Genomic DNA, 144,179 nt, shown 5'->3' with positions numbered 1-144,179 from the left:
TCTCCGCATCTAACCGGTCTTTGGAGATGGTGGTGTCACAGCTCGCTGAGCTCACCTCTGTTGTCCAACAACTCCACCAGCCTCCTGATACCGATCCCACCCAGGAAGTGCCCTCACCGGTTCCAGTGGTTCCCCACATGGACGCTCTTAGCCTTGTCTCAATCCTCCAGCCCCATTTTCAGGTGAGGCGGGTTCCTTGTACTTGTTGTTGCAGCCCACTGTTTTCCCGTCAGAGAAAATGAAGGTGGCATGCGTCATCACGCTCCTCACCAAAAGGGCCAGTGAACGGGGAACCTCCATGTGGGACAATGAACATCCCAGTTGCGCTTCATTCCAAGCAATCTCTGCAAAGCTCCACCAAGGATTCGATCGCTCGGCTCAAGGTCATGAGGCGGCGAGGGTTTTATCACTTGAAGTCAGAAGTTTACATACACCTTAGCCAAATACATTTTAAACTCAGTTTTTCACAATTCCTGACATTTAATCATAGAAAACATTACTTCTTAGGTCAGTTAGGATCACTATTTCATTTTAAGAATGTGGAATGTCAGAATAATAGAAGAGAGAATTGTTTTTCCCAGTGGGTCAGAGGCTTATATATCCTTTGTTACAATGTTTTCACTACCTTGGCAACAGAATCTAAATTATCTCAGTTTGTACTGTCAAACAAACAAGCGATAACCAGTGCTGAAGCATTTTACCAATCAGACATTGGCATAATTAATTCTGATTCAAAGTAATGGCCAACATCGTCCAATCAATGTCAACCATATTAATATAAAATTATACATTAAATCCATTCTGTATGTACTGATTACCATTGTCCCATGTCTGCCAAACATGTTGAGTGGTGCAAACACCATCTGCAGCATGAAACTGAACTTTTGGTGAAATTTTAGGAGTGAATGCATTTGGCTGCACAGGAACGCTTAAGGTGATCCCTTGCTTCTTAATTAATGAATGACTTAACATGTAGTGTGTTTCTGACTGCACTGGTCTCAGAACAGCTTAAAAGGCACCTTATGTTCATCCTAACTCCTTATACAGCCACCGAAAGCAACATTTTCCTGCTTTTGGATGCACCCATTAATTCTCAATGGTGATAATACACAGTCAATTGACCTATAGGATTTATATGGTAAATCTAACGTCTCGGTTACTAATGTAACCTCCATTCCCTGATGGAGGGAATGAGACATTGTGTTGATGAGTTGACACTAGGGGTCGCTCCTGCGGAGCCCAGACATCTCTGAGAGAAAAGGCCAATGGAAATTGGCGTGTGGAAATTACTCCCCCGGACATACGGGTATAAAAGGAGTGACGCTGCAAACACACATCAGGTATCGCACTGAGGAGCCAAGCCAAAGACCCGGCCATTTCAGCAGTTGATTCAGACGGGTGGCGTCTGCTTTCTGTGGGTGGCTCATCACCGGGGCCAGCCTACTGGGGCGGGCTGTGGCGGAGCCAGTGTTGTTGCCACAGGGGGATGCCCTGGGCGACAAACAGACAGGGGTGCAAGACATTGCATCGCGCTGGGGCAGGATGTGTTGAATGGTCCCCGTCTGCCTTTTAACCACTGAGGATTGCTGGGCAAAATCCTCTACTGTGCCGTCGAATAGGCCAAACTGGTTAGACCAAGTTGCGCCAAAGGTGGTGCTCCTGGACCACTAAGGTGGACATCGCCTGCCCGAGAGACCACACCGTGACCATCATCGCTCGGACGGTGAGACAAGTCACTGAGCGCAGCTCCTGCATAAATCTCGGGTCAGAACTACCCTTGTGCATTTCTTTGAGCGCCACGGCTGTGTGCATTTGCAGGAGAGCCGTGGAATGCAGGGCGGAGGCGGCCTGTCCAGTGGCACTGTAGGCTCAGTCATGAGTGAAAACGTAAACCCACAGGCCCTGGACAGAAGACTCAGACGGCTCTGCCAGGTGGCAGCGTTCTGCAGCCACAATTGCACCGCGATCACCTTACCAACCTGGGGAGTCGCCGAGCACCCCCCTGGCAGCCCCACCGTTGAGGGTAGTGAGAGAGGATGAGCCTGCGAACTGGGTCCGGGCAGTAAAAGGTGCCCGCCGCGACCGCGTGAGCTCATCATGAACTTCCAGGAAGAAAGGTACGGGGCAGGGCGCGACCGTAAGCTGTGCTCGGAGCCCTGGGACCGAACGAGGGTTCGGGGGGAGTGGAGGATTCCACTCCATCCCGATGCACGCAGCCGCCCGGGCAAGCATGGCCATCAGCTGCGCATGGCGACAGACTGAACATACCCAATCTCCGATGCTGTAATCGAAAGCTCATCCAATTCGCGAGTTGCGAGCGCGACCGTAAACTTGCCCTTAGACGAGCCGGTGGTCACATCGCGAACTCGCTAGGGCAAACGAGTGTGCTGGGGAATGGGAGATCCGTGGGGGGTTTCCCAGCAGAGAAGCTCCCATTGAAATTCCCAAATCGCCCCCAGTGCTACTGACCCGGCATCATACCTGTGGGTAGAAGGACCGCTGGAGTGGCTTTCCCTCTTACGAGAGAAAGCCGCGACCGCAACGTTGCCAGTATCATGCCCTCACAGTGAGAGCATGATCCATCCAGAAGCGCTGTCCCTGCGTGGGCAGTGCCCAACACGAGAGGCAGCGATATGTGTAATGATCGCAAACAGGAAACATACACAAATGAAAAAGGCATCTTGAAAAAGACATTTTTCATTTGCGCCACTCTTTTAGAGGAAATTAAACACTTTTATGTATTTGTATATACATAGGTATAAATATATATATATATATATATATATATATATATATATATATATATATATATATAAACAAAGTTGTTCACTCCGTAGTTTTCTGCTGCTGAAGCGCCCAGGGGTATTTGCTCAGCACAACCGTGGTGTTCGAGGGGGAGGACAGCTGGAATGCACTGTAGATCCAACAGCGTAGAGAGATGAATGGAGGCGGCAGAGGAATTCAGGTCTGTGAACTTGCTCGCTCGGCTCCAAAGAAGATATCTGATGTGTGTTTGCAGTGTCACTCCTTTTATACCCGTATGTCCGGGGGAGTGGCATGCAAATTCCACACACCAATTTCCATTGGCCTTTTCTCAAGATCAGAGATGTCTGGGCTCCGCAGGAGCAACCCCTAGTGTCAACTCATCGAGTGATTGACAGATAGGGAACGAAATATTCTCGTACAAGGTCATTGTCTTTAACAGTGATGAAACTAGAGATGTTATTCTTTTGACAAAAACGTTTGGTTACGTATGTAACCTCCGTTCCCCGAGGGAGGGAACGACACGTTGTGTCGGAGAAGCGACACTAGGGGTCTCTCTTGAGTGCCGATATTCACCTCTGATCTTATTGAAAAGGGCCAATGGGAGTTGGCAGTCGGTATTTGCATATCCCGCCCCCGGACATACGGGTATTTAAGCGGCGCAAATACGGGAGTTCATTCAGGATTTTTCTGAGGAGCCGGAAATGGTCCGGCCACAACAATGGCTCGGTTCAGTGACATGGCGGAGGAAAGACACAACGTGTCGTTCCTCCCTCGGGGAACGGAGGTTACATACGTAACCAAACGTTCCCTTCTGTCGCTCTCTCCACGTTGTGTCGGAGAAGCGACACTAGGGGACCCATTCCAATCTTGCCATGCGCTGAACCTTGTACGTGGACCGCCGATACAGAGGCGGGCAGGGATTTCATCCAGTGCCACGCATCGCCTGTACCTGGCTGCACGCACTCTTCCCCAATGCCCCATAAGAACATCGGAGTCCTTCTAGTTACCCTGGGAGGGGAACAAGGCGATGTTTGCCAACATGGGAACGGGCCAGCCTGGCTGGGCCTCTTTTCTCTCTATGTTTCTCGCGATAGAGCAATCACGGCCGGGCCCTTACACGCATATAGGGAAGGGGTCTTACCCAGACCCTGCGGAGACCACACCTGCCCTTTTTCTTGGGGAGGAAAAGTGGTAGACACGCCACACGGCCGCCTTAGGGCTCGTGTGGAAAGTATGGTGCGGTGGTAGATCCAGCCTTGAAAGGGGGAGTTGCTACAGCACGGCGACTCGAGGCAGCTGTAACTGCCTAAGGGAGACACAGGGGTCCGCCAGAAGGGGCAGAACCGTGGAATTACACACAGGGGAGTCCGAACAGGAGGCCTTCTTATTTTACCTGTGGAGCCCCTATACCAGTACGGGGTGGCCATCAGGGTACCCGCAGTGGCTTGGGTCGGCGAGTTCCTCCGCTGAACCGCGGACCCGGAGGGCTGGGGAGGAATCGACCAGGGGCCCGACTCGGAGTGGGGCGCTCTGGGAAGAAGGCGCACTACCTTGACGCCAGGAAAGGGCGCTGGGCGCAAGCTGATCCACCCGGCCGGTCGGTCTCACGTGTTACCGAAGTTCTACGGGCTCGACCTGAGAAAACACGAGACGCAACCGACTCAACGCGGAGGTTGTAAAACCTCGCGAAGGTGTTGGGTGTTTCCCAACCCGCGGCTCTACAGATGTCTGCTAGGGAGGTGCCCTTGGCCAGTGCCCACGAGGACGCAACACCCCTTGTTGAGTGAGCTCGGACCCGTAAGGGTAGGGGCACGGCCTGGGTGTGATAAGCCAGTGTGATGGCATCAACAACCCAGTGGGCGAGCCTCTGTTTGGAGACGGCATTCCCTTTCTGCTGTCCCCAAAGCAGACAAAGAACTGCTCAGAGCGTCTGGTGCTCTGTGTGCGGTCCAGGTAAATGCGCAGGGCGCGCACTGGACACAGCAACGAAAGGGCTGGGTCTGCCTCCTCCCGGGGCAGCGCTTGCAGGTTCACTACCTGATCTCGGAATGGTGTGGTAGGAACCTTGGGCACATAGCCCGGTCGCGGTCTTAGGATTACAGACGTATCTGCCGGACCGAACTCCAGGCAAGTGTCGCTGACAGAGAACGCTTGCAGCTCCCCGACCCTCTTAATGGAGGCGAGCGCGATCAGCAGGGCCGTCTTAAGAGCGGGGGCCCTGAGTCCAACTGATTCGAGCGGCTCGAAGGGAGGTCTCTGGAGTCCTGCCAAGACTACCGAGAGATCCCAGGAGGGAACTAGGCCTGGCCGGGAGGGATTCAACCTCCGGGCGCCTCTCAGGAACCTGAGGATCAGGTCGTGCTTACCCAAAGACTTGCCGCCTACAGGATCGTGGTTGGGCGGTGATAGCGGCAACATACACCTTGAGGGTGGACGGGACAGCCTCCTGTCCAGCCTCTCCTGTAGGAACAGAAGCACTGACCTAATCGCAAGCATCTCTGTGCGTCTTCGGCTCGGAAGAACACCAATCTGCATAACAAGCCCACTTTAGGGCGTAAAGGTGCCTGGTAGAGGGGCTCTGGCTTGGTTGATGGTATTCACAACGGTCGCGGTAAGCCAGCTAGCTCTTCCGCGTCCCGGCCCAGGGACCAGACGTGGAGGTTCCAGAGGTCTGGGCGCGGGTGCCAGAGTGTGCCCCGGCCCCTGAGAGAGGAGGTCCTTTCTCAGGGAATTCGCCAGGGTGGAGCTGTCGCGAGGAGCCTGAGTTCCGAGAACCAAGTCCGAGTGGGCCAGTAGGGGGCCACCAACGTGACTTGCTCCTCGTCCTCCCTGACCTTGCACAGCACCGTGCAAGAAGGCTCACTGGGGAAATGCGTACTTGCGCAGCCCCGAGGGCCAGCTGTGTGCCAGCTGCCTGTCCCGAGGGGAGCCTCTGTTAGGGCGCACCAGAGCCGGCAGTGGGTGGTTTCCTGGGCGGCTAACAGGTCTACCTGGGCCTTGCCAAACCGCTCCCAAATCAGCTGGACCGACTGGGGGTGAAGCCTCCACTCCCCGCCGGGCAGGCGTTGTCGTGATAGCGCGTCTGCTACGACGTTGAGCTTGCCGGGGATGTGAGTGGCACGCTGGCTCCATAGGAGGAGACGGAGGGCGAGTTGTGACATGTGGCGGGAGCGTACGCCGCCTTGGCGATTTATGTACGCCACCACCGTGGTGCTGTCCGATCTCACGAGGACATGTTTGTCCCGAACTAATGGGAGGAACTTCCTGAGAGCAAGAAGGACGGTCAGCAACTCCAGGCAATTGATGTGCCAACGCAGCAGGGCCCCTTTCCAACGGCCCGCTGATGCGTGCCCGCTGCACACGGCACCCCACCCGACCGGAGGCGCCGGTTGTGACCAGGACGCCGCCGGACACCTGCTGCAGGGGCACTCCTGCCCGTAAAAAGCAGAGGTCTGTCCAGGGTCGGAGTGTTTTGAGGCAGGCGAGGGTGATCCTTACACGATGCGTGCCGCGGTGCCATGCTTGTCTCGGGACTCGAGTCTGGAGCCAGTGCTGGAGTGGTCTCATATGCATCAACCCCAGTGGCGCGACCGCCGCGGAGGACGCCATATGCCCCAGGAGCCTCTGGAAAAGTTTTAGAGGGACCACTGTGCCTGGCTTGAAGGAAGCGAGGCAGTCCAGCACCGACTGAGCATGCTCGCCGTGAGACGCGCTGTCATAGAGACTGAGTCTAACTCCAACCCGAGAAAAGAGATGCTCTGAACCGAGTGAGCTTGCTCTTTCCCAGTTGACCTGAAGCCCTAAGCCGCTGAGGTGCCGGAGCACCTGGTCTCTGTGTGTGCATAGTAACTCTCGAGAGTGTGCTAGGATGAGCCAGTCGTCGAGGTAGTTGAGAATGCGGATGCCGGCTACCGTGAGCGGGCAAGGGCCGCTTCTGCGACTTTCGTGGAAGACGCCGAGGGACAGAAACAGGCCGAAGGGGAGGACTTTGTACTGAAACGCCTGGCCGTCGAACGCGAACCGTAGGAAGGGTCGGTGTCGTGGCAAAATTGAGACGTGGAAGTACGCGTCCTTCAGGTCCACCGCTGCGAACCAATCTAGATGCTGAACGCCAGCCAGAATATTTGTCTGCGTAAGCATTTTGAACGGGAGTTTTAACAAGGTCCGATTGAAAACTCGCAAGTCCAGGATTGGTCGTAAGCTGCCGCCTTTCTTGGGTACAATGAAGTAAGGGCTGTAGAAACCCTTCCTCATTTCGGTTGGAGGGACGGGCTCTACCGCGCCCTTGGCTAAGAGGGTCGCAATTTCTGCGCGCAGGGAACTGGCGTGCTCGCCGTGTACTGCGGAAAGCCGGACGCTCCTGAAGGGGGCGGAGCCGGGCAAACTGAATTGCGTAATCGAAGTCGAATGGTCCGTGCAGCCAGCGTGATGCGCTGGGAAGCTAAAGCCACGCTTCCCAGCTCTGCGCTTAGGGGCACCAAAGGGACGAGTATTTTGGACGCACCGGGCGGGCCTCGCGAGCGGGCGGAACAGGTAATGCAGCGCCGGGCGGCTTCGTTGCGGCCTGAGGCTGAGGTGCTGAGAATAGACTCAAAGCACTTACCTTGCTCCACGCCACCGCAGGGGCGGGTTCTTGACTGAGGAGGAGGTCTGATGTTGGCGCCCTCTGGACTCGCCTGAACCGGCCAGCCGGGGACAGTCGTGGGCAGGCGGAAGGCGGATCGCCGCGTCCGTGTACCGGACTGTTGTGATCTGAAAGCACATTGCCGCGAGAACGGCATTTGCGGCCAGGTGACCCAGAGGCAAAGGAAATAGCTCTTTTATTGAGAATGTGGGTACCACAGCCCCCGCCAGGGGTGTGGCAAATGAAAAACAAAGGATTCTCCTCCCGGCCCTCCACCGGGGACGGAGCGGTCTTACCACCTCAGGAGCTAACGCCTTCGGCTCTGGGTCGGCTGTCTCAGGAACGCTTGGGAGCCTTCCGGGTCCTGGAGGGGGTTCGTGAGACAGGGGCGGCGCCGCCTCGCGGAGTGCTCGACGCTGGGGCTGAGAGCTGGGCCCGGGTTGAGGCGGAGCAGGAGCTGGTTTCCTCGCAGGGGACGCCGGTGGGCAGACGGGCAGGGCCCGTAGCGGCAGGTCTGCGGTGGGGCATGATGTGCAAAATGGCCTCCGCCTGCTTCTTCACCGCGGAGAACTGTTGGGCGAAGTCCTCGACGGTGTCACCGAAAAGGCCAATCTGGGAGACAGGTGCGCCCAGGAAGCGGTTTTTGTCAGCCTCACGCATCTCGACCAGGTTGAGCCAAAGATGGCGTTCCTGGACCACTAGGGTGGCCATCGCCTGTCCGAAAGTGCCTGCGCTGTGGCCTTCGTCGCTCTCAGGGCGAGATCGGTCGCTGAGCGCAGTTCCTGCAGCACATCAGGATCAGGTCCACCCCGTGCATGTTTCTGAGAGCTTTGGCCTGGTGGACTTGCAGGAGGGCCATTGCATGCAGGGCGGAGGCAGCGCGTCCAGCCGTAGTGTAGGCCTTCGCGTTAGCGAGGATGTTGTCCTACAGGGCTTGGATGGGAGTACGGGCGACCCCGCCAGGAGGTAGGGCTACCGGGCATAGATGGTGCGCAACTGCCCTATCAACCTGGGGAATCGCGTCGTACTCGTGGCGCTCTCCGCCGTCGAGGGTGGAGAGAGTGGAGCTGGTGGCACCTAGACGAGCGGAGAGCGGGGCTCTCCACGTAGACGCCAGCTCATCATGCACCTCCGGGAAGAAAGGGACCGGGGGATGCGAGGCCGCGAACGGCGCGCTGCCCCCAGGAACCAATCATCCAACCGAGAAGGCTGTGGGGAGGATGGAGGGTTCCAGTCCAACCCCACGCTTAAGGCGGTCCGGGCAAGCATGTCGGACATCTGAGCGTCGGCCTCAGCCTGGGCCTGCTGGCCCGAAGGCGGCAGTCCAGGGGAGTCCTCAGCATCAGACGCTGCGAGCTCATCTGCTTCGGACTCGGGAGGATAGACAGCCGGGCCGTGAGGCGAGCTGCTATCGCCGCGAGCGTGGACGGAGACCAGCGAGCGTGTCGGGAACGGGAGGTTCGCGGGGGCTACCCGGCGAAACTGCACCCGCTGCCGCCTCAAATCGCCTCCAGCGCCAACCGCACCGCCCTTAATCCCGTGGGAAGAAGGAGCAATGCGGGTGCAGCTGGGGTGGCTTGCTTTCTGTTGAAAGCGAGCCGCGACCGCTAACGTGGTCATGGTCATGGTCTCGCAGTGAGAACATGAACCATCCACAAACGCCGCCGGTGTGATCGCGGCCCAAACACACGAGACAGCGCCTGTGGCCATCTGAAGCAGAGAGCACTCTACCGCATCAAGGAACGACACAGGGGCGGAAAGGCATCTTGAAAAAGACGCGTCCTTAAAAGGACGTTCAACGCCGCTGTGTTTGCTCTTTTAGAGAAAATTACTCTTTTAGTAAAAAACTCTTTTAATACACAGTGTGTGTGTGTGTATGCGTGTCTGCGCTGTCGAAGCTCAGGGGCAACAGTGCACGCCGTGCACTGAGAAGGAGAAAGCCGCTGTTGTGCGCCGTCAAGATCCAACAGCATGCAGATCGTCAGAGGAAAACAGGAACGTTTAAGTGGCGTGTAACTCGCAGCAAACTGCAGACAGACCATCGGCTCTGAAGAAATTTCCTGAATGAACTCCCGTATTTGCGCCGCTTAAATACCCGTATGTCCGGGGGCGGGATATGCAAGTACCGACTGCCAACTTCCATTGGCCCTTTTCAATAAGATCAGAGGTGAATATCGGCGCTCAAGAGAGACCCCTAGTGTCGCTTCTCCGACACAACGTGGAGAGAGCGACAGAAGGGGAACAGGCTTTACTGTAAAAATTTAATAAGGTAACTTACCAGACAGTAGTTTTGTTGGCGATTCTCTCAAAGACAAAACCTAACTGAAATCAGAGCCATGCAGTTTACAGTTACAGTGACAATCTTTTTAGTTGTAATATTATTATCATCATAATAATTTTATTTACAATACTTTTTTATTGTTTTATCATTGCAGTATGTGACCATATCACAACAGACCCACCAGTTAAGTACCACTGGACTAAAGTATGGCCTTAGTCCAGTAATCATCAGCAATTTTGCCAGAGCATTCATTTTATAGTGACCCCCTTTGCACTCTCAGCATTTTGATTGATGTGTCGCACTTATATGGTACATGAGAATAGACACTGCCACTGGTGAGAGAATGCAGGCGGTGTGGACTGGGAATTTTCCAGTCATCCTGACCCTCTTGAGAGTAGCTAGGAAGATCAGGGGATGCAAGTTCTTTAATATTCTGCACACTTGGTTTGACACACTTCCCATGAGGATGCCACACTGGGGCAAGTAGGTAGTTGGGCATCAAGTCACGTCAACTTCTTTGGGAAAAAATGATGAAATGTTTTAATCTTCCTTTCTTGTCTCTGGGTGTAATTGAATCAGACTGCTTAGTAACACAATATAAGTTATTTCCATGTTCCTAAAACATAATTTAGCTGTAGTTGTGTCTTATATCGCAGTTCATGTCAAATTAGCAGGCTAATGTCATTTGCATGTTGACAGATGTCTAACATAATTTGTTGGTTGATGCTAACAGCTTAGCACAAGACTAAGAGACAGAGACATTATAAAGATAAAGATGGTTCACTTGTTTTTTTAGGAATGCAAGGAAGTTCAAACAAAATATGAAGTTCCATTTTATAGTTAAAACAGCCTATTTAATAGAGGAACTGCATCGCTCACAAGAGATTTTTTTTACCCCCACAGGGGAAGTAATCATTAACAATAACTTATAGACCTTTAAATACAGACCAACAGTTTAACAATGTTGATCAATGTCATGTGCTATCAGACTGTGCTATTTCAACTTCATTTCAAATAGCAGATATTAAATAGCATATTTAATAGCAGAATTCATGGGGAATACATTATAAATATTGCTGAGGGAGGATATATACCAATCAGAGAAATTCAGCCATCAGAGCTCACCAAAAGAGCTCGGCAGCGACAACCCACTTTCGTTTTTCACTTGCGTCATTCACAATGCTTTATGGGATTGCAGTTCATTCCCACATTAAAGATGGTAAGTAAACAGTCTTGCACCATTGTGATTTACCTTTGAGCTGGTTGGCTTGGGTCATGACTTATATTAAGGATTTTTTGAAATCCCTAAAGGGGTTTGGTTGGGGGGGAGATGTTGGGGTATGGGGAAAATTCTTCTGGAACCAAGAGTGACAAAAATAAGTGAACCAGCACTTATGTACCTCTGTATGGCAGTTGTAGAATTGAGCATCTTGCCTTACAGTTGAAAGAACCAATAGTGTGTTTCTTTACTCTAGAACTGTACATTAGCTAGATTAGCCTGAAAAACTATTTGTTTGTGCGCGTGTGATCAGTTAAAAAGCACAATTTATTAAACCACTGTTGTCAGATGTTATACCTGATTTGATATATGCTATGGGAATGTAATCTTTATCAACCGTTTTGTAGATTTTTGTCTTTCCCCATTCAATTAGGAGCTGTACTTGCATGACTGAAAAGAGCTGTCCAGAGATGTTAATAAAATAGCTGCCAAATTAGCTGACTTGCCTTAAAGGGACTTTGTAAGAGCACAGTGGTAAGACCATAATACAGCTGTTTGACTTGAAAGAGCCCTTAAAGACCCAATGAAATGGCTTTAAATGTAGAGTTTTATTTCCTGTGTTGACATTTCCGATAGAAACAGGATTTTTTTTCAACAGCAAATAGCTTTTAGTTTATATTACAGCCATTAGACATGAAATGGTACTTGCTATTGCTAGTCCATTATTATTAGCGGAAGAGACATTTTCCTTGTAGAAACTAGACAAAAATGTGGATACTCCCCTGAGTGCAATATGTGTTGTCAATATTGTTTGGTATGTTTTCCCGGAAGAGAAAGAAAGTACATTTTAAATTGAAAGTTTTGCTGTAAGATAGTTGTGTCAACTTTTTGGAGTACACTACATTATAACCTCAAGGCTATTAAACATGGACTAAAAGCAACAAAAACTCCAATTCTGATTTCATGGAGTCTTTAAAAACTCTCCTCGAACTCTCTCCTCCACCTGCGTGGGCAAACTGATGGCCAAAAAGGCACGTGTGTGTTGACGTCATGGTTTGACCATACTGTGCGAACTCATCAGTGCCAATTAGTTCTGCTCCGACTGGAAGCATAGATAGCAATTATTCCCTCCCTCACTGGAAACTTACAATCTAGATGAGGCAGCTTGATAAGGATTCGACACCGAAACAAAATGTAAAAAAAAGATGTATTAACATATATCATATACGGGGGCAAGTTGACACAAAAGCTATATCTCAATTGCCAAAAGGTTTAGAGTCAAAAGTCTAATAACTCTCTAGCAGGACTTATGTGTGATGGTTCCAAACACCTAGTTCAAACCAGTCTTAAATTGGATTATTTCCACATGTATTTATTTGTAAATTCTGTTGTTCAAACTGAATTTCTAATATCATATAAAAGTAAGATTGAAGTAAATTTGGAGCAGAAGAAATAAACCTTGTATAAATTGTTAGCTTTACGCTAAGCTAAAATGCTATTTCTAGCCATTTTACATGCACGTTACCAGCCACGATCATAATGTTTATTAAAAAAAATTCACATTGGATCATAATTACTTTTTTCTAGTAAGACCTTTGATATTATTGCAAAAATCATATTTTTGATAATAATGTTTTTATTGTTTTCCTGTAAAAATATCTAAAGATCCTTAAAACAAGATCAATTAGATTAATCTTGTTTATGAAACAACACTGCATAAGATATTTAGGTTTGTATGTATTTTTAACATGTGTATTTTGTCTTACTGTACTGGCAGAGTTTTTATAGTCAAAACAATTGAAAAAATCCACCAGTGCTGAAGTAGTAATCCAAAAGTATTTGGAATACATTACTGACCTTGAGTAATCTAACTGAATACATTACAAATTACATTTTACAGCAAGTATGTAATCTGTAGTGGAATACATTTCAAAAGTAACCCTCCCATATATGTATTTTTTGGTTGGGGAAACAAGTTAATACACATAAACACACACACACACACTCACAAAATGGTTTGATATAATGTAAAATGTTTGCTGTTTCATTAATTGTTTGTGTTAATTTACAGTTTAAATTTAGCTGAAAAGCCCATTATAAGCTGTTTAAAGGAATACTCCGGGTTTAATTCAATTTAAGCTGAATCAGCAGGATCTGTGACATAATGTTGATTACCACAAAAATGTATTTCGACTCGTACCTCCTTTTCTTTAAAAAAAAGAAAAATCAAGTTTATTGAGGCACTTACAATGGAAGAGAATGGGGACAATATAAGTGAACAAGGTCAATTTTTGGAGAGTTTAAACCCAGGAATGTGAAGCTTATAATTTTATAAAAGTACATTAATTCTTCTGTTTAAAACTTGTGTTGTATATGTGAGCTGTATAGGTGTTTAAATCATAATCTTTATAATCATTATAGGCCACATACACACTGCATACAGGGTTGGGGAGTAACAAAATGCATGTAACAGGGATACCTATTTAAAATGAGTATTTGTATTCCATTAGTGTTACAATTTAATTAGTTGGTAATCAGAATACAGTTACTTTCAAAAAGTGTTTTGGTAACTGAAGAGATAGCTTTGCATTTTTTGTCAGTTGGAAACATTTTGTCACCATGGAACACATTTATGCTTTTGAATGAAGCAATCTGAGAAGTGTTTGAACAGTGGAGTAATGCTTTTATGATGTGTTACATTCATACGAGCAGACTGAGGGCACTCTCACACTGGTATGAGCGAAAAGGTGGACTTAGATATCTTATACTACTGAGATAACAACCTTTGCGATTCTATCATTGAAATGAGCGTAATGGCTGTAACGGTCAACTAGCATTTATAGTACACTCCACATATAGTTCACTCCAAAAGAATTGTTTAGTGTAAAACATGTTGAAGATTAATCTGACATATGAAATGTAAGCGCAGCATAGTTCTAGTGGGAAGACTAGAAGCTGTACATCATCGCACCATAAGCTAGGTAATTCCCAGCCAATCACATGTAAGCTGTTTCTTGATGCCTGCTCACAATCTATCACATTGCTGTTTCAGTGTGCTAACACGGCAACCTCCACCACTCCAATACCACCAGTTGAGTCCCGTCCTGCACGGGGGTAGGCTCCTCGCCCCTGCCTCCTATCTCTGGCAGGATATGACGGTTCTGAGTACAACTTCTCCGGACTGCCAGACAGGGCCTACACCTCTGTTTTATATTCATCAAATAAATGTAATCTTAAATCTCACTCAAGTCTGCAAGTCTTCCTGATAGAAATATGAATCAAATAAATACACGATAACACAGCAATATGGTTTGTCAATTTTTTTATGAGGTTTGGGTATTTTTACAATAAAAGACTCATAAATGTAAAATAGCCTACTAACCAATGTAGCCTTTAGCATCATTTAGCTATACATAATAGATTATCTGCTTCATTTTATGAAATAATCCACAAACTATCAGAAGATGTTGTTGTGCACACTCTGTGGTGTTTTGAAGTAACGTTTGGAGCATCAGAAATGGTTCCTTGTGTAAACTGTATTTAGCATTATGTCAAGGTAAATGGCAATTCTAGCCATTAGATGCACCTGTTAATAGTCACAATTATATTTTATAATGAATTCTATCAATAAAATCCACATTAGATAATTTTTTTTTCTTCTTCCTTGTAAGACTTTATATTAGCGCAAAGATGTACTGCTAAAATATTACTCTTAATAAGATTTGTTTATTTATTTTTTTGCCCCCCTGTAAAAAATTTTTATAAATCCTTCTGGGGCAGCGCTTGAAGGTTCACAACCTGTTCCCTGAAGGGGTCATAGGAATCTTGGGCACGTAGCCCGATCGCGGTCATAGGATGATGTGAGTACATGAACCATCCAAAAATGCTGCCTCAGTGTGATCTCTAGCCAGGCACACAAGGCACCTATGTTAGACTATGACCGTCAGTTTTGGAGAGATATCGACCGCATCCAGACAGAGGTGGAAGGGCATCTTTATAAATTCTCATCCTGAAAAGGACGTTCAACACCTGCTATATATTGCTCTTTTGTGAGTGAAAATAAACTCTTTTAGAGGGGAAAATACTGTCTTTTAGAAGTATGCACTCTTTCAGACAGAAGCGCTGTTTGAAGCGCCCTGAGGCGTGGACTGCACAGCGTGCAGAGAAGGAGAAAGCTGCTGGTAACACGCTGTAGATCCAACAGCAATGCTCTGCTTAATGGAACAGGAGTGAAATTCAGCTTGCTGCTGCACAACCGCTCGGCTCTGAAGAAAAAATCTGAATGACAGACGCACACCTGCTTCCCTTTATAGCCGTATGTCCGAGGACGGAACAAATTCTGTCTGCCAATTTCTCATTGGCCTTTTGTCAAGTTCAGAGGTACGCGAGGCTCTCAAGAATGACCCCTTGTGTCACTATATTCGACACAACATCGAGTGAGTCTACAATAGAGGAACTACAATAACACTGCCCTAGTCAAAAACTGTAGAAAAAAATGTTTTTACATAACATTTCACAATCCTGTTAAATATATGAGGATCAGGATTTCTCTAAAAGGAATTGTTATACTCTCATCATTTACTCCCTTATGATGTCTCAAAATTGTATGACTTGTATGTGTTTGAGACAGCATAAGGGTGAGTAAATGATGAGGAAAAAAATATAATTTTTGGGTTATCTATTCCCTTTAAATATTTCCCACAGGTGAACCCCTGGTCCCTTATCAGGCTAATCAAGCCTCCGAGAGGGATAAAGGCTGACTACGGACGATTGTGCGGGAGAGAGAGATAGTTTACGGACATGTCCGTCATGTGTGTGTTTGTGTCTTCTGTTTTAGTTTATTATTAAACTATTATTTATGTTGAAATGCCGGTTCTCGCCTCCTCCTTTCCATTGACTGCTTTGCAAAATGGTTTCACAAAACACTGCCACAACTGAATATAAAATATTGTTTGACTGAACAGCAGCATGTACGAGGAACACAAATCTGTGTTTTCCATTCACAATTATAAGGATGGTCTATAAAAATATAGGTGCTCCCATCCGTGATTATGTATGATTGAACAATAGTACTGTATCTCTAAAAGTAAGGGACTGAACTATGTTGGTGCACTTTTCTCCCTATCCCACAAAGATGTTCTGTCTCAAATGTGCATAGAGAAGTCCAAAGAGTACTACGAAAGCCATGGGAAAGTCAGACAGGTCCTCCATGAACACAATTACTTCCAGAATGGTGGCAAAGTTTAGACATGTCTGCTGCGCTGCCTGTGAGTGGTCATCCTCCATCACTTCAAGATGGTCAGTTTCCATCCTTTGGTTTCCTCTAAATTTGTTCCCTAAGAATTATATAATTTAGTAAGAAATGATTGTGCATGGTTGTGTAAATGTAAAACTCATGCAAACAAAACATGGCCTGACATTGTGTGCTAACCTGAAGCTTACCCATCTTAAAAACTCAAGGAAAATAGCCACATGGAAACCAAGTCTTACTAATTAGAACACATTTCTTAAAAGAATGGTGATCGACGCAAAATTGGCATGAACTTTCAAGCATGTAAATGTAAACATCACTTATCTCTGTAAAATAAGAAAATAAATAATTTAAATCATCATTGACTTCTATATTATTCCTCAAAATTTTATAACAATTAAATGTCCCATATATATTTTATAACAAACAAATGTCCCCATAAGGAAAGTAAAACATGAAATATTTGATGCTGTGGGGACATTTTGTTGGTCCTCATAAGGAAACCATTATGTCTATGGAAAGTCCCCATAAAACATGGAAACCCAACATAGTAGAGTTATAGAGCCAATTAATGATGAATGTGGATTATTAGGAGGTCATGATTGAGAAGGACCAATGGGGGGAATTTGGCCAGAACACCGGGGTTACACCCCTTCTCTTTTACGACAAGTGCCCTGGGATTTTTATTGACCACAGAGAGTCAGGACCTCGGTTTAACATTGTAATGGTCTAAACGTTACCTGGGTTTTATTGTTGTATTTTTTCTGGCTATTGCCTAAAAAGAGGTAGCTGGGTCATGTGTAATACCACTTGGAGCCGCTTGAGGGCACTAGTGCACGGTGGCTACCAGACATAAGTCTGATAACCCACGAACAAGACAGTTCAGTTTGGTAGAGGGAAACCGCATGGTGCTACCTGCTTACTCATTTTAAGTCCTGTTTGAGAACTCGTAGAGTTTACGCTCAGATGTGAGTATTGGCTAACTGGGTTAAAGTCTTGATGTATTTGTAATGAATAATGACTGATGTTATATATTTTGCTTTCTTATGTAGAAAGGGCTTTTCATTTATATATATATATATATATATATATCTCAGTTCACTATTGGACCATATCATCTCTTGTTGTGCTATTTCACCTATGTTCATTATATGAGACTTTGTTGGGATGATCCACTACACTTCTCTGGGAAGCGAGAAGTAGGGATCTGGGTGTTACCACACTGTAGTGAGGCAACAAACACCATTGGCTATCTTCACTTCACACTCATACTGGATTATATTATTGTGTCGCTCTCAAATAGCCTTGTGGATTTATACTCATCACCATCATCAGTGAAACTCATCTAAAGACTGGACTTTGATGATAAGTTTCATTCATTATATTGTCACATTCACACAGAGACAAAGACTGATTGTTTACTTATATTGTTTTTTGTTGGGGCAATTATATATATATATGCACGTGTGGAATAAAATGGAGAAAAAAAAAAAAATATTTGAGTGAAGTGGTTTTATCTTTCAGTACCAGTTGAATTTCTGTTGAACCCCCTCAGGGTAACACTTAAAAAGAAAAGGGGGTGTTACAACATCTCATCCAAAGGACGGATGTGTAAAATCATCAAATAAGGTCTGTGGTAAACATTACTTGACGATACGTGGACATTTTTATCACAGACATTATTTTACTCCTACTTTCAAAAATTATAAAATCCCATAGGAAAATCCAGAGGAAACTCTAGTGAATTCTCTTGTCTTTTTTTTGGCCTAGAAGCTGAACAGCTCTATTGTCAAATCCATGTTTCTTTTCTTGACTTCGAGCTCAATCTGGTCCCTTTCATGCTCCAGTGCAGCAGCATCCACACCAACAGAATGGTCTGGAAGAAAATTGAATGTGGGCCCTATGCAGATGAGTTATTAACACACCTGGTGTATTAAAAGTGCAGACACACTCGGGGTACAGACACGGCAATGGTACACACCAGCCTGGGTGCCAGAGCTTGAGCCTGAAGTGTCTCAGCTGCTGATTTTCACTGGGGCAGCTGTATTTACAGTTCCTTCAGTACACTGAATGAAAAATGCTCTCAAGGTAGATTTGTATGAGAAAATACGCAAATGTGAATGGTCAGGTTAATCAAAGGCCAAACATTAATGAACAATTAAACAGACAATGACTTTAATTACTTAATTTAAAAGAAAAACTGATGCACAGTTACAAAATGCCCCTATACTATCACTGATCCTTATCTCCTCAGCCCTTTCAAAACAGCAATGCAACAATGATTAGGTAATTCATCAAAATTCAACATTTTATATTTATTCTCTTGCACAGCAGCTCTGTTCAGTTTGTACTGTGAATTGATGAAAGTACATTCAGAGGCTGTTAACGGAACTTCACAGTAAAGTTCTTCCTGCAGATTTGTGCCGAAATAAAGGATTGATGGTTTAACCGAACCCCATAGCAATGCTGTGTACAAGTTAAAAATCATCAGGCCTACTGAAATATTACTTTTATAATCATTATCATCATCATGTTGTTGCTTATTATTATGCAATTGTAAGATTTTTCAATAGTATAACAATTATAAAGCAATTAACAATTATACAACTGCAGCAAAAGCTGAATTCTGTTGGAAATAAGTTATGCACAGTCTAAAAATACCAAAACAACAACGTTAATCTTCATTGTCCTATTAATTAAGTGGTTAGATTTTCATCCAAAACTGGGAATTGCTTTCTTCAACAGGAGGGCAGTTCCTCCTTTACTGGAACTATTTGCAGGAATAGTCAATAAGATTTACTTAAATTAATAAGTTTGCAGAGTTTTTATTGAATGAACTTAAATAGCATTGTTCACAAAACTCATAATTTTAATTGTATGATGAAATTCTTTGGTTAGGTTGAATAAATGTGGTTTTCTGCTCAACCAACACAGTCATTTAAACTTTTTCAAGTTGGGTTTTTTACAGTGTTTTTTTCGTACACCAACCTAACAAGTTGCTTCAGAAGACATTAACTGATTGACTGAAACAATTGAAAAATATCTGCCATGGCAGAATAAGTAATCCAAAGTATTTAGATTACATTACTGAAGGTAAGTAAGCTAACGGAATAGGTTGTAAATTACATTTTACAGTATGTATTCTGTAATCTGTAGTGGAATACATTTCAAAAGTATTCCTCCCAACCTTGACTGCAGTTAAATCCGGATGTCAGTTCACCTTTTAGTGCTTAATCCTGTCCTGTACATCAATAGTTTGATAAAATATAGGAGTGACAACTGCATTCTACAACTGCATTAACTCCTGAAAAATTCAGGTAGAGAAAACCTCATTTTCAGAAATTCCATGCAGTGTGTACGGAACCGAACTGAACTAGTTAATGAAATGATAATTGGTGTCTGTGAGATGTGTCGTCTTCTCCTGGTGTAAATCACACTTACAGAGGTGTGTGTGTCTTCATTCGTTCATATATTCCATAAATAACAGCCACTTAGACACGCATGAAAACACAGTGATTCTGTCGACGGCAGCAAACTAAACATCGTCAGATGATAATACATCTCTTGCCAGAAGTTTGCAGCTCTACACCGGTAGTGGTTAACCTCCAACAAACCTTTGGCAACAATGGACAATTTGCCGCAAAGCTCATTTGCCTGTGAGAATTATCAGTGGCAAATTTGCGGCAAGTTTTTGTGTCTTGGTGTCCCTGCTGTTCCAAAGGCAAAGATGGCAGGGAAACTTGGTAAAACCACCTAGGAGACCCATCAGGTATGCCACAATTTTTAAATCTCCTATGACCTCCCAGCCATACTCATCATATTTCAAGGTGTCCAGCAAGGTCTTGATGCTGTTGCAATCTTCTTTGAGGTGCACCGAGTGAGCCAGGGGAAGAGACGGGTATTTGTTACCATTATGGAGCAGCATGGCTTTTCATATATTATATATTTTTTTCAATAACATTGAATATTGTAAAACATTTTAAAATTAAAAACTTTTACCATTTTTTAAAAATTTTTTTATTATATTACATAAGATTATGAATCTTACCTTCCAGAGTTTTTTTTTTTTTTTTTTTGCAGTGCTCGCAGGTGAAATAAGGTGCCCAGGGTTTGTCTTGATCCCGACAGGTATGCAGAAATATTTTTTCTTTTTTTCTTGATAAACTGGCAGCAGACAAAGCTAAATGTGTCTGCCGGATGCTTGCGGCCTCTTGATGCAATCTCAGAAAAATGCTGATATGTATCCACTTAGGCAGCTGAAACTAAACTGAACTTGTGGGCTTATGGCCCCTGTGTTTATACTACTATTCATATTATTGGAAAGTTCTAGAAGTTACTCCAAGTTTACTCAGCACTGAATCTATCTGGAATGTTCTGGAAAATAGATAAATTTCAAAATATCACTGTCCTTGTCACAAAAGCAAAGTTTGTGGGGAATAATACCCATTTTCTATTCTTTTGATGCATAAGCAATTAGGAAATAACACACTACCCAGGAACCAAAAAAATATATTAAAAATACACGGTGTAATCATTGTTGGGAAAAAAAAACATTGAATGTTCCCTGTTCTGACCTTCCCAGACGGAATAGATTACTTATTGTACAGAAACAAGTGACAAGTGGTTGCTAATGCCATGCTGGGTGAAATAGCCTTTAATCAGACTTACGGTACTCCTGCAATTTTAACATCAAGCCTCACACTAAATATACAGTGGGATAATTGTGTAATTGCCACACATTCACATGCTAAGATGAATATTATTAAAGGTGGAATGATTTACTGCTCTTGCTAACATATTAAAGTGTTATCTTTATATTTAGCATCTGGCTGGGTAATAAAATCTTATTGACAGCCAGGTTTAAACACTGCCTGAATCCCCATGGATCTCCACTGAGTGAGCAGAGACCTGGATGTAAAGGAGTTCAGCGTAGAGTAATTGTTGCTTGGCATTCGGAAATGTCAAAATGATTGCATTTACAAATTTGGTCAGGTACCGAGAGATTGCATTCTATCAACATACAAATGAACAGCCAGTGATATTTTCATGCAATGCTCAGCTTCAGACTGGAATACTAAGCCAGACGTGCAAGGGAGTTTCTGTTTAATCAATGAGACTGCTCTTCCATGAATGATAAGAGAAAACAGACAAACTAGAAGGGAAAACAAGAGTGAAAGGGAGAGATTGACAGATTCAGAATTAACTGCCACCAATTAAGTAATAAGCAGGGTTGTGCAAAACTATACTGTATATTTTCAAAATAATCTGAAAGATTAGTTGATTACTCTCTCAGTCTCTCAAAGTCGATGGGCATTTGGGGGAGGTGGTGGAAAGGGCCATTCCCCGTCTGTCGCTCTCTTCGACGTTGTGTCTAGTGAAGTGACACTAGGGGACTTTCTTGAAGGCCTCGGTTACCTCTGAACTTGACGAAAGGCCAATGACATTTTGGCAGACAGAATTTGCATGTCCCTCCCCCGGACATATGGGTATAAAAGGAGGGAATCATGCCTCTGTACATCCAGATTTCTTCTTTGGACCCGAGCGGTTGTGAGCTGAGATCACTTACGGTCCACTCACCTCTGCAGAGCTTATGCTGTTGTATCTACAGCTCATATCAGCGGCTTTCTCCTTCTCTGCACGGCAGTGCAGCTTTGCCCCTGGGAGCTTCAACAGCGCTGCTAAAATTGAGTATTTTTTCTAAAATAAGAACACAATTGGCATTGAACATCCTTTGCAGGACGCGTCTTTATAAAGATGCCCTTCCGTCCCTGTGTAGTTCCTGGATGCGGTCGATTTCGCTCCGCTCCTGACTGTCACAGGGACTGCCTCGTGTGTCTGGACAGCGATCAAACCGAGGCAGCTTTTGTGGATGGTTTGTGTTCTCATTGCAAGAAAGCATGGCAACATTGCGGTCGCGGCTGTCCTTCTTAAAGAGGAACGCCACTCCAGCCTCCCCACCGCATCGCTCCTCCTTCCCACGGGATTGAGGATGACCCTGCTTGCGATGGATGCAATTTGGGGATAGCAGCAGGCTCGGTTTTGCCGGGTAGATCCCCACGAACCACCCGACCTGGGTGAGATTGTAAAATCGCCTTCGGGTTGGCACGCCCACTTTGAGGCTGACACTCAGATGGTCGACATGCTTGCCCGGGCCACCTGTGTCCCAAGAATGCCGGTACCTGGCGGGCATGCCCGGTGCTCCCCTCCGAGGCCTGTAGGATGACGTCACTGACTGCCAAAGCTTACAGTATCACTGGACAGGCCGCCTCCGCCCTGCATGCCATGGCCCTAATTCAAGATCACTAGAGCACTCAAAGATCTGCACTTGGGTTGTCCTGACCCCGACGTGTTGCAGGAACTGCACTCTGCGACTGCCCTTGCCCTCTGGGCCACGAAGGCAGGCGATGGCCACCCTCGTGGTCCAGCAGTGTCATCTATGGATATGAACCTGGTCGAGATGCGGGAAGTGGACAAAGCACACTTTCTCAGTACCCCCATCTCCCAGCTCAGTCTATTCGGTGACACTGTTGACGACTTCGCCCAGCAGATCTCAGCAGTGAAGGGACAGACCGGTGGAGGCCATTCTCACAGCAACCAGGTGCCACACTGCTCCAGTCCTGGCTCCCCGGACGCAGACCCCTCACCTCCGGACTCACTACTGCTGCCCCCCGGACGAATTCAGAGGATGCCTACACGGGACCACCTCCTCAGTCACTAACCCGCCTCCTGCCGGTTGTGCGGAGCAAGGTAATTTCTTCAAGCCTTCTCTCAGCACCAAGGCCTCGGGACACGCTTTTGCCTCCCAACACAACACCACCTGCTCCGACCCGCTGAGAAGCCTCACCAGGTACGTAAAAAATGATTGTCCCCTTACTGCCCCTCGCACAGAGCTTGGACACGTGGCTCTGACTTCCCAAACCGTCACACTGGCTGGTGTCACACTGGCTGGCCAGAACCATCAGACTCGGCTAAGCGATTCAGTTTGCCAGGCCCACACTTAAATCATCAAGGCTGCGTGCGCTCTCGCCATATGTCACAACTTGCCCGCCATCTCCTCCTTTGGAGTCAGCAGCGACTCAGGTCATTGTGCACCACTCACATCCCGAGCAACCTCATTACAGCAGTGAATGCGCTGTCATGACAAGGTACGCTCAGCAGAGAGTGGAGGCTCCACTGCCAGATGGTCCAGCTGATTTGGGAGCAGTTCGGCAAAGCACAGGTAGACCTGTTCACTTCCCAAGAGACCTTAGGTTTAGGGTAGGGAGGTAGGTTTTGTTGATTTAAAACTTGATAAACATTAAAGGAATAGATCACCAAAAAATTTAAATTCCATACAATGCAAGTGGTGCCAAATATTTTAAGATCAAAACATCACATAAATCAGCTTATAAGTAATCCTTATGACTCCAGTGGTTAAATCAATGCCTTCAGAAGCGATATTATAGGTGTGGGTGAGAAACGGATCACTTTCACATTGCTTGTGCTTTTGGTGATTCACATTCTGTATGCTTATCGCCCCCTAATGGGCAGGGAGAAAGATTTCAAGCAAAAAAATTTTTATTTTGATTTGCTTTTCAACCATACCTATCATATTACTTCTGGAGACATGGATTAAAACACTGGAGTGATAAGGATTACTTTTATGATGTCTTTATGTTCTTTTTGTAGCGTCAACATGTTGGTGCCTATTCACTTACATTGCATGGACCTACAGAGCTGAAATATTCTTCTAAAAATCATAACATGTGTCTTGTTAAAAAGAAAGTCACACACAACTGGGATGACATGAGGGTAAGTAAATGATGAGATTTAAATTTTTGGGTGAACTATATTTTCTTTGAAATAATGTGCTAATAAGGACACAGACAGATATTACACAAATAATCTAGACAACTAAATATTTTTAACCATGTCTTTAACAAAACTATCATAATCCTCATCCAAAAAAAAGAGACCACAGGATAATGCATTGTAACTGGAATATTGCTCACCGCAGGTGATTTGAAGTCTGACACATTACATAAGCAGTGCTTTAAGGGGATGAATCTAGAGACACAAATACTACCATGCTCAAGGTATGTTAAAAACCCTTTTGTATCAAGTCGTATCTCCAAATTCATCACTTTTAAAGTACTGCCATTTTATATTTATAAAAATGGTCATGCTTTTCCACATGTAGAGTTACAGTAACTGTTTTAAGTATTTTAATTTGGCAAGAAAAGTGTGTTGAAGTAATTATTCTACAATCAAAATGAAATTAAATTTGTTAACACTTGATGAATGAACACAGTCTGACATATGAAAATTTAAATGGGATTGCAAGGGGTTCTGCTTGAAACTAATTAATGTAGTGTGGGTTATACTGTACTTAAAGACCATTTCTCTTTGCCACATCCGCTAATTACAAGCCCAGGTGGGCATCATAAACAAAGCGCAATGGGTAATTGTGCCACTCACGTCCCGAGATGACATAAAAGTGAATTGTGCACAATCTGCAGTGTGTACATAAGCTTTATTAGTCATAAAGCAGTGGGTCACAAAATTGTTGAGGTTGCAGCAACTTATCATGTAACAAACACCTCTCCCACACCACAAACTCATGGCTCAGACGGTTGCAGTTAATTGGACCCAAGAAGAAAAACCACAAATGAGTTCATTTTAGACTTGTCATTGGCTTCGAGATTAAATATTATATGCATTTTGAGAACATTTGGATGGATGGATGGGTGGGTTGGTTGGTTGGTTGATTGGTTGGTTGGTTGGATGGATGTACTGTTTATTGTTTTGGATTGTTGGGTGTTTGGATTGTTAAATTAATGGGTGGATAGGAGGTTTGTATAGATTCTGTGACTATTTTTACACTCCATTAATAAAATATGAATGGTGCTTGCCTGTTCAACAGTAGGTGCTACAATGTCTGGGTGTTGTGTATTTTTACCAGGGTGTTGCTCTTCCGTTGCTGAGGTATTCTGGATGGTTTCTGAAGGGTTGTTGGTGGTTGCTGGGTAGTTGCTGGCCAAGTCAAAAGAGCTCACCCCCAAGTCTCTAGGATATTCTTGTCTCTAGATTTGGCTCTATGGTAGGGATTGCCATCTGTCCTGTTTTAGCGGGGATGAACCTTATTTTGGTCGAAACTTTGGTCGTCCCATATTGTACATCTATTATCCCATATTTAGGTGGCAAAACATTTGAGAGGGAACCCCCTATCCCTACCCTTACATAGAAATGTCTTTCAAGTCATGGCCCCAAGTACTCTAGAACAGACAAAGCTGGTTGAGGAAAAAGTGCACTTAGATGCCACCAGATGTCAAGAGGCAAAAACTCCATCTGACAAAATGGCAGAAGAATTGGCATCTCCCTCATGCCCACCACTATGGCAAATCACACTATCCTCAGGCAGTTCCTCCCATGCCAGCTGCCGCAATGCAAAGGGATAGAGAGAAATATACCTTTCCTTGCATGGGTAGTCCTGTCGGAAAACAATTCTCTCCAAATTACCTGGCCGGGCGAGTGAACGAGGAGTGACTGATGACGAGTCATGTGACAGTTTGCCATTCACACAGGCCGAGGAGATGTAATGACTGAGTTTTTCAGAGAGACAGAACATGGAAAGGAATATGTGAGTTTAAAAGATACCGAAGAAGTGAGCATGAGAGAGATGGAATTGGTGCGAGAGAAAAGACATGTGAGGGAGAGACTGAGAAAAGACGATAAAGTGTAAAAGAAAATTGAGAGAAATGACAATGGCTATGGCATTTTAGAGTTGCAACTCTGTCAGAGCTGAGCACACTGTCATTGTCGTATGGCTCTTTCACCAAGCAATTTCAGCAAACCTCCTGTCATAAAGATGCACACTGCAAATGTTTATTTTTGTATTTTTTTTTCTTGTTTTCTAGTAAAATATATAAACTTCCTTAAAACAAGATAAATTTTTTTGCAAAGTATCATTGTGTCTAATAATGAGACTTGTTTTCAGAGAATACATCAAATTGTGAAAAAAGGTTAAGCTCATTCGACAGCATTTGTGTGTCAGCCAGGAGTGGTGGTGGCGTAGTGGGCTAAAGCACAACTGTTAATCAGAAGGTTGCTGGTTTGATCCCCACAGCCACCACCATTGTGTCCTTGAGCAAGGCATTTAACTCCAGGTTGCTCCAGGGGGATTGTCCCTGTAATAAGTGCACTGTAAGTCGCTTTGGATAAAAGCGTCTGCCAAATGCATAAATGTAAATGTAATTTGTGGTTTCTGGCAAAATATTGATTACCATGAAAAACTATTATGACTTTTCAACTTTTCTTAAAAAAAGCTAAATAATCTGGATTACATGGAGTCACTTAATTGAGTCACTTAAGTGAATGCCCTTACAAAAAATCTAGTTGCGGCAAACTTCACTGCTCATTATTTTCACATGCAAATGAGCTTTGCGGAAGACTCTTCGTAGTAGCCAAAGGTTTTTGCAGGTTCACCACTACTACCAGCAAATTTGCTGCAAGTTAGTGAGAACTCTAGATTTTTTTGTTAGGGTTTATACGTAAAAGTTAAAATACTCACTTTCTAAAAAGTATAGCTACAAGATGTAAACAATATGTGTCAACAGAAATGTAGTATGAAAAATGTGCTTATTAACCCTTTGTGTGTGTGTCATATCCAATTTTACAACATTGTTGCCATGATGAAACCCTAAGCCCTAGAACAACCATAAAAACTATGATTAAAAATATATTTACAGCTCACATAGTGCGTGACTTTTAACAGATGAATTAATGTAAGTGCTTTAAATTAACCCTCCAAAAAATGGCCCATTCCCTTTATTGTAAATCACTGTAATCTTGATTTATTTTTTTTTTAAGAATTGGAGGGTGTGGAGCGAAGGGAGGCTGGGCCAGGCTAGAATGTCGCATGCCCGGTCCCCAATCGGCCTGATGGGGGCGTGCGAGGGATAAAGGCGGCCGGTGACGTCGGTTCGAGAGAGAGAGAATTACGGGCATGTCAGTCATGTGTGTGTTTATGTTTGTGTGTTTTGGTTTTGAGTTTAATTAAATAATATTTATATTGACAAGCCTGTTCTCGCCGCCTCCTTGCCCATCTTAACCCCCTTACATTGGTGCAGAAACCCCGGGAAGGAGGAGGGATGCCCGTCGCAGAGTCCTCGACACTACCGTCCACCCAGGGGAGCGCCGCTACCATCTGCCGGGTGACGGAGTAGCAGACCGCCCGGACATGGGGAACGGCCGCTGTCTGCGGGGCAAGTGGGGACTGGATTCCCCAACCTCCTGGAGCGATGGAGCCGCTGCCAGGGGCGGAGGAGTGCCCTGCTGTCCCCCAGAAACGCGGAGGGGTCGAGGTTAGACCGCCGTCCGCGAGAGGAGGAGGGAAGTAACTACCCGATCGCCTGGAGCGGTAGGGCCACTGCCAGGGGCGGAGGAATGTCCCCAGGTGCTGCCAGAAAAGCGGTTCACCCGGAGAGGAGCGGCTGTCGTCCGCGAGAGAGTGTGGCGTAGTGTTCGATGACCACGCAACGATACATCAGAGAACCGGTGAGTGAGCTTCTCTCTCTCTCTCTCTCTCTCTCTGTCTCACCGTGGGGGACAAGTATTTTATTTGTTTATTTATTTCTGATAATAAACATTTTGCCACAAAATGCTGTAAATTGAGCTTAACTTGTATTGAACCGGAATCTTCCTTGACATCTTTACTGTTGAAACAAAGTTTAGATGGGACACATCAAAGGGCCTCCAATTTTTATTTCATGTGCTCTTTAAAACAACAACAACAACAATAATAATAATGTAATTAATAATTACAAAACAATATGCCAATGGGTAAAGAAAAGTAAACTTAATTATGTTGGCTTAACATTCAACAGGCATTGTTTAGGGTTTTTACCAATACCTAGCCCTTTGTTTATTATTAATTCATTTATTTTATTATTATTAATATTATTGCCCAATGTGACCATTTAATTAAATCAAGTCATAATTATGATTTCCAAACTCCTTAGTAAGAACTTCCCAGGAGGAATTGAAGGCGACAATGTGCAGCTGAACACTTTTGTTACGCTCTGTAGTCCATGTGTCTAATTACGTCAGTGTTTGTGTGATATTTCACAGTCCTAAAATCCATCTGGCAGCCCAGCTCACAATACACCCCAAAATGAATATACAAGCATCAATCACTGACAAACGAACATCCCATTATGCCTTACCTGGAAAAACATTTCAGAAATAGCTCCCTAATTATTCTCCTGCAAATGACCCCATAATGGCTCATGTTTTCATCAGCGAAATGGCAGAATTGGCCTTGGAGGATTTAATTCGAAAAACTAAATGTCAAGCCATCCATTATCAGTCAGAATTTTGAGTATGAATTTTTGATTTGCTACAAGCATTTGGTGAAAATTGGCACTCCATATCATGACAAGTGAATCAATAAATCAATAAAATCATAAAAGATAACGTGGAATGAGTTTTTTTTATAATTGTGCAATGAAAAGGAAGTAGAATTTGCTCAAATCCCAATTTAAAGTGGCTGATTATAAGTATAGAAACCATGTATTTTAATTTTATTGCAGTAAGATATTTGCAAATATACAGTACAAGAAGTTTGAGAGTTTAAGGAAACTTGATTTTGTCATTCGCAGTACATCAATGCAGAGCTCTTTTGCCACGGTTTGTTTGCTGCAATTTTCTGATTGGTGGATGTTCCTCCCTCACGATGATTGTGTAGTTCATCACCAGGAATTCCACTATTAGAAATGATTTTTTTTAAATTACGTTGAAATAACATGAACAAATGGCTTCAACAGAATCATATACCATTGATTAACATACAACCATACAACTCATGTTCAGTGTTTCTTTAAAGGTTTACAAGTTATCATTAAAAATTGATTTGCCTAAGGAGAAAATGAATGGGATTTTTTAACTTCCGGACCGCTATACTGTTGCGCTCTATTGTCAGTAGTCTAGAAATGCAAAACAAGTTTGATTTTAATTAATGTAATGTGAAAAACAATAATTGAAATCGTTGAGTACATTTGTCAAGAACAGTTGTATGGTATAGTAGTGTTTGTTGTACTAAATTTAATTAAAGCTGGATGGACTTAAAATGTATTGTTATTTCCAATTTCATGTGTGTAACATGAGTTTTTACACATACTAGAATTTTGCACCATTAGCTTAGCAATATCTGGCCGCTGGATGTCACTGACCAATCAGAATCGAGTATTCCAGAGAGATGTGTAATAAATATATATATTGATTATTTCCGTGTCACTTTCTATCTATTTTCTCAGATCCTACTTATGGTAATTTCTCACTAAATCACCAATACGCTAAAATGCCAAAAAGTCTGTATTTATACTAAAGAGCTCATTAGTGTGGAAATAAAATTTGAGAGCTTTATGAGAGCGTGACAAGAGGACATAAGGATTTATGTGACCTGGTAATGAAAAAGATTGCTGAAGTGTCATCCAGCCCGCAACAGCAATGATCCAATAATATGCGTCAAGCGGCCCTACCGAGAAAACTGCCTTTAATAGCAATGATCACACTGAAGAGCCATCATAGAGTTATCCGCCCTACATTAATTCTCATCATCACTGACAAGATTTACCATACCATTCCAACCAGTGAGTGAGGTTTTTATGAAATCTACAACAGAGGCTGTAGCCGATTTGTACATCAAAAACATTAAGAGGATAGCTGGATTAGCTAGCCTATTTCGATTAGTAGCACACTGAAATAGAACCGTTTTTATGATCTTAATAATGACACTGGACTTTTTTTTTAAAGAAATAATTCACCCAAAAATGTAAATGACTTATTTATAAATTATCATTATTTTCTCACCATTATGTGGTTCCATACCCATATATATCCTTGGAGCTTGACAGTCATATTCACTATGAAACCACAAAATTCTCCTTTTGTGTTCCGTAGGGAGAAAAAAAAAGCAGAAAGAATTTGGAAATTGAGTAAATAATAAAAATGTTTAGCATATATCAATATTTCCTGATAAAGGCCACCAAACAAATATAATTCAATATAAATAATACATAATAATTCAAATAATATTCGCATTGAAATGTGTAGCATAATTGTGGTAGACGAGTAAATAGACAACACAAAAAGTGGTTTTAAAGTCAAGTTGAGATTTTGTTTTATCAAAAACAACCCAAAACAGTAATATATCAAGTTTTTCCAAAACTACCCATTACAACTTGAGTAATACCATATCATTGAACATAAGTCTATAGCTGACAGCGATCCATTTTGCAATTAAGTTCATCAATCTGTCCTGTTCTCACAGGATGAGTTCTCGCATTGCATCTGTGCTATTTTTATATATATTATCATATGAGTCAGATGGATTTTTCACTTGTTTCACTCGTCATTAATGCTGCGTTTGTAGGATGCTATTCAAATTATTTCAAACTATGAAAGTCATGTCTCGAGCTCCCTGTTTTCTGTTGTGCTTCGTCCAGTTGTCAAGAACATGTCCTGTGTGACTGGTTCTCATGGACCCTTTTCACAGATTGTGATGATGCATTTCCACCTTATTTAGCAGTGTACATCTAGCAAAGTTTATATATTTGCATTTCTTAAAGGTGCTGTATGTAAGATTCAGAAACCCTTGTTATTAATGACACCTGTGGCCGTTAAGTGAACTGCAGCCAGCTACCTGTTGCTCGCGCTCATGCTCGTGCACACACTCCATTGGGTACGTGAGCGAGCATCGGCCAAAACAATGACGTAACATACAAAGAGACTGAATGTCATTCACCGGCATCATGCTGATATATGAGGTAGCTTAATTAAAATTACAGTTATGATTGTTCCCCCTCTGTCACTCACTCGAAGTTGTGTCGATGTAGTGACACTAGGGGTCACTCTTGAGAGCCCCGAACACCTCCCATTCTTTTAGAAAAGACCAATGAGGATTGGCAAGTGGAATTTGCATGCCACTCCCCCGGACATACGGGTATAAAAGGAGCTGGAATGCCCTCTCCATTCAGATTTTTTCTTCGGAGCCGAGCGGTTGTACTATCAGTGAGCTGAATACTACTGCTATTCCATTCACCTCTTAAGAAGCATATGCTGTTGGAGATATAGCATACTTTCTCTCCTTCTGCACGACGAGAGCAGATTTCTCCCCTGGGTGCTTCGACAGCGCTAAAAGAGTGTATTTACTCTATGACATTGAAAGTCTTTTTAAAGACACGTCTTTATAAAGATGCCTTTCTGTCTTTGTGTGATTCCTGGATGCGGTCGTTATCTCTCCTTGCAGAGCAGAATTATGATATCGGAAACTGGGAGCTTTTGGCTATCAAACTAGCCCTAGAAGAGTGGCGGCATTGGCAGGACGGGGGCCCAACATCCTTTCCTGCTGCTGACGGACCATAGAAACATGGAGTATCTTCAGGAAGCTTGTCGACTCAATCCTCACCAGGCACGATAGGCCCTATTCTTTACATGCTTCAACTTCACCAAATCCTATCGTTCAGGAGTCAAGAACCTCAATGCGGATACACTGAGGAACCTGAACCCATACTTCTTCTGCGTGTCATAGTAAGCTCCATCCAGTGGTCCATGGACGATAGCATTGCAGAAGCCGCCACTACTGAACCTGCTCCACCGGGCTGCCCTGCCAACAGAACTTATGTACCCACTTCCTAACGTTTGCCACTCATTGACTCCGTACACCCCTTTTTGGGCACTGGCAACCCCAGGACCAATAGGACCCTATCGCTCATCCAGGACCGGTTCTGGTAGCCATGACAGAGATGTCAGAAGGTTCGTCCAGGGATGTCCAGTGAAATCCAGGAGATAGGCTGATTTCTCAGAACCTTCGCTTCCTGTCCTGGGACGAGTACGTACAGAACTCCCTGTGTCAGCCTTCCACCAATCACACTCCATTTCAGTGCGTACTCAGCTACCAACCTCCTCTCTTTCCATGGTCTGGAGAACCGTCCGATGTCCCATCTGTCAACCATTGTTTAGAGAGTGCGAGAGGGTCTAGGACTTGGCTCACCATCACCTGCAATGGGCTGTGCGCCGCAAGAAGAGTCACGCCGATGCCCAGAGATCTTTAACTCCAATTTACCAGCCCGGGCCGAAGGTGTGGCTTTCCACGAGGGACACAATGTCACGTTTTCAACTGACTCTCCCACCACAGACACACAACCTTCCCTCTATCCTGAGTACTAATCACCTCCACCTGCCTTCCATCACCACATCAACCAGCTCCACTATATAAGCCCCACTCACTCCTCACTCGATGTCTGGTCTCCCGAGGAATACCTGTGACTTACCTGTTCTCCCAAAATTCTCCAAGGTTCCTCTCCAATGTCATTCCAGCGATCTCTCCAAGTTTCCTCTCCAATGTCTACTTCAACTTGTGTGTGTGTCACCTCAAGGATAATCACTCCCTACATCAACAGAAACTATCATCAGGTTTCTGTTCATCACACCAGCTCAGTTCTGCATATTTGTTACTCACCTGTTTCCCTGTTTGTACTTCAATAATTACCTGCCTTCGAGTTCAAACACCATCATCGAGTCTGGGTTTCCAAAACAATTTCTTAAAGCTGACCACATTTATAACTGCATCACCAATTAAGGTAATTGCATGGTTTAGCCTTTATTACCAAACAGTTTAAATACTCCATAGAGGATTGCAGAGAAACAAAATAATGTAGAAATGTATAGAGGCTCTTGCTATTTATTCCACAGCATTTCTCTAATAATGTGCTCACACAATAATCAAGTGTATCATAAAACTTTTTGATATAAATTGATGTGCTTTCACCTGTTTGTAGGCTTAATCATTTTTTTTCCTCATTTCTTTAATGTTTGTATTTGTATTTAATTGCATTTCACAATTTCTTGACATCTCATGCCTCCAGAATAAAATTGTTATACTTGCACACTGCACATAAACTTAAACATATACTTACACATTGCAGACATGAACCAAAATTATGTTTCAGCAAATGTCAAAAATATCAAGAGAAACCAAAGCTATAAACACATTCCACAGTTACTGTAACCTACATATTCATCTGGTGAGAAAAAATGTAAGAATATATCAATAATATAACTAAATAATAATACTAGTAATAATAATAATAATAACTATAATGATAATTAAATAGGCCTAACCAAGGCATATTTTCTATACAAAAACTATACATGCAAGACAGATACATTTTAAAATCCGGCTATATTTGAATACAGAGATAAAGATTATTTTGTATAATTATCAGATATAAATATAGATATAGATAATGGCTTCGCTGCACACTCCTGCTCTCATATATATATTAGGGCTGTCAATCGATTACAATTTTAATCAAATTAATTACATGGTGTCCCGATTAATTAATTGTAATTAATCGCATATACAAATATTTGCTGAGAAAGTCCCTCATATAACAATAACTCAATATATAATGATTATACATATTTATATCAATATACAATTATACATAGTTATCTTTAAATATTTTAAAATTATATAAATATATATAAATAAAAAATATTCAGATAATTAAAATGCATTACATTATTGTGGCAGAAGAGTTAATCATTGATAAGACAATAAAAAAGCGGTTTTAGAATACAATGTATTGTTTACTACCATATTATTGATCATAAGTCAATCATTAGCATACAGTTCACAGCAATCCATTTCACAAGTGAATTTGTCAATCAGTTGGAGATTTATTATGAGGGCTTGTTTAAGGACCCGTCAATTTACACCTACGTGAGACGTCTCGGGTGTGTTGTGTCATAAACATAAAATGTTTAGGTCACCGTGTCAAGTTAAATATAGTTTAATACTCAATCTTTAAACACCTCTTGAGATCCCTTAGATCACATTTGCACTCCATCGAGTGTTTTGAATGCAAGAACGCATGTTTGTGGATCAAGTAGTGACACTGCCTACTGAAGTTTTTTCCTCACTGTATAAACTGTGCGTTGCTCATACAGCTGAAATGTCACTTACTGCCCTCTGGAGTAAACAGGTGGTACTACAATCTTGCATTTCTCAGGAATCTTCCTTATTATGGTCCGTAGGCTTGCGATTAATTGCGTACATTTTTTTAACGATTTTTTTTTTGTAAAATGAATTGCACTGAATTAACGTGTTAAATCGACAGCCCTAATGTATATATATATACACTACTTTAGCTCATATTTCACAAAAAAAATTATTTATTTCAAGCTGGTCCAGCTAATGTGCTTGCACATTCTTGAATTGACTGAAAGGCAGGGTTGGGGAGTAACAGAATACATGTAACGGGATTGTGTATTTAAAATACAAAATATAAGTAACTATTCCACTAAAGTTACAATTTAAATCAATGGTAATTAGAATACGGTTCCATTCAAAAAGTATTTTGATTACTGAAAGATTACTTTGCTTTTTTGTCATTTTTTCATTTAATATTTAGTCCTTTCAGTTGTAAAACATTCATACATATAAATGATGCGATCCAAAGTGCATTTCAACAGTGGTGAAACACTTTCTTATGATGTGATACGAGCAGACAGAGAAGTATGTTTGAAGTAAATTTGGAGCAGCAGAAATAGAAATAAACGTTGTGTAAATTGTTAGCTTTATACTAAGCTAAAATGCTATTTCTAGCCACATTCATATTGGATCATAATTTCTTTTTTCTACTAAGACCTTTGATATTAGGGCAAAAATCGTATTCTTGATAATAATTTTTGTATTGTTATCCTGTAAAATATATATATATATCTAGGGCTTAACCCTATCACTAATCAATTAGTTAAACAATTTAGAAACAACTGGTGTTGAACTGTGGGAGAAAGCTATCACCCCTTGAACCTCAGACCAGGAAGGGAGCGCATACAACTGGAACACCGCGCCCCTTACTCAGGACAAACCCTTCCCTTATCCCGCCAACCATCTCCATTATAAGGATATCAAACTGTATGCTCATTTTAATTTTTTAGTATTAAAGGAAATATTAAGAGTGGAGACATGAAATAGGATTGGCATAAGAATGAGACAAAAGTCAGATTCGAAGTCTGAAAATAGTCACAAACAGTATTTCTTTATATAATTAATTACACTAAATGAATGTGTTATCTTCAGTCCTGGTAAATTATGACAGAGTTTTCCATTTTGGCATTTCTATACTCGTATACCACATTAAACTACTACAGGCAGATTTCAATAACTCGCAGTACACACATGGAAGCACACAGAAGTACAGGGAGCCTTGCCACAAATTTCCATTTGCGTCTGAAGATTAAAAATTATTCCATGCTAGCATGTAGAAAATGCACATCTGCAGTCAGATAACAATCCCTTATGGCTATCTAATGGGCCTGAAATTACAGCTTCCACTCAACAAGTACAAAGTAATGAGTTCTAGCTAGCTAGCCAACAAGAGAGAAAGTGTGTGGGGGGGGTATCAAGAGAGGCCAGATCTCATCATGCATAATAGATTGTGCCAACAGCCTGCATGGAGCTCTTGAGGGCCAGTGCTTCATCATGCCTGGAACGGCAACAAAAGAGGAGACCTGGGTTACTGAGGACAAATCTGAATGAGCTTTCGATGTATCTGAGAGTGTGGAGTAACAATCACATATGATGTTCTATGGTCTTTTATCTTCAAGTCTGCTGGCCCTTTTTTGCTGCGGTATAACAACAAAGTAACTAACTAACTAAAGTTAACTCATTGATGCATTGCTCACAGATATAATTTACTTTTGAGTTTTTAATTACATCATGCCACCACTGAAGTTACCTGGCACGACGTGTCCATATTTTTTTTATTGTCTAATTCGTAATAATAATAGTGTCAGGTGGCAAAATCATACAAGTTGGCTTGTTCGTACGACTTTTACTCCCATAGAGAAAATAAACAGACCAATGAAAGATGGTATTACACATTTTCCAAGTTTAGCCACTAAACCAATCCTAAACCTTACCATGAAGTCTAACCCCTTATTTGAACCCTAAACCTAACTATTATATTTAATAGGAAAAATAACTGTTGTGTACTATGGAAAAAAGAGAAACATCGGGTTTTGAACGAGATGAGGGAAACAAATGACTGGTTATTGTCAAGCATTGTCATTTTAATCGTCTTCATTTGCTTACTAAAATTTGAAAATGTGTTGATTGGTTGGTCTCTATTGGAAAAATAAGTTGTACCTTTTCATAAGAGTTGTCATGCGACTATGCTGTAATTTGCATATTTGGGTGAACTATTCTTTTATCAAGTACCTCCTGAGAATACGGCCTCAAAAAAGTCCTTTTGTGCTTGTAATTGATGAGATGACATAAACAGAGGATCGTGACTCCTAAGATGCTGAAAATTGGCTTGCCATTTTTCATTTTCAATAGAAAAGCCCTTAAGTCAGGGCAGCGACTTGAAGTTAAGCAATTCCTTGTGATTAAAGAGTCATCAGTCATCTTTTAGAATTCACACATCAAACGACTAAATGAGAGAGAACATCACTAATTCACAATTCTGTTTTCAAGTATCACTGGTGTTCTCCGCTTATATGGTGAGGGCACAAACAGAGACCGTGATTGGAAACCAAACAGCCTCGACTTAAATCAATGCATATGGGTTTGATACACACTTCTGCTCTAAATTGACAACAGACTTGTGTCATTTTTGTCTACGTGGTCCTTGAGATTAACTCTTCCAGCAAAGTGCAAGTCTGATTAGAATTTGCGTACATTTACTTCATGAATATTTTCAGATACTAATGATGTGTCCCTTTTGCTCTAACAATTCTTTAATTCACCAGTACCAATAAATCTGAAAAATGGACCAAGTGTCAGCAAAGTACACTTTACAATAAATACATCTTTGATGTCTACTATTTGACCATGTTTAATTATTATATGATGAACTGAATGGACACAAAAATATGTGGTGGAAACATGATATCTGACGATAATACTGATATTGATATACTGTATTATATATATATATATATATATATATATATATATTTATTTTAATGTCACTAAAGATTACCATATTCTTATATACTTATATATATCATAGTATTTTGGCATTACCATGTTATATATGTACTGCATTATTCTTGAAGGTACTTCCAAGAATGCCATAGTATTACCATGGTACATGCCCACAAACATGGTAACAATATGGCAATGCCAAAAATATGGTGAAAACACAGTGTTTTGATATATATCATGGTACTGAATGATTTCCAAGAATAAAATCTCAATGGACAATACCACGGTCCATGTCCACAAACCAGGTATTTTGATATATGTCACTTAATTGAATTATTACCATATCCATATACCTTGTAAATACATTGATCTCCAAGGGACTTACAAGATTACCACAGTTATTACCATGGTACGTGTGTATATATATATATATATATATACATATATATATAAAATGGTAATACCACTGTACTTTGATATCTATCATGGTACTGAATAATTCTCAAATGCATTCCATGGTGCATGTCCACAAACATGTTGGTAGCCCTATTGTATTTTGATATCATACTGTAGTACTGAATGATTATTACATGATACCCTGGTGGTTTGTTGTAACGTGTATATAAAGGTGGCAAGGAGGACGTGGGAGATGGCATTGCAATCCACGTGAGTGTGTTTTTATTCTCAGGGCTTTAACTCAAAATATGCTTTCCAGCAAGACTTTCAGTTTACACACATCAGCTTCAATGATAACAGACAACATAAAATCAAAAGGTGCTCAAGTATAAACAGCTTTTCAGCATTCAGCTCCAGTCTGGGTATGTGTGCGTCTCGGACTCTCTCTCAGTCTGGGATTCCGCCAGCCTTTTAAAGCCCTTCTCTGCCATAACTGAAATGAGACACAGGTGTTTAGAGTCAGTAATCACCAGGTGATGGCTCTTACCACTTCCTCTCTAACCACTGACAGACACGACGACATTCCCATCCCCACAGTGTAAAAAGGTCACAGACCATTTCCTTCAAAACAAATACATCTATTTCAAAACAAACAACACACCTCATAGTAATTTCGTATTCAATTATTGCACATCTAGCATGTTGACAAGCCAGTCCAGAGTTAGAATAAAAGTCTCAGAGGCTGCAGACAACATGGGTTACCATATTAAAGTACTTTTTTTCACGCCTCCTATATTAAATACAGTATGTATTGCAGATGCACATAATACCGCTCCCATACTGAGACCCAGTGGAATTCCAATCCAGATTTGCAGCATGCTGTAAGCAGATCTTGGGAATAAATCCTGCCAGGGTCACCACGTGGAGTCCTAGATGTTCCACTTGATGTTCACAACTGCATGCGTTGCAGTGCTGCATCAAACACATATGAGATGATGAATTGCTATTGTCTATTGTGTGGCGCCTGAATATTCTAGAACGAAACTGAACAACAGGGGGGAAAACAAAGACACATTGTTTATGTATTTGTTTCTGTGTTCTACATTCATGTTCTGATTTGAAAATGGGAACAGTCTCACTTCAGTATACAATCATGGATTGTTCTTTTAGATAGTGACACATCTTTATTTTACAGCACATATCAGTTATGACCAATGCGCAATGCAGGCTGTTTAGTGGTAACACAACAACACACACCATCAAACAATGAACATACACTCCTAAATACATAAATCCCATTTAAAAAATACTGTAGCTGATCCATGGTACGTTAATTGGAGGGCAATACTATGGTATTTTCATGGTATTTTCATGGTAATTTCTTGTTAATGATTTATACCTCACCAGTGAGTTATGAGCGAGTAAAGCATCCAATATTTAGCCAAGTTTGATACATGTCCATTTTACAATTCAATAGGTCAAAGACAGCAAGAACCTTGACACTGCAGTTGAATAAAACTCCATCAAACCATGACAAGTTTTTACCATCCTTGATGTAGGACATTTCTGCAGTATCGGGGGGGGCATTAATTAAGGAACATTATTAACATAGTTGAAGACACATAATTATTCTATATACAGGAAAACTGGATCATTTAATTCTTTAACTTTGAAACTTTTAGTAACATGAATCTGCAGACATATTTGCATATTCTTTCACAAAGTCTACAGTCGTGAGGGTCACAAATGTATTTGTGCTTTAGAAAATCTCTAGGAAAGCTATCAATGTAATGGCATTAATGAAAAAATGCTCTTGATCCTGAAATCACCTGAAACTTACTGTATGTAGGAATTATTTGACAAACTTTCTTTAAAAAAAAGCTAAGCTAAAACATATCCATCAAGCCTAGTGCTTGCATCAGTCTTTCATCTGTGCTCTCTCAATTTGTCTTACAAAAAAGAGACACCCTGAGTACTTTGTTCCTTCTTCTAAATTAAGATAAAGGAAAAGCAACAGGTATGGTGTGTACTGTTTATCTTAGAGAAACAAATTACATTTTACAGGATGTATGTAATTTGTAGTGGAATACATTTCAAAAGTAACCCTCCCAACCCTGCTGACAGGCAATGTCTGTATCTAAATTGCACAAATTCCTTTTTTTTTCTTTTTTTTTTTTTTTTTTTTTACATTTGACCAGTAAATAAAAGGACAGATGTGGGCCCTGTTCTTGATCTTAGCTGTCTTGGTGGGTTTAAAGGCTGTGATGCCATCATGGGAGGTTCAGATCATCCAAAACGAAAGGTTTATGTGAAGGGTACTCTACCCAAAAGGTCACTAGCTAGAGGGTTCATATTCTTTGATGGTAATGGGCGGGATCTTACTGAGAATGTTCCATATGAAAAGGCAAATTCCAAAAAGGAATATACCAGATGTACTAATCCCAAATTTAAGAAAATATTACAAGTTAAACTGCCTCCACAGCATTGCTGTCCACAGAAATGTATTCTGACTCGTCCCTTTGTTTGAAATTACCATGCAGGTCATAAGGCCAATGTATACATTTTTTCCACATACTGGTATGTTGCAGTATATGTAACGTAAACGTAATCAACAGCACAGTAGGCACTGACTCGACCATGCACAAGATGGCATGGCACATGGGCAAAGTATACCCTAGTCTTCATCATCAGCACAGTATGTGCGGACTGACCATGTGCAGCGTATTTTTTCTAGAAATGCAAAAATCTAATTTAAGAGGGAAAACAACCTCAGAATGGTGCTCACCATTGTTTATGTGAACAAGATAACTTCCTGGTTTCCATGGGACCAGAAACAAACTGTCCATGTACATCTTCCAAATCACCTACTATTGACTGTACTAAAGAGTATATAACAAGGCAGTCATAGTGTGAATTTGTAGAAAGCACCCATTTGGGCTTGCGTTCAAGAGAGTATACTTTATAAGACTGTGTGAGACAAAACGGCACAAGGAAAAAAAATGCGAGCAACCTCCAATTTAAAATAAGTATACCCTAGACGTCCACATGCAGCCATTTAAGCAGAAATGTCATCTCCGGATGTGCTTTGACTGTTTTAAAGAGTATCACAAAGCAATTGTAGTGCATATGTGTTAAATGCATCCGTGCTGGATTGTGGTCAAAAGAGTATACTTTGTAAGGCTAGAGCACTAAACTGTGTGTGAGATGTAACAGCGGATAATGAAGCAAGCAACGTCCGAGACATGGGGTCTGGCCCCATGGAAACCACAAAGTAATTGCGTTCACAAACAATGGTGAGTGCAATTCTGAGGTCACATTTACTCTCCAAAATTTCATTTTTACTCAACTGACCGATAGCTTTAGGGTGTAGGGTAAATACAAAATGCATTCATTTTCGTATGCAAAAAATGCTTTCAGCTGCAAAACTTTAGACCTTTTGTCGCAAGATTCATATTGTGACAAGTTTATTATGCATAACAAGAAATTCACCAATCTTAGATGTCTATTGTAAATGCATTACTATAAACATAATCTGTTTTTACAAACTGAAGTACAAGTCAAAATTATCACCTGTCACTCACTCGACGTTGTGTCGATTGTAGTGACACAAGGGGTCTCTTTTGATAGCCTCGCGTACCTATGAACTTGAGAAAAGGCCAATGTGAAGTTGGCAGACAGAATTTGCATACCCCGCCCCCAGAAATATGGGTATAAAGGGGAGCGGGGGAGCTAATGTCAGACAGATTTTTTCTTCGGAGCCGAACGTTTGTGTGATCAGCGAGCTGTGTGTCATGACTGCTTCACCCACCTCTGCAAGAGAGCTTCTGTTGGATCTGACGGTGCATTCCAGCGGCTTTCTCCTCTCTGCAAGCTGTGCAGACTCTGCCCCTGAGCGCTTCTCTCATAGAAAGAGTTGATTTCTCTGAAAGAGTTTTATTTTCCTCTAAAAGATTTAGTTTTCTGGTAAAAGAGCAACATACGCAAGCGGGCGTTGAACATCCTTTTCAGGACGGGTCTTTATAAAGATGCTCTTCCACCACTGTGTAGTTCCTGGATGTGGCCAGTATCTCTCAAGATCCAACTGTCATAGACGCTGCCTCGTGTACCTCGTGTACGCGATCACACCGAGGCAGAGTTTGTGAATGTTCATGTTCTAACAGCGAGGACATGACTGTTGTGGCTTTCGTTTCTCAAAATGAACGCCACTCCAGAACCCCCCGTTCTGGATAATGACATCGCCACTGCATCAGAGAGCGTTCAGTCGTCTGATGCGCAGATGGGTGACATGCTTTCCCGGGCTGCTGTGAGTGTTGGGTTGGACTGGAATCCTCCGTCCTCCCCCCAACCCTCGCGGCTTGATGATTGGTACCTCGGCTCCGGGCGCAGGCCGTGCCTCACCCCTTGTGGGTTCGAGCACACTCTACGAGAAGTGTGGCATCCTCGTGGGCACTGGCCCACGGCACCTCCTTAGCAGACATCTGCATAGCGGTGGGCTGTGCAACACCCAACACCTTTGCTAGGTTCTACAACCTCAGGGTTGAATCTGTCTCGTCCCGTGTTTTGTCAGGTCCGAGCTGGTAGAACTCGGTAATACGGAACAGCCGACCGGGTGTTCCACTTGCACCTTGCGCCCTTCACCAAGCTGATCCAGTGCGTCTGCTCTCCCAGGTTAGCCAGTAAGCTCTCGCTTCCTGGACGCTCTTCCTCCCTAGCCCTCTGGCTGCAAATTCAGCAGAGGAATTTGCCACCAGACCCACCACGTGTTGAGTGCACCATGTAGAGCTTGGGCTCCACAGGCATAGTTCCCACTTCAGGCAACTCCCTGTGACGTATTTTCCACGGTACGTTCCCCTTGCTGGCAGGACCCGTGTCTCCCTTGGGCAGTCTCTGCTGCCCCCCGGTCGCCGTGTCTGTCAGGCTGTACCACCGCACCATGTTCATGGGTGGCTTGACAACCCCCGTTTTTATTGGCCATGAGTTACCTCCCCCCAGTCTGGGCAGGCTGTGGCCTCCACAGGGCCTTTCCCCTGAAAGAATAGGAACAGGAAAGGACACCTTCCTCGATGCATCTATAGCGTTAAGATAGCTGTCCGGCTGGCTCCCATACAAGTCATGTTGCCTGTTCCCGTATGGGTACTGGGAACGGTATATGACACCTTTCATTGGGGGCGTTGGGGAGGGTTATGTGCAGCTGACCCAGCTGCTTCTAGCACGCAGCAGCTTGCTTGCACCTGGCTCGGCAGTCACGTAACACGGGTAGTGCATGGCGTTTTGAAGTGGGACCCCTTTGTGACACTACAATCTACACAACGTCGAGTGAGTGACAGAAGGGTAACATCATGGTTACTGTTGTAACCTACGTTCCCCGATGGAAGGAACAAGATGTTGTGTTCCCCTTACCACGTCACTATCCCTACCACTGTAATGCGCTGAGTGAAAACTTGTCTGACATTCATAGGTACGCAAGGCTCTCAGAAGAGACCCCTTGTGTCACTACAATCGACACAAAGTCTCGTTCCTTCCATCGGGGAACTGAGGTTACAACAGTAACCATGACGTTTTCAATAAAAGCTCCACTTGTTCCGAACCCAGATCATTGCTTTAATCATACCATACCAGATTAAAAAAGATCGAAACTTTAAATACAGCTTATTCATGAACATACTGTAATCAAATCAATGTCAATTTCAAAATGTAAAACTCTCAAACCACCATACATTATCAATGAACCCACACACACCTCATGAGAACACTTTTTAATACAAGATTCAAACATACAGTGCCTGGTGGCATAAATTAACCAATGCTGTTTAACATGAAAGAGAATGACTAAAGCATTTTCCGTCATTAAGTTTGTAGTATTCTGTACAAGGCTGCATGTTCTCACAGTTTCTACACACTGTCAGACCTCAAATAGCATAAAGGTGTCTCATTTTCTGTATCATTGTCATACCCGGCCCTAAGGTCAACAGCAGCACCTTTATAAATTCATTGCTTAAAAGTTCAATCTTTTGCCACCTCAACTTGTTTTTGCAATACAGCTTGCAGACCTTCTAACAATGTTAAAATTTGGACAAAATGTTACAAAATTATTAATAAACATAAAAGAATAAATTCTGTCTTGCTCAATAATATAACTCATAAACAAAACATACGACTGGTTTCCCCTATTGTACCATCTTCTCCTGTAGATATAGTATCGCCAACATGTAATATAAAGTTTGATATTCCCATTTAAACGTAAACGACTGGAATACAGTAAATAAACGTAGGGCCAATTTGATTTGACAAATAATAATACAAAAAAATCCTATAGACAACATTCTGTGAAACAGATTAAATTAATATTCAGCTCAGGCCTTGTGAAAATATCCATAGAGAATAGACAGATAATAATATGCTCTATAGCTTTGACAACACTGAGCTTGTCTAAATGAAACACATTCTTGATTGGGGTGAAGGGATAACTATTGTTTCGAATCTGTCATTGCTTTTATTTTAAACGGTAATTAAAGAATGAAAAGACAAATGTGAATTTGTAAAATAAATCTAAGCAGCAAACTCAATGTTAGCAAATAACAGAAATTACTTAGCGACTCCGTGCTACATTAATGATGTATACATAATGTAGTTTAACAACACAACATAAAAGGAACCATTAAAAAGGCCACGAAAGAGGGTAGATTGTCAATGCTGTACCATGATGAACTGAATATTCAAGATAATAAGAAATTAAATAACTGTAAAAGAAATTCTCTTTGAAGAGATAGTTCAATCAAAAATGAAAATTATAATATAATATATACACACACACAGGTGGCCAAAAGTTTGGAACAATGTACATTTTCCTCTTATGGAAAAACATTGGTACTTTATTCACCAAAGTGGAATTCAACAATGTATAATCAGGACATAAATAATATGAAAAACATATATTACAATTTGAAAAAAATAAAAATAAAATTCAGAACTTCTTAAACTACTTCAAATAGTTCTCATCAAATCTCCTCCACGTGCAGCAATGACAGCTTTGCAGATCCTTGCCATTCTAGCTGTCAGTTTGTCCAGATACTCAGGTGACATTTCACCCCACACTTCCTGTAGCACTTGCCATAGAAGTGGCTGTCTTGTCGGGCACTTCTCAGGCACCTTACAGTCTAGCTGATCCCACAAAAGCTCAATGGGGTTTAGATCGATAACACTCTTTTCCAATTATCTGTTGTCTGATATCTGTTTCTTTGTCTGCTATAACTTTTTCTTTTTTAACATGTTTTCTGTTTCAAAAGTGTCTTTTTCTTGCAATTCTTCCTATAAGGCCTACACCCGAGTCTTCTCTTTACTGTTGTACATGAAACTGGTGTTGAGCGGGTAGAATTCAATGAAGCTGTCAGCTGAGGACATGTGAGGCATCTATTTCCCAAACTAGACTTTGATGTACTTATCCTCTTGTTTAGATGTATCTGGGCAGTTGTCCTTTGTCTTTTAAATACTGTAGTGCACACCTTTGTATGGAATCTTACGTTGTTTTGGCAATTTCAAGCATTGTATAGCCTTCATTCCTCAAAACAATGATTGACTGATGAGTTTCTAGAGAAAGCTGTTTCTTTTTTGCAGTTTTTGACCAAATATTGACCTTAATATATGCCAGACTATTGCAGACTGTGACAACTCAAAAACAAACACAAAGACAATGTTAAGCTTCATTTAATGAACCAAATATCTTTCAACTGTGTTTGATATAATGGCAAGTGATATTCTAGTACCAAATTAGCATGATTACTCGAGGATAAGGTGTTGGAGTGATGGCTGCTGGAAATGGGGCCTGTCTAGATTGGATCAAAAATGACTTTTTTCAAATAGTGATCATGCTGTTATTTACATCAGTTATGTCCTGACTATACTTTGTTATCAGTTTGCACTTTGGTGAATTCAAGGACCAATTTCCATCCGAAACAGCAAAATCTGTACATTATTCCAAACTTTTGGCCGCCAGTGTATAAATATACAGTTGTATCTTAGCCAAATACATTTAAACTTAGTTTTTCACAAATCCTGACATTTAATCGTACAAAACCTTCCCTGTCTTAGGTCAGTTAGGGTGACTACTTTATTTTAATAATGTGAAATGTCAGAAAAAAGTAGAGAGAATTATTTACTTAAAGAATTAATTTCTTCTTTGTTAGTATTTGGTAGCATTGCTTTTATAGTTGACTTGGGTCAAACTTTTTGGGTTGCCTTCCACAAGATTCTCCCAATAAGTTGTTGGAATTTTGGCCCATTCCTCCAGGCAGAACAAGTGTAACTGAATCAAATGTGGAGGCCTCCTTGCTCCCACACTCTTTTTCAGTTCTGCCCACAAATCTTCTATCAGACTGAGGTCAGGGCTTTGTGATGGGCACTCCAATACCTTGACTTTGTTGTCCTTAAGAACTTTTGCCACAACTTTGGAGGCATGCTTTAGGTCATTGTCCATTTGGAAGACCCATTTGCGACAGAGCTTTAACTTCCTGGCTGATATCTTGAGATGTTGCTTCAATTTATCCACATAATTTTCCTTCCTCATGATGCCATCTATTCTGTGAAGTGCACCAGTCCCTCCTGCAGCAAAGCACCCCCACAACATGATGCTGCCACCCCCATGCTTCATGGTTGGATGGTGTTCTTCGGCTTGTAAGCCTCATCCTTTGTCCTCCAAACAGAACAATGGTCATTATGGCCAAACATCTCACTTTTTGTTTCATTAGACCAGAGGACATTTCTGGGATTGATTTGCACTTTCTGCACCAAACTACGTTCATCTCAAGGAGATGATGGCTGTGTGGTCCTATGGTGTTTATTCTTATGTACTATTGTTTTTACAGATGAACGTGGTAGCCTTCAGGCAATTGGAAATGATTGTGTGGAGATCCACAATTTTTTCTGAGGTCTTGGTGCCTCTTTGCTTGACACCATGGGAAAATCAAAAGAAATCAACCAAGTTTGAAGGTAGGTCTTAAAATACATACACAGGTACACCTCCAGTTGACTCAACTGCCAATTGAGACAATTGGTTATTAAATTGCTTATCAGAAGCTAATTGCCTAATTGCCTAAATGCTTGACATAATTTTCTGGAATTTTCCAAGCTGCCTAAAGGCACTGTTAACTAGGTGTATGTAACTTCTGACCCACTGGAATTGTGATTTAGTCAATTAAAAAAACAGTCTGTCAGTAAACAATTGTTGAAAAAAATATATACTCATATACAAAGTAGATGTCCTAAACGACTTGCCAAAACAATAGTTTGCTTATATGAAATCTGTAGAGTGGTCAAAAAAATTTGTTTAATGACATCAACCTAAGTGTATGTAAACTTGTGACACACAAACACAGAAAAATTAAGAGACCACTGCAAAATTATCAATTTCTCTGAATTTACTATTTATTGGCATGTGTTTGACTAAAATGAAACTGAAGACTTTCAGGCAGAAGGTAGCGGTGCCAGTGAAACAATTTCAGAGGCTCCTGGGGCATATGGCATCCACAGCGGTGGTTCTCCCCCTCGGGTTGATGCATATGAGACCGCTTCAGCACTGGCTACAGACTCGAGTCCCGAGGTGGGCATGGCACCATGGCACCAGGCCTGTTCCCATCATGCCACAGTGCCGTCAGACTTTCAGCCCTTGGTTGGGCCTGGCGTTTCTACAGGCAGGTGTTCCCCTAGAGAAGGTCTCAAGGTCATGACAGACGCCTCGAACTCGGGCTGGGGTGCCGTGTGCAACAGGCAGGCAGTGTCGGGGCTCTGGATCTGGATAGGGCCCAGACTCCAATGGCACATCAACTGCTTAGAATTGTTGGAGGTATTGCTGGCCCTGAGGTGGCTTTGGCCGTGTTGGTCCGGACCGACAACCCAGTGAAAATTAACAGGTAGCACAGGTAGTTCATACAATTCTGAAGGCAGCACAAATAATGCCAATTTTTTTTCAATGAAGGTATATGGAATATTGGTCACAAACTTGATGAAGTGGTCATACAGTAACGTCACATGAAACAGGTCAATTGGAAGTGTACTCAAGCTTGAAATCATGATCACCAAGGAGACTGCTGTCAAGATGTACAGTAAAAAAAGAATTACATTTTGGTTTGTTTTTACCTAAAACCAAATGGATCACTTCAGAAGATATAGATTAAACCACTGAAGTTTGACAGATTATGTTTATGCAGACTTGAGCATCTTAGATGGCATGAGGTTGAGTAAATGATGATAGAATTTTCATTTTGGGGCGAACCAACCCTTTAAATTTGTGCCTGTTCCTAACATAAAGCTATCTTATGTCTAAGAATATATATACCGCACAGTGTACAACATGGTCATATAGAACAATTTTATGATACTTTCAAGGTGCTTCTTTGTCAGTTTGGCACTCGACAGCTCCAGTCCTCATTCGCTATATATATATATATATATATACGGAAAAGAGTAAACGAGATATTCTTAAAAAAAATAAAAATAAATTGGGGCCTGGGTAGCTCAGCGATTAAAGACACTGACTACCACCCCTGGAGTTGAGAGTTCGAATCCAGGGCATGCTGAGTGTCTCTAGCCAGGTCTCCTAAGCAACCAAATTGGCCCAGTAGCTAGGGAGGACAGTCACGTGGGGTAACCTCCTCGTGGTCAAAATAATGTGGTTCTCGCTATCAGTGAGGCGTGTGGATGCCGTGGAGAATAGCGTGAAGCCTCCATGTCTCCGTGGTAACGCGCTCAACAAGCCACGTGATAAAATGTGCAGATTGAAGGTCTCAGACACGGAGGCTACTGAGATTCGTCCTCTGCCACCTGGATCGAGGCAAGTCACTATGTCTGCATGAGGACTTGGATAATGTAAGTAATGACTAATAATGAATTTTAAATTTCTTGGGGAAAAAAACTTTTTTATCCACATAATTCTAAAACCACTGTTTTAGGCACTTGATAAACAGACTTATAACTCAATCTTACTGATTATTAGCAGGACTTTTCCTCCTTCAAACTGTTGGTATGTACCTAAAAACAAATCTATCCCAACCTCAAATGATTTTGGTCGCATAAATCTATATAGGGTATATTTAAGTGTAAAAATTTAATTACGATTACAACCCAAAAATACATTGACAAAAACTCTTTTGATAAAAACAATTCAGTCATCTGACAGATTCAAGGGGTTGTCAGACTTCTGGAGTTATCATACAGATGTTGCAAAATATTCATACCGACCAGCCGTCACTACGCCACACCTTTATTATTGCAAATGTCACTTCTGAATTTAAAACTCAAAACATAGAACAGATGAGCATAAAACACAAATCAGAAAAAAAACTATTACAAGAAGCAACTTTTTCCTGACAGCACTAGCCGCCTTTGTAAAATAAGTTTAAAGCAAACTTAAAGAAACCCATCTAAGAAAAAAGATCCATGAGGAAAAGCTTTATAATGAATTGATTACCAAGAACAAGGTTTTACAAATTGCAGTACACTATATATTTACTGTTCTTAATTAAACAATTTGAGGCTGTATCAAAAACTTTGTAAAAAATTAGATCATGATTCATCAATCTTTTTTATTTCTAGATTTTGTAAATGAAACCAGTTCTTAGTTTTAACCCACTGTCTCGAGCAGATCTTTCCCCAAATCTTTTTTTTATTTTTTATTTTTATTTGAATAACCATAACTATATAAAAAATAATCCTCCCTCATCTAAAACAAATGGTAAGAATTTTTTTTTTCCTCACCATATCTGATTTACACACTTTTGGACTATAAATACAGATATTTCCACAGGCAGAATAATATATACAGAAGACACTTGCTGCAATACCACCAAGGCAAAATATGGTATTCAACTGCAAATATGTAGTTATGACATAACATTGTGTAGAGAATGGGTCACCATTATCAAAATCTTCAGTTTATTTTTAATTATTTTGAGTGGATCCAAGGCATGTACTCCATAATCATCACTGATGTACGTGTATTGAAAAAATAACAAATTAAAGAAATCAAAACATACTACAAATTGCCTGAAAGTCGAGCTTGTTCTGCTCAAATCAAGTCTTTGAAATTGAGCAATTTGTCTGTGACTATCAGTGGCATACTTTTAAACTGGTGAAACAGTATGTGGTTCTGACTTGAGGAATTGTTAAGGATTCTATGACCCCATCAACTTGTAAATCTAATTAAATTGAAAGATTTCTTAGCCTTTGGGAAATATGATTAGGTTTGATGATCAATATCAGACTCCAGCCAGTCAGGTCAAAGGCAGAATCTGCATAGATGACACCCTCAAGAGATTACCTCTTTCTAAAAATGTTTTATGTGGCTGGCGAGCTCTCAAGTCATGTGTATGTAAATGTAGTGAATATCTCAAGTCAGAACACACTCTATATGTTTGCGGAGAGTAAATATTTTTATTTTCATGATTGAGGGGTGGAAAATAGAGTTTGTTTCAGTGTAATACTTAAAAGTAAAAAATATATATTTATAATAAAAATTAATGAAGTTGATCTAGCATAACACACTTTTAAATATACAGTGGATTAAACAAATCTTTAATTTTGGCTACCTCTTTATGTACTGATTTTAACTAGACATGTGAAGAAGAATAAAAACAAAAAGAGTTTACTTTCATGTTAAAAGGCAAAACCATAATGAATCGACATCCCACAAAACTATTTGCATGGCTGCCCAAGTCTCTCAAGGCCATTCTTTTATTCCACCTCTGTTATTGAATTTCTCTATGAAACCTTTTGCACCCACAGTCAGCTTTATTGTCCACTTATATTATTCAAGATTAATGAATTCAGAAGATAGAAAGAGTGCTGTTAGGCAACAAGTTTGATTTTGAGTCTGAAAAAAAAAAAAATTGTTTATATATATATATATATATATATATATATATATATATATATAAAAACAAAACAACAAAAAGATTAAATAAAACAACAATTAGTCGAAAAGCCCATCTAGACACAAATGTGCCCAGCAGTACATACCCAGCAGTTTAGCAATAACCAGAGTAGTCAGAGGCTGAGGTTGTTATTTCTGTCCATTGCAGGCTATCCACTTCCACCCCCAACCCCCCAATCACTTATTAAAGTGTCATGTTTAACAAAAACATCCCATCACATTCAAACCCCAAACCCCATTCTGCAGTGTCCCACTTCTAAAAATCCAGTAATGCAAAGAGACAATATTGGTGCGGAACTATGAAAGTTTCTGATCCTCCTGCTCTGGAGGGTTCTGCAAACATTAGGGTGGCACATAAGGGGGTGGGGATCTGTAGGGGGTCATGTTCTTAGGGCGGGATCCTTTACCATCCATTGGGACAGTGAAGGGTGGTGGAGGATGGTAAGGAGGGGCATTAGGATCCTCGTCATGTAGAGGTGTGTACTCTCCCAAAAGATCCTGGTTAAGAGGTGTTGTCTCTGGACTAGCCATGTTGGGATACTCTGGAGGTGGAAGAGGAGGTTTTTCCTCCTGAAGGATAAGGGGCATGCTGGAAGAAGGGGGTGGCTTGGAGTCATCAAGCTCATCCGCAAAAATAATGGGGACTCCTTTCTTAATGAAAGTTGCCTGGTCTTCGATAGTCAGCTTACCCTTGCGTTTTTTGCGGTAGCAGATCATTGCAATTATTCCTGCTATCAGCAAAATAGCTGCCACAACCACAGCAGGTATGACTGTGTGAAGGTACACATCATCTGTGCTCTGTCTTCCGGCACCCACGGCTGGAGTAACAGGTGAAACGGTTGCATCTGAAATCTCACCAACCGGGACAAACATGTAGTTACGGCATGTTCCTGTGCCTTTGACTGTGACATTTGAGGGCTTGAAGTCTGGTTCCATGACATATCTGAACTGTGAAGAGGGTCTACCCTCATGATCAGAGATCCTTTTGCTTAAATGCTGTATTTGTTCTTTCGGACAGGGGCTTTGCTGAAGGCTGTTGTTAGTCCATTCCACTATGATGGAGCCCTTGAGGATGTTCTTAAGCGTAACAGTGCTGCTGTTACGATCACCAAATGATTGGGCCAGTTTCTTGACAAGAAGGATCTTCTTGTGAATGTCATTAGTCACTGTACGTGCATCCCCATCAAATACGACTGTAAAAAGCACTGGTGCCTTAACGTTGTTTCCCCAGCGATTAACACGGACCTCAAATGCATCAATTGCATAGAGACCTCCTTTGTCAGTTGCCTGCATGAAATACTCATGTTTTCCTTCATGTTCCTTGTCTGGTAATCCATAGAGTAACTGGCTTGTACTATTGAACTGTATCCAAGAATCATCCGCAACAACATCATTGCCCTTTCGAAGAGTTAGCCTCAACTTATCTGTAGTGCCATCCTCTTTGTCAAAAAACGTATCCGATGGAACCTTCACCTCAAAGTATGTCCCAACATATGCATTCACCTGATCAACTGGGTTACGCAACTGGGGTTTACTATTGCCATCGGGGAGGACAACTGAGGGTGTGGTGCGTCTTGGTGGCTTGGTTGTAGTGGTCTTCGGTTCTCTTGGTATAGGGGTTGTCTTTTGTTTCTTTCCAGGTCTCTTAGTTGGTTTTCTGGTGGTGGGTGTTGCTGGGGTCACAGAGGGCCCAACATAAACGGGCCTGGTAATAGTGGGCTGGATGGCAATAGTGCTGGTGGTTTCCATTATTCTCGTAGGCTGAGGTGGGCCTAAGGTTGGAGTGTAGGCAATTGGATTTTGTGTTCGAATGGTGGGTTTCACAGGTAGTGGCACAGGACCACGAACAGGTGGGGCAGAACTATCTGAGGTAGGAGCTATAGAAGGTGAGGTTGGTGTGGGAACAATACGGATGGGGGGCTCAGGGTAAGATGTTGGGGGGAGTAATGAAGGAATGGGTGTGGGGGTGTTGTTAAGCTGCCTTCGCACCCTTTTGGGCAAATGGGGCTTCTTGTTAGCAATGTGCCATCCAACCACTGGATATCCTAACTGTGCAGACATGGTCCCCTCTTTTGCTGGGACCTGAACACTACTGATATCAGGAATGCTGCTTTGATCGAGACTGCAGCCAAGTTTCCAGGACAAAAGGGCACCATTTTCAACCACTTTTTTGGCATTGCCCGGTCCTGCCATGAAAGCAGACATGTCGAATAAACGGTTGTTTACCACAGGCAAAATCTTCATGTGCTGAAGTCGCATTCCAGAGAACTTTTTCATGTTCACAAGTAGCTCCACTCTCTGCTTGGAACTCATCTTTGTGAGGTCAGCATCCAGTATAACCGTGAGTACTGTTACAGGATCCTCAATGCCACAGATAAAAGGTTGGACATAATTGCTGGCTGATTGGACTGCAAGTTGAAATGGGTCCATATCAGCATGCTCCTCTGGGTGCACCTCAATGGAGAACACATCTGGGCTTTGTGAGACTTGACTCTCATTGGAAACAGAAACGGATATGTAGTGAACACCCTTATCGGTCTCTAAAGGAAGGCCTTGAAGTGTGCCGCTCTCCGGATCCCAATGCAACCATGCTGGGAGAGCATCTTTGCTTGCTTCTGTGATCTGTAAAACAGGAAGATAAATAATTATTACTGCAACCAAATGACTCACATCACAAATATAACAGGATCAATTAGCTTACAGTGATGGCAGATATGCACTGCCAAGCTGAACTACTTTGAATCTGAAAGTAAATCCCACTTCATAACGTGACTAATATCCAATCGCATGAATCAAAGTTGTTTTTCCTCAAAGGATTTGTCAAGCACAAATTCAGTCTCTTAGAATGGGGGGGGGTTGTAACTTTAATAAAAGAGTGCTCTCAGGGTGGGATAGAGCTAGAGCATAGAGTATAAAAATAACCAATAATGAATCAATAGCATTGAGATGATTCATTAACATAAACATGCCTATTTACATATACAAAAATGCATCCTTTGCTTCCAGTCACTTAATTTAATTGTTAATTAACCCTGGTTCATACATTATGCAGAGCTAGTCCTTTAGGGTTGGATCATTAAAACACTAACCAGTACCCAGCAGTAAATGGAGGAAAGAGGGCACCAGCAGCTGGACTTTTATTTCAATTGACAGGCTTCAAATGCTTTATACACAAAATCATCCAGCACCACACCTCTCTCTTTGCCATTCACAGTGCTGTTTTTAAATGTTCTCATCAACCAGTCACAGCTTGGTGTGAATGTGATAGTGAACCTATCTGATCTCTTAGAGAGATGTTAATAATTCAGGTTGGAATCTAATTGTAGGCTGATCTTTATTCTTGTTGATTGATATTGTGCTTACAACACATTGCTGGACTTCGAATGGAATGTGACTTGCACAGGACAGTGGTATTTTGAAGGCTTGAAGGGTTAGTTCAGCCAAGAATGAAAATGTTGTCATCATTTACTCTTATTGTGATGTTGTTTCAAACCCTTATGAATGTTTCATCCTTGCAAAACCGAAGGCGATTTTAGTTCTGATGTTAGACATTAACACTGTTAAACAATTGAAGTGAATGGGGTTGTACAGCAAAATGCACTACAAAAGTATCCCACGTTTCATCCACTATATTAGTAGATATCTGTAACCATATGATAGGAAGAGATAAATTAAGTATTTAAATTGTTACACAACAATTTTGAGCCTGACAGCATAAGTTCCCATTAACTTTAATAAAAGAGCAGCCTATTCTGCCTAACATCAAACATGTTTAGAACGACATGGGGGTGAACTTTTTGTTGTTTAAATACAGTAAAGGAGCACAGCCATCAGTTACACAATGTGTCAAACTATGATCAATCTTAGAATTACCCTTCCATTAGTTGTCACTCCACTGAATCTATACTTCTGGTTTGCATCGCTATCTGTAAACACCTCAGTGAGATTTCACCAAGGAGGTCCAATAGATCTAATGACTAGTGAAGGAAGCAAGAAAAGGCAAGACATTTTGTGGAGAGGATGTGAACGACAACCATATTTGGAAGTAGTTTTTTCCCTTTCATATTTCAATTGCATCACGAATGGCACATGTAGAAGAGAAAATAAAGACCTCATTTCCAGTAATATCCTGGCATAAAAAAAGAAAATTGATCTGGTCTTAAACCAACTGGTCTGGCTTGTCTACTAGACAAGCTGGTCTTCATATAGTCTAGGTGGTCTCTGGTCAAACCAGCAAACAGACCAGTCTGGCACAGCCGGGAAACCAGCAAACCTGCATATGCTCGTTTACGTAATGTTCTTTCAGCAGTGATTCCTTCTCCAGATACACAAAAACAAAGGAGCATTTCTCATTTAACAAACCTTAGGACCTCTCATCCAAACAATAGGCTTGTAATATGAAAATCTAAGAAGGTCTAATGAGAATGATACTCCATCTCCCCTCCTCAATGAAGGAATTACATGGATGAATCAAAACTCACTTCGCTGTGGGCCGTACAAAGCAACCAATTGTTAAAGCACTTTTACGGGGGAGTCTGCAGGAAGAAAAGATCCCATTGTTGGGATATGAAGATAGCTGAAAAGATAACATTCATAGTTCTTCAAGAAGTAGGCTCAGGCATGCATTTGTGATATTAAAGAGAGCAATGGAAACAAAAAGGGCGGTGGGGAACTGGCATGGAAAATCTGAAGGAGGAGAGCCTTTTAGTTTGGCCAAGCAAATGTTTACAAGAAATTATTGTTTCTAACCCATTTACTTTGGTTAAAAATTAACAACACCACTCATCTTGGTCTCTGAATTTATTTGCATAAGCTTTTTTAAATTTAAGGGCCGCACATTTTGAGAAGTGTAGCATTTGGACTTCCAAACAGAATGATGACAAAGAGTGATCTTTGGAAAAAAATATATTGCTACAAATCGCAATTCTTGAGCCAAACGATTTTAAAATGGTCTTCTGATGAAAAATAGATTTTTATTAATTTAGTAAAAAAAAAATAAAAAAAATGTTTCTTAATGCTACAATGATTAATAGATAAATATAGGAAGCTATATTTGTGCAGAGTTCCACACTAACAGGTTTTCTGTCTGAGAAATATTGTCTATTTAATGAATTATGTTTAGTCCTTTAATGCACCTCAGCTACATTCATAAAGCACAGTTTGTTCACTGTCAGATGTCAAAACTCCTCTGCTGTGATCAATGTTTCAGTTTGAGAGGTGTTGTGAAGAGTATTTGTCAAGAGTCATTCTGCAGATTCTGTCCAACTCTGCTTTAATAAATAGTTTAGCTGCAAAAAGGCTTATCAAACTGTTCGATGCAGTAAACTACATTCCGCGTCCCTGCAATATTTATAATTTAACAGCCAGGGTATTAATGCGCAGTGTCGACAAGAACAACCGCTAGACACATACCTGTGCTTGAAGAAACAAATCTGTTTATATTTTGAAGAAGAGACAAAAGAATTGCCTTGGATGAGCATGTATGATTAGCTTTTTTTTTCAGAAATTAATTTGCGTTTTGGCGCCCACGCGCGCAGTGCACCAGTGTCTCGCAGAATGCGCAGTTTTCACTTTTTTCTCTCGGACAGTAAGCTGGGAGCAGTTTGTAAGAATTGTTGTCTATGAAAACGCTGCATAGGCTCTCAGACTATCTCAGGATGCATAAGCAAATAACATGCAACGAAATTGGGACTACAGGTAAACTGTCATGTGTTTCAAATTCAGTACAGCCCCAGAAATGGTTCTTGAGCAAATTTACTTTTTAGCCTACACTTGTATGTTGCAAAAATATAATTATGATAATAGTAATAGCCTAAGTTAAAATGGACATATTGCAGCTTATACATGGGTTTCTTTCTTTATCTAGTCTCCTAGCTTAAAAAAAAATAAAATAAAAAAATAAAAAAAAAACAATTACACACACACACACACACAATAACACCACCTGCCTAATATTGTGTAGGTCAATTTCGTGCCGAAATACAATTTCGTGTCGTATTTCTGTAACTGCTGATCTCCTGGGATTTTTACAAACAAAAGTCTCTAGAAATGACTCAGAATGGTGCCAAAAATTGGCAAAGTCTATTGTAACTCAGATAACCGCTCTGTACAATTGTGGTGAGGGTTGGCGCTGTTTAGGTGGCACGAGGGAGACATACACAATATTAGGCAGGTGGTTTTAATGTTGTGGCTGATTGGTGGATGTGTGTGTATAATATATATGGTATATTAGTAGAGCATTTTGGCCACTAATCGCAGGGTTGGCATTTCAATTACTGGCCCACATGACTCCACATGCCGAAGAGTCTTCGGGCAAGACACCGAACCCCAAGTTGCTCACAATGTCGGGCTAGCACCTTGCATGATATCTCTGCTGTCATTTGTGTGCGAGTGTGTGTGAATGGGTCACAGTGTAAAGCCTTTTGAAAACCCCTAAGGCTAAAAAAGTTCTCTCTATCTATCTAGTTGAAGTCATAAGTTTACATACACCTTACCCAAATACATTTAAACCCAGTTTTTCACAATTCCTGACATTTAATTGCAGAAAGCATTCCCTGTCTTAGGTCAGTTAGGAAATTTGGTATTAGATCATATCAATATTTGGTGGAATAATCCTGATTTTCAATCACAACTTTCATGTGTCTTGTCATGCTCTCAACCAGTCGTTCACATTGCTGTTTATGAGTGGTACTTTATTCCACTCCTAGCACAAAAATCAAGCAGCTCGGCTTTGTTTGATGGCTTGTGGCATCCATCTTCCTCTTGATCACATTCAAGAGGTTTTCAATGGGGTTCAGGTCTAGAGATTGGGCTGGCCATGACAGGGTATTGATCCGGTGGTCTTCCATCCACACTTTGATTGACCTGTCTGTGTGGCACGGAGCATTGTTCTGCTGGAAAAAACAATCCTCAGAGCAGAAGGAAGCAAGTTTTCTTCCAGGATGAACTTATGGGGCTTGATTCAAGCATCCTTCACAAAGAAAAATCTGCCTGATTCCAGTCTTGTTGAAGCACCCCTAGATCATCACCGATCTTACACCTGATCATCTAATAGTTAGGCGGAGACTTGGAGAGGCTTTCAAGCCTCAGTGTCTCGCACCCACTGTGAAATTTGGTGGAGGATCGATGATGAAATGTGAGTGATTCAGCAAGGCTGGAATCGGGCAAATTCATCTTTGTGAAGGACGACCTCAAAGGGAATTTTACAAAATAGGTTATTTATGAATATCTGAGAGTGTGAATCTTTTCATGGAAATCATGGTGGTTTTTGGTGTGAACAGGACAGTGGACAAGTGCTGAGGATTTGGCTGACTCAACAAGATACCTAGACTTACAATGGTAAATAAAAAGTGCTGTAGTTTTTTTTTTTCTCCCCAATTTGGCACGTCCAATTCCCACAACTTACTAGGTCCTTGTGGTGGGGCAGTTACTCACCTCAATCCGGGTGGTGGAGGACAAGTCTCAGTTGCCACCATTTCTGAGATCAGTCAATCCGTATCACGAGGCTCGCTGTGCAGGACACCACGGAGACTCACAGCATATGAAGATGCTATTCTCCGTGATCCACGCACAACTTACCACGTGCCCCACTGAGAGTGAGAACCACTAATCGCGACCACAATGAGGTTACCCACAGTGACTCTACCTTCCCAAGCAACCAGGCCAATTTGGTTGCTTAGGAGACCTGGATGGAGTCACTCAGCACACCCTGGATTCGAACTCGCGACTCCAGGGGTGGTAGTCAGCATCAATCCTCGCTGAGCTACCCAGGCCCCCACAGTGCTGTAGTTTTGAAACAACCCCACAACAGACTATACTGTAAGGATATCAAAAATAAGGTATTTCATCTAAAACCAGAAACATTATTGGTGGTGTTTGCTAAGGCAAGCATAAATATCACCATTATTCATACTTGGGGTTAAAGATTTGAACAAACTCCTAGTCATATAACCCCATTTGTGCAACAGACATTAATAATACATAAAATAATGTGGCTTTTGGAGAAGAGATGCTCTACTACTTTTTTAGAGGTCTGACCTACCATGTTTACCTGGCATACATTAAAACAGGTGAACAAATCCCATTGAAGGGACTCAAGATACATCTAAGTGCTAGAATATCAGAGAGTATAGACACTAGGGTGATAAGCAAAACTGTATAAAGAAATAAATGTTTCAGGTTTTTTCGGTCAATGACAATATACATAATTTTATAAAAACAAAATCATGGAAAGCGATTTAAAAACGTCTAAATAAACAACGAAAATTCCTTTTTTTTAACGATGTTTAAAACAGTGATAGACCTGTCCTGTCCATTGCAATGAAACAACTATATCATTTCTAATAATTTATTATCCTTTATTCTAGTTCTTTTGAGTTCTATTTCTATTTTAATATTAATATCTATGTCACACACTTGCATACATTTTATTATTATCAAAGCGAAAAATGAGGGAGAGTTCAAGGCAAATTTGCCACAAATGTGCCGCAAATTCAACCAAGATCATTTTCACATGCAAATGAGCTTAGCAGCAAACATGCAGCAAATTGTCTATTATCGCCAAAGGCTTGCTGCAGGTTCACCAATACCGGTGAACTTCTGGCAAAAATTTGCAGCGAATCGCAAGCTCATTTCCATTTGAAAATAATGAGTTGAAAAAGTTTACGGCTAGTTTCCCAGAACTCTAGATTTGTAAGGGAGATGCTGTAAGGAACCTTTGATAGCATCTGATGATATAGCTTTTTATTAACAAGCTCTTTCTCATTTTCTCATGGATAGTGACTGGAGGCAGATGTTGTGGAAAGTTTTCTAAAAGATTATAGAAGATTTTTAAAACCATGACATTTTAAACCTAAAAGTGTATTAATATTATTATTAGTATTAGCAGTAATATAAGGCATGAAGTAGAACTAGTGCATCAGTTTTCATATTCACATGTCTTCACTCTCGGTTTATCGCCCACCCCTAATAGACTATATATAGAGACATTTGTGAGAGGACTTTATTGACTAAGGCCAGTAAGCAGCAACCTAGCAACCACATGGCAAAGTCTTAGCAACAACCTACAACACCCTAGTATCTTGTTGGTGAGCAATCACCACTCACATGTTCTTCAGAAAACTAGTAAGTCTAGTTTGTCTTGACAAAATGCTGCTGTTACAATTTTAATTCAGGCTTGCCCTCATGCCAGTATCTTTAATTTGTGTTCCAGAAAGTAAAAAATTATTTATAGTTCATAAAGTGGTGTCTAAAAGCAGTTAAGGTATGAGAGGAGACATTCATTGTGGGCTACTGGTCTGGACAAGTCTGAATGGGTATGAAAGGGAACAGCTATAGCAAGCTTTAACTGTTGGGCGTTGGATTCTCTGGCACAGCTGTCAAGACAGATTTTCCAAAAGTGCACAAAGGGGCTTGCAGTTTCAACTTAAAAATGCGTTTGACAGGGCAGAAACTATCCAGTGAATGTAGGATTACACAGAAGGCCTGGGAGAGCCGCCCAACATTCAGACAGAACAGAGAAAGACAATGAACAGATAGGGGCAGAGGTCACCGTTTTAACAACAGTTGACGTGGTTTGGTTGGTTAAAAACAAAACAAAAAAGTATAATAAACTGCCGGGTGGTCAGCAAATGATGTCAGTTCAGGCACACATTTTTTTTTTACCAATAGTGCATTGATTGGTTTTCAAAAAGAATAAAATGCAACCTGGTTGAAGGTAGATTGTTGGGCTATCTTTTTAGGCTACCAGAAGCCTGTTTTTGTAAAATGTGACAAATAACACCATATCCTGACAAGCTTTTGAAAAACAGACACATATATACACATAGGTTTATGTAGACAGAGTTGATCTAAATGGAAAGCTCTCTGCATCCATCTGCTCACAGTTCTCTAAGAGCTAGGTCCCATCATGCATGCAGACAGCCTGTTTGCCAGTATTATTGCATTATTACAGGGACTACCACATTTTATGGTTCATCAGTCATAAGGAAAGCATAGAATAAGATTTGAGCAGTGCTTGGGGAAAAGTCACATCATCTTGCACCGGCTGATTAAACTGGCTGGGGAGTGTTGATGTGACGCTATTACAGAGTTACAGAGGAGACATTTGTTTGCATACATTTGAAAACACCTTTTGGAAGTAGCAAGGAGGTCTGTAATACCTAGAGTAAGCTATCTATTATCATTCCAATTTATTTCAAAAGGCAGTTGTTTGCCTGGCACAGGTCCTATCTAAAAGTATACCATTTTAAATCTGCCATCTTGCTTGCGGGTGCTTAGTTGTGCAGTCATGTTTTTTGAGCCAATCAACAGTGCGGTAAATGTCACTTGACTAATTACTCTGGAGCTGCGGGGAAAGATGTCATAACATCCATTTCTGGCCTTTAATAGCCCCTCCAAGTGATATTCTGCAGCTCGTTTACGCAGCTCGTTTTGAACGGCTTTCAATGGACAAAGGTGCTTTTTGCAGCCAGATGTTGTAGTTATCTACCAGCAGAAGCTAACCGGGTCATGCTAACCAGCCAAACATTGACCCCTTGGGAGGAAGCCAACTGCTTTGAAGAAAGAGCCTCTCACCTTTACTATGCTCTTGGAGTCCTTGGCTTTGGTGGGCACCCGCGTTTGGAACACCCTGCCAACCACTGCCGAGGAATCCGGCAAGCCATTGTGCTGTGACATTGCTGCAGCCGCTGCTTCAGACTCAAGGAGGTCTGACAGAACCGCCGACTGCATAGATGCCTCAAGTTGTCCTACGTCCCCTGGAACATCCATTGGATTCTGGTTCCAGGATGCCTGCATTTCCGGTACCAACAGCACAATTATGGCCAGCAGCACCACAAGAGTCCTGTGCCCCAGCATGGGGCATCCCACGTCCCGGAACTCTCTCAGTTTATTGCGCATGCCTGCTTTTATTTTCAATCACTCGCACAAGAGAACGTCCAGTTGAGGGGGCAGCATGCACCCCACTGAGTCCAAAAGAACTGATCCTCTTTTGAAAAGCTCAATCCTTTCCTTTTGTTCGCAATGCTGGCCCCTCTTCCCTCCTTTTGTGAAAGTGCCCTCAGTAGTTCTGAAATTCCATAGTTAAGGGACTGCCTCGGAAACCTGTTGTGAAGAAATAGGAATTCATTAGCAGGCATTTCAATAGCAAAAGGAGATACTGACATGTCTGGCCAAGGCATCCAAAAAGTGACTCAACATGACATTGCCGCCAATCTCTTTTAAGGTTAAGGGAAGACGTCTGCCGGGATTGAATATACGGTCATCACTTACTCCCCTTCATGTTATTCCAAACATGTATGCAGTCATTTTCTCTTTGGATGACAACAGATTTTCTTTATATATATATATATATATATATATATATATACATTAAAAGTTTACAGTGAGTTCATGAGATGTAATGATATCAGATATGTAACGGAATCATTCTTGAGACTAATCTTTTCAATGTATCAGTTCTGATTCACAAACCTTTCTGAATGATTCATTTACATATCGAATTCATCTGGTTCTTAAGTTCAACCCACTAAACAATGATCAGCTCACTGGATGGGAAAATTATGGATCAATAAGAAAAAATTTGGTTTGTCCACAGACAAAAAAAACAAAATAAATTCAAAAGGGCTCCGAAACAATTTTGTTTTTTTTTCCGGTTTCTGCCAGCATCAATGTTTCACATTGCTTGATTTACACTTGCACAAGCGCACACGCATATGCGCACACACACACACACACACCAAGATTAATCTGATTACCATTCACAGCTCTCTCCCTCTCTCTCTCTTTTCTCCTCTCACACTGTGTCTTTCATTCGCTCAGTTCCTCATTCGTCACCGAACACATCTGAAAAGCACCCTGCACTGGAAGACAAACTGACTCCATGAGTGTCGAAAGAAATGAGCTGAGACAGGGGGTCAGTCCACAGTGACCGACCGGTTCAAACACTTCAGAGGAATGCAAGCCATCTGAATTGTCTCATGGGGGAGCTGTATACTCTAGGGGTTTGTTATTCATGCAGGACTTTCATTCAGGAAGGAAGGCAAGAAAGCCTGCGGTGAAAAGAGGGTTGGGTTTAGTGCAGGGTGGGCTGCAGGTTGTATGCATCTGAAGAGGGAGCAGCTCCATTCAATTTAGCCGATTTCCCCTGAGAACCGCTCTCAAGTTCGAGTGTCAACTCATGAATGAGGGAAGCAGATGCGAAAGGGGTGGGGTTGCAGAGGAGCAGTCTCTCACGCTCTTTTGTCTCCAGTGGGGGTTCGAGAGGAGCTTCTTCAGAAGACTGAGAAACAACACCACCTCAGGGCCAACTCGTACAGCTACCCTTCTGTGTTTCATTTTGAAAGTCATTGGGAACAATATTCTTTTAACGGTTAACAAATAATCAATTTCCATTTTCAAAGTAAAGTTTGTTTATAGGTCTCAACTGGACTGTTCTTGACTGTTGAAGAAAGACACCAACAGGAAATCAAAGACACATGGCAGATGGAAAAACAGGATAACTACAAGGAACATCAACATTGTGAGGTTGAGATAGAACACAAGATGTGTTTGTAGGTTACAAACCCTACTGAGATGAGGACAAGCAGGAATTTCTGAAAATCCGCAACTAGGGCTGGGCGATATGACATCATACATCATGACAACAATATAAAAATAGGAGTGGAATGGTTCAAATGTCTCATGGTTCGGTTTGTATCACGGTTTTAGGGTCACGGTTTCAGTACGGTTCGGTATTTATGTTCAGGGGAAAAAAATATTTCTGCCAAATTCAAAGTAAAAATATTCTATTTGTTAACAGATACTTCAAGAGATTTGCCCTCACTACAAATCACCATGGGTTTACTACTGTAACCATAGTTTAAACATACAACATGGTTACTGTTAAAACACCTTTTGAAAGTAGCATGGAGGTCTGTAATACCTAGAGAAAGCTATCTATTATCATTCCTATTCATTTCAAAAGGCAGTTTCGGCCTGGCAGAGGTCCTACCTAAAAGTATACCATTTGAAATCAGCCATCTTAGTTGTGCAGTCATGTTTTTTGAGCCAATCAACAGTGCGGTAAATGTAACTTGACTAATTACTCTGGAGCTGCTGGAAAAGGATGTCATAACATCCATTTCTGGCCTTTAATAGCCCCTCCAAGTGATATTCTGCAGCTCGTTTTGAACGGCTTTCAACTGACAAAGGTGATTTTTGCAGCCAGATGGTGTAGTTATCTACCAGCAGGAGCGATGGGTTTACTGCAGTAACCATAGTTTAAACAATGACTTTGTAATAAAATCATAGTAACCAGAAAATGGTTACTGTCATGGTTATAATTCTTAAGTAAATTCAAGGATACTATATGGAAACTACAGTATTACTGTTTTAAAACAATGGTTAATTGTATCAAAACTATAATTTCTGCTGAGAAAACAATGGTGAAAACGGTCCTTGTTATTACAGTCATGGTTACTACAATTTTACTATAGTAAAACCATGGTTTATTTTTTAACTAATCTTAACAAAAATAAAATATATATATTTCTCTTATTACTAACTCAACTACACTGAACATTTTTCTGCGGCTGCCCAAGCAAATGTAATTACCTTCATCGCACGTTTGGCACTTCAAAAGCACTAAATATTCTTCTCATCTGACACGCGAATGTTTAGCGTGTCTCTGATGCGCGCTGTGTCTGGAGCTCTTAAGCGCGTGCAAATATAGCAGGCTGTCCGATGTTTGCGCTCCAGAGGCAGGAGAACTCCGAGCGGGATCACTCATGCAACTCAGATCATTATTGACCCAGGAAAACCCCAAATGGAGAAAGAAATCTCCACAGAATGGAATGACTCCCAAACAGGTCAAGAAAATGAAGAGAAGCTTGTTATTAAAACAGGGGCAACATCTGTGGTTTGGGCTCACAAAAGCCGGCACAGAGCAGAAGAATTTAATCTTAAGCAATCTGTAATACAAGCAATCTGTTTTAACACCTCAAAATGAAGCACACAAAAGAATATTTGGAAAGCCAAAAGATGAACTCTGCAATAATTCAGTCATTTAGTTTGCAAGATTTATTTGATATTTAATTTCTTCAATAAGTGTTTATTATCATTTGTTTTTTTTGTTTTTTCACATTGCTTTGAGAAGATCTTAAGTTTCTTGAGGAAAGTTTATAATAATATGTGGCACACTATGAAATTTAGCATTTTGGTAAGATTGATTTTTGAAAACAAGTTGATTTTTGTATTTTTTATTTACTTTGACATTGTTTGTCTTGTTCCAAATAAAGAGGAAGTAGTTTTAATTTATAAAGTATTTAATTAACTGACTGGAGTTCCAAAAATAGGCATTACAATAAGGTTATTTAATATATAAATCAATTTTTATTGATTTTACAGAAGCTTTTACTACATTGTGATATATATTGTTCTTGTGATATAAAATTACACGTATTGTGATATAAAACCTTGGTTATATCGACCCACCCCTATGTGCATCCAAATATTGGATTCACTCAACAGTTTCCTTGCCAAAGATCATCAATGTCCGACAATCAGATGGCCGACTTCCTCCATGCACTTCAGCCAGCGATACATTTAAATTTGATCTAGACTGAATACATTTTGGTCTGCGTATGGTGTGTATGAGATTTTGACTTGATGGCTTCAAACATGATCTTTCATTATGGAAGTTGGGAATGTATATCAGGCCAGCTGATGTTCCACACTGCCCCTAGCCAATAAATAAATATGCCAATAAAACGTTACTCAAAGTTTGTGGAGAGAAACAAAATTGGCCTCTATTTACTTCCTTTAACCTTTGTCGTAATAATATTTCATCAAAATAATATCTTGCTTAACCTTGCTTAATTCTCAGATTACGTCACCAAGCCCAATTATTTTTCAACCCTTCCCCTCAAACCACTGTTCTACAAAAACAATTTTACACGATCCAATCAATCTCAGATTAATAAATATCAAGTCCCACCAAAAAATGTATCTCATTAAATGGGTGAAAGTAAAAAAAGAGGACAACTTCATGTTGACTAAAAGATTCAAGAACTGTTTATGTATATGATATACAAGTTGGCACACCTATGCCCACGACTTCCTCTAGTGTGGCAGAATTACAGAAACATTTGCCCTTTAAACATTCCACAACTCAGACAACAGATAATCTTGCTTGTTTGTAATATTGTCGAACATGTGCTCTGAACACTGCCAATCCTCCTTGTTTTAAACTCAAGTCAATCTTTTTGTCACAAGCGGTTTACGAGTCAGCAACAACACTTCCTGCAGGAATCCGCGGTCACCTTTTGACCTGGTTTTTAAAGGCTTGGAATGGAATTCTGCAGAATGCCTTAAGTCTTATCGCACATCATTGAAGTTGACAGGTATGGCTTGAGGTACAGTCAGTGGCATGACCCTCTTCAACTTTCTGTGATTTTCTACTACAGCCCCACTGTTGTGTATTCACAAAGATCTTGATGGAACTGGCAGGTACATGAAAGAACTTAAACCTCATCTCAGGTTACGGATAAAGACACCCTTTCAGCTCTCAGGAATGATGGGCTACTTACAAAAAGGTGAAAAAAGGGGCCTATCACAGCATTCCTCCCTTGATCAGCCTGGTACAAGAGCCTCTATTGGTCTCAGGAACCCTGCTACCAGGCTCACTGGCGGTACACTCAGACCTTTCAGCAGTCAAACGTGACCTGATAAGTCTTTGAAATGGACCTTTCTGATTCCACAGCTCTAGAACCTAAAAATCATTTCATCGGTGGGAAAAAAAAATGAGGATCACAAAGGCTCCTCTAAATATCCCAGCACAACTACAGAGGGCCATTGTGTATGAGCCCTGAAACAGTCCACTGGACACTCTGGGAGATTAGGATTTGACAAGGATATATGCAAGTTGGGGAGCGGGCATGCAGTTATAGGTTTGCCGAGAATAGTTGAGTTGGCAGAGGGGGAGAGAGAGCCCTTTGCCCTGGTGCCATGGAGACCTTTTCTATCACCCTCAAGGGGCCCATGCTATTGGACAGGATTATAAAAGGCATTGAGTCATTGCATTCCAGTCAAAGCAAGTGACCGTTGTTTACTCACAGCCTTCACCTCAAAAAATGAGTCAAGGTGCCTCGCTAGAAAAGTAACTTGTCTTTGCAAATGACATTTTTTTTGACATGCATCTATCAACATATGTTATTCTTTGTATTCTATTATATTTAAAAGCATATTTTAAGTGTGTCGTTATTTTACTTTTTTTTCTTCTCGAAAACAAGAAAAGTCAGAAACACACTTTTCTATTAAGGGGCAACATTTGCCCCTTGGAGTTGTTTTTAGGCCCGTAGCCCTTCAGAGATGCACTGCATCTGTCAAACACAGAGACGGTGGTGTGCACGCGTCCACCTATGCTTGTGCTGCAATTGTCACTGACGCAATCGGCCGAAAAAAATGTGTTCACCTAACGCTGAAATTGACCAAATCGCTCACATGCATATATAGGCTACTTAACTGAAATGTCAGAATAATACTAGAGAGAATTGTTTATTTCATATTTTGTTTCTTTCATCACATTCCCAGTGGGTCAGAAGTTTACATACACTTTGTTAATATTTGGTAGCATTGCCGATAAATTGTTTAACTTGGGTCAAATGGTCACAATAAGTTTCTGGAATTTTGGCCCATTCCCCAGACAGAACTGGTGTAACGGTCAGGTTTGTAAGCCTCCTTGCTCCCACACACTTTTTCAGTTCTGCCCATACATTTTCAATTGGATTGAGGTCAGGGCTTTGTGATGGGCACTCCAATACCTTGACTTTGTTGTCCTTAAGCCATTTTGCCACAACTTTGAAGGTATGCTTGCGGTCATTGTCCATTTGGAAGACCTATTTGCGACCAAGCTTTAACTTCCTGGCTGATGTCTTGAGATGTCGCTTCAATATATCCAAATACATTTCCTTCCTCATGATGCCATCTATTCTGTGAAGTGCACCAATCTCTCCTGCAGAAAAGAACCCCCACAACATAATGCTGCCACCGACATGCTTCACGGTTGGGATGGTGTTATTCGGCTTGCTAGCCTAACCCTTTTTCCTCCAAACATAACGATGGTCATTATGGCCAGACAATTAAATATTTTTTTCATAAGACCAGAGGACATTTCTCCAAAATGTAAGATCTTTGTCCCCATGTGCACTTGCAATCTATAGTCTGGCTTTTTATGGCAGTTTTGGTACAGTAGTGGCTTCTTCTTTGCTGAGCAGCCTTTCAGGTTATATTGATATAGGACTCGTTTTTACTGTGGATATAGATACTTGTCTACCTGTTTCCTCCAGCCTATTCACACGGTCCTTTGCTGTTGTTCTGGGGATGATTTGCACTTTTCGCACCAAACTACATTCATCTCTAGGAGACAGAATACATCTTCTTCCTGAGCGGTATGATGGCTGTGTGGTCACATAGTGTTTATACTTGCGTACTATTGTTAGTACAGATGAACGTGGTACCTACAGGCATTTGGAAATTGCTCCCAAGTATGAACCAGACTTGTGGAGGTCCACATTTGTTTGTTATTTTTTTTTTTTTTTTTTTGAGGTATTGGCTGATTTCTTTTGATTCTCCCATGATGTCAAGCAAAGAGACACTGAGTTTGAAGGTAGGCCTTAAAATAAATCCCCTGGCACACCTCCTATCAGAAGCTAATTGTCTAATTATGCTAATTGACATAATTTTCTGGAATTTTCCAAGCTGCTTAAAGGCACAGTTAATTTAATGTATATACATTTCTGACCCACTGGAATTGTGATATAGTCAATTAAATTAGCGTATTGGGGGATAAATTGACAGTCGGTAATTCCAGCGTTACGGATGTGACATTTTTTGTAAAAATGTGAACTTTAACTTCTCATAAAAAGTACTCAGTACCAGAATATAGGATCATTTGAATGTATAATTATAAACCTTATCAGATTATGTCCAGACATCGGACATATATTTCACAACATACACTTCAAATGTAAAACTTGTTAAACCTGAACATGCATCAGAAATTGTTTTAGTAATTACTATTTAATGTAATAGTTGAAAAAACAAACCTTATACACACACTTGAACTGTCAACGAGTATATATTTTATATTAAACAGAGTCCTTTATGGTAGGATGTTAATAAAATGGCCATGCGAGTTGCATGATTGTTATATTGAACATCTATCATATTCTATGATGTAGAAATATTGAATTAAAAAAATTACTTTTTTAGAGAGAGAATCCCCCATGACTTTTGAAGGCTATATTTATTTAGCTAGTTCTGTAAACTCTCCTTCTCTAAACTGACACAAGCTTCAGCAATGTCACAATCAGTGTTTCATGAACCACTACTGAAACTACAAAGCCATGGTAAAATATAGCCTATATAATTTCTTGAATGAATCAGAATGAGCTTTATTGCCAAATATGCTTACACATACAAGGAATTTGTCTGGACGTTTGTTCTGGTGACAGAAGCTTCCAGTGCACAAGCAATACAGAGATAGTAATGAAAAAAATCGAATAAAAATAAAACATGAATAGAAAATATAAGTGCATTACTGTACAAAAGTCTTAAGCCATAAGATGCTTCACAAAAACATTTGGCTTAAGATGGTTATTAATATTTTCAGCTTTAGTGTGTCAATAGGAAATATACATTTTAGACTCCCAATCATTTCTTTTGCAAATAGAATAGAATAGCAGGGAGCCCTGCAACAGATGGCATGGTCCCCACAGAGCCCCTCACTGAATATTGAGTCAGTCTGGGATTACAAGAAGAGACAGAAGCAATCGAGACAGCCGAAATAGAAAGAAGAACTGTGGTAAATTCTCCAAGAAGCTTGGACCATCCTATCTGCCAACAACCAAGAAAAACTGTATCAAGGTTTACCTAGGAGACTTGGTGCTGTTTTGAAGGCAAAGGTGGCACACATATTGATATAGCTGATTTAGACTTTGTATGATGCTAATTGATTTTATGTTTGAAGACTCTCACTATGCAACATTTTTCCCAAGTACCTAAATCTTTTGCACAGTACTGTATATATATAGAAATGCACAACAAGACAAATATATATAGGGCCTACATATACTTATGTACAGAATGGCTTTTTTAGCCACTCTGATTTCCTTATTCGGTGTGTTCCTGGCCTGATTGTACAAGAGTTTATCTCCACTTCTGTAAGCATCCACTCGAGTTTTGTTGTAAACCATAGTTTATCTAGTAGGAATGCACATATCCTCACAGAAACTGATATGTGATATATGATGATATATCATTTACATTTACATTTATGCATTTGGCAGATGCTTTTATCCAAAGCGACTTACAGTGCAATTATTACAGGGACAATCCCCCCGGAGCAACCTGGAGTTCAATGTCTTGCTCAAGGACACAATGATGGTGGCTGTGGGGATCGAACCAGCAACCTTCTGATTAACAGTTATGTGCTTTAGCCCACTACGCCACCACCACTCCATAAATCAAGTTAAAAGGATGGGCAAGGAGGTGGCGGGAACCAACTGAACAGTTGACAAATGTTTAATGATATAAATGAACTTAAAACAACATAAAACAAACAAAAATAGTCACACATGCACTGCAGCCACTTGCGTCTCTCTCTCTTTCTCGAACTGGTGTCTCCAGGCCTCCTTTATCTCGCTCTCTCCTGCTGATCAGCTGATTCAGAGCCGGCCATGCCCTCCTCGTCACAATGATGTCACAGTATCTGCGAGCTCATCCAGATTGGTGTCTGCACCCTCAAATACACTTCAATAAGTGCAGTCAAAGCAGGCTTGTAGTTCCAGCTCTGCTTCACTGATCCAGCTATTTACAGTCTTTACTAGAGGTTTAGTTGATTTTAGTTTCTGCCTGTAGGCTGGAAGAATATGAACCAGACAGTGATCAGAGAATCCCAAAACTGCTCTAGGGACAGAGTGTTATGCATCCATGAGAACATTATATTCCACCAAATTTGGGAGTTTGCAGTGTGAATTGACTGCATTGAGAGAAAAAAAGACAGGGTACCTTTGAAATAATACAAAGACAATAAACAGACTTTTGACTGTGTTATCTTTTGGTTTGAGTCAAGAATGAATTACTTGTCTTAATAAATTGGTCACAAAGACTTACACAATTCACGAGTAACTGGTTCAGGAGCGGATAAGAGCAGATAAATTGTACATTTACATTACATGTTGATAAATATACAGTGGGTACGGAAAGTATTCAGACCCCCTTAAATTTTTCACTCTTTGTTATATTGCAGCCATTTGCTAAAATCATTTAAGTTCATTTTTTGTCCTCATTATTGTACACACAGCACCCCATATTGACAGAAAAACACAGAATTGTTGACATTTTTGCACATTTATATAAAAAAAAAAAAAACTGAAATATCACATGGTCCTAAGTATTCAGACCCTTTGTTCAGTATTTAGTAGAAGCACCCTTTTGATCTAATACAGCCATGAGTCTTTTTGGGAAAGATGCAACAAGTTTTTCACATCTGGACTTGGGTATCCTCTGCCATTCCTCCTTGCAGATCCTCTCCAGTTCTGTCAGGTTGGATGGTAAACGTTGGTGGACAGCCATTTTCAGGTCTCTCCAGAGATGCTCAATTGGGTTTAAGTCAGGGCTCTGGCTGGGCCATTCAAGAACAGTCACGGAGTTGTTGTGAAGCCACTCCTTCGTTATTTTAGCGGTGTGCTTAGGGTCATTGTCTTGTTGGAAGGTGAACCTTCGGCCCAGTCTGAGGTCCAGAGCACTCTGGAGAAGGTTTTCATCCAGGATATCCCTGTACTTGGCCGCATTCATCTTTCCCTCGATTGCAACCAGTCGTCCTGTCCCTGCAGCTGAAAAACACCCCCCCAGCATGATGCTGCCACCACCATGCTTCACTGTTGAGACTGTATTGGACAGGTGATGAGCAGTGCCTGGTTTTCTCCACACATACCGCTTAGAATTAAGGCCAAAAAGTTCTATCTTGGTCTCATCAGACCAGAGAATCTTATTTATCACCATCTTGGAGTCCTTCAGGTGTTTTTTCATGTGTCTTGCACTGAGGAGAGGCTTCCGTCAGGCCACTCTGCCATAAAGCCCCGACTGGTGGATGGCTGCAGTGATGGTTGACTTACTACAACTTTCTCCCATCTCCCGACTGCATCTCTGGAGCTCAGCCACAGTGATCTTTGGGTTCTTCTTTACCTCTCTCACCAAGGCTCTTCTCCCCCGATAGCTCAGTTTGGCCAGACGGCCAGCTCTAGGAAGGGTTCTGGTCAGTCCCAAACGTCTTCCATTTAAGGATTATGGAGGCCACTGTGCTCTTATGAACCTTAAGGGCAGCAGAAATTTTTTTGTAACCTTGGCCAGATCTGTGCCTTGCCACAATTCTGTCTCTGAGCTCTTCAGGCAGATCCTTTGACCTCATGATTCTCATTTGCTCTGACATGCACTGTGAGCTGTAAGGTCTTATATAGACAGGTGTGTGGCTTTCCTAATCAAGTCCAATCAGTACAATCAAACACAGCTAGACTCAATTGAAGGTGTAGAACCATCTCAAGGATGATCAGAAGAAATGGGCAGCACCTGAGTTAAATATATGAGTGTCACAGCAAAGGGTCTGAATACTTAGGACCATGTGATATTTCAGTTTTTCTTTTTTAATAAATGTGCCAAAATGTCAACAATTCTGTGTTTTTCTGTCAATATGGGGTGCTGTGTGTACAATAATGAGGAAAAAAAATGAACTTAAATGATTTTAGCAAATGGCTGCAATATAACAAAGAGTGAAAAATTTAAGGGGGTCTGAATACTTTCCGTACCCACTGTATATAAAAAAATTAAATAAATTATTTACGTACTTACAACCAGCTTCCCTGCTGCGGAAACAACATTCTGTAGGAAATGCTGTTGCTGCCATAAAAACTAAATCTCACAGCTCTGACTCACAAGTCGAATATAAATGCACCAACAACACCCCACCGCAACAGAGATCTGAAGAATCCGATTTAAATAAACATCACTGACTCAAAACCTAGTAACCTAATGTACACAAGGTGGTGTCGGGTTTATTTTTTAGCATTCTAAACTCAGCAGAGCCTGACAACATACAACATTTAGGCAAATTTCTGCAATTCTCAGAGAACTGAGAATATGACAGCAGTCAAGGTGATTTCAAAGAAGAATTTTATTAAAGCTAAAACCAGATTTAAAGAAAGTAAACTATCTTGAAGAAAATATTGTTGAAGTGTTAGTTTCTGTTATCTGTTTGTAATGTCTTATAGGTGCAAGGGAAAATGCAAACATAAAGGGTTTTACAAACTGTAGCAAGAGACCGAGAAGAAATGAAGGTGTGCACCAGATCCCCTCCAGTTCTTTTCATTAAAAGAATTCATTTCTGATTTGAGATATTAAATAGAAAGAGATCCCAAATTGAATTAGAACCTTTCAGCAACAACTCTGTGAATTCACGGTCCATATCTGTATTTTCCTCCAACGTTTTTATTTTCATTGATAGTTTTAACATTGAAGTCCTCAACACCACAACATTAAGTAACAGTTCAATTAAAAATTAACAACATGAAATTAACGCAGATATTTATATAAAAAAAGTGTTATAAATATGTCTTTAGAAACACTTTTAGTGTCATAATATAGTTCAGTAGGCTCCCTAGTCGGTATCTTTCCCTTTATAGTGCGGCATGCACCCTCAGCAGGGTCAGAGAACTACAGTCCTCATATGGCAAGTGGGTAACGGAGAGTGGTCCTTTCCCTGAAGACACTGACTGCAGTGATTAATGACTCCGATACATTTCCATCAATAGCTCAATGTACGTGTGAGCAGTCAGCCTGGATGTCCGCAGCCCCTGGAACACCTCCAGGAGCCAATCAGAATCCTCAGTTTTGCCTAAGCCCCGGTCAGCTCAAAGCTGACCTTCTCCGCTTCACACTGTACTCCTCCCCACCCCACTCTGACATAGCTGAGCCTTCTATTAATGGCAACTGCAGGGTATAAGGAAAGAAGATAGAAGCTAGATAAAGAAGTCATATTAACCACTGGAAAACCGAGCTAGCCCTGGCAACAGGATACGTCTCGGATATAGTCCAGATTTTGGGTAGTTTAAATGAGCAAGGACAGTAAATTATATAAAGGACAAGATTTCAACCCCATTTACATAAACATGCTTTATACAAACACATTATGTTTAATAAGCTACACCATAAACAGTTTTCCCTTATTGGTGCAAGGTCATAATCTAACAAATTTAATGAAAAATATACATTTTAAAAATGATCAGCCCATAGATGTTTGTCCATTACATAGATTTTGCATTGCACATAAACACCTTTGCTGATCCAATGTGTGGAATTGCATGTATGTTCATGTTTTGTGTAAAAAGCTGAAAATAATAAAATGATATATATATATATATATATATATACACACACACACACACACACACACACACATACATTGAAACATGCACAACATTTTTTTGGAAATCATCAGATTATTATTTTTATAATTTCTTTTTATTTAACTCTTTCCCCGCCAGCGTTTTTAAAAAAAGTTGCCAGCCACCGCCAGGGTTTTTGACGATTTTCGCTAAACTTTAATGGCCCGCAGAATATTTTCTTCCATGAATATATGAATTTTATTTTATCTTCATTTGTTCTTTTTTATTGCCACTTGAACAGAGGTAGGTTTAGTCAAAAACAACATTTCGGACAAAAAGCTGAGAAAAAGGCATTTTTATCAAACAAGTGCTTTAGTATTAGTATGGTGTTCCACTTCATGTCTGAAACGATCGCAGTCTGTTTCTTTGATCAAAGAGTTGCGTACTCTTTCAAAACATGCGCGCGGGTCTCCTTACCGTATACCACCTAAAACACGGATACCCGGAAAATTCCGTGTTTGGCGGGGAAGCGTTTTTTCATAAAACCCGGAAAATTCCGTGTTTGGGGGGGGAAAGAGTTAATCATAAGAACAAAGCCTGGAGACAAAACTTCAAGGAGAGATAGGAAATAGGGCAAAAACACGATGTGGGCCAAAATGTAACCAGTGGTTCCCAAACGAGCATGAAAGCTAGAAGTGTCTGGAGCAGACGGGCTAAATACTGGGCCGCAGTTCCAATAACGGAGATATCTGAACAGGAAGTAAGTTGCTTTGGTACGAAAGCATTCACTATGGACACTTAAGGTGCAGTCAACGTTTACATTTGCATCACAAAATTCACAAAGAAGGCATGGGCGGATGTGAAACGAGTGTGAAACCTGCAAATCTACTTGTCAAGCAGCACATTCTTTGCGGCTGCATTTAATACTCTGCAAGAGTGAAGTTATAAAGAAACTCAACACCAAAATGATTTACTTGTCCATTGCGGATGCACCGATATGAATTGCACAATACCAATTTTAACAAACAACAATTGGCCGATTCCGATATTTGCCACTTGCTCAATTATTTTAACTTTGTTATTAGATCACTGTTTTGCTTTGGTCTCATGCTTTAAATTAGCACATGCAAAAAGGTACACTAGTTAGTTTATTGTTTATGATTCATCAAATAATTTTCATTGAACATGGATTGGATCCGTTTAACATTCAGCAGGCCAACATTATAAGAGAAGCATACTGAAAGATAAAAAACTAAATACAAATACGACAACTTTCAGAGGTTATTTTTGCAATCAAATATTTCTTATTAACAATAGAACTCATATTTGACTTATGATAGAGCATTACACATTTATTTTATAAACTCATTAACAACCCATTCCAGTCCAGTTGTTTTATATCAAGTATAACGTTTGCCACTTTAGAAAACGAAGACATTTGATACTGCACTGAACAAATGTTTGCTGTCGGTGCTCGTGCATGGTGCACACAAGAACAGCAAATACATTTCCAATTAACATGGATTGGAATGGTTTAACATACAACAGGCCAACATCCTATTATGATGAACATTACACATTTATTCTATAAACTCACGAACAATTCAATCAGTCCATTTGCTTTATATCAAGTATTAAGTTTGCTACTTCAGAAAAAGGGGCAAGTTTTTCTTTATAAAAAGAAGCTTTTCTGCTTTTTCACTCTGCAGTCGGTTTATTTTATTGTCCGAAACATTGGATACTGCACTGAACAAACATTAGCTGTTGGTGCTCGTGCATGGTGTTTGTGCGAGAGCAGGAAAGCGACCTTGATTGACATGCCAGTATTCAAGGGGATTCCAGTTTCTTTCAATTGGGATTTCTACAAGGTATGGATCCATTTGTTGCATGGTGGGGGTAACCTTAAGTTCATGTGATATATTTTCCTCTAGAACTTCGTTGAATATGTCAAACAGTTTGGGTACCTGGTAATTTTTGGCCAGCGGGTTGTTCTCTGGGTGGCACACAACTGTGGTTGCAGCACCATGCAAGCTCCCTGCTTTTTGTCCGAATCAAAGTAGTGATCTTTATACATTAGGTCAAGCAGGGTTGCGATACAATAAAGAGTTTCCGAGCCAACTTTACAACACTTTGTCACCACTTCTAAAAGAGGTTTTAATTCCATGGTCATTTTCAAGGTCCTTGCTCAGTAGTTACTTTAGCGCAACAATTGATGGAATCACATCCGCTGAAGATGCTACAGATGCACCCATCTCCCTCATTAGTTGTTTGAATGGGGAAAGAAGAGAAACAGTGTTCTCAATTAAACCCAATGATGGGCAGTGAATGTCGCAGGCAGATCATAATCTGTATTGTAAGCCACGAGGGCACGCTTTTGATCCAAGTGGCTTCTCAGCATATAAAACGTACTGTTCCACCTTGCTGTAACGTCTTGCTGAAGAATTTCTGGTTGCATTCCCAACTAAATTTATACATCGTGCAAGTGCGAGTAGGCAAGAGTAGAATGCTTGAAGTGGCCAACTATTCATCTGCCTTTTGCCATCACGTCGCATATTCTCCATTGACATAACAAGCCTTCACTGACAGCTAATTGTAAAGTGTGCCATGCTGGATAAACTTGTGACATCACTGTCCTCTGTTGCCTTGGTAATATTTCTTGCATTGTCTCTGACTATTGCATGTACTTTGGATTCGTCGATTTTCCATGTTTCAAGTATTGTGTGGAATGCTGAAGAGATTGCATCTGTGGTGTGTGAACCTGTAAACTCTTGTGCGTGCTACAATATTTTTTGCAACTTGAAATCTTTGTCCATCCATTGGCCTGTGAGACTGAGCATACACGTATGGTTTACGTCAGAGCACCAAATGTCCATAGTAAAACTGATGGCTGAAATATCAGTGGCCAAGAGCTCATGTATACGCGCTGCTACAGCATTGTTCATGTCTGGCAGACACACATCCAAGAAATAACGCTGACTAGGTAGGGAGTAACGTGGCTCAAGGGGTTCAATGAGCCTCTGAAAGCCCATGTCCTCCACCACGGAAAACAGCTGATCGTCTAGTGCAATGAATTCCATTATTTTATTGGAGATGCCTTCAGCTTTGATGCTGTTCTGATTACATTTCTTTACTTTTTCAAATATCTGAGCCACAGAATGAGTCAGAATACTTGGACACAGCACTTTTCAGGTGGCAAATTAAATTGGAATTGTTGAAACTCTTAGCTGTGCTATTTTTGTTTGGGTAAGTATTTAATTATATTACACAGAGAGAAAAACGTAGGATTACGCAACATTTTACATGTTAAATTATACAACACGTAATTAATTAATAAACAACCGGTTTGTTATATCTGCCATTTTCAAGCATATAGCAGAAATGACAATGGTTTTAATTTGATAAAAAATTGGCCGATAAACTTTAGTAGCTTTAAAAAGTATTAATGTATTATAATCATACAGTGAAGACCAGTAGTAGTTTTATGATGCATTTCATTCTGAATGTTCACTGTGAGTGTTAAAAAAGCAAAGAATTTTCTTAATTTGTATTTTTGTTCTATTATTTTTAATCTATTTCTAGTCATTGTTTTTTATTTATTTAAATTTGTATTGTGATAATGTAGAACCAAATCACTATCCAAATTAATCAGAAATGGAGATTATGCTGAAATGACCACAAAAATGGAAATATTAAATGAGATACAGCAATAAAACCTTGTTCAAGTTTCATTGTTGAAGCCATACAATGGCCAGATGGCCCTTCTTCACACATTAGACTACCAGCAGAGGGAGGGAGTGAAACTGCAAGATCTGTGAATGAGCTGCAAGGTCTCCAGGTGCTGAGCTGAAGATGTGAAATGCTGAGACTGTCACATTCAGCACAACGATCTTGACAGCCATGGAGGGTGGAAGGGATGGCAGAAATTAGGAAGAGGGGAGGGATTGTTGGATCGTGGGATAGAGAGCAGCTCCCAAGTGGAAGACAATGGCATTCAGCACATACAAAAACAGCATTTCTGTTCAGTTCAGTTAAGAATGAGACCCTTTAAAACAGTTGTTCTCAACTGGTTTTGCTTCAGGACCCCGATTATAAAATGGACATCAAGTGGTGACACGCTGTGTCAGACAGAATGCCAATCCTGCGTTTATTGTAGTCTGAGCCACATTTTCCTTTCCATACTTTACTAAAACAGTATTGTTTTCTTGACTTTTGAATCCATTAACAACTATCTTTAGCTGATGTAGACGCAACACTGAGCTAAAAATTTTAATCTACAACGTGAAACATACATAGCGACCAGTGTCTGGTGTAGGATAACCCCACTGGCATTCTAACTTAAAACTTATTTAAAAGCCCACTGTTACAGTCATATTACAATATTATGTATCATAGAACTATCTGAGAATTGTGCTACCGTCCTTTACCTTTACCTTTTTGATGATGGAAAATCTATTGGAAGACTCTTATTGGAAGATTATGTGATGCGCTTTGACGACAAACACTGATAAATAATAACAGACTCCCACAAAATATAATACAAATAAAGTTTTATTTCTGCAGCCTTTAAATTAAAAGTGTCTTGTATGTCGTTGGTTGCTCGGTAACAGACATTAGAGTTGATTATTGCACTCGATGGAGTGGTTTAGGATTTCCTAACTAGAGATACAATACGATTTTGTAAGATAATAATCCTAAATCAAGTTAGGTTTTGCTTCTGTAAAATGAATTTGTGAAAAATCCCAACTAAACTAATCAGATCTTAACTTAAGATAGAACGTTTTCTGTAATACGCCCCCTGATCTGCAACTCATTCATTTCCGGACTTCATTTCGACAAATCAGAATGAATGAGCTGGTTCTTTGGGATCTACAGTGCAAAACACAGCATGACCAGCTTATTCAGATTCCCAAACCAATGACAATTAATAATTGGTATTTTTGAATCTCCACTGCAAAACATTCAGCACCGCCTCCCAAAAAATATCAGCTGGTTCTTTTAAATAAAATAATTTACTTATCCACATCATGCATTTCGTCATGTCCGACTTAAAATGAACCAAGAATTCAGTACAAATTATCAGATCGTTGTTATGACAATATGTAGTTAAAGATATACAGTACAATACATTTTGTTGTCCAAGTGGTAATTTACTAAAACTAATGAATTAAATCTTTAATAAAACATAGCCAGAATCTGTTCTGTTAAAATGAGAAATGGTAGACTATAGTATTGTAACAGACTGCTGAGGGCAGTAAATCCAAAAAGAATAGATTTTCTCATTTTTTAATATTTGTTCCTCAAAACTATCAAATAATCATTAACGGGAATCGGAATTCGTTAAAAGGAATCTGAATTGTTAAATTCCTTTGGAATCCCATCTGTTTGAGATCCATAGTCTTTGATGTCAACAAAGAAATTTAGGAGCGGTTTTCTCTATTCAAATGTTAATAAGCCCATTTATTTTTGTATCGGAACGATTAATGATTGTAGACTGTATTGCAGGGGTTGTTAACCTATGACCCGCGTGCCAGCATTGGCAAGCAGTAGAGTAATCACTGCCATGCCAACAATGGCAAGAGAGAAGCAGAAAGGTGAATGGCATGCGCAGAGTCAATTAATCAGCGGGAGAGAGAGATAAAGGGGAGCCAGAGATGCGAGTTCGGGAGAGAGAGAGAGAGAGAGAGAGAGAGAGAGAGAGAGAGACAGATGCTGTTGTATGTGCGTTTGTTTGTTTTAAGTTCAGTTATGTCATTAAAGTTATGTTGACTGTCCTGCTGGTTCCCGCCTCCTCATTGCCCACCTTGAACCCGTTACATCTATTTTATTTAAATAAATTCGAACCTGCATTCCAATCAACATCTTGATGTAATCCTTCCTCATGATCACGCAGCATGTATTCATGATCTGAATGGGAGGCTAAACAAAAAGTTAAAATGTGACGAGGCTGCAGTATACTCAACAGATTTGTGCAGCGCATGCAAGCCATTCGCGCAACACGAGCCGGCAGCACTGCACTTTCAGTTAATCGCACGAGTATATGCGCCTGATTTGCATGAGTCAGACCTAATATGTCAAAAAGTTTGCAGACCTCTGCTGTAGGCTAATTAATCCACAACCTATCAGAACAGACCAGCGACCTATTTGAGAAGCACTAATATCAAACTCCCTGTACAAAGGCCTGCTTGACGACAATACTGAAGTGTGCATGGGTTTTTCACATGTACACACGTATAAGGAAAAGATGTAACTGAAGAAGAGATCTTCAATGAAGATAAATGTTTGTTTAGAACAAACAACAGTGAGGTGGCATGCTAGAAACCAATTTTCACCAGATGCATCTTTGATGGCAAGAAGAAATCAAAGCCAGTTCACTGTCTTTCCAAATAGTACATGGACTCATTGTGCTGAGAACAGCAAGCAGTTTTCCTAACCCAAAACTATTCAAGGGGGCAACAGATGGTCTCAGAGACAAAACCACTGAATGTGTGCTAACTTGTTTAACAGAAACACATCTGTTGAGTCTCTTGGTCCAACAACAGCTAACAGTAGACATCAACAACTCATTCGTCTATTAAACGTAGATGCTGAGATACATGTGGGTTGGGGCTAGACAATAACATAACCTCTCATGGAAAACTTCTGTTTGTTATGAAGCCAAGAAGACTTGTGCAGACACAAAATAGGGCAAATCACTGATAACACCATGTCGAGACATCTTAAATCTGTGAAACTTGAGAAGACTCAACTGAGAAATCTTGCTTCTTTCTTGAGGAAAACATTTTCTGGAATATAAGCCACATGAATCATACATGCCGAGATATTAAAGAAACACCAAAAAGCTGAGACTCTTTTTGGATGTCTACCCCAGGTGATCCAGCACTATTTGTAATATGCTAAAATAAATGGATTCAACACAATGGGGTTTAAGTGCTGGGCGATATATTGACTATTAATGATATAATCTAGATAATTTTACTGACGATGTAAAATTGACCAAAATCGTGAATATCATTATGATTTTAATGCATTTTCATTTGGCCATTAAGTTTCATAAAGAGTGCATCAGTACACTAATATCACGATCATTAAGGGCTGCACAATTAAACAAAATAACAAGTTGGTCATATGTGATTATTAATCCACAAAAGGCATGATAAACATGGTCTATGTGTGATTTAGAACAAACCAGTGACGCGCTGAACTGTGTGCACACGTGCATGACGGCGATCTCAGATCAGTTTGCATGCATTGTGAAATCAAAGTGAAGCAGGTTCAAGCATTCACGCAATTCCAAACATTAGTAACAGTAATTATACAAATCTACAAACGCGGCACAGAATAGCAAAAAAGGCGTTCAGGAAATGCAGAACATTGTAAACTGTCAAATACACATAGCCTTTTCTGTGTCTAAATAAAAGCTTCTTGTGAAGTTCAAGTAAATACTGCAGCACACATTCAGTGTCAAAATAAAAGCCCCCAGGTGAAGATGAAGTAAACAAGATGAAAATATATTACTTTTGTATAAAGCAAATCTAATAATCAGAATAATAATGATAATTCAGCATCATATTATAATAATAAACCTGACGTGTCCCACATAATTTAGTATTATGCAATGTTCAACTGGGTTTTCAAAAACAAGTCAGTGAAGTAGCTTTGCAGAGTAAAAACATCTGAAGGTATTATTAAGCTACTATGTATCATTGTTTATGAAATATAAAGTGCATATCAATGTAAATTCTTGCATTTCATTCTCCCTTAGGTTTATTTAATGAAAATCTAATTATATTTTAATATTTAATCTACTTGGCTACAATGGCTGTTTGGATGAAATGATGGTTCCTCTGATAAATAAAAATCCATTTTAGAGCTAAACATAATTTTTGAGATATATATAAAATATTATCAATAGGCTGAAAAATATCGAGATATGTTTTAAGACATAAAGCCCAGCCCTAATGGGGGTAAAAATTTGCAAACTGCAATGCGGAAACTGTCTTTTCTTTTTACAGTGCTTTCAAGGCAGCATTATATTGAAATATTGTTTTTCTCCACAACATAGGCCTACTCTGCCATTAACCCTGATTTTCTACTTCCTATGGCTTGTTGATAGCAGGTGGTACCAAACCCGCAAGCCAACATTCTCTTTCAAGAAAACATTTTGTTTGACAAAAAAATTGTGTATACCCCAATTTTTTCCACAGAGAAAGACTGTAGCCTACATTTTAAATGCATGTCAGCTAAAAGTTTAAATTGTCAACTTTTAGGTGTACTCATGCATCTGTAAGACCTCAAAATACATGGGAATGGATAAAAATGCCCCTTAACTTTATGCAAATCTACACATATTATTTGTTTTTAGTAAATTAAGAAAAAAAATACAATAAATGATGAAGACAGATTAACTGATGCAACGTATTAATACTGATTTGTGAAGAGACGTTGGCTCTAACTAGTGTTGTCACGATACTAGAATTTCTAACTTCGATACGATACCTTGAAAAATATCGATATTCGATACCATTTTCGATACCACAGAGAAAAAAACTGCCACAATATTAAGAGGGTAGAACTGTCTAGAACATGACAATGAGGTATATTTTACATGAACAAAATGTCCTGAGGTATTGCACTTGTTCAAAAGCCTCTCAGATTGCCATACATTCAAAAACCAATAAAGTGCAAGTAAATAAAAAGTGCAATCTTTTGTATTTCCAAGTCAAATCAAATCCAATCTCAATGTCAACAAAAGATACTTAAACGTCAAGGGGTTGAGGTTGACTAGCTTTCATAAGGTCTCTCGCTCTCTCCCTCTCTGCCGCTATGTACGCTATGTATGCTATGTATGTTGTGTGCGCTATCTATGTTATGCGTGCAGTATGTTCTGTCTCGCATGTGCGCTATAGATTCCGGGAGATTTGAACTAAATTGCGGGCATCAGGGAGAAGCTATCAATATGCGGGAGACTCCCAGAACTTCCGGGAGACTTGGGATGTCTGGCTTCATATCAAAAATATTTCCAGATAGCACTCCTGCTGTGTTCTTTATCAAACAAAACTGGTCGCGGGGGCGCCGCATGCACTCGCCATCTTTACATTCACTTCACTTTTGCTATTTAACCAGAGCGAATGAGAGGAGAGAGAAGTGAAAGTGACAGCTCGGCTAGTATCGATACTTAGGGAAATTAGTATTGGTACCGTTCAGATATTTCAGTATCGATATTTATCGAAATATCAATATTTTTGACAACACTAGCTCTAACAATGATTCATTGGTAAGTATTCATCAGTGACAGTTGTTTGCTAAATTTAAAAACCTTGAACTAGATCCTTGATGAAATACTTCACTAAATAAGAAAATAAATAAATGAATGCAGTGTATGAGAACAACTCTTCGTCTTTTTATCTAGGGCTACATAACATGTCAAGACATAACATCATTACTCTGCTCATCTTCATTCTAGCTTTCCCTTGCCTACGTTTCTGTTGTTCACCCGAGCCACCCACTTTCTGCATTTCATTCATAAACCAGATAATACCTCAAAGCAATGCTGTCTTTCTTGCTTGCGGACATTCATTTCTGAAGCTGTCTTGCTTGCCAAGGTGACTACCTTCCAACATTGCATTTTGCCTTGTGGCACACAGAAAATCTGAACAATGTGAATACACCCTTTCCGATGGCAAGCTTATAGGCAAAATAGAAGCCACTTGCATCAAGAGTTGGGCCATGTACCAGGGTGGCTGACAAACAGACTTGTCATCCAACAAAAGACTAGTCCATCAGTGGGGTCGACTATTAACGTTAATATTTTCCATGGTGGTGATTTAAATAGAAGACACAATACTCAAATAATTGAGAGACGCAACTTCTTGGTGAGCCTTTTTGCATGATGATAGATTTGCAGTGAACAGCGAATAACAGTCAGCATAGTAAAAACCTCTGTATGACGTTTGGTCTCTTTAATGCTTAAGATTGAATCTTTTTAAGCAGTCAAAGTCTTTTGTGTTGATACTGTCTAACACTGCTTAAATAAATAGTTGCTGTAAAAAGGTTTCAACTGCTTGATGTCGTGAACTAGATGTGTACCCGCAATATAGTCTTAAAGTTGCGCATTTCTAAATGCACAGATCACCCTGAAACTCCCAAGCATTCGGGTTACTAGGGCCCTATGATCCTGTGATGCAGAAAACACGGACTGAATCACAGAATCCAGATATAAAAACAGAATTCAATATAAAATGTGGAATGTCACAGAAGTTGATATACTTGGGATAAAATTAATTTAAATGCAAAATCGTGATATGCCCAAGTATAATGAATAAACCACAAATCCGGGCGATCATTCACGGATACCTCGTCATAATCAACGTGCTCCGTGTGTGTAATATATGACAAACAGCAGAGCACTCATTTAATCTAAAGCGTGCAGCACATGCAGACTACATATTTATATAATTAAATCACATTAGTGGTTTGATAAGCATATTAGGCCATAACCACTTAAGCCTGAAGTGTGAAGCATTCGTCATACAACAAAACATACAAACAAAACAAAATTCCTTAATTTGGCATGCTGCCAAAATAAAAGCTCAATTTAAACAAAAGTGAGAAATTGAAGAAATTGCAAAAGAAATATATTACTACTGTATAGTAAAATTATATTTACAATGTAGTATTAGTAATAGTAATAATATTAATAAAAAATCCTTTTAATCATTTTGGATCAAATTGGCAACAATGACTGTTTGGTTGAAAAAATAATCATCATTTTAAACTTAAAAAAAAAGGCAGAAACATATCAAGATTTGTATAGTATTTTCTTTTTTTACTACCTAGCCTTACTTGAATGACAATATCGTCATAGTCTGTTGGGTCTTTGCTTACACTTGCATGCGAGGGAGTGGTTGCATGCACCAACATGAAATAACGCAAGGTCCTGGTGGTCTCAAATAATGGGGACAATGTCCTTCATTTACTCCGCAGACACCAGGTGGTGTAAGACACACAGTGGAGTTGACGTGCTAGAAATAGCACACATCCGATCTTCTGGTTCCCTGGTACTACGGTGGTTCTGCTGTGTTTACTAGGTCAGCACTCCAAGTTAAGAACAAGCTGGAAGTTTATACTGTTTGTCAGAATCAAACACACCTGGTATGCCCCATTTCCCCCACCTTCCTCGCTCTATGGAGATATGGAGCAGACCACATCAGAGGCAAAGATCTCGACACCAAAGTGATGTTTGGTGTCCAAGTTGTTCAATGATTTAAAGACTGTTGGGTTAAATGAGGCCAAATTAATGATTAGCTCCCACAAATATCACATGTCACCACCTCAAAATAGGAATGTGGCTGCAAAAGACATAGAAAAGGTAAACACCACTACTATGAAACAATCAATAATTTATTCATGGTGTATTTTGCACTGTGGTTTGAGATAGTACATGGTGATACTTCACATGAGCAGACGAATTTGGTTCCGGACATTGTAGGAGGATAGTTGGACTGTAAAATCCATGTTAGGCACTCAGTCTAATTCCTTCAAGTGAGATTGCACAAACTGACAAGTTGTGCAGAATGAGGACACCCCTTCCTCCACACCACAGTGCCATTCAAGGAAAATTGAATTGATGGATTTAAGATTCACGCAGAGTGGACAGAGCAAGGCCAGGCGCATGCACTGAATTTTAAACTTTAATCAGACACCCTACTCAGTGCCAACACTTATTTCAATTGGCAATGAAAATGGTGTAGCTAAGACAGAGGCTCGTGAAAGATCAAACTCATATTTCTTAGAAATATCTGTTATACGGTGCAGCATAAAAGTAGATTTATATTTAAGGCTTTCTTTTCTTTTTTTAACAAGGAAGTAAATCTCTTTAGAGCAAACGAGGAGAAAAGGGAATTGACCAAGACAAGGAATAACAAACTGAGAACATAAGGATGTTAAAGGAATAATTTACCAATATTTGAATTCTGTCATTATTTACCAATGATACAATGTTCCACATTTTTATGGCAAATTTTCTACAGTGGAAAAAAAGATTCATTTTTAAAGCATGTCCTGGTTGCTCTTTTACATGTAGCTTAATAGAAGTTACAATAGACTTGGTCTGTCACTAAAAATAGATAAAGTAGTCCATACACTATCTGTGTGAGGAACAGACCAAAATGTAACGATTTACTGAGAAAATTCCTCTTGCAGTTGCTCTCAAAATATAGTGCCTTTGACATAATTTACATGCACAATTTTACATAAAGCATGCTAAATAATCATGTAGGGTTACATAAACCCCTTACATGGCTTTTGTTTTTCGGAAAAATGTCAAAAAATAAATTAAAAAAATGAATAACAAAAAACACTTGCAAGGAGTTTTTGGCCATTACCCTGACTTTGCATTGCATGTAAACAGTAGACACTTTACTGGCATTCTTACCGACTTATCCGATGTGCCCATGTCTAAGTTTTGACATCAAAAGTGTAATCCAATTATTTTAAATCTCATGTAAACAGTTCTTTTGCATTATATTACTTGCAAATAGATTTTCACTACTTAGACCTAAATTTGGTTCGTTTGTCTCACAAATCTACTGCATTGCTTAGAAGACTTGGAATACAGTGCATAAGCATAGGCTCATTTTAATGCTACTTTTAAAGACCATCCGAGATATTCTAAATATAATAACAACGAGTGTGAGAAAATGATAGAACTGCAACCATTGCAGGGCTCCAGACTGCGACTAAAATGGTCGCAAATGTGACCAAAAAAAATTTATTGCGATAATTTAAAATCTAGTCGCCATTATCGACAGTCGGGTTGTGTGCGTTCATACGCGGTTTCCTCAAATATCATCTTTTGAGTTACTGAATACATCTTTAGAGCGCGCACAACAAGTGTATCTCGTGCCCCTTTTCACCCATTCTGTTTCTGACGAGCTCGCTGCACCACCCAGCGCAAGATAGTCGTAACCAAATGACTCTTTTGAACCAGATCTTTTTCATGAATCACCTGAAAAGAACAGAGTTTGAACTCAGTAGCTCAGGTTAGCTCAATAAGCTTTCTCAGCGAATCAGCTGTGATCTCAAAACTGAGAGTGCAGACATTTCAAAATAAGTGTCCCGTGTATATTTTGGGCTTCTTTATAACTAAAATCCCATTTCATATATATATATATATATATATATATATATATAAGATCAAACTTTTGACACTGAGGGCAATTGAGTGACTTGTTCACAACTATTACACAAGGTGCAAACATTCATTGATGCTCAAGAAGACAAACTACTATGCATACAATATTTTATGTAATTTTTTGTACTGTAGATTCTAAAGAGCAGCACTAAATAAAAAAATTTTTTACATCTCTTATACATGTATAAATTATGAAAGGGGTGTGAACATTTATGAGACAAAAGGAAATGCAAACTATATACTGCATCCTATTTATTAAACCTCAGATTAATGGGTTATCAGCTGTCTTCCTTTTCTTTGGCTTTCCATCTTGTTTCTGAACGGCAATCTAATTCGAGCAATTCTGTGATTTGGCGACTAATAACAGCCATTTGGCTCCTTGATGTTTCAGTTTAGGAGCCAATGGCTCCCAAGTGCTTTATTTTAGTCTGGAGCACTGCGATGGCAAGCAAACTCTTATAAAAGGTATATCCAAGTGTAAACCCAGCTAAAAGCATGACGGCAGAAAAGGGTGCTATTTTGGAGTGCCAAAAAGATAACCACTAGCTAACGGCTAGCTAAGTGTTTTCACTCTATAGGACAATAAATACATATTCACCAAATCCAACAACTTGGGGCAAACAGAAGCACTAATTGACAGCTAAACTTGCAACTTGCTATGAATGTGCACGAAGGCCTAGATTTATCTTCAACCTAAATTTGCATTCAAATGCAATAAGTAGCCAAGGATGGAAAAAACACCCTGGTCAAAGACATAAAAGTTTAATATATCATCATTTAAACACATTGAATTGTAAATCACTGACGTATTCAAGAGAACTCAAGCCTGCAGCCTCCTTTGTGAATGTGCAGGTACAAATCCCATTCAAGTTCATGGCCAAACTCGATCTTTACAGTTTATCAGGCAAATCTGTTAAGCAACGATGGCCGATTTCACCATCTTTGTGTAGTTGTTGTAGTGGCAGCTCTGAGCTTAGTCAAGAAAACTCCACAATTACCTTCCTGAGGCATTCTCGCAAAGATCGCACAGTCGCGCTTCAGTAAACAGCAGGCAATTTGTGTGGGAGTCAAAGAGCAACTCAAAGCGGTGTCGCAGTTCATCCAAAAGGCTGCAGGACACAAATTGGTGCTAGCAAATATTAAATAGGCACAGAGTTTCATTTTTTTCTGTCATATCTGTAGACGCAACAATCCCCAACTGTTACTGATCAGCCAGACACAACATCAGGCATGGTAATATGAAAACAGTGTCTTTAAAAATCTATTTTATTGCATTTAAAAAAGGAACGGTTCACCCAAAATGGAAAATTGTATGATAATTTACTAACCCTGATGGTAAATGTTCTGCACTTATATAGCGCCTTTTTAACCTTAACTCTTTCCCTGCCAAACACGGAATTTTCCGTGTTTTATGAAAAAAACGCTTCCCCGCCAAAAACGGAATTTTCCGGGTTTCCGTGTTTTAGGTGTTATACGGTAAGGAAGACCCCTGCGCATGTTTTGAAAGAGTACGCAACTCTTTGATCAAAGAAACAGACTGCGATCGTCTCAGACATGAAGAAGTGGAGTATGAGAAGCTCAAAATATCAGACATAAACATGCCTTTTTCTCAGCTTTTTGTCTGAAATGTTGTTTTTTGACAAAACCTACCTCTGTTCAAGTCGCAATAAAAAAAGAACAAATGAAGATAAAAATTTTTTTTTTTGATATATAGCATCCTTGCCTAAAAGCAGAGGCCCAGATCTTTATTTTGATATATAGCATCTTCATATATTCATGGAAGAAAATATTCTGCGGGCCATTAAAGTTTAGCGAAAATCGTCAAAAACCCTGGCGGTGGCTGGCAACTTTTTTTTTAAAACGCTGGCGGGGAAAGAGTTAACAGTATTCAAATCGCTTTACACACACATTCATACACCAATGACAGCAGAGCTGCCATGCAAGGCACTAGCCTGCCATTGGGAGCAACTTGGGGGATTAGTGGACCCAAGACTTCGGCATGTGGAGTCATGTGGGCCAGGAATCGAACCGCCAACCCTGCGATTCGTGGCCAACCCGCTCTACCATCTGAGCCACAGCCGCTGATGTTATCCCAAACTCGACTTTCTCACTTCTGTCGAACCCAGAAGGCGAGCATTTGAAATATATCCTAAAACAATTTCAAAAAATGTGTTGCACAGAAGAAAGTCATGGTGGTGTGGAATGTCATAGTTCTCATTTTTGGGTGAACTATCCCTTTAAGCAGGTTATTTAAACGTGTGAGGTAGGTTTTATCTGCTCAGCTTCTTCCATCCAGAGCCGACAACATGTCTTAGTCTCCAGGCCATCACGCTAACATCCTATGCTACATTAAACTCGCGTTCTACAGCATGCTGAGCTAGTGAATCACACCGTCTTCTCTGTAAGACGGATCTTCCCTACTGTTTTTGCCTCTGCTGATGCCAGGGCATCTCCATTGAGCCCATAGAAATCAACCTGAAAAACACTGCTAATGTTGCCCCTGCCACTGCAAGAACTTGGCATGCTGACCACCGATGAAAAGCTGCCTTTTTTATGGCTGCTTTGTGTTTGAGATACAGGGAGGAGAAGGTCACATGATGTGCGCAAAGCCGGTTTTATTTGAAAATGTCAAGGTGCAGCTTTGGTCTAAAGGCCTCTGACATTCCAAAAAGTCTTGACCCAAGTTGTGCTGTGGTATTACAGCTACATGAAAAAACATGTTGTGTTTCTTCCTTCCAAATATCCCCCCCACCCCCCACTCTCTCCATGTCTTTATCTTAAAGATAAAGTGTAAAGATGTTGTGGCTACTATCAGTTTTGCCAGTTAGAAATTATACAGCTTATTTCTGCCAATTAGCTAGACGTCTGCAGAATAACTTGTTTTGTTTTTTATGAATGAATAACTGGAATGGAGAAAAAAAAAACAAATAAACATAAGAAATGGATCTAAATAAAATATAACAAATATTTTGTTTACTTGACGTGCAAATTATACTGATTTTAGGCTGTCCATACAGAGATGGCATTTTTGACAGCGAAAACATCGAAAATGCTCTCCCAAGTGGATTCATTTGAAAACACTGGAAAAATATTACATATTTGTTGTTCTGTGACACAGCATGTAATCCATTTTAACCAAAACAATCAAGATGGCTGCCCATGTTGTTCTGGTGTTGTGCCTGATACCCACTTTGATAGTGTTGTTAAAGATAAATGTTACTTTTTAAAACCTTATGTTGCATTCCTTCAAAGGCGACGGACAGTATTAGACCATACATGGAACAGCGATTCTTTGCATGCGCAGTAAGGGGACTTAAGAATTTTCATACGTTAAAGTGTGAACAAGCAACTTTTCAAAAACAGCAGTGTGGATGGACAACATTTTTTGAAAACGAAAATGTATCTGGATTAATGTTGATGTAGCCTTAGTAAAAGAAGTGTGTAATTTTTGTGCTACTAATGGCAACTACTGGTTGCATAAAGAGATAATTCCATCCAAAGATTATGCCATTGGCTGAGCCAATGTTGAGGTATTGGCAAGGCATTAAGATGATGCTTTTTGCTCCTGGATTGTTCTAAATATATGGGCTTTGCTTTGCTTCAATTCTATTCTCATAAACAACATATAGACTGAGAGATCACATGAACAAATAGATGATTAAGAAAATATATGGTTTGCCTAAGCCTATATTTCCCTAGCGATCACTGGTATTTAATAGGTTTGTTGTATGAACTCTTGAAACAGTTCTGTATGTACCTATCATTTGCATCACGCTGCATATTCAATACAATACATGTGGAATCCACATGAGATCAGTAAAATAAATCTTAACCACTCGATGATAACTGAAAGATATATGCAGTAGATCATTTGTAAAGTTTACATAATGCAGTCATGACGCTAATGCCAGTGCTAACTTTAGCCATAGTATGCATTTGTTACCCTCTTTTATTGTATTTTATGATGGAATTTGTAAAAATAGTCCACATAGGATCATGAAAAAGTTATTATTCTTTTTTATTATCATTATAAAAGAAAGACAATTGATACTACTGCAAAAGGGAAGGGAGGGAGAAGGGAGAACAATCCTAATATTCACGCTGTAAGATCGCTTCAAACACAACTTCCAGTAAAAATTATTTTAAAGGTAAGCTCTGAATAAACAATATTTTTTAACCCCACACCTTAATAATTTTTGAGCCCTCCAAAGCTCTTACTGTGGACGGTAAAGTCCGCAAAGGGAATAGGGCATAGGGATGATTACTTCTGAATGAAATGCACCCACTGTGTTGTTGTTGCTCTTTTTTCTTCACTAATTTATGTTGTGTTTGAATTCCGGGTTAAGTACACATTGCGTGGCACCTCAGTTTTTTGGAGCATGTCCATAATGCCTATTATGAACCGATGAGCGTAAACATGACGGAACTGATCAACAACTGCATTATCTAGGTCTTTTAGCTACATTTAGCAAAAACCACACTAACGTTTTTAAATTACATTTTAAAAAGACAAATGAATGCATCAATCCTTCTGAAATAGGAACTTTTAAAGAGCATGTAAACACACTCAGTGTGTATTTTAAAGTTTAAGGACTTACCCCATTCACTTCCACTGAAAGTGCCTAAATGTAATAGCAATTTTGGATTTAGAACAAACAAGGGACAGAATTATTTTCTGTGGAAATTAACATGAACAAAAAGCTGTTGATTAAGCTTAACTTGTACTGAACCCAGAAAATTCATTTAAGATTGGATAGAAGGCGGCATATTAACATTGAAAAGAAAAATGCATCACCTTTCAAATGAAGTGGATGTAGCCAAAGCAAGGGCCACATGGGCAAAGCAACGTAGCATTATCTCATAAAGCATGTCTTCTCACCAGGACAGCAAGTTATTGCATATTATAGATGTACAGCGTATTAGACAAAAAAATGGGTTGCCTCTGTGCCAGTCAGGAACATGGACATTTCTCAGCTTTCATCTTTCCTGTGCTCCACACCTCTGTTGATGATGCAAGTCTTATCACAGCACTGATCGTACGCAGACTTGCATTAGAGCCGTTTCCCACTGCCTTTAAAGCCCCCTCCCTCAGAACAGTCTCGGGGTTATTTACAAACAGAGCTACAGAAATCTAGGTTAGGCTGCAAAGTGTGAACTATTGCACACTGCAGCAGACAGTGCCTCAAAAGACTGAAGCTGCTCACTGGAAAATAAACAACAGCGGTATGTGTGTGCGCAAAAAAGACATGCTAGTGGCAGGAGCCGCCAACCGCCACAGAGCAGCGCAACTCGGGCTGCGGCGTCATTTCAAAACCAATCACCCTGTGAGATTACGTGTCCGATTATGAAACCATAGGAGTTACGAGAGGTCCTGTGCATGTCTCCACACAAGCAGCACACTGTGAGTTTTGTCCCGGGTGCACCTTTTCCATGCTGCCTTGCATTACGGTCAGCGAAGTTAAAGTCTTTATTTGCGCTGAGAGATTTGTGCAAAGCCCAAACAGCTACTTCACACAACAAATCCACCCATTTGTGACTCTGCTGTGCAATCATGTACAGTAAACTTTTAGACACCTGCTGAGGGGAAAAGTGCCTCATTTTTCATCTATTTTTAAATCCAAACAACACCAAAGTCACATCCACAGGAATAAATCAATATAGTCACCTACTGCAAACGTTTTCTTAGCGCTCCTCCAAAAGAGGTGTTTTACAAGGTACCCCAGAAATAAATATCTCCGTGGACTGGTTAGCTCAAACAAATTAAGGTAGAAATGAACATGCAATTGCAAATCAATAACACTTGACAAGTGCAACAGTACAACAGGCCAGAACATCTTTCGCAAGACGATCAGCCCAACGGGCATTGCTATACCTGCAATCGCAATTCAATTAAGGACACCTGAGACAAAATAATGACCACTTTAGTCTCCCACCACAGACTTTCAACTCAAGGAGTAAGAACATGAAACTGTGCAGCATTTTAAGTACCTCCCAGACGTTTAGAACGTGAAACGCAATATGTAGATGAACCGTTATAGAAGTTACAAGAAAAAGAAGGGGAGGTGGGGGGAGGGGCTTCAGGCATGCAGGAAACTTATACCTGTGCTCTTATTTTATCCCCCATTACTCACTGGATTTTCCCTTGGGCAGGTATGAGGGGGTTGCAGAAAATAGACTCAACTACATGCCAAGACAGATATAGCCTTATTCTTAAACAACTTCCTTTAAGCCCCATTCATATGAGTTGATACAGTGGAAGTAATGTGCTTTTTCTTTGTTATAAATCTGGTTTGCCATACTGAAAATGTCTAGATACTGTATCTCCAGTAGTTTGTAACAGATTGGGTTTATCATTATCAATTTCCATATTTTTGTATTATTATTTTAGATATTCCTTGTATATTTATAATTACATTTAGCTTTTTATGGATTTGCATATTGCCATTTTTAGTTTATGTTATTTAGTTATTGCGGCACTGATAAGAAGTAGCACTTGTAACAGTCTTGGACAATAACAATACATTTGAACTAACTCAAAGGCCACATAGAAACTAATCCATTTTCATTTGAAATCTCCATTTTCAGCTTCCTAATGTCATTGTTTTTCAAAGTATGCTGTAATTTAAAAGCCTTTTCGAAGCACTCAGTTTTCGTGAAGAAAAATTGAATTCCAGTGTAATTGTTGCAAAATGTATGCATTTGTGGAATAATGTTGATCATGAATGTAGATTTATTTCTCTATTTTTTTTTAAATGACAAAAATCTGGGCTACAGTGCGGCGGTACTTACAATGGAAGTGAATGAGGCCAATCCGTAAACGTTAAAATACTTACCATTACAAAAGTATAGCCACAAGACGTAAACAATACCAGTGTTAACATGATTTTAGTGAGATAACGTTGCTTACTAACCTAAAGTTGGTCTATATCCAATTTTACAACTTGATAGCCATGACAACGTTAAGCCATAAACCCAAAAATGACTGAAAAAAAAATCATGATTTAAAGTTAACAGAATAATTATTGTAAGTGCTTTTACAAATTATACGCTTCCTATTTCAGACTTTAAACCCTCCAAATATTGCCCCCATTCACTTCCATTGTAAGTATCTCACAGTAACATCAATTTTTACTTTTTATAAAGAAAATAAGGGACGTGTTTAATTTTATTTGTAACTTTTCTGTGGTAATCACAACATTATGTCTCCAAATCTGTTGATTGAGCTTAACTTGTACTAAACCCAGAATATTATATGGCCATGCCTACACCAATCTGCTGAAGTTTGAAAAGTCAATTTTCAGTTTCCTAATGTCGTCGTTTTCTAAATTATGCCGTTATAAATGTGTTTTCTTAAGTCTCCGTTTTCCATTTCTAGGAAAATTAGTTTCAGTGTGGATGAGACGCTTAGCCTGAACGTTGCAAAATGAATGCAATTTACACCTTGCATAAATATAACGGCATATAAATAGTATTATTCATAATGCAGGTTATGTTGTTGTAGGTTGATTTTGATAGTTAGGTCAAAAACAGAAACAGTTCTATATATTGGTTCTCAGGTAACAATATTCATTTACATCATAAAAATAACAATATTGGCCAATCTCTAGAGATTAGATGTGACTGTGGAGGCACAGGATTCAAGAGAATTTGGTGACTATAGATTTTTTTTTTACTAAATTATAATCATTAAACACATGGACACAACATTGTCAGTGTAGTCTGCTTATCTCTAATGAGCTAAAACAGACCTTTTCTTCCCAACCCAGTCCACAATTTCATCAATACCATGTTTTGGAGTCAATCTAGCATGCAGTTAAATCTGATTGCATGTTACAACAGAATGCATAAAACGAAGAAAGCAAATATTAAAGGGTAGCATTGGAAATGTCTAGCGTGCTCATGGAGGTCTTCATGTCCCTGACAAGAAGGGAAAAAACCCTCACACAGCTGAAAGGTTTAAAAACGTCTCCATGGAGAGTCGGACGTGATGAACATGCTAAAACGTCAAATAAGCCAATAAGCAAAAAATGATCACGGTTCATTAGTGGCACACACTGAGGTTACTTTGTTATGTCTATATTAGGATGAAAAGGGATGAGGCCAAAACAAATTGAAAACAAATGTGAGAGATTGATCTGCAGGGTTACACACTTTGACTAAGACCCAAACATAATCTTTTTGTTCTTGTTCAACATGTCTTTCCCAAATGTCAGACATAACAATACCACATTATTAACGTCACAACATGAGAGATAAAAGCAAAAACTTGATGAGTAAACACAAAAAATGGCACTGTGTTTGAGAAACGACACAATCTTCAAAGTGTGAGGTGTTAAATAGCAGATTGAAACGGCGCTAAACTAAAAAAAAGAGAACTAAATCGATAAAAAAAAAAAAAAACTTGATAAATAAACCACCTTCGGAGAGCGAATTCAACACGGAAATTAACGTTGGATGCACCGTATTCGAAATAACACGTGAAAAAACAGATTGAATCGCTTTTCTGCCAAGACTGACACTATTGATCTCTTCTGTGATCAGTGACATCAGAACTGACCCAATGATGTCCTTTAAAATGGCACTAAGCTGACTACATTAACAGGTGATAATGATGATAATCGAACATTAGAGATTACTTAAATGTATATATTTTTAATTATTATTATAAGTACATAAATTCAATGTCAAAGCAATGGTCGATTTTCAACTTAACACTGACAAATAGATCATCCTAGACCCTCGTTTAAATATTCAAAAATAACCAGCAGGTCATTTTCGAAGATCTACGCCAAATTGAATCATGTTGTAATTCAGAATCGTGCGGCAACAGTTACATCTTTTATAACGGTCGATGAGGCGTAAAATAACCCATGTACACTACTAACGACGCGTTTTACGCGACGCAACAAACACTCGAACGCGTCAGAGACGCGTAGACCGCTTTGTCGATTATACGGGGACGTTCTAGTTTGTCGCGTCGGCGCTCGCTTGCAGTCTACATGGGGGTCTTACACCTTTTTGCATTTGGTTTCCAATAGGAGCGTCAGTGTCTCTGCAGCACAAACACAGCCAAGCGTAAATATAGCACCAATAATTCAATCCAGATGCCTAAAATGCCTTCCAAATGACGTCTTACCTCCTTGGAAATAGTTCGCCGTCACATCGCAGCTATTTTGTTGTGCGTATGTCAAGTATATAGACGCATCCGATCCAGAGGAGAAGAAATCTCGCCCTTCTGCCTCTCTTCTCTCTCCATCAACACGAATCAATCCACACGCACACACACACTTTCACTGTCCAGCCTCAAGACCCGAGCAACAGAGCCCAGAGTCAGTTATATCTATCTGCATACTTCACTGTGCAGCCTCGAGACTCGACCAACCGAGCACAGAGCTATCAGCTTCTTAATATTAATTATACTGTATGCAGGGTTGGGGAGTAATGGAATTACGTATTTACGTATACAACATTTATTCCACTACAGTTACAATGTAAATAATTTGTAATTACAATACTGTTACTTTCAAAAAGTATTTTGATTACTGAAGAGATTACTTTGCATTTTATTGTCATTTGTTTCATTTAATATTTAGTTATTAAAGCTTTCAGATGGAAAAAATTATACATATAAATGATGCGATCCAAAGTGCATTTGAACAGCGGTGAAACACTTTCTTATGATGTGTTACATTCATACGAGCAGACAGTTTGGAACAGAAGAAATAGAAATAAACCTTGTGTAAATTGTCAGCTTTATGCTAAGCTAAAATGCTATTTTTGGCCATTTTATATGCACGTTACCAGGCACGATCATATTGTTTATAAAAAAAATCACGTTGGATCATAATTAATTTTTTCTAGTAAGACCTTTGATATTAAGGCAAAAATCATATTCTTGATAATAATTTTTGTATTGTTTTACTGTAAAAATACCTAAAAATCCTTAAAACAAGATAAATTAGATTAATCTTGTTTATGAAACAACACTGCATAAGATATTTATGTTTTTCCAGAGAATGTATTTTTAACGTGTGTATTTTGTCTTACTGTACTGGCAGAGTTTTTATAGTCAAAACAATTGAAAAAAATCTACCAGTGCTGAAGAAGTAATCCAAAGTATTTAGAATATGTTATTGACCTTGAGTAATCTAATGAAATACATTACAAAAATTACATTTAACATCATGTATTCTGTAATCTGTAGTGGAATACATTTCAAAAGTAACCCTCACAACCCTGTAATATAAACATAGAGAGAGAGATGCTCAATTAAAAAAAGCCTATTTGATACAATTGCAAATTTTATATATATATATATATATATATATATATATATATATATATATATATATATATATATATATATATATATATAATTTTATATATATATTTTATATTTATATAATATCAGGATTATTTTGCTGGTATTTAATATACATTTGTCCTTGCTGCAGTGCCTATTTATGGAATTAATATACACACACAAAATTATTTAACAATGATAAGAAATTTGTAAAATTACAATTTATTATTTAATTTATATGTAAATTACTTTGTAAAACGGCAATATCATACTGTTTATAGCCTATGTATTGTATATACATACACACATACACAGAGAGATACATAATTTTAAGATTTACTCATTATAATTTAATAACAAAATTCTGTAAAATTTAATTGAGTACATTTAATAAAATACAATTATAAACTGTAAATGTTTTAGGTTTTGTTTAAGTTGGTTAAGCATTACACAATTCAATTTTATGGATTTTAGCGTATATCTTAAAAATAGGCAGCATTATTATTATTATTATTATTATTATTAAGTGCACACGTTTTACAAATCATTGGCCTTTATAATTGAATTTATTTTTTGTTTATTTAGGCTACTGTTATTTGCCAATGCTGCTCAACATTCTTCTATCTTTAAGAACTATTTCTGTGAGGCCTGATTTGCACTGCTTAAACAAAACAAAACAATTTGTTAAGCAACTTTCAGTGTCCAGCATCAAGACTCGACCAGCAGACTCCGTCCTCTCGATCCCAAAGACCTGAGATACAGATCAGCACATCGGGAAATCATTTCCTCACACCGCAAAAGAAAACTAGACATTTACCTTTTTAAATAGGTGAAGATGAACAGACTCGATTCCGAAAAAAAAAATATCCCTTTCGATGTTTATTTGATGAGCGAATAAAACGGGCTGTGGTTTAAACCAAAGGTCCTTCTCGTCGTCGGTGAACAAGAGTTGCTGGTTTCTTGCTGGAGGTCAATGCGATGTCTTCCTTGGACTATATATAGTCTCGCTCGGATTCAGACTTCAGATGAAAAACTAGAAAGAATCAGGAAACGAGGATGAATTATTCCTGGCAAATCCACCGGACGACTGCGCGACACTTGATTACAAGTCCTGCTTTACGACGAAGAAAATCAAATTAACAAAAAGGATCAAATTAAACTTATCATGAAATTCAAGGGAGGTCACGTGGCGGAGCGAGTGTTTCGTCCTTTCTCCCGGATGAAGTGGTTGTTGACGAAACGAGTGCTCTGCTGCGTCTTTTTTTCAGAGTGTGCACTTGCTGTGAAACTCAAGTCAGTGTGAGAGCTTTGAAGAATTTCTGCCTCTTCAGCTGGAGGAGGAGGCACTCCACCCCTAAACGCATCCACCTCACTGTCACCATAAATGTAAAATATGTGAATATTTAAGAATCCCTATTAAATGGCACACACACACACACACACACACACACACACACACACACACACACACACACACAGTCAACACTTACACATTCATTACACACATATACATATATATATATATATATATATATATATATATATATATATATATATATATATATATATATATATATATTATTATATTTTATATATGTTTGATTTATTTTCGATTTTGTTTAGTCACAACATAATTCCCATAGTTCCATTTATGTTATTCCATAGTTTTGATAACTTTACTATTATTCTAAAATGTGAAAAAAAAATTATATATATATATATATATATAGGCCTATATATTATTATTATTATTATTTTAAATGCACATTAACTAATGATCTGTTAAGTGATGTATTTTTTTGTTAATTAAATGTGTTTTGTTGTTTGTCCCGATCTTTTAATTTATTCAAAGATGCATAAAAAAAGTAATGTGGTGTAACCATCCGGAAACAGTCCCAAAACTCAATAGTCTCATTAATAGAGAATATTCTTGAAAAAAATGTTGGCAGATCTTGAAAATCTTGAATTATTATTTCTTTAAAATATATATATATATTTTTTTTTAAAGATCATATATAAATGATTAAGTTGTGTGCACTCCTGTGTATTCAAGATACCTTTTACTTGATGGTTACACCACATTACATTTTTAAAGTCATTAAATACATTTTTTTAAGAAAATGTTATAAAAACATGTGTATTAATATTATTATTATTATTATTATTATGATGTATGAAACAAAACATGAATGCATGTATTACTGCTTGGCAAGTATGTTTAAAACAAGATTAAATAGATCTATAATTTATATCTCATTGGGACAATCTCATTTGACAATGCATTCATGTTTAAATTGTTATTTTCCCATGTCTCATTAGTATTCATCAAACTTTCTCTTCTCAGTAATGGCAAAATTGCAATAAATATTCATATATAACTGTGTATAGTGTTGTGTGTGTAGTGTATTTTTATAACTGTGTATACACTGTAAATAGTGTATGAATCATTAAAGAACAGAGATATGTAATATTGTCACTTTTCTCTGTGCTTCCGTAAATCATATTGTTTATGACTATTTCATGTCCATATCAGTTTAATATCACAGGATGTCTATTCCTTTGTTTATTACATGACAAACACGTACTATATTCATACAAATAAATACTACATCATGTCGATTTTCTATGCAACAATGGTGAATTATCAGGATTTCACGTGCATGTACACATATTATACATGTTGTTTGTTACTCAAGGTAGCACTGATGTTTTAGTGATTCACTTGATTTATTTTTGACATTGCTATCCACAGTTTTCCTGGCCGGCTCCATGATGATTCTAATTGCCTGTTTTGTGTTTCTGGTCTCAAGACACAATGTTAAAACTACCGATATGAGTGAATCAGATGGAAAACCACAACCATTTAAGTGTCACTTGGAGTAAATATGAATTTGAGGTTCAAATTGTGCAGTTGTTGACTGCCATAACAACTCAAAGTAGTTAATGATATCAACATAACAAGCCTCAGACCAAAGCTTCATAACATCTACTCAGTGAGGCACTGTCAAAATGGTAATCTCGACTCTATTAAGGATCGGCACTTTAAAGCCACATGTTTTTGAAAATGTTTACAAATGTAATACTTTAAACATCACATTACCCGCTAAGAATATACGCTGATGTGAGGTAAAACACTGGAGATCGGAAATAGAAAAATATTCTATTATTTTGTAATTGTCTTGAAAATTATTACAAAATGTTACACCATCTGGGCATATTGTAGATCCATTTGTGATCAATAATAACAGGTATACAGATTATTATAGGTAATAATTGCATTTGTAATGGCAATTGTTGATGAAACACCCATGTATTTAAGGGTTAAATTACCGTTTTGCTATAATAGGCTACAGTAAAATATAATATTTCACAGTAATGATAATCTAATGATAAAAACTATATATTTTCTCTTCTCAGCAGAGAGAGAGAGTGAAAAAGTAAAATTTCTGGATGCATTACAGTATTTATTTATTTCAATATGGGTTGAAATGTGATTTGGGCATGATTTCACATGATTTCTCCATACAAGTCATTAACAACCATTATATAATGTTCAACCGATCAGTTGTCAATGTACATTCTGTTATGGAAATCCAAAATATTGACCCAAGTAGAGTTTAAATCCCTAAACGAATGCTGGTTTTACAGTTTCCCAGCTGTTACGACTCCACGGAGTCCTCTGAGAAGTTGGCAGCCTCCTGCCCCGCAGCCGGTACTCACTCAGACCTGAGAATCTTGTATCCGGCTATTCCACGCTAGATAGGTTGGTAGGGATCTGTTTTCACACTTTCTTAACCTCTTCACCTACAGTATGTTTGGGTTCACTTAGCCTGACTTTGATTCAAAATGTCTTACTAAGATGGGTGAGATAAGGTTTCTCGTTGCTAATGAGGTCTACAGGCTCCTGTACATCTTGTGCAGGGAATCTAATCCCTTTAGATGAAGTCACAAATGTTGTCAGTAGGTGAGATTAAATCAGCAGTACACCTCTGTGGTTTCATGTGCTGTAGCTATTTCGTAGTGAATCAGACAGCATTGTTGCAGAGTTGGACAGTGAATACCCAGATTTGGAGGGAAAGAAGAGGCCTTTGGTCCCTGATGTTTCTCTTTATTTCTGCAGTGGATGGGATTATCAACATCTCCACAGTTTCTCATTCTGCAATCAATATCCAGCCATTTCAGGATATAACAGAGGGTGCATCTGAGACACAACCTGGGGTGGCTATCTCAGATCAATAAGAGCCATCTTTAATAAGGGCAAATGTCCACAGCAGCAACGGAGACCACATTTAAAGGAAATAGTTCAAAACATTTGATTGATGATGTAATGCCTGGATGTTTTCAAAAAGCTAAATTAGAAACAAACAAGGCCAGTGAGCAACCATATTGCAAAGTTCATTGTAGTATATTAAGTTGAAAGGTCGTGATTGGGTTTTAAAATAACACTCTACATCATCGTTCCTTTTGTTAAAGGGTTTCTAAAGGGTTAATAATGACCAATAACTCAACATTAACTCAACATATATTAGTAAAAAGGTGAATGCCTTGCAATACTTGCCAAATAGTAATAAAGTTTACCTTACATGTTATAAATGCTTAATAACACTTATTCAACATTAGTAACCGTAAATAAATACCTTAATGTGCAGTGGACATATATGAAGCATTTATTTGAGTTACCAACATTAGAAACCACAGTTCATTATGGTATATTGGCCATCAGACTTTATTATATGATATATGCCTTGAATGGGCATAAAGACATGAAAAGTTTTATTTGTATTTATTTATTAGTTACTTAAAGGTAACTGGGACTAGGGAAGTTGGGATATCAGATGGAGTAGCACCATACTTTGACATCAACATGACGAGGACATTGATAACACAAGTAAGTCAATACATTACAGTAATTGATATTAACACAAACACAAAGTATGAATAAGTGTATTTATTATGCGTTTATAACATGTCAGTTAAAATGTTTAATATTCTGATGAAGTGTAGTATTTATTTCATGAAAGACAAGTTACATATTGATGACATATTCATGTTATCATAATCAAATAAGACAATTTATAATGCATTTGTAAACGATGTATTAGTCATTAATTAACTTTGTAATATGTTAACAGAGGGAACTTTAATGTAAAATGTTTATCTTACAAAAAGCGTTACCTTCAATGAAAATTATTTTATCACTGCAAATAATATGAAATACAAATGAGGGTAAGTATAGGATGACAGTACTTTTATTTTTAGGTAAATTATTCCTTTGATTCACATACAGGTGAAACTCGAAAAATTAGAATATCATGCAAAAGTTCATTAATTTCAGTATTTCAACTTAAACGGTGAAACTAATATATTATATAGACTCATTACAAGCAAAGTAAGATATTTCAAGCCTTTATTTGATATAATTTTGATGATTATGGCTTACAGCTTATGAAAACCCCAAATTCAGAATCTCAGAAAATTAGAATATTGTGAAAAGGTTCAGTATTGTAGGCTCAAAGTGTCACACTCTAATCAGCTAAACACCTGCAAAGGGTTCCTGAGCCTTTAAATGGTCTCTCAGTCTGGTTCAGTTGAATTCACAATCATGGGGAAGACTGCTGACCTGACAGTTGTGCAGAAAACCATCATTGACACCCTCCACAAGGAGGGAAAGCCTCAAAAGGTAATTGCAAAAGAAGTTGGATGTTCTCAAAGTGCTGTATCAAAGCACACTAATAGAAAGTTAAGTGGAAGGGAAAAGTGTGGAAGAAAAAGGTGCACAAGCAGCAGGGATGACCGTAGCCTGGAGAGGATTGTCAGGAAAAGGCCATTCAAATGTGTGGGGAGCTTCACAAGGAGTGGACTGAGGCTGGAGTTACTGCATCAAGAGCCACCACACACAGACGGGTCCTGGACATGGGCTTCAAATGTCAAACGTCTTACCTGGGCTAAAGAAAAAAAGAACTGGTCTGTTGCTCAGTGGTCCAAAGTCCTCTTTTCTGATGAGAGCAAATTTTGCATCTCATTTAGAAACCAAGGTCCCAGAGTCTGGAGGAAGAATGGAGAGGCACACAATCCAAGATGCTTGAAGTCCAGTGTGAAGTTTCCACAGTCTGTGTTGGTTTGGGGAGCCATGTCATCGGCTGGTGTTGGTCCACTGTGCTTTATTAAGTCCAGAGTCAACGCAGCCATCTACCGGGACATTTTAGAGCACTTCATGCTTCCTTCAGCAGACAAGCTTTATGGAGATGCTGACTTCATTTTCCAGCAGGACTTGGCACCTGCCCACACTGCCAAAAGTACCAAAACCTGGTTCAATGACCATGGTATTACTGTGCTTGATTGGCCAGCAAACTCGCCTGACCTGAACCCCATAGAGAATCTATGGGGCATTGCCAAGAGAAAGATGAGAGACATGAGACCAAACAATGCTTCAAGAGCTATTGAAGCATCTTGGTCATCCATAACACCTCAGCAGTGCCACAGGCTGATAGCATCCATGCCACGCCGCATTGAGGTAGTAATTAATGCAAAAGGGGCCCAAACCAAGTACTGAGTACATATGCATGATTATACTTTTCAGAGGGCCGACATTTCTGTATTTAAAATCCTTTTTTTTTATTGATTTCATGTAATATTCTAATTTTCTGAGATTCTGAATTTGGGGTTTTCATAAGCTGTAAGCCATAATCATCAAAATTGTATCAAATAAAGGCTTGAAATATCTTACTTTGCTTGTAATGAGTCTATATAATATATTAGTTTCACCTTTTAAGTTGAATTACTGAAATTAATGAACTTTTGCACGATATTCTAATTTTTCGAGTTTCACCTGTACAGTATGTGCACAGTTAAGTCTCTAGTTACTCCCAAGGAATGGTGAATATTTCCAACACAGTAGAGATCACTGGCAATTTGTTGCAAGAACGCTATTAGTTGCATTCCATCTTGCTATCAGTTAAAAGAGTCACAAAAAATCATTTTGCGAATGGCGTTCTCCAGTCAGAGGTAAACAAATTGCAATGGGACACAGATTCATTTTAAAGCCATGTCCCTGAGAGCAGTCATGTTTGCAGGGCTTCAAATACTATTTACTTTTTCACTTAAGGTATTATAAAGAAATGACAAGCCAGAAACAATGGTGAGCTTGGCTCTTCGGGATACATTGTTTTGAGATGGGGACATTGCCCAATGAAACTTTACTACTGTACAGGCATACTGTATGTACGACCCAGCAGCCTCTTAAGAGCATCTTACAGTCTCAGAGGCCAATGAACATGAAAAACTAGATGAGCTCACAGATGATATCCCAGCAGCATTGAACCCTTTTTGTTTGTTTGTTTATTTTTCATTAAGAAATGTATGGTTTTTTTTTCATAAGACCATCTAGATTTGTTGCATTTTGGCACTATTTTCATGACAATGAAGCACAAATAAATACAATTATTATTGAAATTGAATTATTTATACATCATGCTGGTATTTGTCATGGAGCGTCTAATCTAATGATTTTCATTAATGCCAATAATGAGAGTAATAATCTTAAAACAACATTGGTCTGCTTTACGGTAATGAGATTTGTTGGGTAAAATGTGCTTAATTGTTATGAACATAATTTTTAATTAATGTAAATAAAATATAAATGGTCCTAAATTAGGCTTTATTTGATTTATTTATGCAGATTTTTTTTTTAAATGGACAGGAAGATTCTTATTACTGTATTAAATAAACAGATATCTAAAGAGAATAATAAAAATGACAAACAAACTCAAAACAACATTCGACCATGTTACAAAAAGGAAAATTAGAAAATGTGCTTATTTGTCAGGAAAATGTCACTATATATAATTTTATATATATATATATATATATATATATATATATATATATATATATATATATATATATATAGGAAAGGTTGTTCATTGGTGAACTTTATTGAACAAACAATGAATATGTTTGTTAATATATTAATAAATATGTAAGATATCTTGAATAAACAATGAACATTATATATTTACAGTATTTACAAGTCTTGGTTGATGATCATTTTAAAAAGATATATTATAATTGTTCATTGTTAGTTCATGGTAGTTCATAATGCATTAACTATTATTAACATATTTCATATTTCATTTAAAAATGTATTAGTACATATTAGGGGGCCTGTGTATCTTACCGATTATTGACGTTGACTGCCACCCCTGGAGTCGCGAGTTTGAATCCAGTGACTCCAGCCAGGTGTCCAAAGCAAACAAATTGACCTGGTTGCAAGGGGGAGTAGAGTCACATGGGGTAACCTCCTCACGGTCGTGATTCGTGGTTCTCGATATCAATGGGCCACGTGGTAAATTGTGCGTGGATCGCGGAGAGTAGCATGAGACTCCACATGCAAGGTCTCCGCGGCGTCATGCATAACGAGCCATGTGATAAGATGCGTGGATTGACGGTCTCAGAAGCGGAGGCAACTGAGACTTGTCCTTCGCCACCTGGATTGAGGTGAGCAACCACCCCATCATGAGGACCTACAAAGTAGTCATTCCAAATTGGGAGAAAAGGGGATACAAAAAAAAAAAATACAAAAAAAATAATAATAATATATATATATATATTAGTACATTATTAAATAAACTGACTAAAATGAACTAATGTTAACGAATACAACCTTATTGTAATGGCTCTAAAAGTTGTCTTCATATTATTGTGCAAATGTTCAAAACATCATTTATTTAGTTTTTTGGGTCCAATATAATGATATGTAATTTCATTTTTTTGTGGTGAAGTATTTTAACTTCCTTTATGCTGATTTATAATTTATATATAATTTATCTGCCTTCTTTATTTTTTTTTATTATGTTTTGTTAGATGAAACCTTTATGCCAATTGTAGCTCATACAATTCTGTCTGTCCACTACGAACAATCAAATACTGTGAAGCATCAGATTTATGTCAAATCAACTCGCCCATTGTGATCTAGTTATGTGAAATGTACTGTAAAACTCTGGGCCGAATGGGATTCAAAGTAGGCACAGCATTTCTACAGTGCCAAAGGATTGCGTTTGTTCACAGTAGTTCTTGAAACGAGGAAGCACCAGCTTTCAACATTAGGCATCTGCTTGCCCAGGAAACAGAGTGTCATGCATTTTTAATGCAGAGGTTATGTTTACTGCTCAGGTTGTGTTAAAATGCATTGGCTAGGAAATGACATCTACATGCTTTGATGTATGAACGTTCACATATAATGCATGTGTCTGATTTTGTTTCAGCTCCACAGTTAAGCAAACACGAAGATGCAGACGGGCATGAATTCAGCATTCACTCTGTGTGTATGTGCGGCCATGGGTGCATGCATACCTGCGGCAGTGTGTTTTGATTTCCACCCCAGAGGCGATTAACCCAGTCATACTAGGACATCTTGGTGAACACGGTGTCTTTCTGATGAATAATTTATTGCCAGCATAAATGGGCTCAGAGATGCATAAGGAAGGCTGGGAAAGACAAAGAAGATAGCTAAAGAGTACCAAAAAACTGGCATGGCTCGTCTGTAACATATCTCTATCTCTATCGTCTCTGTTGGAGAATTAAATTGTAAAGTGTCCAAAATGTCTCAATTACAAGGTTAAATGTGTTTTCCGGTGCACGCAAGGACAGTAAATTCATCTGTGCCATCTGAAAAAGAAAAACAACTGCGATATGAATGCTGACATATACATTATGGCATGGCCACAGTCTCTGTTGCTTCATCTGTGAATAAAACATTCTTGTGGGTTGCATCACGCAGGCAAACACAAACACATCCCGATTCATACATAAAATTATCCTATCTCAGTGGGTGGCCTGTTCTGACATGCAATATTTTCTCCTTGCAGTTGCGAAAATGTAACACTCTGCATCAATTACAACTCTGATAAGATCAGTAATATGGGTGAAAGATGAATGTAAACAACATGGCGCCAAGCATGGTTATTTTTTAACCCAACAATCACAGGTTAGTGCCGCAAAGTTAATTTGTTTAGCATTATTTTCTCAATTTCATGTCATTTAAAAACTGTATGCTGTTATTTTGTTCCATCATAAAAGTAGTCCATACTACTAATTAGAGTCAATGTGTGGCAGGGCGGAGGGCAGGGCCGGGTCGTGATTATACAAACCCGGTCCCTTATCAGGCTAATCAAGCCTCCGAGAGGGATAAAGGCTGACTGCGGAGGATTGTGCAGGAGAGAGAGATAGTTTAGTTAAAATGTGATTAGACTCATGGTAGAATTGCATCTTTTTAAATCTGAACATGACCTTCATTTTAAAATCTACTAATACATTTGCCCTTGATTTAACATGCTGTTCACTGTAAGTCTCTTTGTTAGGCAGAAAGGTGTTAATATCATTCACCAAGTTCAAACAGTTGGGTTGAAAGAATGCATTGGCAGACATGCATACGAGCAGCTGAGCCAACAACAAGCAAACAATGAGAAATAATCGCTGTGATTAAGGCTGTAATGCAAACGTGGACGAGCAAAACCCACTTTCACACCCATGTTCCTCACATCATTCTTCACACTGCAACCTGAGCACACAAAAGACGATGTCTGGTGGGAGGGTCAGCCTCAGGTAGCTGGGAGGCTCTGATATCATATGAAAGGGGGCCAAGATAAAGTTCTGAGTTGGCATGTTGGCTCATAAAAGAGATTGAGGTTTGGAGGAAAGATTTAAGGGACCAGCACCTGTCTCCTTAGCTAATTAAAGACTTGTGGCTTGGAGGTACAGATTTGAATCACTAAAGCCTGGGGACATCACATAGAAAAACTGTAAATATAAAAACTAAGAAGCATGAGTCTCTCTTTCCATTTAATCTCATTGCTGTCTAGAAGAATCAATTGAGATATCAAAAAGATCTTGTGTGTAGATCCCTGTGTAGCACTACTCATTCCCATTGAAATACATCTGTACCTGTTGTACTGTAAATATTTACTGGGAGGTAACAAGATCCACCCTCACTTCTCCAACCTCTTGCAATGTGAAAGTTGGTGAGAACCTAATTATCCTCCTCGTAACACCCCTCTATTTTTCTCCTTTTCGTTCCCTCTAGGCATAAGGACGGGTCACTAAAGTGTTTGAGTGGGGTGACATGTAAAGCCACACCATTGATCTTTTGTGTTGGAGATCCCTTCAAAAGCCTGACCAGACACTGGTATTTTCAGCAAACCTTTGGAATTCCAGCTGGCAGAAGCCTTTTGTGATCACCTGAGGCCTCATCTATTGTGAGAAGCTTGTACGGCTGCAGGGCACCAGAACTCGAAGCGTCTCACCTTGCTTATCACCCGTTCTTACATTAAGAAGTTTGTTTATCCCAAAACATTCCCCTGCATTTAGCTAAGGGAATGCTTGCTTAGTGCAAAGAAGCCCCTTAAGAGAAACCTCAAAAACTGTGCCCTAAAGCCTTTGGGCGGTGGAGGCATTCCAATGTAATTTCAATCCCAGACAGTGTTTCAACCTTTAGGGTTTGTTCTAAAACCTGGTGAGCTGCCTCACTGCTTACAGCGGCAGCTGCCGTCTAAAGCAGTATTCTAACAGAGATCTAAAAACCATCCAAAAAAGAAAACAAACAAACAAACATATTTAAGCTGATTTACCTGGTTTTATTTGGTTAAAACTGGTCTCCAAGCCTGGGCAAGATTTGATTTGGAACGCTTTAAAAAGTAAGCAATTCAATGAGTTTGCCATTAGCATGATGCTAAGCTAACAATCAGCCTGTCAGATACACGTACAAAGATACCTTTCTGGAATCGGTGCAATGCTATAATAACCATAAAAATAACTAGCACACACAAAGACACAAATATTGGGTAAAACAGTTAATGTTTGATGGAATATGTAGAGTGTAAGAATTATGTGGATGTGCTTTTTTCATGCTGAAGCACCCAGATTTGATTCCCACTTTATATACAGTGAGGAAAATAAGTATTTGAACACCCTGCTATTTTGCAAGTTCTCCCACTTGGAAATCATGGAGGGGTCTGAAATTGTCATCGTAGGTGCATGTCCACTGTGAGAGACATAATCTAAAAAAAAAAATCCAGCAATCACAATGTATGATTTTTTAACTATTTATTTGTATGATACAGCTGCAAATAAGTATTTGAACACCTGTCTATCAGCTAGAATTCTGACCCTCAAAGACCTGTTAGTATGCCTTTAAAATGTCCACCTCCACTCCATTTATTATCCTAAATTAGATGCACCTGTTTGAGGTCGTTAGCTGCATAAAGACACCTGTCCACCCCATACAATCAGTAAGAATCCAACTACTAACATGGCCAAGACCAAAGAGCTGTCCAAAGACACTAGAGACAAAATTGTACACCTCCACAAGGCTGGAAAGGGCTATGGGGAAATTGCCAAGCAGCTTGGTGAAAAAAGGTCCACTGTTGGAGCAATCATTAGAAAATGGAAGAAGCTAAACATGACTGTCAATCTCCCTCGGACTGGGGCTCCATGCAAGATCTCACCTCGTGGGGTCTCAATGATCCTAAGAAAGGTGAGAAATTAGCCCAGAACTACACGGGAGGAGCTGGTCAATGACCTGAAAAGAGCTGGGACCACCGTTTCCAAGGTTACTGTTGGTAATACACTAAGACGTCATGGTTTGAAATCATGCATGGCACGGAAGGTTCCCCTGCTTAAACCAGCACATGTCAAGGCCCGTCTTAAGTTTGCCAATGACCATTTGGATGATCCAGAGGAGTCATGGGAGAAAGTCATGTGGTCAGATGAGACCAAAATAGAACTTTTTGGTCATAATTCCACTAACCGTGTTTGGAGGAAGAAGAATGATGAGTACCATCCCAAGAACACCATCCCTACTGTGAAGCATGGGGGTGGTAGCATCATGCTTTGGGGGTGTTTTTCTGCACATGGGACAGGGCTGACTGCACTGTATTAAGGAGAGGATGACCGGGGCCATGTATTGCGAGATTTTGGGGAACAACCTCCTTCCCTCAGTTAGAGCATTGAAGATGGGTCGAGGCTGGGTCTTCCAACATGACAATGACCCGAAGCACACAGCCAGGATAACCAAGGAGTGGCTCTGTAAGAAGCATATCAAGGTTCTGGCGTGGCCTAGCCAGTCTCCAGACCTAAACCCAATAGAGAATCTTTGGAGGGAGCTCAAACTCCGTGTTTCTCAGCGACAGCCCAGAAACCTGACTGATCTAGAGAAGATCTGTGTGGAGGAGTGGGCCAAAATCCCTCCTGCAGTGTGTGCAAACCTGGTGAAAAACTACAGGAAACGTTTGACCTCTGTAATTGCAAACAAAGGCTACTGTATCAAATATTAACATTGATTTTCTCAGGTGTTCAAATACTTATTTGCAGCTGTATCATACAAATAAATAGTTAAAAAATCATACATTGTGATTTCTGGATTTTTGTTTTTAGATTATGTCTCTCACAGTGGACATGCACCTACGATGACAATTTCAGACCCCTCCATGATTTCTAAGTGGGAGAACTTGCAAAATAGCAGGGTGTTCAAATACTTATTTTCCTCACTGTATATATACACACACACACACACACACACACACACACATATACATAAATATATAAATATATATATACAGTGTGTATTTTTCTTTTCTCACTAGTATACCGGTATACAGTATATAAATAGTCAAGAAACAACAATATGAAAATTGTCACAGAAAATTTTTGTCTCCATAGGCAGCTCACAACTGTTGGTTTTAGAACCGAGCTTTTCTCACCTCGATGAGATTTTCATCTGAAAGGGGTTACAGTTTTCATAGCCGCGCATCTCATTACTCATTACTCAGCCTGAAAATTACTGTCATTGTGCACTGGAGTGGGTTGCAAAAGCAAAACCCTTAACACTGTTCTCTGCCATATGATGTCACTATCTTTGTAAACAAAACAAAAAAAAAAAAAAACAATACTCTAGGGACGCTCTTGGTTGTTGCTGTGTGTTCAATGAGCCATAAAGTAAATATAGTGAGTAATTGGCTCCTTTGAATCCTTTATAGGAATCATTGGCCATAAATGCATTTTTTGAAGATTTGTAAGCAAGTCACTTTGAGAGAGGAGTGACACAGATATGATCCTTTGAATACAAGTTTATGATCCATCGATTTTAGAGTAAACAAGTGCATGATCAGGCATGTCATAGTGTTCATTTACATTTTGTAAAACCATCATTTGTGGCTGACTCCTAAAACTCCATTCCAATGCCAAGAAAAAATCAGTTTCCTTGGATCTGTGCTTTCTCTCAATGACATTTCTGTGAAGCCCGGGGCTGTTTGTGTCTATCAAGTTTCTGATCAATTCCCAAATTGCAGTTCCACTCAATAGGAAAGGACTTATTACTCGCCTGTGACCGCAATAAAGCCCAGGCTCTAGACGCATCAGAGCAGTAAGGATGACGCAAAGTGCTGAAATTGGCTGTCTCAGAATGTCATGTTTGCACAGAGTATGTATGTATATGTACAGTCGTGCACATAAACAACCTGGAGATTAAGGTCTCTGTTTCTATAGTGATGATGTTGTAGTACAGTATTTACATAATCTCGAAATAATATAAATGAATGAGATCAGTCAAGAAATGAATGTTTTGTTTTAATATTAAATCGAGCCCTGCACCAAGGAGTATTTCTTCCCATATGCATGTACATTATGAATAATAAATATGCATTTAATTACATCATGCAAAATTACTTTAAAATTTCAACCTCATTAGCCAAGGTTCTCAAATGCCTTTTCAAGATCTCCAAGATGTTGAATGCACACCCCTTGTACAATACGACTCATAATACTTCTAATGTTGTTCTAGAGGGGTTCAATTGAATTTAATTGAATATATTTGGGAATGAATTTGCAATGCAAATCTTGGGGGATAGCAGCATTGCTCTAGGGTGAGAAATGGGCCTTGAGTGAACATTAAGGTTAAAGCGATGGACTGTTGCTAGGCAACATACAATTTGGCTCTGTTATTTTGCATGCATGTCATAACCCCCATGATGGCTCTACATTCTAATTAAATGTTTAATTGGTGCATGCGAACACAGCGTCATATCAGTGCAAAGGAGCATGTTTTGTGAAGAGTGTCATGGAGGATGACTGCAAAAGACCGGACAATAATACGTTGAATGGAGGAAGGTTGTAAGAGAGATCTGTTTGTCCGGAAACCCTGAAATATGACATTTTTATGAATGTGTGCAAATTGCACACAGCAAAAAAAAATTTTTTAATCCATATTTTGTCTAAAATAATCTAAATATCCTTAAAACAATATACATTTAGTTGAGAAGCCAAAATGTCCCAGATGAGACTTGTTTTCCCCTGCATTCATGAGAACAACTTCTTGTTTTAAGCATAAACCACACTACATTTTTCTGGAAAAAAAAAAAGAATTTTATCTTATAAAACTGAGCTTCTCTGATAATATTGATGAATAATGTGAACATGTGCATTACACCAATATTGCAAATATTGCAATATCAAATATGAACGTTTTCTCTTTAGAATCAAAATAATCAAAATATTCATGTGCATTATTGCTATCTCTGAGAGAGGAAGCCAAGACATATCTTCAATGTACAACATAAATATCCGTGTAATTTGGATTTACAGACAAATAGGCCTATGGTATACACCAGGGGCGTTTCTAGGGTCATTGGATATTTTGGGCTTAGTCAAGACCTCTGTGGATAATATGTATGGGGTCACGCTTCGATGAAATATTGGACAATGATACACTTCATAACAAAAGTTAAATTTTACATTTGTGAGTTATCATTTTTAAAAAGTAAATCTTTAAATATTACTGGAACGAAACCTAAAAGGTCCCACTAACTTTTGTCTCTGCCTCTGGGTGCTTTTAACACTATGCACTTTAAAACGTAATTATAAAACCCTTTCGGCTCTCCGGTCATTCAGCGCATATTGTGAACAAAATGAACAGGATGTAAAAAAAAAATAAGAAAAAAGCTAAACTATTCTGAGGAATAATAACTGCTGGATTCACCAAAGTTGGTGAGGTTCAAGACAACGTAATAAAAAATAAATGAATAAATAAAAAACACAAATAGGTCTATGATATGACACATTTTTCAGATCTATTTTCAGATTAATTAATAAGTACTTGAAAACATCTCTTCTATGATAACTAGCTTTCAATTACTGAGTTCAAAGTCATTTGTATATTTTTTCAGGGGCTTAAAGTCAAAGATTTAATGTGGCATAAAAACAAATAAAAATAAATAAAGCCTCAATAAACGCATAAATCATTGAAAAATTGTTTTAGTATGAGATGTGCAGAATAAAAACATTCATTAGTTCTTATGAAAAAGCATTGTTAATTCAAGTTATGTGGAGTAGCCCTAAGAAAGCATCTTGATATTATTGATTTACACCACATTACATTTTTTTATTCAAATTGGACACAAAGATTACATTGTTTTAAACAATATTTTGTTATCACCTTGGACAATTTTATTTGTCAATGACCCATATGTCTTGGCTCACTTACAATTACCTTGAGCACTTCTGTGCTTTACTTTGTTTGGGTTATGCCTCAAAATATTTTGTACTTATTGCATCTGGATTGACCTAATCAACAGTTTTCGATATCTCACCAAGATATCTCACAGATGCTAAATCTATTTGTTATTACCGATACTGAAGAAAGACGGTATTGTTACTTATACAGTATATATTACTTGTTGTTAAAATATATTTCAAGATTGACTTGATTCTGAAGTACTTTGACACCTCTTCATGATGATAGAAACATTCAGGCTTTACAAAAAACATTCAGGGCTTTAGTCCTGGAAGTCCACCTCTAGTGACTTCTTGGTCAGAAAAAGCCGCGGGAACGAGTGCGATCGACAAACCCTGCCTCCGGATCAAACTCTTCTCTGCAATCCCCGACATTCACCATGACCAAATCACTGCGATGAAATCAACATTTATATTCATTTTATCTATTATTTTAAATAGTAGTAAAGAAAATACTAAGAGTGGAAACAGGAAATCTGATGGGAAAAAGATACCAACGCGGGATAAAACGCGAGGTCGCTAGGACAACACTACGGATTCACACTCTGTCTTTGCACCCCGTGCCACTGCAGCAACACATAATGTATAGTTTGATGTATATTTCTGTGGTTCCTCCAGACTATTGGGATGCAAATACTATATCTGCACTGTGTGGCAGATGCTATTTATTCTGAGGTGCAAATAGTCACGCTACAATTCTTAACAATGACACAATTCCTAGCAACAGTTTAAGCAGAGAATGTCCCTCGAAATATAGATAACATGTAAAAGATTGCAACTTTTACATTGAGCTCAGCATTTTTCTCACGCCATGCAACCATGTCACATTTAGATAAAGATTGTGAGTTGATGCCAGAGTTTTTTTTACAAAGTCACATGACCTCATCATTTGCAGGGAACCCCTTTTCAATAATTAAGAAAAAAATACTCCTTTACCCAGCCCCTCAAATGTTTGCATCCAAAGAAAACCTTTGTAGGGTTAAGAACTCTTTTGTTCAGTAAACAATTCTGGTCCTGTCTTGATTCGCCACTTGGCCAATTTTCTAAGCAAAATCTGGGCAATAAAACAAAACCAGTTGAGAACAACTGATATACTTCTTCAGTCAATCAGCCATGAGGGTTTTAAAAGCAAAGACGGGAACATATTTCTCAGAAAAGGATCATTTTGCATGACTTGCCTTTGCACAATTTTCTGCCCAAGATCAAAATGCAGTGATTTCACATTCTACGTAACACATTCTCATGGTTGTAGTAATCCATTGACCACCTGTTCATCCCCTTCCATGGCACTGACTTCTAACCAACTCAGTCACGGCAGCTTTAAACTTATTGAACCTTGGAAGAAAGGTTAACCCCCACTGAAACCTTGCGTACATCCAACCCAATGAATTCCTCACACTCCTACAGTCAAAGTGTGGGAGTGAGGCCTTGAACAGATTTCAAAGGCCTTCAATAACAGATACAATGACATACTGTAGCAAACTGAATTCATAACTCAAACATCTTCTTGGGTTAACATGTTGCTTTAGAGCAGTGGTTCTTAGCTGATTTTGCTAAAGGACCCAGGTTTAACATTAGACATCAAGTGGTGACCCAGGACAGTAGCAAAATTGTTGATTGTGCAAAAGCAAGCTAAAATGTTTGATCAGGGTTTTTGAGAATGAGGGTATGCAACCTGTTCATCTTGGCATCTGCCTATTTTGCTACCTTCTACCAAGTAACGGATACATTTCAGCCAAAATCGAAGCATGACTCTGACGCCAACAACAAAAGAAATTGTAAGTATTTTCACCTGCCTTTTAAAAGTTGAAAAGCCTATTTATTTTGCAATTCTAACTATGTGCAAGCATATTCTTAGTTGCATTTAATGTTTTGCATTTAGTATTGTTTTCCCCTGCATCCATGACACAACATACCAGTTGAAAACCCTAAACCAGTCAATGAAGTTTGGCCATGCTGAAATAGATCAATGGTGATTACTAGAAACCTTTCTTTATAATTGCAAAGTGAGAAGAGATTGGCCCAATGCCACCAGGCCATCCCTGTTCCAGACAGTTATTGGGTGGTCATTGTTATTTAGATGTGCTGACAGGATTGCACTCCCCCACCCTTTCAAGCCACGGGCCTGATTGTGTTGCTTTGACCAAACATGTGCGCCTCTGAGCTGCAGTTGAAGAACAATGCCTTCAACCCTTTCTCAGCCACACATAGTCACAAATTTAGCTTCTGGTCTTAGCTTTCTTTTAAATTACTAGTTGTGCACAGGTACATGTGGGAGTACATTTTCACATGGATAACTCTCCTCTCAAAACTCTTTAAATTCACTAAGAATTACTTGCACCACCAATAGCGTACTTTCTTGTACACACTACATGCACTGTTTCAACACTGATTCACTGAAGGAAGTGTGCAAATCACAATACGGTCGCATAGAATCATGTTACTATACCTAGATTTTTGCTAAATTATTTTTACATTGAGCGTATCGCCACAGTTTTATGGTGAAATGTAAACTAGAGGCGCTACAAGAACAACTTTTACTCCCTCTTATACAAATCAAGAGTAAAACGGCCTGATTAACATTTGCATACTTAACCAACTAAATTTACAAGCTTGTTTAAGTGTGATCATTTAGCACGGTAGCTCGACTGATAGAATGTTTGCACTTGTGATGCAAAGGACTGATGTATGAGTCCTGAAGAGCCTGCGAGTTGACACATGAGCCAAAAGTGTCACATAAGCATTAGCATTAGCATTTTTTATTATTTTTTATCTGCCATTTACTCTTTATGACAGTATATGTTAGGTTTATGTTTAAGGTTCAGGGTAGGGAGTTTTTATTTTTCATTATTAAAACGTAATAAATCATTAAAGCATGAAGCTGTGCCACCCTGTAGACATTTCACCTCGGAACTGCTGTGATCCCCAGTCACATAATTTTCCTGAGAAAAGGCTGGAAAGCATGTAGTGCTAAATGCAATTTGCATAATGCAATTTCTGATTGTGCAGGTCAGTTTTGAGTGCTAGGTGTTTTCTGGTGTTGTTGGGCAAGGTTATCTTATCTTGTCAAAAGAACATGTTTGGCCATCAAGGTCAAGGTTGGGCCCATCCGTGTGCTCTGAGGAAACTATGCTTTAATCATCTTGCACACATTTTGTGATGTACCGGTATGTACCACACAACTACTGTGGTATGAGTCCGAACATCTTGCATGGGGCTTTGAAAACAACTGCAAGAGACACAGAAAGAGCAATCTGACCATTGTTTGCTGTCTTGCTTCGATTTTGTTAGACCTTACAATGATAACCTGGATAAAAAAACATGGATCCCCGGACATAAAACATAAATGAGGGTGTTTTCAGACATCTCCTAATCTGTTTGTGGATATTGTGGAATAAGTAAAACATGAAAAAAAACATGTAAACATTGATCTAAAAATTCAAGACGCTGGCGGTGAGCCTCAAGGTAACACTTCTACTTGTGCAAAACAGTACCAGGTGTAACAGATATCGGAGTCATCACAGACTTGTTTTACCAATAAAAATAAAAATAAAAAAGGAAAAGCCAACAGTATATGCATGCACAAGACTTCACATAACAGCTTCAGTATCTCTTACATAAACATGCATTGGCACAGATCATGTGAAGCACAGATATCCAAAGTTCAGTTAATATATACGCTTAATATACTTTATATGCTTAATATATGCTCAAATGAACAATAATCAGCTATGGAGGTGAGGGCGTGGTCAAGTGCCCGTCTGGGGAGAGAGAAAGCGGTAAGGACATCCACCTGAGATGACTTGTTATTAATTACTGTTTCTATGGGCACAGTGAGAGTCGGGGGAGATCAAAGATGGCCCGGTCCACCAAAAGAGGAAGAGTGGCACACACCAGAGACTGCGTGTCTGTTTCATAGAGATTGTTTACACTGAAAAGCAAGATCCTGTGTGTTTATGCTGAAAAGCAGTATTTTGGTTTTGCTTATGCTTAAGTGATTTCTGTTTTGTTTGTAATAAACGTGCCAGAGCATAGCCTAGCAGGCTGCACTCATAACATGTGATGTGGATACATCGTGGGTGGCCCGAGTTCGATTCCTAGCTTATGAGGTCATTTCCCGATCCCATTCCCTCTCTATCATTTCCTGTCACCTCTCCACTGTAATCTGTCTAATAAAGCCGAAAAAAGGCCCCCATATTTTTTTTAAATGTTTATAAATATTTTACTCACGTGGACTATGGGCAGCAAACTGTGAGTCACTTCCTCCATTATCTGCTCCAAACTTGAACCTTTGCCACACTAATGCTGAAACCTGGGAGAAGGAGGAAGAGTATGCTGCTATGGAGTCATCTTTGCCACTGGAGGAAGTGTTACGATTCCTCGCTAGCATCCACCAGGCTCAACACCAGGCCCTCATGGATCTGCGGGGAGAGAAGCAACAGTGCTTTGAGGCCAAGAGGAGGACCAGTGTGCATTGCGGAGATTGGTGCCTTAGGAGGGGGCGCACGCAGCAACCCCAGCAGCAGCAAACCCCCATGTGTTGCTTGCTAAGATGGTGTCGCGAGACGATCTGGAGGCCTTTCTGGAGATCTTCGAGCATACTGCCCAAGCTCTGGAATGAAAGAAGATACAAACCAGTTGTTAGTACCAAGGAGCCATTGGGAAATGTTGTTCCAGGCACCTCATAATAGTCTGATGGCAGGTCACTTGGATCAGGGGAAACGCTAAGCCGTTTCTATTGGTTGGGCATTCACGGGGATGTTAGCCAGTTGTGTGCGACATGCCGCAAATGTCAGCTGGTGAATCTGCCGGCCACTCAAAAGCGGCATTGCGTCCTCTTCCATTGATCAAGGTTCCCTTTGACAGAGTTGGCATGGACCTCATTGGGCCATTAGAACATTCAGTACGTGAGCATTGCTTTGTGTTGGTTCTGGTGGAATATGCAACGCGATACCCAGAAGCAGTGCCTCTTCGCAACATCTCAGCATGTCGTGTTGTGGAGGCACTCTTCAAAATAATCTCCCGAGTGGGGATTTCGAAAGAAATCCTCATTTATCAGGGCACTACTTTCATGTCACGTACACTACGCGAGCTGTAAATTATTAGGTATGAAATCGATTTGGACAAGCGTCTACCATCCACAAAAGGACGGCTTAGTTAAACGGAAATTGGGATAGGTGGCTCAAACCCCTGTTATTTGCAGTATGAGAGGTCCCGCAAGCCGGGTTTCCACCATTTTAATTATTAACTGGGCGTAAGCCCCGTGGTGTGTTAGATGTCATGAATGAAAATTGGGAGGAGGGACCTTCACAAAGCCTAAATTAAATTCAATACATTCTTGACCTGAGAGCAAATCTTCAAACACTGGGGCATCTATCACATGAGAATTTGTTCAGGTACAAGAACATCATACCTGGCTGTATAACAGGGGAGTTCAGCTTCGGCAGTTTGCATAGGGAGATAAAGAACTTGTATTGCTGTACTCTTCGAGCTCGAAATTTCTTGCACAGTAGTAAGGGCCCTTTGAGGTCACACGGCGAGTTGGGAAAGTTGACTATGAGGTAGTGCGTATGGATAGGGGTGGGGCTCATCAAATTTAAAACCATGGAGAAAGGTGGTCCCCGTATCTTTGGCAACGGTAGTTCCAGAGAGGGAGGAGCTCGGTCCGGAGGTGAGTCTAGAATCCAATCAGTTCACTCCAGTCCCATGTAGAGACCACCTCTCGCCGTCACAACATACGGAGGTTACCAGATTGCAAAAAAGTTTCTCTGACATGTTCTTGCATCTCCCAGGCCACACTAACCTCATAGAACATCACATTGAGACAACCCCCAGGGTATTGCTACGTTGCCGGCCCTACCACTTACAGAACACAAAAAAAAAGGTAGTACGGGAAGAATTAAAGGCCATGTTTGATATGGGGGTAATAGAACAATTACTAGTGATTGGGCCAGCCCAATGATTATGGTACCTAAGAGCAATGTGTCAGTCCAGTTCTGTGTGGATAATAGAAAAGTCAATGTGCAGTGTAGAAATTTGATGCATGTCCAATGCCTCATATTGACGAAGGTTGGGCACGGCTCGCTTTTACTTGACACTGGGCTTAACAAAGGGTTATTGGTAGATCCCCTTAACGCCGATGTCCCGTGAGAAAATGGCCTTCTCCACACCATTTGGATTACAACAATTTGTGACCCTTCCTTTCGGTTTGTTTGGGGCCCCGGCTACGTTTCAGCATCTTATGGACCAAGTTCTCAGAGCGCACGCTGCATATGCCGCTGTTATTTGGATGATATCATTATTTACAGTATTGGCAGCGGAATATGCAGCATCTGGGGGCTGTTCTGAGGTCACTGTGATGAGATGGACTAATGGCAAACCCGAAGAAGTGTGCAGTTGGACAGGTGGAGGTACGGTATCTGAGGTTCCACTTGGGACATGGGCAGGTGTGACCCCAAATTAATAAAACCGCAGCGATTGTGACCTGCTTGAGTCCTAAGACCAAAAAGGAGGTGAGATAGTTCTTGAGACATGTTATGTTTAAATGTGTTTTCAAAAGTGTTTAACATTTTTTAAGATGCATTTTAAATGTTTAGATTTTTTAGAAACATTTTGAAGTGTTTAGATATGTAAGTGTCTTACAAGTGTTTTTTAATGGTATACAAATATTTTCAGACTTAGTAATTTTTTGAGATTTTAGAAAAAAATTTGAGTAATGGTTTTTAAGATTTTTTTATTTTTTTTAAACATCTTACAGTAAACTGTTACCAAATTTAAGTATATTAATGCTCACAGATGAGGCATTTGAGATGCATGTTGATACCAGGTGTAAACAGTAATCTGTCTTGTCTGGTCACTTGTGATCATCGGATCACCTGGGACAGATCCTAATATCAGTGATCTATCTCTGCTTGCCACCTGTGATTGCATCACCTGAAAATGGAGGTGTAAACAGGACCTGTGAGATTCAACAACCACACCAATTGTCACAATTAGATGAGTTTCTACATTACATTTGCCTCTGGATTTAGTTAATTTTCAATCTGCTTTTCATTAATTGTACACTGAGGAGCTTGCTGAGAATATTTGGCAGCTTGTTTTGGCTTTGGTGGAGATTTAACATGCAGGTCTGTCTCCAGACTTGACTCTATGCCTAAAGCTGTAATGATCTGGAATGGGATTCTGGATTGGCACAAATAAGACAAAATATCATGCTGTCCAGAACACCACCCTCTCCATAACAAAGTGTTTGGAACAAAAAGATTTCGGTACCTTCTTACCACAGATATACATTCAGAACTCAAGATACACCTTGTACTATCTTACTGTTGATAGATGCAGGCTGGGACAAACTTGGCATTCAACCGAGAGAGCAGAATGTATTAATTACGTCAAAAGCAGACTTTTGCTCATCTTACTTGACGTTCCAAGGGGATAGGTGTTGCGGAAGTGGACTGGACCTTTGATAAATCAATGCTCAATCTGTCCAGAATGATTGCTTATATCTGTGGTAGGCCTGTAGTCATTAACCATATTAGGTAGGCATATTTTTAAAGCTGTTATGTACCATGAATTTAATAAGACAAGTACCGTAAGCTCCTATTTTATACGTTGATCTGTCAGGAGCACCACTCAGATTAAATTTCAAGCAATCCTTGAGGGAAAGGTCTCCAGGTTGCATCAAAGACTGAATGAAGTGTGCTCTCTCTTCTTTAGTGTGGTGTATAGGGAACATTTCTTTCTTAAGCAGCATTGCAGAACATTCCAATGATGGCAGGTCCAAATCCAGAGCGGTAAATACCCAAGTGTTTCGATTAGAACATTTCAAACGGCTTATTCAACAGATGTGAGTGTGTTAACAGAAGAAGGAGTGAGCCATTGATGAAGGGACAACTTTCAAAGTCTGTAGGACAGGTGCATCTGATATATATATATATATATATATATCAGGAGTCTTACATTTGTTTACTGTTGAGTCAGAGTTCTTATTTATTCAGATGCACCTGTCCTACTGACATTGAAAGTAGTCCCTTCATCAATGGCTCACTCCTTCTTCTGTTAACACACTCACATCTGTTGAATAAGCCGTTTGAAATGTAAAACACTTGGGTATTTACCCCTCTGGATTATATATATATATATATATATATAAGTGCATTCCTCAATGTATTTAGACATTTTAGAGACGTTATTAAGTGTTTGACATTATTTGAGAAATGCTTTAAGATAAGTTTTTAAGTATTTAGATGCTTTTAAAAAATGTTTTCAAGTGTTTACACTCTTGAGATGTGTTTTTAAATAGTGTTTTCAGGTTTGAAACATGTTCTTAAGTGTTTAGTCATGTTTTTAAATACATTTTAAAAAGTGTTTAAGTGTTTTTCTTTTACATGTTTTCAAAAGCATTTAGATATTTAAGCATTTTTTAAAAGTGTTAGGATGTTTCTGAGACACGTTAAGTGTTGAGACATGTGTTCAAGTATTTAAACAGGTCTTTAACTGTTTAGACATTTTTTTAGATGCATTTTTAAAAGTGTTTGGACATTTTATTTGGACAAGCTTTTAGAAGAACTACTTTTAACCTTAAATACTGAATTAAAACACAATAGTTACTGCTGTATTATTTATACTATATGTGATTAAAACAAACAAAAAAATGTGTTGACAAGATTAAAACCGCTGTTGAGTACTTGATTAGACAAATGGACTACAATGGCCATCCCTACCAAGAAAGAGTTGTCAGCAGTACAAATGCTTGTTCTGGTATTGCTCCCATGGCAGCATTGTTAAGGTCTTATTGTCTTCAGCTGTAAAATAAGTCTTTGAACTTCTACCATTAAGTAAATTCAAGCCCTTCAGTGGTGATGACACAGTCTCATTATCGTGGCTTCAGTATAGCACCAGATGCACTGACCCTTGGGGGTGTTCGGTGACAAGGTTGTAGTGATGATGTGTATCGCCCTGTGCGATCTGTTCTCATTTTCCGTCTTATTACAGGCTAGGGTCATTCAACTTTGCAGAGAAATGCTTGTGGTCTTGCAAAGGAGAACTGTGAATAGAATTAACTACAACCTCCTTTTTAGTTAGGAAAGACATTATTTAGTTATGAATCTGTCAGTGTTCTGCCCTTAGTTTTCTTTGACTTTATTGTGTCATGATTCAGCCACTTCGGTTGATTCGGAGTCTAGGCACTTGTGTTTTGTATCATGCTGTGTGAATGCACTTGGGTTTGTGTTTTCTCATTCCCTTGTGCATTTGTGTCTGTCTTCAGTGATAAGCTCCACCCTTTCGTTTGCCTTGTTATCTCGCTGGTTGTTAGTTTATGTGTTCCACCTACCTTCCTCGTTTACCTCTTGATTTCTCCCTCTTTACAGGTCCCTTGTGTGCTCTGTCTGATGTTGGATCGTTTTGTGAATTTGTTTCCTTGTCAGTTGGTTTGAGTGTTTGTCAGTTCCTGTTCTTCAGTCAGGTTTGTTTATTTATCTGTTTGTTAATGATTTTATCCTGTTGTGTTGTTTTCTCTCCCTCGTGAAAGTTTTTGTTGTGTATTTTCATTAAATAAAATCCTCTTTCATTCCTGCATTTGGGTCCTCCTTCCTGCACACCTGACAGACTTCTCTTTCTCCTTATTTTTGTATGCCATAAAACTATCCATTTCATCACCTGGACATATCAGGTAATGAGTTTGAACTTGCTTTTTTTTTTTTTTTTTTTTTTTTGTCTGAGCTGTGTTTATTCATTGTATGTCCATGCCAAATTCATGTTTTAAAAGTGCTTTTCTTTTTCCTCTGTTTTAAAACTACAGGGTGTAATTTCTATCGGGAAGACACGCAGGCTTGAGTGAAGTTTAAGATGCCATTTATTTGATAAATGTAAAACAGAAAGTAATGTCTGTCTCTTTGGCGTAGGCCCCGTCCGGCGGACCGAGGGAGTTGTACCCGGAACGTCATGTCATGCCGGAGATAGGAGGCAGGGGCGAGGAGCCTACCCCCGTGCGGGACAGCTCAACTGGTGGTGGTGGAGGTTGCCGTGTTGGCACACTGAAACAGCAAAGTGATAGATTGTGAGCAGACTTATAAAGCAATGGCTTTCATGCGATTAGCTAGGAATTACCCAGTTGATGATGTACAGCTGCTAGTCTTCCTGCTAGAACTACGCTGCGCTTCCATTTCTGTGGCAGTAACGGCATCAAACGGAATTGCCGGAATTTTGTGTATAGATGTTTTTAGATTCATTTTTGGAAAGTCTTCAGACATTGAGACATGTTTTTCAAAGTTGAGATATATGAAGGCTACAACACCACGACGGCCATTTCAAATTCTTCACTTGGGTGAGCGTTTTCAAAAAGCTCAGTTTTTTGCAGGACAAAAACACTGTCTCAGTTTGGACTGAATGCAAACATTTTTGTGAAGGATGCATTTTCAAATGAAAACATCCCTTACAGAAATTGAGACCTTTTATTGTACCACTATTTCAAATTGAAGAGTTATTGGATCCATTGCTTTATTTTACAATCTTGTTGTGCATGATCTTGTGCCAAAAATTTAAATTGGAAAGAAATGGGCCTTTAGTCTTACTCGCAACATAATTTTGTTTATTCTGTATGTCCCACCAGAGGCAGAGAATACATGCACTGTAATCCATGGATTAGGAGAACAACCAAAGCCAAGGTACGTGTACGACAGAAGTTGAAGCATTTGGTTTAACACTTATGGGCATGAACACTTTTTTTATCTGGGCTGTTTCTCTAGACTATTTCACCAATATCTAAATCTGTTGCTTCCATTAATTCTATTTCTTCATTTCAAAGAGCTGGCTTTTCCTTTACCATTGTTTCAAGGAACAGGTTAAGCAGATGTCTGTTCATTGAGCTATATTCCTACAAGGCGTTAATGTGGAGAAATTGCTTTGCACACTGAGCCCATTGATTTTAGCTATAGTGAGCGGCCGGGGGCGGCAAACCCCTTAAATTAACACCATGTCTGGTGGAATTTAAAGGGGTTCAGAGTTTTGATTCATTCAAGCGCTTCATCAGGTCATGCAACTTCAAGGTGATAATTCATATACAAAGCTTAACGATGTGAAACATATTTTTTTATGCTAGAAAAGACACTGAAACTTATATATCAACATACTGAGAGCATCAGATGTACAGAGGTTTCTGACTTTTGGTAAATGTGTACTTGCATTGAGGTGATCTATATGTTAATGTATTTCAACCTAAAGACTATGGTTTGGGTCAGTCTTTTTTTTTTCTTCTGAATTTCTTAAATGTAGTAAGAATTGACAAGTGAGAGTTATGAAACCCAATGGAAAGAAACAACTCCATCTTCATTCTCAAAAGCATGTGAAAATGCACATGGACCTTTCACCTTGGTTTTCTATAAGTTAGAAAGAAATAAATGTTTTGATAATATTAAGGTATAGGTGGGCCATTTCAGGAATGCATGGCTGAAATCCAGCTTACCTCTAAGGTGATTTTAGGTTAAGCCCTGCTGAGCCCAACACCGCAGTCTTCATGAAATGACTATAAACTGCCTACTGCTTGATAAGAACCCTGTAAAACGAAGGAGTCTTACCCAGTCCCTAAGCTCTCTTGCTGTTCACCTCCCACTTATTCCAGTCCTGCTAATCTAAAAAGCAGAAAAAACAAAACATGGAATTATTAATTTCCTCTGATGTTAATCTCTCAGATGGGGTGCAATTCAGGGGTGTAGCAGTCATTTAAAAAGTGTGTGTGTGTGTGTGTGTGTGTGTGTGTGTGTCACACAGACCCAAAACTTACAGTGCAGTATATTATTACAGTATATTTAAGCAATATCACACGAGCAAGAGTGCGATATGGCCCTACATTAGCACTGCTGTGGTTTGGCCGCAGGTAATTACAGCAGTGCTGATATAGGGCCATATCGCACTCTTGCTTGTGTGATATTGCTTATATACAACAGTTCAATGAACAAGTATATTTTTAAAAAATTTGGAAAAACTGAGTACGGTCATAAAAACGCATTTGTACATGGAACTATTTTATTACGCCACCGATAAGAATCTGCCATTGGTGGTTCAAAACAAATGATGCGTCCAAGCCTCTGTTAGTAATTCAAAATGTTCACTTCAGAAATAGTATCATGTCTTGTGCTGTTTCTAACAAGTCATTGGATAAACAATGGTGAGAGAGAGAGAGAGAGAGAGAGAGAGAGAGAGAGGCGCATGTGCGGTCACCTGTTGCCACACCCAATCAGAGATGCTTACAGCTTTCTGAAGGTCAGCTTTCTCAGTGGAATATAGACATACAAGCGGGGGGGTATTACTCTCTATTTCGGGGGTAACCGGTGCACAAATGTCATTCACTATAGAAACAGCGATGTCCTCCGCCATTTTAAACAGTATGTATCCAATGTAGAAACTCACAGAGTGCTGTTCTATGTAAACAATGACTAACGGATTCACTTTACGTCACCGACTGGCTCATATTACACACAAAAATGATGTTTAGCCACCACCTGCTGGCTAACATATGTAATTTCAAAAATAAAGACAGTAACACCTAACACATATGCACTATGCTTGCACTTTAGTTTAGAACAGCATGAACACAAGCGGAGTGATACACAGTGAAGAGTCTGAGAGCTGATGCTGTCATACCATCAGTGCTCATGGAACGTCTCTCGTCCAATCAGATTCGAGGACCGGAACTAACTGTGGAATATATTAACATATAAGTATTTTATTAATATATTTACTTTTTAATATGTCATTTTAAAGAGTCAAGGATAGCAAAATAATATTAGCTGTAAAAATAAAGGGTATCTTGTTGAGCACTTCTTTCATTTCCCTACAGTTTGCATGAATATTCTAGAATATTGTATACAAATCCACCATTTGGGCTCTGTATGGGTTAATAAGTGTGGTGGACAAAAATCACCTTTTTAAAGAGTGCGGGGGATGAGTCCCCTGGGGCTGCTACGCCCATAGTGCAATTAATCATGAATTATGGTTTGAGGTTGAATGATTTCCTGCATCTTCATTTGAATGGTTTTTCAAGGTTATTAGACAGTGAGCAGGTTTGGGCAAAATTCATAAATTTAAGAATCAGCAAACTTTTAGTTGGCAGTTTGTAATTTGAATCGTATGAAATAAAAGAAATTCAAACAATTTCAACACAAAAGAACTTCACTAGTTCATAAGTTTTGCAACAAAATAATTACTGTCAAATGTCTATAATGTTTTTGTTTTGTTTTTTTTGTCCGGATCTATTAAGTTATACTTTTATATACTCTTTTCAAATTCAGTGTGCAAGGAAAGTATTTTACTTTAACTCTAAATGTTTTTCAGTAATGTATGAAACCAAACTGGACACCAAGATTTGAATTTCAATGAATATGATGCATGTTTTATACTACATTTTTTTAATAAATACATTTTTGTCATCTCCAACAGCCCTATTTGTCAATGAACCTCAAAACAATTCAGTTAAATACATAATTTTCTAAAGGTGGCATTTAAAACATGGATAATTAGCATTATGTAATGTTTCCGGAAATGTGACCTCATATGTATGATAACAGATGTTTATGGAAAATTAATAAAAAAAAAAACGGCAAACAGCAGTTATATGAATTTATTTTAATTCATGTAGTTATTAACCTTCTTAAATTCAAATTTGAATTATAATTCTGCATCTGGTGTGCTACCTCCCTTCATATTCAGGAATGAAACTGGAATTTAAAGGCATTTTCAGTTGAATTCTGAATGCCATACAAACCCGAGAGTTCACACCTTTTGTTCACAAGAGCTGCCAGTTTATCTAAGGTGAAGCCGAGTTTCCAAACAAGGACTGTCAGCACTGTGCACATTATATGGAAACCAATCAAAGGGAATGCAACTGTGTCTCAGTTTGCTGAATTGTGAGTATTAGATCTTTTGCAACAATACATTTTCTCGTTAGCAATTATTAAATGGCCTTTGTTTTGTGCATTTGTTTTGTGCATTTTTGTGCAAAACATTTGAAATCTGAGTAATTTTTAACCGTGCACAAATAACTCTGATGCAGCTAGTTGTCAATCTTAAATCTGCAGTTGTTTACTGTGGCTTTTTTCTTCTGGTAAGAAACTGCCAATGTAGCACCAACCGAGCCTGGAGCGCATGCTATTAGCTTAGCAGCATGCTAGCTCCACTTTCTAAAGAGGCCTATTTATATTCCTCACACAGACACTAACAGTTTCATCCTATCTCAGTTAGCGCTCCTGTCAACTGAAGCTCTTTGTACTATGCTTCACAACAGATAAATTTAGAGGAAGAAAACAGGTCTTTGTGAAGCCAAAAATACATCATCACGTGCAAATTAGGGCTGATAAAGCAAGGCAGAGGACTCCAAAGGGGAAAGATTATCAACTCTTCAGGTGTCGGATGCTAAGAGCCAATTGCTAACTGTTAAAACTTCTTACCAATGATATCACCTCAAGGCTCCCATGACTCCACAATATCAGACAGACTGCATTTAGTGCAATTATCAGCAGCACAGATTGATAAGAAAGAACTAAAGAAAAAAAGAACAGCAAATTTACCTTTGCTAAATTCAGATTTTAGCATGCTAATTGTATTACAGGTAATGAGGCTGTATACAACTAAAGCTTACTAGCTGGGGTACAATTTCCCAAAGAACAATCCATACAAAAATTTCCATATTACCATATTCAAAATCCATGGTATTTATATGGTACTCATAAAAGCACTTCCAAAACACTATGGTACGTGTCCAAAAAAATGGTCGTCATTTTTTTTTTTTTTTTTTTTTTACATATTTCACCAATTTTAAACACCATTTTGCCATGGCTGGTTCATTTTAAATGGTCATGTAGTGTGACAAATCAATTTTCAAAAGAATAAACATTCCATTAGTCTCCCAATTAAGATGAGGTCATAAAAGCTGCATGCATAGTATTATAAATTATAAAAGAATAAGCAACATACTGTTTTAAATAGCTTTAGATGGAGTACAAATTCAGTACAAATGTTAACTTCCCAGAGGCATTTTCAAAATCACCCTTACCTCTAAACTAGCCACAAACTTGCCGTAAATTTTCCGTTTGTTATTTTCACATGCGAATGAGCTTGTGATTCATTTGAAGAGTTTGCAGCACCTTCACCGTTAGTGGTGAACCTCCGGAAAAACCATTGGCAACGATGGAAATTTGACGCAAGTGTGCCGCAAAGCACGTTCGCGTGTGAAAATTATCTGTGGCGACATTTGTGGCAGATTTGCACTGAACTTACAATTTTGTAAGGGCAAATATCCATAATATTATTTTTTGTTGCATAATGTGTACTCTATTTTAGACTGTTATGAAAAAAGCAAGCAACATAAAGACGCAGTATGCAGTTGTATGTTATTTTGAACATGGCATCAATCAGCATCATCAACTCTAGGATGAATAAAACATGCTTTTCAGTCCCTAATCATCAGCTCCAGTCAAGGCTGAAGCAGCTAAATGAATAGGCCAGTCTTTCGTCAAGTACAGCTGGAGACCGCTGTGTTTGTTTTGACTTTAGTACAGAGTTGATACCTGAAGGAAGGTCATTGGGATTGGCGGGAAGGACCGGCTGCATACGACCTGAGTGAGCAAGCTAAACAGAGGAAGCTTTTCTCCACTTAGCAAAGTAAATAGCCAGGATATTACAGCAAAGGGGATAACTGTCACCCGTGGCTCACTAACCAGCTGTTTAGAATTACTCTCCAATAAAGGGACTAATTGATTTCTATTTTCGCAGGGAACCTCTCACAACAAGCTAATCGGCGGAGGATCAGCTAGATTGTGATGAATTGTTGCGGCTAATTTGCCGTGGTGAAGAGGACAGGAAAACAATGAACTCCAAATGAAAGAATTTGACATGTTTTAAAATGAATGGCTTGTTGTCGGGCTTGTTGCTGCTTTCTTAATTTTTAAACAAGGGCAGCAACTTGAAATGGAAGCGACTCATGCTGAAGTGGCATTTACCGCCCATATTACTGTACTTGCTCTCACTGAAGTACACACACTAACACATCCCTGCTTTGTCTCTAGCTTATATGTTGCCGCATGCTCTAGTTTGTTAAAGATAAAGTGTGTAATCAACCAACAAAAGTACAAAACCAACCAACATTAAGACAAAAATAAAAAATGTACAAACTTTTCCGTTTATTTGAGCAGCCTGACACTACAGCATTGCTTCAACCCAGAGTTTTGGAGTTTTGTCTGACCAATGGCAGATGGGGGAGTGAATAAAATCCCCAATACTCTCATTCATATTGGAACAACATTTTGTTCCACAAAAATGGACACTTGGCAAATGTTGGCAAACTTGCCGCAAATTATTATTTTCACATGCAAATGAGCTTTGCAGCCAACTTGAGCTAATTTGCATGTGAAAATAATGAGTTGGGAATTTGCGGCCAGTTTGCAGCAAATATGCGGCAAGTTTGTCAGAATTTGTACGAATTGTCTGAATTTTTTGTCTTTTGTTTGCAGGTCTTCATCAGTAATGTGAACCTCCGGCAAACCTTTGGCAATGATGGAAAATTTGCTTCAAGTTTGCTGCAAACTCATTTGCATGTGAAAATGATCTGTGGCGAATTAGAGTAACGCTTTATTCTTAGTGTTAGGCATGTACACTTATTATGAGATTTCACCAAACAAGCTATATTTTTGTTAATTTAAATTATTTTGATGACTTTTTTTATTTTTTTATTGTTTTTGGCAAAAATGGCAAAGATGTCATCAAAAGCACAGTCATCACGAGCATGTCACAGCTTGTGATAGTGATTACAGGTTGTGGTGGTAATAACGACTAACTCCGAAATTCCATTAACCCATTTCTGCCTCTATTCTGAGAAATACCCAGCAACTGCATATCAATGCACTAAAAAGCACTCAGAACAACCCTAGGAACTATATAACAATGTATTGAAAAACAATAGGTATATCCTAGGAGCTGCATGACAATCTGCTAACAACACTCCAAATACCCTAACAACTGCATACTAATGCAGTTAAACACACCCAGAACACCCTAGCAACAGCATGACAATGCACTTAAAAACACTTTGAACAACCTGGCAGCTGCATGATGAGTAGCGGTGTGCAGCAAAGTCATTATTTGTATCTGTATCTGTTCATATGACAAAATTATCTGTATCCGTCTCTGTATTCAGATAGAACCGGGTGTGGGCGGGCCTTAAACCGGAACTGCGTGAAAAACTAACTGAAACGCCCATTTTTTTTATGTTACTCTTACATTTATAGTTTCTATTAATAAAATATGCCTTTCATGTGCATTTTCATAATAATAACCTATTTAGAATCATAATAATAATAATAATAGCAATAGTAATAATACAAATAATTACATTTTCATTTTATTTTTTTACCAGATCAAGTTGAAATTTTTGGATACATTTCATGTGGAATATGTTTTTCACTGTGGTTTCTCCAGGTATTTCAGATATTAATATCTGCATGAAAAAGAATTTCCAATCGTATGTTCATGTATAACAATTCTGGAAGCAGGAGGTGTTGAGCAAATTGTGAAATGTCAAGCACAAATTTTGCAGTGAATAATAAATACAATTCAAACATTACACGAAATGAAAATAAATCAGTATAGCCTACAAACAGGTGAAAGTCCCGTAAATCTATCAGGAATTTTTACAATAAGGAACCATTATTTAGTTAAATAAAAATTAAGTTAAACTGTATATACAGTAGCACCTTTCAAGAGCTCAAGACCTGCAATCATTGTCAAATATAGCACAGTATAAAGAAGAAGAAAAAAAGATGGAGCATGTTTCAGTTTCTTATCAGGAATTTTCAGAATAGATGGTTACTTTATGGAGCATGTTTAAATGCAATAATTAATTAAGTGCTTTTTTGAGCATTTTATTATTTTTTCAAAATAAAGTCTTAACCAGATAATTTCCTTAATCGCTGACATGGACATAAATGTGGTCAACTTTAAGAGATGTATGGACGAGCTCTGAGGTGAAATCCTCACTTCAGGTCAGTTATTTAACGTCACGCTCAGGTTTAGGCTATAAAGAAATACATGGGAATCATGTGTGAATTTTGTGAGACATTAACATAGACGTTTCAAGAAGTGCAAAGTGTATATGATGTCATATCTTTGTAAATATTACACTTGACAAGCTCCAGATGCGCGAAAATACATCGTGGGTATTTTCATTCATTAGTTTGCACTTTAGAAATATTTGCTGCACAGAATCATAAAATTGTTGTAATTTTGGATATGTTTATTTAAAATGTTGCTTTATCCTTGTGCTTCTTGGATAATCAGTCAAACTAATATATTTTATATTATTCGGATAAATCCGTTATTCATTTTGAAGTCATTATTCATGCCTTTCCGAACATTCGGCTTCTGGCACATTCCTAATGAAGATACACTAACAATGCTCTGACAACCTAGCAACTCCATAACAATGCATTAAAAACAATCCGAAAACTCTAGCAAATCCATAGAAATGCACTAAGAATCATTCTGATCACCCTAGCAACTCCACAACAATGCATTAAAAAACACTTTGAACACCATAGCAACTAGATGACAATATGCTCAAAACATTCCGAGAACACCTTAGCAACTGCATAACAATGTGCTAAAAATATTCAGAACACCCTAGAAACTGCTTGGCAATGCACTAAAACACTCCAAACACCCTAGCAACTGCATTGCAATCAGCTAAAAAAAACTCTCTTAACAACCTAGTAACAAGTTGTCAATGTGCTAAAACACTCTGAACAACCTAGCAACTCTATAACAATGCAGTGAAAAACAATCTAAATATCGAAGGAGCAGCATGACAATTTGCAAAAAAAAAAAAAAAAAAACTCCATGTACCCTAACATCTGCATTACAATGCAGTAAAAAAAAAAAAAAAACAACAACACTCAGAACACCCTAGCAACTGCATGACAATGTGCTAAAAACACTGCAAACACCCTAGAAACTCTATAACAATGCATAAAAAAAAACACTCTGAACATTCTAGGAGCTACTAGACAATCTGCTAAAAAACACTAAAATAAAATACTAAAATATCCCAACAACTGCACAACAATGCCCTAAAAACACTCCAAATGCCCTAGCAACTCCAAGACTATGTACTAATAAACACCCCGAATGCCCAAGTAACTGCATAACAATGCATTAAAACACCCCAAGCACCAAAGATACAGCATAAATGCACTAAAAATATACCGAACACCCTAGCAACATATAGCAATACACTAAAGACCAATCGCAGCACCTTAGCAACCGCATAGCAACTTCCTGGGCACCATCAACAACACCTTAGCATTGTTGCAAATTTGGTACAAGCAAGTACTACTCACATTTTCTTCAGAAAATTTGAAAATATCTAGATATCTTATCACCGTTTAACACTCACAAAACATTCTAGCATCCACAGACTGATACCAAACCAGAAAGCTTGTGAAAAGTATCTTCGTCCTTTATGTACTGAATAGCTGCAGCTCCCTAATTCAAAATAATTTTTTCTACTGCTGCTAGCAAGGGGGGAAAAGTAAAAGCAACACTTATTGACATTCTCTAAAAACTATTTTAGCTCTCGGCTGACACTCCATGCAAACTCAGTGACAGGGGCTCTAAAGAGCTCCAATGACTTGCCGAATCAATCATTACAATAAGACAGCCAATGACTAGCCTAGTTGAGTCAATAGATGGTAGTGACTCATGCCTGAAACACGCACACACACACAGACACACACACACTCACAAACACACACTCCAGTAGCTGTGTACACAGAGGCTATTCAGAAAAGCCACAGTCACAATTTTCTCTACCCTAGTGAACTAAAGATACAGAGATGGCATCAAATGTTACCGAATCTAAGAAGGAAATTAAACAGACTCCAAAATCTATTTAGGATATTAAAGTAAGCCAAGCATGACTGAATTAGAGGAAACATTTTGCGACTTCTCAAGAACCTTCTTGACAGTATTGAGCAGCTTTAATCTCAAAGATAAATCAGAGTGAGGCTTTATGAATGAGGATGACATAAATATTGTGTCAAGAGATCTCCAAGGTTCGCCTGAAAAATTGGTCTGGGCTTGTCATGGGGGTGAATACCTAAAATTCCTGACGGTCAAGTACAGTGCATTGTGGGATACAGTATACTGCACATTTTGGCAAATGTATGATATCATCAAATAATCCAGTGCAAAAAAATACAAATAAATTCTCATTATGCCTTATATTGCCAAGCTGTCGCATATCACTGACCGTGTACATGCATATGTAGAGGCATCCTGGTATTTTTGTGGTGCAATGGTTCACAGATTTAAGGTCTTATCAACAAGGCCAATACTGCTTTCTACGTTTTTTACAAGGGCTAGTTTCTATTGCATATAGTATTTGAGTGGGTGAGTGGGTGAGGCTCTACCATGATTCTCCTGCGTGTGCTTACCAATTCATCATATGCATTGAGCTGTGGCTCACCCTCCAATAGTTGTTTTGTGCAGGGAAGTGTTCCTCTCTGCTAGATAACAAGACTACATTCAAACACATTGCATAGTATTTATAGTAAACAAACTGGCCCATATACATGTGTAATGAAATGCATGCTTGAGACCCTAATGATCTCCTTTCTATCTGAGTTACTAGTGGTTGTGATTGGCTGCAGACTAACACTGTGGAATTAGACTGTCCTCTCACTGACCTGAGAAAACTGTGCCCGCATGGATGCATTTCAGATTGAAATTCAAAGATGAAATTCCAAAGCCTGGTGGCTTAGAAGCGTTATACTGAATACATAAGGTCAGATAAGATTCAGACATCTTAACACATCCCAGAGTTCACTAGCCTGCCAATGCACCAGAAGAAAGATATGCTGTATAATGTCTGCACTGAACATGTCATTTGAATGCACTTAAACCGCTGCAATGAATGCGACTGGTGCTTTCAGGAGCCAAAGCTCCTTTTAATTTTCAGAGAAACAAACGATTTCTGACATAGTCCTTTTTCATTTCATTCATGCGTGTCACGTTATTCTTCATCAACAGCATGATGAGCATGCACAATGCATTGAATGTACACGCTGCCGTGACACACATTTAAAACACTTTTATCTTCAGAATGGATGTCAACAAATTGACAGTTTAAGCACAAAACAGAATGAGGATTAATAGATAAAGGGAAAGCAAAAAGGAGGCATTAAATAATGCCAATGCGACTTCCAATTCAGTAGCCTATGTTGCTTTTAACTATACTAGTGAAGATGGAAGAAACAAACAGATACATGTAGCATATCTTTTTCCTGCAGTCTGGTCAGTAAAAAAAAAAAAGAGTAACACATTTTTCTCTTAGTGGGGAAATTGGAATGATTGTGCCTCCTTGACAAAAGGTGAGTGAGAGGTTAGCTGTACACAAGGAGACCTAATATACTGTAGAGCGGAGGAGGGTGGGGCCGGGCTGGAACAACATACGCCCGGTCCCCAATCAGCCTGATGGGGGCGCGCAAGCGATAATGGCAGCCAGGACGACGGTTCGAGAGAGAGAGTATTACAGGCAGCTGTTCTGTGTTTTTAGGTTCAGTTTATTATTAAAACTATTATTTACATCATCAAGCCGGTTCTTGCCTCCTCCTTTCCATTAATCCCTTTACATCTACCTTGAGAGAGCTAATAGCATTCCTTTCATCTCAATGGTAGATGCTCGGTTGCTGTTTGAAAACTTAGAAGCACACAACATGTATCCTACCATTTTTTCTTTATAGGAACTCAGTTCTGGAAAAAAAATAGTTTTAGAGGCAGTCATCTAAGCTGTGAATTGCCCATGTGACTGATCACTCCAAGGGGTCACAGTCTGGCTGGTCAGCATCACCCAGTTAGCCCCTACTGGTAGTTTCTGTCCTGTACACCATTCTATTTAGAAATGGACTGAAGTTTCAGCCAAATATCATATCAGCTGATAAAAGCAATAATCTGCACTATCGAACATCAGCTGGTTGTTTAAAAACAGCCGAAAATTAGGGCAGGAAAAACACATCAGACAATTAGATTGTTTGCCAATATTTGCTGGTTTAAGCTGGTCTCCCAGTCAGACCAACTGAAAAGTACTCAAACCATCTCTAAAGTGTCCTTCTACTGTCCTTGGGCAAGACACTGAACCCCAATTCCTCCCATTGGTAGGATAGCACCTTGCATGGCAGCTCTACCATCATTGGTGTGTGAATGTGTGTGAATGGGTGAATGCAGTGTAAAGCGCTTTGAATACCGCTAAGCTTAAGAAGGCACTACAAAAATGCAGACCATTTACCAAAAAAATAAGAAATTGTAACAACATCTGTTGGTCTGTTGGTTCGTTTACTGTATTTTTTCTCTATGGGATCTTTTTTTTTCTTACAATTTCGAACGAGCCAAATTGATTTTGTCATCTCGTACTATTATGACTCGTGGGTTGAACACAAAAGTTCACAAGATAATCTGACTTTTTCTTACTCAAAGCTATCAAATGGCTTTAGAAGGCTTGCAATGTAGTGCATGAGTCATATTGTCTACTTTTATGATAATTTTATAGTGCTTTTTGTCCTTTTTAAGCTCAGTTCCACTGTAAACCACTGTAATTCTTGAGCAGAATCTACCTCCTAGTAAAATTTCCTTTTTGGGTGAACTGTTCCTTAAAACTTCATATTAGGTGGCTTTAATTTTAAGATCCTAACTGAGTCAAGGACACAGCGAAACACACAGTGTCAGTCTTCCTTATCTTTGAATGCCCACAAGGGCTGATTGAACTCACTGAGAAGTGAATTCCTAATATACCTTTTAGTTGGCATGAAAATATGTACTTTTGCTGATTCACTTCTTGCCAGTGGCAGCAATCAGCTTGGGCTTTTCTATGATGTTTCCCACACTTTTTTCCACTGAAATGAAGCTAGCGTCATGCACCTCATCATTTGATCAATGTAGTGAAATCTAGTTATGTTTAGCAATTTGGGTGTGGACATTATTACACCCTTTTGTCTATCCCATTTTTGCCAAGAAAATCGAATATGTTTATAAACGTATTTACGATACGTGGTACGATTCTCAGGTAGTGGGAACGGCACACTGCATTATTCGTCTGTTGCTTTGTTTGGATTTGTGCATGTAATCCTCTTTGCGGCTTAAAATGATATGAAGTCAGAGAGCCAAAAACATCTGTCTCATAACGCTCACTTAAAAAGAGAGAACAGGAAGTGCAAACTGTATGGGCATTTTTCTTAAGTGTCATTTAAGTTGGCAAATATTGCTATTGAAATAGACACTGTAAGCATTAGTATGTCTGAGTATGGCTTCGACAGGCTGTTTCTATGTAATCAGTTAACTGTACATAGAGATTAATAGTGGCTAATAGTGAAATCTGTGCAGTTCAACTGGTCATTAAAGAAATGGTCTGGGCAGGGGTTAAATTGGGATTCTGGAGGTGGGTGAACCCTAAAACTAGGTTGTGATTCTGGTGCCCTATGCGAGCTATGGCATCATGAAATGTAGAAATTAATCAAACAAAAATGGGACCAGAGTATACAAAAAATGGATTGACAAACAGGCTTTTCTTTTTCGAAGGTGCCAGAACACTGGTCCAATCAGTTATGGTCTTATTTTACCCCTGGTTCCAGATTCAATCAAAAACATTTTTTAAGTAAAAATCCCTGTTACAGCAATGCACTTACAGTATAATGGAAAACTATTTTTTTAGGTTACCTGAAAAAACTGTTTTACGGCATGTATACACCATCTTTATTTTATTTATTTATTTCACTGATTTAATGGTTTATCATCTCAACACTAAGCTTCTTGCATTTTAATTTGCATTTCAACAGCCTAACCATTGTTTTACTGATACACGTAACACTTACTGTGCGATTCCTGGTGGCTTGATAAGGAAAACTGTTTGCGCTTATCTAAAAACAAGACAAAACTAACACTAGCATGACTTCCCTGGCTAAGCCATTATAATGAAGGCTGTCAAACCACACAGTCAGTTTCAAAATGCCAAAAATACTGCCCAGCCATCACACTTTGAGCGTGGAGAATCGCACTTCCCATATGTTCCAGAAATTAGAATGCTAAGCATCTTCAAGCTACTAAAACTGACTCCCAGGAGTCGGGAGGGTCTGACATTCCCACATTCCCAACCTGACAGATCAGTCCGATAAGAGTCTCTCACTCCTACGTTGGCATATGATAGCCATCAGCGCTTTTCAGCCTCCCATATCTAACCTGGCCTCATTTCTTAGATGTTCATTTTGAGTAGCATAAGAGCAGGAGCTAGGGCTAGCATGAGGAGGGGGAAGGGGCCTTTAATGATACTGTTATATCCCTGTCATTTTAGCCCTCTTACTCAATGGTGGCTCAGTGCTTATGAAATAGACCCGATGAGAACATTAAAAAGCTAACTATTGACCAAGTTAAACCATAGATGGGCTGCAAAGCAATCAAAAATCATATGTTCAGTTTAAAACTGTTTACTTAAATATGCTAATTAATAAATGTGATTCATGTGCATTCCAGCACTGGTAAACAATGTTAAATAGCACTTAAATGATTCTGAACATTCATTTTAACCTTTAAAAATCGCAGTCCAGGCACAACAACTGTTTCAATAATACTAAACACATATTGTATGTCGCTGATATACAAGTTGTCACTTCCATGCACATTTTCTCCTTAGACAAGTAGTCTGGCTAACATCTGTTTACAAAAATAACTGCTCAGGGATGTGTTTCCCAAAAGTAAATCGTAGAAACCATTGGTCCCAAACTTAAGCTTGCGATCCTTTTGGGAAACGCAGCCCAGATCACTTGCTTTTAGGAATATAATGCCAGGGGTGCATTTCAGATCAAACAGTGTTGGTATAGTACTTCAAAATGGCTCTGGTGGCACTTTCCACTGTCTTTTATGGTTTTATAACACCTCCATTTAGATGTGGCCATACCTTTCACACCTGGCAATTCAGTAGCTTAGCAGATGTAAGTCTACAGGACTTGGTCAATGACAACTCACTCTGAACATTTCCTCATAAGTTATTTACGAGTATATACTGCCAGTATGTGCATTTTCTAAAAGGTTTCCTGCTCAAGAAAACAGTTTAAACCAGCCAAAGCTAGTATTAGCTGGTTTCCCAGCCTGGTCAGAATGGGGTCGTGATTATACATTTTTTTACGGGTTTCAGTTAGTAAGGCTTAGAGACCTCCAAGACCAGGTGAAGACCAGCTTGGCTAGGCTGGAAGACCAACTCAAACTAGTTGAGACAAGCAAATCTTTTTGGGCTAGTGGTTTGCTGTGGAGAATGCTAATAACAGGCATAAATGGGGTCCAGGAAAAGCTGCAATGTGGGCCAGACTAGTATAGTTAAAAGAATGGCTATGCACGACTACTGAAAATTAAGTGAGATCTTATGAGGAGCAAATCAAACAGGCTTTTTGGTGGACGACAAATCTCAGAGATAGTGGGAATTAACCTCAGTGATGGTCATGTGACTTTCAGTGAAAGAGAAAAGACTTGTCAAAACAATAGGTGAAATATGTGGTTTTAACTAATGCTAAGTGACTACATTTGCATTTCTGACCACTCTGCCAAGCTAGGAGGATGACTTTTGTAATGGGTGAGCGCTTGTATACATCACAACCAATCTATTAGTAGTGTAACTGGGCTGTATTCATATTTCATGGCCATTTCTACAACCTGTCCGAGTCCACAATGATTAATCCAAAAGTCCTTTCATCGAATCATAAAAAATTTATAACGTCTCGCTGAAAGACCCAACTTCTGGGAAAAAAATTGGGATGGAGTTAGATCTCTTGCAAGCTTTTTAGATGCATATTTTGACACTCATGAATGCCCCGAGGTATCGCAAGTTATTTTTATTTTCTTGTACATATGCATTTTTTTATTCTTGATCAAACCACCAATGAAATGATCAATCTTTATGTTTGTTTTCTCAATATCTTTCAATGTCTTGTTCATAGGCATAGGCATAGGTTCCTGCTGGAAATAATAATAAAAAGTGAAGAACACATGATATCAACATTTTAGGATTTTAATCCATATCTTGTAGCTTTAAGGTTATCTTTATGTTAGCATACACAACACATTCCACCCAATATTCAAATACTGCATTGGTATTTGTTTCTTGGGGTTTGCTGAGTCACATAAGAATTGTTGAAACTTCTCAGACTAAAAAAGTTTGAATGAAGTGACCTTTAAATGAGAAATAGTAGAGATGGATATTCAGAGACTCGGGCATTACGTTGTGTTTGCGCACAAAGAAACCCTACCTAACTCCTGAGAAAAATGTCAGTGCCTTTGGATTTAAATAAATAGTGCAGGTTCTATTTTGAGCCTTTCGATATAAGATGAGATTTCTGTTGGTGAATCCAAGTTTCTAACAAGCCAGCGTGCAGAAATCCCGATGGAAATGAAGGATATCCTTTGTTGAGAGCTAGCCTAAGCTGGAAGCGTCTGGAGTACTTTCCTCTCAAGAAATTGCTTTAGAGAAATGAAAAAAGAGGCAATGGATTTTTCATCTGGGAATAAGTGCTGGAACTTCTTCCACTAAACAATGAATGTAGTTCTCTCGTGCACGCTAAAATTCGGGAGGGTAAAGCTGTTTTGCTGCAGCTGTGGCATCGTTCAAAGAGGTTTTTAAAGAAATATCCATGGATTCCCAGTTTAGTTCAATTGGGCTAAACGGCTGTTGGCATTTTCTCACATTCTTTCACAAAGCATAGTCCCATTTGAATCCCATTTTGAAATCACTGTTGAAAAGACCATTGATGGCATCCAGCTTATGTTATGTTTTGGATGCTGGTGTGCTGGTGTCTGCATCATCTTAACCAGCTTCATCATGAAGACCATGCTGGTCAACCAGCTTTACCAGCTAGGTTTTTCCTTGTATAAGCATGGCTTGGCAAACCAGCACTAACCAACATACACCAGCCTAGACCAACCTAGGACTGCATGCTGGTTAAGCTGGTCTTTCAAGCAAGGGTGATAAACATTGACGGAAACTTTCTCATTCTAAACAATGAGAAATTCTTTAAAAAGGATGCAAAAACACTGTAAAAGAATCATAAGTGAAGTCCATACAACTCCTGCACTATATGCCAAGTATTCTAAAGTTATAAGATTTTTGCGTAAGAGGCAAATTCAAATGTTATTACCTGTTCTTTCCATCCAGTGAGCCATTAACCACTCTGAAAATTGGTTCAGTAAGCTAATTTGAGAAGAGATCAACTGATTAATTGAAAACAAAATCTGATGACGTTTGAATGAAAAGAAAGTTTTGTTCACAAACTGGACATCACTACTTATCTCATAAGAACGTGGCGAGGAGAGCTTGGGCGGATGTGAAAACCAATTTCGATTGGAACCCTTTCAAAAGCTAAAGAGTTGTCGCAAACTCGCTGCACACTTGCCGCAAATTCAGCACTCGTTAATATTCACATGCAAATAAGCTTTGCGGCAAACTCTTTTTTTTTTTTTACTGCAGGTTCACCATTACCGGTGAAGAGCTGCAAACTTCTGGCAAACATTTTGGGAAAAAATGCAGTTACTCTATTGCAATTTCATGTAAAAGTTTGACCAGCAGTCTCCAAAAGTTCTCCTTTTGTGTTCAAAGAAAACTGTTGACAAAAGAAAAAAGTTTAGATATTAAACTTATATTCTACATGAAATGTAGTTTTGTTGCTCATAAATCGACTAAATAAGTACAGTTTGTAAGTAAGCTTTATTTCTTTTCTTAATCAACAGGAAACAAAATGCACACACACTTAAAAGTGTTCATGCGTGCATACCTCATGAATACAGTCATTTTGACATGACTTGAAGGCAGCATACTCAATGCAGACCTTCCATAGGTCAAAGGGGTCAAATCAATAATGGAAATTGTGCAGTGGATTTGCAATTATATTATTGGAGATAATGATGGTTTTGTAATGATGACCAATAGTTGAGTATGCAGGAAATAATTAATGCCTAAGCAGGTTTCCATAGCATGGAAAATGTATTCAATGGACTGAAAATGCTAACTTCAATTTGGGTGAAGATTGAGACAATGAGACCTAATGTAGTCTAAAACACCTGTAGCAGTCCATCGAGCCAGAGGGACATTACGAGAGGCAGACAGAGCACATTAATACCCATACAGGGTTAGTTGCCTGTCACATTATTCAGGGGTCTGCTTGCCAAAGTCCTCTGTCCTGGTATGTAGAGGGCCACTTTATGTTCCAGTAGAGAGTACAGGAACTGTAGGTCTGTATCAGCAGGGAACTCACTTAAAGCTGTGGTGACTGAGCTAACATTGCTGTTAATGGAAATATCAGTCTCCTACAGTAGTGTAGTGGATTTCAGCGATAAAAAACAAAATGTGGGAATCCAAGGAATTCTGTTGAAAATATGAATATAATGAAATAAAGACACTTTTTAAGAATTTAAGAAATGACATTTCACATAGAAAAAAAGTAACTTTTTTTGGCATCATGAAATTAATACTATGATAGTTAAGCAAATGTATCCCCCAAACCTTCTTTAATGTTAAGGGAAAAAGTCTTATTACCGTAATGCAAATAAGCAAATAAATTAACAAATAAATAAATAAAACATTATTTACATTGTATGTAGGTGTAGATACATCATGGTGATGTATTATTATTTATGCTAATCTAAATTAAAAAAAAAATCACTGTAATGGTAATGGTAATTAAAATACAGTGACATGCAAAAGTTTATGCTCCCCTGATCAAAATCTCTGTTGTTGTGAATAGCGAAGCGAGCAAAAGATGGCCTGATTTCCAAAAGGCATAAAGTTAAAGATGACACATTTATTTAATATCTTAAGCAATTTAACATTTTTATTTCCATCTTTTACGGTTTTAAAAAATCAAAAAAGGAAAAAGGGCCCAAAACAGTTTGGGCACTCTGCATGGTCAGTATTTATTAACACCCCCTTTGACAAGTGTCCCAGCTTGTGAACGCTTTTCGTGGCCAGCTAAGAGTCTTTCAATTCTTGTTTGGGTGAGTTTCACCCATTCTTCCTTGCAAAAGGTTTCTAGTTCTGTGATTCTTGGGCCGTCTTGCATGTGCTGCTCTTTTGAGGTCTATCCACAGATTTTCGATGTTTAGGTCGGGGGACTGTGAGGGCCATGGCAAACCTTCAGCTTGCCCCTCTTGAGGTTGTCCATTGTGGATTTTGAGGTGTGTTTAGGATCGTTGTTCTATAGTAGAAGCCGTTCTCTTTTCAGCTTTCGCTTTTTTACAGATGGTGTGATGTTTGTTTATAGAATTTGCTGGTATTTAATTTAATCCATTCTTCCTTCTACCAATGAAATATTCCCCTGTGCCACTAGCTGCAACACAAGCCCAAAGCATGATCGATCCACCCCTGTGCTTAACAGTTGGAGAGGTGTCTTTTCATGAAATTCTACACCCTTTTTTCTCCAAGCATACTTTTGCTCATTGCGGCCAAAAAGTTAGATTTTAACTTCATCAGTCCACAGGACTTCAGGCATGTTTAGATGTTCATTTGCAAACGTCTGATGCTGAATTTTGTAGCGAGGACACAGGAAAGTTTTTCTTCTCATGACTCTTCCATGAAGGTCATATTTGTGCAGGTGTCGCTGCACAGTAGAACAGTGCACCACTACTCCAGAGTCTGCTAAATCTTCCTTAATGTCTATTGAGGTTAAACAAGGGTTTTGATTTGCCTTTCTAGCAATCCTATGAGCAGTTCTCTCTGAAAGTTTTCTTGGTCTTCCAGACTTCAACTTGACCTCCACCATTCCTGTTAACTTACATTTCTAACTGTGGAAACAGCTACAAGAAAACGCTTTGCTATCTTCTTATAGCCTTCTCCTGCTTTGTGGGCATCAATTATTTACATTTACAGAGTGCTAGGCAGCTGCTTGCAGGAGCCCATGGCTGCTGATTGTTGGGACATGGTTTGAGGAGTCAGAGTATTTGTAAAGCTTTGAAATTTGCATCACCTGGCCTTTACAAATGATGATTGTGATCAAGCCATAGCCCTAACAAGCTAATTAAATTTTGAAACCTTGCTAAAAGTTATCTGAGAGCTAAAATCTCTTGGGTGCCAAAACATTTGCACGGTGCTCCTTTCCTTTTTTCACTCTAAAATTGTGCAAAACAAAAATAATACACTTATCTTGCTTAAAATGTTGAACAGAAGGTTTCATCTTTAACTTTATGCCTTTTGGAGATCAAT

General features: G+C 39.4%; 1 protein-coding gene across 2 annotated transcripts; it reads right to left on the bottom strand.

The window, feature by feature from the left end:
• Nucleotides 1-48,752: 48,752 nt before the first annotated feature.
• Nucleotides 48,753-98,789, bottom strand: LOC127639363 (dystroglycan 1-like). Of its 2 annotated transcripts, none has more exons than XM_052121322.1 (3): nt 98,166-98,789; nt 61,012-61,539; nt 48,753-53,058 (listed from the first exon to the last, which is right to left on the bottom strand). In XM_052121322.1, exons 2-3 carry the CDS (start codon nt 61,333-61,335, stop codon nt 50,779-50,781), a joined length of 2,604 nt encoding a protein of 867 aa, XP_051977282.1. In that variant the 5' UTR covers nt 61,336-61,539; nt 98,166-98,789; the 3' UTR covers nt 48,753-50,778. The 2 variants fall into 2 exon arrangements, with proteins under 2 accessions (XP_051977282.1, XP_051977281.1); XM_052121321.1 differs by lacking the exon at nt 98,166-98,789 and adding an exon at nt 96,182-96,333.
• Nucleotides 98,790-144,179: the final 45,390 nt, after the last annotated feature.

This window comes from Xyrauchen texanus, chromosome 48, assembly GCF_025860055.1.
Source record: "Xyrauchen texanus isolate HMW12.3.18 chromosome 48, RBS_HiC_50CHRs, whole genome shotgun sequence".
Classification (NCBI taxonomy): Eukaryota; Metazoa; Chordata; class Actinopteri; order Cypriniformes; family Catostomidae; genus Xyrauchen; species Xyrauchen texanus.
This window is presented reverse-complemented; position numbering and strand designations above follow the sequence as displayed.

Bases quoted from the DNA above. Each gene is read 5' to 3' on its own strand.
- LOC127639363 (XM_052121322.1), bottom strand. From the start codon at position 61,335: ATGCGCAATAAACTGAGAGAGTTCCGGGACGTGGGATGCCCCATGCTG. The intron at 53,059-61,011 runs GTGAGAGGCTCT...CCTGTTTTACAG, and splicing joins ACTCCAAGAGCATAGTAAAG to ATCACAGAAGCAAGCAAAGA.